Source organism: Ascaphus truei, chromosome 21 (genome assembly GCF_040206685.1).
Source record: "Ascaphus truei isolate aAscTru1 chromosome 21, aAscTru1.hap1, whole genome shotgun sequence".
In the NCBI taxonomy this organism is placed as follows: Eukaryota; Metazoa; Chordata; class Amphibia; order Anura; family Ascaphidae; genus Ascaphus; species Ascaphus truei.
Genome location: NC_134503.1, coordinates 2,894,227 through 3,011,950, shown reverse-complemented (window position 1 = coordinate 3,011,950; position 117,724 = coordinate 2,894,227). Strand labels below are relative to the sequence as shown.

At 49.5% G+C, this 117,724-nt stretch overlaps 3 protein-coding genes across 18 annotated transcripts; all 3 read right to left on the bottom strand.

Annotated features, from left to right (window-relative positions):
- Window positions 1-6,191: 6,191 nt before the first annotated feature.
- PHF8 (PHD finger protein 8) lies at window positions 6,192-26,731 on the bottom strand. 6 transcript variants are annotated; one of them, XM_075578440.1, is made up of 22 exons: window positions 26,532-26,731; window positions 24,865-25,173; window positions 24,491-24,576; window positions 24,102-24,234; window positions 23,197-23,357; window positions 22,619-22,760; window positions 22,054-22,240; window positions 21,187-21,349; window positions 21,016-21,103; window positions 20,753-20,859; window positions 17,831-17,922; window positions 17,535-17,624; window positions 16,431-16,688; window positions 15,537-15,646; window positions 14,942-15,129; window positions 13,840-13,925; window positions 13,609-13,736; window positions 12,310-12,662; window positions 11,635-11,730; window positions 11,001-11,110; window positions 10,580-10,853; window positions 6,192-9,877 (listed from the first exon to the last, which is right to left on the bottom strand). In XM_075578440.1, the coding sequence occupies exons 2-22, from the start codon at window positions 24,960-24,962 to the stop codon at window positions 9,786-9,788; spliced, it is 3,042 nt and encodes a 1,013-aa protein (XP_075434555.1). In that variant the 5' UTR covers window positions 24,963-25,173; window positions 26,532-26,731; the 3' UTR covers window positions 6,192-9,785. The 6 variants fall into 6 exon arrangements, with proteins under 6 accessions (XP_075434555.1, XP_075434558.1, XP_075434560.1 ...); XM_075578443.1 differs by having other exon boundaries at window positions 10,580-10,847; XM_075578445.1 differs by having other exon boundaries at window positions 12,310-12,641.
- A 1,425-nt stretch (window positions 26,732-28,156) lies between these two features.
- On the bottom strand, window positions 28,157-54,403 carry FAM120C (family with sequence similarity 120 member C). 4 transcript variants are annotated; one of them, XR_012789558.1, is made up of 17 exons: window positions 53,758-54,402; window positions 49,839-50,085; window positions 48,854-48,936; window positions 48,229-48,357; window positions 47,748-47,853; window positions 47,532-47,614; window positions 46,486-46,766; window positions 45,125-45,407; window positions 44,788-44,959; window positions 42,735-42,984; window positions 42,536-42,650; window positions 37,721-37,930; window positions 37,014-37,215; window positions 36,783-36,921; window positions 36,559-36,616; window positions 33,142-35,795; window positions 28,157-33,073 (listed from the first exon to the last, which is right to left on the bottom strand). XR_012789558.1 is itself a non-coding variant. In XM_075578437.1 (16 exons), exons 1-16 carry the CDS (start codon window positions 54,283-54,285, stop codon window positions 35,553-35,555), a joined length of 3,129 nt encoding a protein of 1,042 aa, XP_075434552.1. In that variant the 5' UTR covers window positions 54,286-54,402; the 3' UTR covers window positions 28,157-35,552. The 4 variants fall into 4 exon arrangements, 3 of the variants coding, with proteins under 3 accessions (XP_075434552.1, XP_075434553.1, XP_075434554.1); XM_075578437.1 differs by having other exon boundaries at window positions 28,157-35,795; XM_075578438.1 differs by having other exon boundaries at window positions 28,157-35,795; window positions 47,532-47,608.
- Window positions 54,404-58,207: 3,804 nt separating this feature from the next.
- On the bottom strand, window positions 58,208-100,970 carry WNK3 (WNK lysine deficient protein kinase 3). 8 transcript variants are annotated; one of them, XM_075578431.1, is made up of 24 exons: window positions 100,918-100,970; window positions 95,100-95,692; window positions 87,027-87,199; window positions 85,359-85,579; window positions 83,861-84,018; window positions 83,151-83,239; window positions 82,201-82,420; window positions 81,105-81,393; window positions 80,426-80,622; window positions 79,701-79,796; window positions 75,914-79,612; window positions 75,333-75,394; window positions 75,018-75,159; window positions 74,812-74,928; window positions 73,818-73,970; window positions 73,679-73,733; window positions 73,305-73,433; window positions 72,017-72,840; window positions 70,987-71,221; window positions 70,411-70,541; window positions 69,589-70,091; window positions 68,536-68,747; window positions 67,818-68,017; window positions 58,208-64,437 (listed from the first exon to the last, which is right to left on the bottom strand). In XM_075578431.1, the coding sequence occupies exons 2-24, from the start codon at window positions 95,625-95,627 to the stop codon at window positions 64,123-64,125; spliced, it is 8,748 nt and encodes a 2,915-aa protein (XP_075434546.1). In that variant the 5' UTR covers window positions 95,628-95,692; window positions 100,918-100,970; the 3' UTR covers window positions 58,208-64,122. The 8 variants fall into 8 exon arrangements, with proteins under 8 accessions (XP_075434546.1, XP_075434545.1, XP_075434544.1 ...); XM_075578430.1 differs by lacking the exon at window positions 100,918-100,970 and adding an exon at window positions 100,613-100,901; XM_075578429.1 differs by lacking the exon at window positions 100,918-100,970 and adding an exon at window positions 100,229-100,387.
- Between the last annotated feature and the right edge of the window lie 16,754 nt (window positions 100,971-117,724).

Here is a 117,724-nt window from a genome sequence, read left to right as displayed (position 1 = left end):
GCGGGGCTTTTTCCCCCTATTTATCTTCTGCGTGGGGCCTCTTCCCCCCCCTTTCTCTTCTGCGCGGGGCCTCTTCTCCCCCCCCCCTTTCTCTTCTGCGCGGGGCCTCTTCTCCCCCCCCCCCCTTTCTCTTCTGCGCGGGGCCTCTTCTCCCCCCCCCCCCTTTCTCTTCTGCACGGGGCCTCTTCTCCCCTCCCCCTTCTCTTCTGCGCGGGCCTTTTCTCCCCTCCCCCTTCTCTTCTGCGCGGGGCCTCTTCTCCCCTCCCCCTTCTCTTCTGCGCGGGGCCTCTTCTCCCACCCTTCTCTTCTGCGCGGGGCCTCTTCTCCCCCCCCCCTTCTCTTCTGCGCGGGGCCTCTTTCGCCCCCCCCCCCTTTCTCTTCTGCGCGGGGCCTCTTCCCCCCCCCCTTTCTCTTCTGCGCGGGGCCTCTTCCCCCCTTTCTCTCCTGCGCGGGGCCTCTTCCCCCCCCCCTTTCTCTTCTGCACGGGGCCTCTTCTCCCCCCCCCCTTCTTTTCTGCATGGGGCCTCTTCTCCCCCCCCCCCTTCTTTTCTGCAAGGGGCCTCTTCCCCCTCCCCCATTTCTCTTCTGCGTGTTCTGTGCGGGGCCTCTTCCCCCCCCTTTCTCTTCTGTGCGGGGCCTCTTTTCCCCCCCCCCTTTCTCTTCTGTGCGGGGCCTCTTTCCCCCCCCCCCCTTTCTCTTCTGTGCGGGGCCTCACCCCCCCCCTTTCTCTTCTGTGCAGGCCTCATCTCCCCCCCCCTCTCCTCTGTGCGGGGGCCTTACCTCCCCCGTGCAGGCCTCACCTCCCCCCCCCTCTCCTCTTCTGTGTGGGGGCCACACCTCCCCCCTTCCCTCCTCTTCTGTGCGGGGGCCTCACCTCTTCTCCCCACCCCCCTGAAGGGCTTACCCCCCCCCCCCTCATGTGTGAGCGTGGCCTCACCTTCCCCCCCCTCCCGTGTAAGGCCGCGATTATTGTGTGCACAAACGACCTCTTCTCTCTGAGGCCGCCCATAGAGCGCGCGACTGATGCAGAGCGACCACTCAGCAGATTTTTTAAAGACACATGATTTTGGCATTTTGCACGACAGCTGCGCCACGTGAGCGGTTCAGCCAATGAGGACGAACTAGCCGTGTGGCACCTCCCCAATCGTTGGAGGCCAAGTTTAGACACAAAAAGGGGTAGAGAGAAGACATCTTTGAGCAGAACGCAAGAGTTGGGATGGTGCATAGCGAGAAATTAGGGAGGAGCAGAAGAGTGTAAAGCTTTAAAAGTGAGGAGGCGAATTGAGTGCGAGATTAGATAGGAAGCCAGGAGAGGGATTTCAGCAGGGGAGACACTGAGACAGATTTAGGAAAGAGTAAAGTAATTCTAGCAGCTGCGTTAAGGATAGATTGTAGGGGAAACAGGCAAGTGGCAGGAAGGCCGGACAGCAGGAGGTTACAGTAGTCAAGACGGGAGAGAATGAGGGCCTGTGTCAGAGTTTTAGCTGTAAAGACAGAGGAAAGGGCGGATCTTTGTAATACTGCAGCGGGAAAAACTACAGGTTTTTGCTACATTTTGAATGTGAGAGAGGAGTCGAGTGTGACCCCCTAGGCAGCGTGCTTGTGATACTGGGTTTATGATAGTGCTTCCAATAGTAATGTAGAAAGAGGTAGTAGGAGCAGGTTTGGGAGGAATTATGAGGAGCTCCATTTTTGACACGTTAAGTTTGAGTCGGCGGAGGGCCATCCAGGATGATATAGCGGAGAGTCTTTCAGAGACTTTGGTCTGTACAGCAGGTGTAAGGTCGGGATGAAAAGTACATTTGTGTTTCATCAGCATAGAGGTGATATTTCAACCAAAGAGATGTCATAAGGTCACCTAGAGAGAGTGTGTAAAGAGAAAATAAATTGACAGGAAGGTGGTGTTGGCAAAAGAGACACAACGTATGATGTAAGAGGTAAGAGGAATCCAGGATAGAGCTTTGTTATGGATACCAGGAGTATGGAGAATGTGAAGAGGGTGGTCCACAGTATCAGTCTGCAGAGGTTGAGTATTATGAGCAGTGTATTGACCTCTGACTTTGGCAGCATGGAGGACATTAGTTATTTTGGCGAGGGATCTAGGACAGAATAGAAGGTAAGAAATGGAGCAGGTGAGAGACTGCAAGTTGTTCAAGGAGTTTAGAGGGAAAAGGCAGGAGGGAGGGAGACGGGTAGGATTAAGCTTGCTGTTTTGGATTAATGGTATAACTGTTGCATGCTTGAAGGTGGAAAGGTTGCAGAGTAAAGGGGGGAGTTGAAAATATGTGCGAGTGTAGGGATTATAGTAGGAGCAAAAGGTTTGAGGAGACACATCCTCTGTGACAGAGGAAAAAGAGTCGGAGGAGGAGAATTAGGAAGAGGTGTAGGATGTGAGGAGGATACAGAGGGGATGGCTTGATGAATGAAATTCACCTTTTGTCTTGAAATAGTCAGCAAAATTCTGAGGTGAAATGGAGGAAGAAAAACAGGTAACAGACAGTGTAGTCTGAGTAGAGAGTTAAAGACAAAGATGTTGGGCTGCGTCCACGCTGGCGCTGAGCGTGCAGCGCTTGCCATGTTTAATTTTAAATTGCCCTGTCCCCGCTCACGCGGTGCACTCATGCACGCGGGCACGCACGCTCACCCAAGCTTGGCACTTGGGGAGACAAAAAAAAGAGAGTTTGAAGCGCACTCAACAAGCCCCCAATGACCCCACGGGCGCGCTTGCAAAATAGCCAGGACACCCGGCGCTCATGCTTGGAGAGCTGGTGATGTCACCGCGCTCATGCTTGAGCGCCAGCGGGGCCGCAGCCTTAGACTTGTGAGTGTTTAGTGATGAAAAGTAGGTTTGTTTAGCCTGGGAGAGGGCAGAGTTGGAACAGGACAGGATACATTTATAGTGAAGGAATTCTGCGAGCGTGTAAGATTTCCTCCAGAGGCGTTCAGAAGAGCGAGTGCAGGAGCGCAGCATGTGTGTCTGGTAGTTTTGGCAAGGCGAGGCTGGCAGAGAGAAAGAAGGGCATGTAGATAAAGAGAGGAGGTTAGGGCAGAGTTGTACTTCATGACCAGGTTGTCAGAGATGGTACTGGAGCAAAGAGAGGGAGGAGCACAAAGTGGAGTCATGAGCCGGTAGATTAAGGGAACAGAGGTCTCTGCCCTTAAGCCCTTGTGTGCAACTCGCTGTATACCGCCTTTTATTGGCTCCCCAAATGTCTCCTTGCCCTCCGGCTTTCCCTTATATTGTAATAAGGAAACTGGGACTTCCCAGGATCTGCAAATATTTGGGTTACACTTTTATTGTAATTTCGTTACACGAAGACCCCTTTTCCTTCCTCGCGCCCTTCTCCCCAGGTTTTAGTATCTTGTTGTAGGTATTCGCTACGGTCACTTTTTAAATGTACATTTTTATTTTTAAAAAAAATGAAATAAGTAATACAAAACAAAATGCTTAACAACAAATACATATTGACATATCTACTATATACTGTATGTTAGAAAGCGGTGTGCTCGCTGTGCATTTGGACACCTTTTAAGATATCATAACCACATTTAGCATGATGGTTCCTGAGATCAAGGAGCAGGGTTTTGTCTGTTTGGGTACAATTGGATACATTCTATTTTTAATTCTATGAGTTATTACAATTTCTCTAAACCAGCCACAAGTGTTGTACCTGGTAGGCTATGTATCTGACCACGTGACATAATGCGCATAGCCTGGTGGCAGATAAGGAGATACAGAGCACAACAATCATACAAAGAAAGTGTCAGTTGGCACGTGAGGAGAAAATAAGAATGCTGGAGAGGCGGAAAGAATTGAGGATGTCATAAGGTATTAAAGGAAAGGGATATGAGGGGGAGAAAAGGGGGTAGGGCGGGGGAGGGATGAGGTTGGTTTCTTAGATTTCCTGAGCAACGCTGGGTACTTTCAGCTGGTATATAAATATATGCACATGTATTTAGAATATGTGGATAGATGTACAGCGGTCTAGCTTCCAGTGTGCATAGCCTGACTCCAGATGTAAGCTTCCTGTGTTCTTGTGTAAGTCACATGATCTCCTTGGAGCTTGAGATTGCAAAGTTAGACGGTACTCTCTAGGGGTCGTTCCCAAAAAATGCATTACCAAATAAAATCACACCATTTCAAACACACAATCACATCAAAACAATCTAGCAATTTTTGTGCCCAAGTCAAACCCATTCACAATTTTGGGCGATCGAATGACTTTTCTTGTTTACAGCATGACAAAGGGTTGAATACACTGAGTTTGATGGACCCTTCCTGGTGGGTGCATATTGGTCATTACTGACCACTAGATGTTCCATAGGACGTTCTGCCATAGCTATTGTTTTAGCTTGCCGTCCATTTCTAACTTCACGTTCTGAAAATATGAGTTTGTAATTAAGAGCAGCTCCATACTTATCTAGCGCTATATCAAAAATACAACTATACTGCTGACGTAAGATCAGTTATGAGCTGAAAACGGGCGTATTCCATGTTGGGAAACCAATAATGGGGCTAGAAATGTACCAGTGATATAAGAAGATATGCCTCTTCATAGCTGGTTTGATTGTGGGACACGTTAAAAGGTATTCTGTCGCTGGATGGTGAATCGTCTCCAAACGAGCCGCTGAGAATAAAAGGTACTCGCTCTGCATACAGCCGTGTGTAACAGAGAAATGGATGTTCTGACAACAGCAGGTTTGAGTAACTTGTACATACTCCAGAGCTACCATACTCGGACAGAAATCCCATGTAATCCCTTTGCCAGACCATTCCCATTTCCTGCAATACCTTGTCCCCCTATTAAACACATTCCTTATCCTCGTGCCTATCCACAAGTGTTTAGGAATACTTTGTCTACAAGCAACATCTTAAATTACTCTTTACATTTTTATTTAATGAACTAGCTGATATACCCGGCGTTGCCCGGGCGTGGAAGGGCAGGGGGCATGGAGTGGAAGGGGGGCAAAGGGCAGGAAGGGGGGGCAAAGGGCAGGGAGGGGGAGGCAAAGGGCAGGGAGGGGGGGGACTCAATCCCCCCCACACACACACACTTTCCCCCCCCCCCCACACACACACAATCACTCCCCCCCCCCCACCACCACCAACACACACACACACAATCAGTCCACAATTTCACCTGGGGGGGGCGACATGCTCCGATCCCCCAACCCCCCATGCTGCTGAAAACGGGAAGCAGACAGGAAGAGAAGGAGGGCTTGTCTGTGTGCAGAGAGAAGCCCCGCCCCCTCTGCACCACACAGACATAGAAGCAGCAGCACGGAGCTTCTGGCCCCGCCCCCTCTGCAAGACAGACATAGAAGCAGCAGCACGGAGCGCCCCCAGATTTCTCTGCAAGCTTTTCGCGCCCCCCCCTACATAATCGTGCGCCCCCCAAGCTAATGTATGTAACACCCCCCCCTACCGTGTGTGGTGACTCCGCCTCAGGCCAATGAGAGGTGTGCGGGGGCGGGCGGCCCATGGGACCAATGAGATTTCCCCTAGGGACACCGGACATTCAGACAGGCATACAGTGCTTTCACTAATATAGTATAAGATTATCATTGCCATATCTATGCCTAACTCGGTACTGTGTACATGGCAGCACTCTGCAAAAGTCAATTATTATTTTTACATTGCAACATCCCTCCCAAAAAATGCTCAGGTGACCTCACAACACACAGAATTGCTCTGTAATACATGGTAAGGTAGATCTGTTTGGAAGTAGGTGGTTATTATCTCAGGCAGCGTTTCTCAAGCGGTGGGACACAAAGGTTAAGGTGGGCCACTGATGCTTATAACTCCCAGCGGCTTCCCACGTAGCAATTCTCCCTCCCTGTCAAGTCCGACTGGAGGACAGTGCGGCGGAGTCTTTGGACCGGATCAGCACTGAAGAGACCTCATCGCACCAAGGTAAGATTGTTGGGTGGGGGGGGGAGAGGGGGTCTTGGAGTGAGAGGAGATAGTGAGGCAAGAGTGTAAGATGGTTTGATGGCAGTAATAACCTTTTGGAAAAAGCAGGATTTGTTTTTTTCCATCACGGTGGGACCAGGTTTTTGTTTGTTTTTTACAAAATAGTATTTGAGACGTACGGTGTTGGTCTAAGACACATGTTTAAACCTCTTTTGAATTGATTTGTGAATATGAAAGGCAAGCATTGCGCATACAGACACAAGTAGAGCACAAAGAGTTCATGATGCGAGCACAAGGCAGGTGTATCCTTTTATCACTACCAGAAGGGAAAACAAAGACATTCTAAAAAATATATAAATTACATTAGTAAACGGACGAAAAAGCAGCAGCTAAAACAGCCGCCATGTAACACCCAGCAAATGCGCAAACATCGCGGAAAATAAACCCACACTTCTGCTTCTTTAGAGGGGCTTTTTTTTTTTGTCTTCATTTTTCTGTCTGTAAAAAAAAAAAATATATCTTACAAATCAATAAAAATCTCCTTCCCTGGGCTGGCGAAAAAAGTCCTTTTTTTTTTTTTTTTAAATCCTATGGTTGAAGTCTTCCTTAATCCTGAGCCGTTCGTGGGGTACAAAACAGTGCAATGGATGGGGTAGCGTTGCGCGTTACAAGGAAAATGCTAAACAAAATACCATCTTTTACCGTATGTACGAGGCCGGCGGCTGACATGTTAAAGCTGCAGTACTTGCTGCAGTGCATCGCAAAGGGGTTAAACCATCTCTGCTGCTGCTGCAGTTTTTTATTTCGCTCCTCTAAGCTGGGGGTGGTTAACCTGTGGCCGGGCGGGCTGATGGCATTTGGAACAGCCAGCCATCTTGATTCGGAAGTTGGGCCTCCCTGGAAGTTTGACCCACGTCCTCAGGGGGCATCAGCTCGCTTTTTCCGTGGGATCAGAGGTCTCTCCCTAGCCCCCCCCCCCCTCCAAGTTAAAATGCTTAGAGGTAGGGGGGGGGGAATTAAGGGAGGGGGCTGTATATTCAAAAATGTATGGGCATGCCTGAAAGGTTGGCTGAAGCAACGTGGATGGGGCTACAATATGCTGCAAATAAAACTACGACAAAAGAAAAAAATATATATTAATCAGACAGCCCTTAAATAATTTGCCAAGAAACAGGGCATTTATTAAAGACAAAAAATAGTTCTCACTCCTCCGTGTACAAAAAGGCTGTACTATGCATAACAGTGGGAGCCGGATGGACGTGGTACGATTAATCCCGACACGGTGTAGATGGCTGCATGGCCCCTGCCCTGAAAGGAGATTTGCGCAGAGTAACCAGCCGACATGTTATGTATAGTGCAGCCTTTTGCTATAGTGGACTGGGACCTTTTTTGTCTTTATTGGCCAGTTGCTTTGCAAATGTTCTGAGTGCTGCCAGGTATTACTATGTTTCACACAAGGGCACCTCAGTTGTGTTTCATACTGTATGCACTCCCTTTATGTATAAGCAAATAAAACCAGAAACAATTCCTTTTAAAAATATAGTATGTGTCCGACGGGAATAATAAAACAATGAGTGTTATTATGCTGCTGTGTTCGGAATTCCCTTTTATCCGGTAGCGTTCAGGGTTACAGAGCTCCCTCTCAGAAACTTGCAAGCTGTTTCTTCCACCGCTGGCAGCCGGGCAGGTTAGATTATCTTTGCTGCATTATCCATCGTTGTACATTATTACAAAAAAAGTGTTGCACACTGCACAGGAAGGTAAGGAAGGGCGGGGGAGGTAAACGAAGGAAGAAAGGGGCGAGCGAGACAAGGAAGGAAGGAAGGAGCGAGACAAGGAAGGAAGGAAGAAAGGGGCGAGCGAGACAAGGAAGGAAGGAAGAAAGGGGCGAGCGAGACAAGGAAGGAAGGAAGAGAGGGGCGAGCGAGACAAGGAAGGAAGGAAGAGAGGGGCGAGCGAGACAAGGAAGGAAGGAAGAAAGGGGCGAGCGAGACAAGGAAGGAAGGAAGAAAGGGGCGAGCGAGACAAGGAAGGAAGGAAGAAAGGGGCGAGCGAGACAAGGAAGGAAGGAAGAAAGGGGCGAGCGAGACAAGGAAGGAAGAAAGAAAGGGGCGAGCGAGACAAGGAAGGAAGAAAGAAAGGGGCGAGCGAGACAAGGAAGGAAGGAAGAAAGGGGCGAGCGAGACAAGGAAGGAAGGGGCGAGCGAGACAAGGAAGGAAGGAAGGGGCGAGCGAGACAAGGAAGGAAGGAAGAAAGGGGCGAGCGAGACAAGGAAGGAAGAAAGAAAGGGGCGAGCGAGACAAGGAAGGAAGTAAGGGGCGAGCGAGACAAGGAAGGAAGGAAGAAAGGGGCGAGCGAGACAAGGAAGGAAGGAAGAAAGGGCGAGCGAGACAAGGAAGGAAGGAAGAAAGGGCGAGCGAGACAAGGAAGGAAGGAAGAAAGGGCGAGCGAGACAAGGAAGGAAGGAAGAAAGGGCGAGCGAGACAAGGAAGGAAGGAAGGGCGAGCGAGACGAGGAAGGAAGGAAGAAAGGGCGAGCGAGACAAGGAAGGAAGGGCGAGCGAGACAAGGAAGGAAGAAGGGGCGAGCGAGACAAGGAAGGGGCGAGCGAGACAAGGAAGGAAGGAAGGGGCGAGCGAGACAAGGAAGGAAGGAAGGGGCGAGCGAGACAAGGAAGGAAGGGGAACATCTCTCGAAAAGCTGCGCAAATCCAGACTAGACCACCTCCGGCAGTATAGGGAGCTCCGGTCCGAGCACTTCCCCAGCCCGCCACACGGGACAGCTGTGCCGATATTGCCCTAGTTGTCTGAAGTGAGGCAGAGGCGTGAAAATGGCTCTTTGTGAACTCGTGGAATATCTCTTATTCCTACACTGCCCGTGTAACCTTTCCCGTGGCACTGCCGTTATTCACGCCCACGCACACCGTTACACATGTATTTGTTCATCGCTAGTGTCCTCGACGCGTTCAAACCAAGTGCTGACAGTGGAAACGGCTGATTTAGTCCTCATGATTCAGGAATGCCGTGGCGGTGATGTGGTAAGACAGCAGACTCTCCCACCCTGACACACAGGGGCAGCCACTACTCTTCACGCCTGTGACTGCCGCCATGTGACAGGGGCGCTGCAACAACAGGGAAGGAATCTAACAAGAAATCATACAAAACAGCCTTGGAAGTGAGGACTTCACTACGTGACACTCGGGATAAGAGAGCGCTAGCTGCAGTGCTGGTACCGGGCTCCTGCTCCCCACGCAGGAGCAACCAGACCGCGCTGTGAAGGGAGAGATTAAAAACAAGCTTTAGTTATTGAAACTTCACCACTCTACTGCCTGAGATCCAAGCAATGAAAGGGTTAACGTGGCAGATGGCTTCAGTCAGTTTGGGATTTTACAATCTCCCAAACCTCAATGTACAAACCTGGGCTACACAGACCTGTGCTAGCGAGATTGCACCTTTTGCTCCATCACGTATGCAAACCTTATTCTGCCCTTGTACGGGGCAGTTTCAGGGGACCGGCGGGTAAAAAGACGGCGAGGCAATGGTCACCAAGCCACGAGGTCTATCACAGCGGCAACTCAGACGCACTCTACTCTCGGCCTTTGGCTGTGACTTCCCTCCGTGGCTATGACCTTCCTCCGTGGCTCTGACCTTCCTCCGTGGCTGAGCTGCCGCTGGGAGACGCTGCCTTTTTGGTTTGGAGTTTCTTCATGAAAAAGGACGCAATGTCTGTATCTGTAGGTATAAAAATAGGTGTTCATAGCGGGTGGGGATCCAGCTCTGCGCCCCCCCCAGACCTTCAGCCCACTAAGGGGGCTCTGTCCAACTGTTTTAGGGTCTGTGGTGGGGGCGAGAGGGTGTGTGAGGAGAGTAGATCACAGCAAAAGCAGTTTCCCGTTGCGGTGGATTTTCAGGATCTTCCCCAGACGCTGCTTGGCGGTGGCCAAACCTTTTTTGGGCCGTTTACCTAGAAGACGTGGAAAAGAAGGAGATGCAGTGAGAGAAATGCTGAGGGGTGAAGGAATTCAACACAGGCAGCTGCAGAACGACCTACAATCCAGCGAGGGGCGTGCCGGCTTTAAACTACAACTCGGACATGATTTACACATTTACTTGACTCGGGAGTAGGGACGGGAGAGGGGGTATAATACCTTTTTATTGGACCAACAAGTAGTTGATGTGTTACAAACTCTCCCAACCTCTCTGGGTAGGAGTAGGACCCGATGAAGGACACCGAGAGGTTGGAAAGCTTTTAACATAACTACTGGTTGGTCCAATAAAAATGTATCATACCCCCTCCTCTGTTATTACATGGAAGAAAAGGGACCAACCCAGCTCCCACCCTTCCCTGCGAGACTCGGGAGGAACCATACTTGTGACACTGGAGGTATCGGAGAGGCTGAAGTGCGGAGAGGTTCTTTGCTAACACCTCCAGACTTCTGCTTCTCTTGGAAAAGCCCAAACCTCTCTTCCAACTCACTGCGGTGCGAAGAACAAGAGAGGACTTGTACAGGACTGAGCACCAATACGTGCTGCGGCTTTACATTCATATTAAACAGTATATATTGCTGCCGTCTGTCATTTCCTGTTGTGCCGTGCTACAGAACATGTTGGTGCCATAAATGATCATAAACATGGCATACTCTACCAGTGTGCCACCCTTCCTTACCCTGCGCTGCCTGGTTCCCCAGGGAGGTGGCTGACAGCCGCCGGTGGGACAGGAAGACTCCCGGTGCCATCGGGGTGGTGCCACGGTTAACCTGAGCCAATCCGAATATATTGGGGCCGGCTGTATACTCGTGGTCAGCCAGGCTGCCCGAAAACACCTCAACCTGCGGCTCAGGAGGGGGCGGGTCGGGCTCCGCCGGCAGAGGCGGCAGCTCCGGCTCGATTGCCGGCTTCTTCTTGCTGCTCACTTTCTTCCGCCGAGATTTCTGCTGCTCCTGACAAAAGGGCAAAGGTCAGAAAACAACTCATTGGGAGTACGGGGCAGTTTCAGGAGTGCTGGGGACGGGGGCGCTGTGCCTGTGTCACAGAGGATCCTCTATCACACATCAGGCCAAGTGACCCTTCCTCCTGGACACACACACCTGCTGGGACAGTTTTGCCGCGGCTACAGCCAGTCCGGTTTCCACGGAAGCCACGCGTGTCCCCTCCCGCACTGGGCGGGCTTGTTTGGGGAGTGTTGGTGTGACGCGTGCTGTGACGGGGGAAAGAGAGAACTCAAATCAGTGGCATCTTTATTAGTATAACGTGGGGGTGGGGGGGGATCAGCTCCAGTCCTCAAGGGCCACCAACAGGTCAGGTTTTCAGGTTATCCCAGCTTCAGCACAGGTGGCTCAATCAGTGGCTTAGTCTTCGACTGAGCCACCTGTGCTGAAGCAGGGATATCCTGAAAACCTGACCTGTTGGTGGCCCTTGAGGACTGGAGTTAGTACCTTTAGGGTCCCCCCCCCGTTAGTACCTTTAGGGTTCCCCCCCCCCGTTGGTTCCCTTAAGGTTCCCCCCCCCGTTAGTACCTTTAGGGTTCCCCCCCCCCCGTTAGTACCTTTAGGGTTCCCCCCCCCCGTTAGTACCTTTAGGGTTTCCCCCCCCCGTTAGTACCTTTAGGGTTTCCCCCCCCGTTAGTACCTTTAGGGTTTCTCCCCCCCCCCCCCGTTAGTACCTTTAGGGTTCCCCCCCCCCCCCCGGTAGTACCTTTAGGGTTCCCCCCCCCGTTAGTACCTTTAGGGTTCCATGGAGCATCGTCCGTCTGTTTCTTCTTCTTGGGACGGGATCTCAGAGCGGGGTCATCGTCATCGGACTCCAGGGACGGGTAAACTGTGGACGCAGCATTGGGAGCATGTGCTCAACGTCAGAGTGCAAGTGACCGCGAGGACACAGGGAGGGTGGGGAGGGTGGGGAGGGACATGGAGGTGAAATATTGTGAGGGCCGGGATGAGTTACAGACACCAAGGTGAGTGAGGGTCCCTAACACAGGATGTGTACGGACAGCAGTATAAGTGGGTCCCTAGTGCCACCTGGTTTAGGCCGCGTCCATGTTTAGTGCTTGCGGGCGGAGGCGCGCTTCCGCTCGGCACTGAGCCCCTACAGCCGCAATGAGAGCGGCTTTAGTAGGGGCTCGCCTACGCTTCCGCAAGCGCGCGGAAGAGTAGGTCTTAGGAAAATTTTTAATCTTCGCGCTCGCCGGAGCGCAGGACCGGTCACGTGAGCGGTTCGCCCAATGAGGGCGAACCAGCTCTATGACGTCACTGGCCCGCCCGTCGACAAGCCCACGGACGGCGCGCTGTCTAAGGCCAGGGAAAGCACCCGCTTTCCCTCAGCCTCAGCACGCCTCCGCACGGCAGCAAGAACCATGGACGAAGCCTTAGATAGTGGTTAGTATGAGTGGGTACTCACTGTACTCAGAGTCCCTGAAGCAGGCCCCTAGTGTCTCGTGCTCATCCCCACTGTCTTCATCCTCGCTGTCCATGCTGCGATGTGCCGGACGTTTCACTGGCCTCTTTCCGGGCCTCTGGATGACTTTGCTGCCTCCAGTGCTGCCGCTGGTTCCGTTGCTGCCGGGTTTGTTGTTGGCCCCAGTAGCCTTACTGCCCCCCTGTGGGGCTGCAGCCCCCGCGCTGGTTTCCTGACCAGCTGCCCACCAGGCCTGGAGACTGGATGCGGGAGTGCAGGAGGACGACGACTGCAGATTCGCCATGCATAGCATGCCCTGGATAGCTTCCTGTGTGCTGGGAGAGGCAGGGGCTTCACTGCAGGGAGACACAGACATGGAGAGGAACAAGGAGAGGAAAAGGAAAAAAAGGATGGAAGAGGGTGAGAGAGAGTGCGCGCAGGGAGGGGGAAGAGAGAGTGCGCGCGCAGGGAGGGGGAAGAGAGAGTTCGCGCGCAGGGAGGGGGAAGAGAGAGTGCGCGCGCAGGGAGGGGGAAGAGAGAGAGCGCACGCAGGGAGGGGGAAGAGAGGGTGCGCGCACAGGGAGGGGGAAGAGAGAGAGCGCACGCAGGGAGGGGGAAGAGAGAGAGCGCACGCAGAGAGGGGGAAGAGAGAGAGCGCACGCAGGGAGGGGGAAGAGAGAGAGCGCGCGCAGGGAGGGGGAAGAGAGAGAGTGCGCGCAGGGAGGGGGAAGAGAGAGAGTGCGCGCAGGGAGGGGGAAGAGAGAGTGTGCGCGCAGGGAGGGGGAAGAGAGAGAGTGCGCGCAGGGAGGGGGAAGAGAGAGAGTGCGCGCAGGGAGGGGGAAGAGAGAGTGCGCGCAGGGAGGGGGAAGAGAGAGTGCGCGCAGGGAGGGGGAAGAGAGAGTGCACGCAGGAAGGGGGAGAGAGAGCGCAGGGAGGAGGAAAGAGAGAGCGCAGGGAGGAGGAAAGAGAGAGCGCAGGGAGGAGGAAAGAGAGAGAGCAGGGAGGAGGAAAGAGAGAGAGCAGGGAGGAGGAAAGAGAGAGAGCAGGGAGGAGGAAAGAGAGAGAGCAGGGAGGAGGAAAGAGAGAGAGCAGGGAGGAGGAAAGAGAGAGAGCAGGGAGGAGGAAAGAGAGAGAGCAGGGAGGAGGAAAGAGAGAGAGCAGGGAGGAGGAAAGAGAGAGCAGGGAGGAGAGAGAGCAGGGAGGAGAGAGAGAAGGGAGGAGAGAGAGAGAGAGAAGGGAGGAGGAGAGGAGGGAGGAGAGAGAAATTGGGATTGCTACATTGAGCTCGTTGCCTCTCCTTACTCGAGCTCCGAGTAGTCCGGCCCCCCGACCTGTCGGCTCGCTTTTAGGAGGTCCAATATCCCCCCGCTGCTGGCCCCTAGCTGGTCCCCGTCGGCCTCCCCCATTTCCTCATCTGTGGTGTAATCTTCCTGTAGGGACAGAGACCATTCACAGTGAGGGGGAGAGACTTGCACATGTCCCGCACACACTACGGGGCGCAGCCACATCACCGCTCGCCTCGGCAGACTTTACCTCCACATCAAACTCCAGCTCTCCCGGCTCGCGCACGCGGTCGGGGTCGGAGCACGGCTTCGCACGTGGGAGTTTCCGTGGGAACTCTGCAGGAGAGAGAAGTGCAACTGAGGGCCCGGAACGTGCGGAGGATTTACAGCCATGTTTCCGGCGCACCCGCTGATCCGCCTTCTTTTCCGCCAGACCTTGCGGGTGCCGCGGGCCAATAGATTGCCGCAATGTCCCCGTGGGGGTGGGGGGCGACGTTGTGGCTTCCTATTGGACGACCGTTTAAATGTCCGGAGCTAAAAGTAGTGCGATTTTAGCTCCAGGGGACGGTCATCCTCATTGTTACATGTGTCCCTTGCAACCTTAGAATACTCTTCGTTATTATGGAGCAAAATACTTGTAAGAGGAAGTTGGAGAGAGCGTCTCTCCCCCACGCATAGTTTGTAGGCAGAGTGAGATACTAGTGATTCTTTCAGAGCGTGGAGTATTGATGGAGAGATTGGGAAAGACAACTTAGCCGGAAATGCATTAAAGCCGCAATCCATTTCGTGTTTATTTCATTTCCTTACATAGGATTGAAGCAGGGGGTCTCCCCAGGGCTGAACCCCGTTACTTCCAGCGCTGGGGACCCCTGCTTCCGGAGGTGCTTACCTCCGTGCCGGCTACCAGTGCTCATTCAATGAAGCTGCAAAGCTCCCGCGCTCTGCGGGCCAATAGGAAGCCGCGACATCATCAGGGTCGGCTTCCTATTGGCCCGCGTAAGCTTTAAACCCCAGCAAGCTCAGCCAGAGCGTCTACAGGCAGCTACTACGCAGGCGCTACGCAGGCGCCAGGCAGCTACTACGCAGGCACTAGGCAGCTACTACGCAGGCACTACGCAGGCGCTAGGCAGGCGCCAGGCAGGCGCCAGGCAGCTACTACGCAGGCACTAGGCAGGCATCTCTGGAAGCAGGGCGTCCCTGGAGCTGAAATTAAGGGGTTCGGCTCCGGAAACCCCCCGCTTCAAGCCTGTGTTAAAAGCAAATGATTTGGATCGCCCCTTTAACCAGACGGTTTCACGTTAATGCATCCCCAGTATAAGTTAAGGTCGGGCTTTAAATCGGGGCGTACATACTGTGGAGCTTCCGCTTCTGCGGGGCAGATTTCCGCTCCTTGCGCGGGGTCTCATCAATCTGCAGGTCGTCCTCCGAATCCAGGAGGAAAGGGTCCCTGGACGGGTGGTCCGAGTCCAACGGCTCCCCCTTGAGGTGTTTACTGGACAGTGCAGTCCGTTTGCCGGCCCCCACGCGCACCTTCTTACCGCTGCGAGACATGGGAACAGGTTCCCCCAGTCAGAGGCGACCACTGCCCACTGCGAATGGAAGCTGCAATCCCACCTCTCTGCCAACACGCTCCCTCCTATATACCCGGGCATTTCTGTAGCAACACTGCGGGAGCTGCCCGCTGTTACTCATAGTCATTTGGGAAGGCGAGAACTTGATGCTCTGTGGAGGTGGTGGGCAGGAGGGAGCGGGCGTCGATGGGCAGGCAGGAGAGGTCAGGTAGGAGGGAGCGGGCGTCGATGGGCATGCAGGAGAGGTGGGGGCGGGCAGGCAGGAGAGGTGGGGGCGGGCAGGCACGAGGGGACAGGTAGGTAGGAGGGAGCGGGCGTCTATGGGCAGGAAGGAGAGGCGGGGACGGGCAGGAAGGAGGGGAAGAGAGACACTCACCTCACGGTGGTGCCGTTGGAAAGCACCAGCTTTAGTTTATTCTCGGTTATACCAGAATCCAGGAGGGAGCTCTGCTGCTTCTCAAGGAGACTCAGCGATCCAGCTTCCCCCTGAGCAAGAGGAGTGGGGAGGGGGGAGGAAAGGAAGCGAGAGACAAAGAGAGGGAGAGAGGCAGAGAGGGGTTAGATGAGCGGAGCGATTGAGAGAAAAAAAAGTACATTATGAGAGAAAAAGTGGAGAGAAAGAGACAGAGGACAGACAGCGAGGAGAGACAGTCAGGGAAACAAAGACAGTGTGCGCGCGTCAGGTCCATGTGTGCGCGCCAGGTGCGTGTGCGCGCGCCAGGTGCGTGTGCGCGCGCCAGGTGCGTGTGCGCGCGCCAGGTGCGTGCGCGCGCGCGCGCGCCAGGTGCGTGCGCGCGCGCCAGGTGCGTGTGCGCCAGGTGCGTGTGCGCGCGCGCCAGGTGAGTGCGCGCGCGCCAGGTGAGTGTGCGCGCGCGCCAGGTGAGTGCGTGTGTGTTTGCCAGGTGCGTGTGTTTGCCAGGTGCGTGTGTTTGCCAGGTGCGTGTTTGCCAGGTGCGTGTGTGTTTGCCAGGTGCGTGTGTGTTTGCCAGGTGCGTGTGTGTTTGCCAGGTGCGTGTGTGTTTGCCAGGTGCGTGTGTGTTTGCCAGGTGCGTGTGTGTTTGCCAGGTGCGTGTGTGTTTGCCAGGTGCGTGTGTGTTTGCCAGGTGCGTGTGTGTTTGCCAGGTGCGTGTGTGTTTGCCAGTTGCATGTGTGCACGCGTGCTCGTGTCAGGAGCGCGTGCTCGTGCGCCTCGTCTCGGGTGTGCGGGCGTCAGTGTATGGCAGTGACTGGTGCGGTGTGCGATTTTTGTGCAATGTTACCAATTCACTACCTTTTCTTTTTTGGGGGTCCCCGTTTTCTTCTGTTTCTGGCGTGTGGGTGACCCCGGGGACTCGGGGCTTCTGCTGCCCTCCTGCCCTTCTCTGCTCTTCCTCCCACCTTTCTTGACTAGCTCCTTGGCTTTCAGACCCCTCTTCTTGAAGCTCTTTGCGGGGAGGGCTGCTTTAGAGGGAGAGGGGGTGCTAGCTGGGGGGCTTCTTGTCAGGCCCAAAGCGTTTCCAGTCTTCTCAAAGTTCTGATGCAGGATGTCCTGTGGGGTGAGGATATGGGGTGTCACAGAGGCAGCGGAAGCAGTACACAGAGGGGAAGGGCTGATTGACGAATATCCCCGTGTTACATTCGTCTGTCTCCAACGGGGCTAAGAAAGCCCTGTGCCATCCAACACAAGCTGAGCAGACATTACTTGGTCAACATCTAGTAAACTCCACCCCAAGAGCAAGAGACTGAGGGATTCATTGTCCTCTGTGTGGGGCATTTATGGGAAACCCACTATTGATTATGAGCTAGACAAGGAGTTGCCAACTCCAGTCCTAAAGGGCCACCAACAGGTCAGGTATTGGGAATGTCCCTGCTTCAGCACAGTTGGCTCAATCAGTGGCTAGACCATGTGTGGTAAGGCCTCTCTATTATATCACACACACACACACACACACACACACACACACACACACACACACAAACACACACACTTTTATTGAATTTATTTGTGTTTTTAAAGAACATACAATGATATTGTGTTTGCATTGGTTTGCACAGTCCTGGCGTAGGAACGTTGCGCTTATAATTTATTCAGATTCAGGCAGTGTGTTGTCAAGAGGCCCCTGGGATAGTTTGGGGGCAGCTCTGGTACCCGCTATGTGCGCAGGTAAATACTACACAGCAAGGTCCGGATAAAGACACGACAGATACAATACGGCTAAACAGCATACATAAGGAGACATGCATAACTGCACACATTCACACACCGTGACACACACACACACACACACACACACACACACACACGCACACGCACGCACGCACACACGCACACACGCACACACGCACGCACGCACGCACGCACACACGCACACACGCACACACGCACGCCTCTCACCTCCATCAGCCGGATCTCCCGGTCCAGGTCTTTCATGAGCTGAACTGTGAGGATGGTCTCAGGGATCTCCTCTTCGTGATCCGCCAACGCCTGTGAACAGAACCATGGATTAAGCCTAGCTACACAACCCAGCAGAAGAGGAGATCAGAGAGGAAAGGATGGTACAGTGTCAGACACACACATACTAAATGATATTATTAAATAGACTATTATAGAACGACGGTGGGGGAGTGTGTGAACACGCTTTGGTATGTAGGGTTGGTTACGGCTCAGAACATATATGATAGTAAGCGCACCTCCTTCTTTGTCCAGGCTCTGAACGCGGTGTTAAGGGCCTTGGCTCCATGCACCAGGTAAGAAGCTGGGTGTCTTCTGTTCTCTCGCAGCCCTAAGGATACACAGAGTGAAGGGACAGACAGGAGGCACAGGTCAGACAGACACACAAGGCTATCGGAGCAGCTGCTTAGTGCAGAGTTCAGGAGCGCCGCCCTGCTGGAGAAGCCGGTGACCGGCTGCTCTATGAGGCTCTCCTAGTGGAGGGTCTGGCAGCCAAACTGACAAGGAGCTGCTGCTGTATACACATTAATAACTAGAAAGGAAGAGACACTGTGGTGCACCAAGTATTCAAATTCAACAAGTTCTTAAATTAAAACAAATAACATTTATTAAAATATACTAAAGTTAACAGACACATTGAAATGAAACCTCCATGTATGGAAGTATAGCCAATAATAATAATTTTCCTGTTTAGCACTTTTTGTGGAGGTGCGAGATCCTCGACCTCACTGTAGGCAGCAGATTAATTCACCTTTTAGCGCCTTGATTTTCTTTTGTACACATTAATAACTGCCAGAGGGGCCAGCGACATGGCATAGCAATGCCAGAGGGGCCAGAAACATGGCATAGCAATGCTAGAGGGGCCAGCAACATGGCATAGCAATGCCAGAGGGGCCAGCAACATGGCATAACAATGCCAGAGGGGCCAGCGACATGGCATAACAATGCCAGAGGGGCCAGAAACATGGCATAGCAATGCTAGAGGGGCCAGCAACATGGCATAGCAATGCCAGAGGGGCCAGCGACATGGCATAGCAATGCTAGAGAGGGGCCAGCGACATGGCATAGCAATGCTAGAGAGGGGCCAGCGACATGGCATAGCAATGCTAGAGAGGCCAGCGACATGGCATAGCAATGCTAGAGAGGGGCCAGCGACATGGCATAGCAATGCCAGAGGGGCCAGCGACATGGCATAGCAATGCTAGAGAGGGGCCAGCGACATGGCATAGCAATGCCAGAGGGGCCAGCGACATGGCATAGCAATGCTAGAGGGGCCAGCGACATGGCATAGCAATGCTAGAGGGGCCAGCGACATGGCATAGCAATGCCAGAGGGGCCAGCGACATGGCATAGCAATGCTAGAGGGGCCAGCGACATGGCATAGCAATGCTAGAGAGGGGCCAGCGACATGGCATAGCAATGCTAGAGAGGGGCCAGCGACATGGCATAGCAATGCTAGAGAGGGGCCAGCGACATGGCATAGCAATGCTAGAGAGGGGCCAGCGACATGGCATAGCAATGCTAGAGAGGGGCCAGTGACATGGCATAGCAATGCTAGAGAGGGGCCAGCGACATGGCATAGCAATGCTAGAGAGGGGCCAGCGACATGGCATAGCAATGCTAGAGAGGGGCCAGCGACATGGCATAGCAATGCTAGAGAGGCCAGCGACATGGCATAGCAATGCTAGAGAGGGGCCAGCGACATGGCATAGCAATGCTAGAGAGGGGCCAGCGACATGGCATAGCAATGCTAGAGAGGGGCCAGCGACATGGCATAGCAATGTGAGAGGGGCCAGCGACATGGCATAGCAATGCTAGAGGGGCCAGCGACATGGCATAGCAATGCTAGAGAGGCCAGCGACATGGCATAGCAATGCTAGAGAGGCCAGCGACATGGCATAGCAATGCTAGAGGGGCCAGCGACATGGCATAGCAATGCTAGAGAGGGGCCTGCGACATGGCATAGCAATGCTAGAGAGGGGCCTGCGACATGGCATAGCAATGCTAGAGAGGGGCCTGCGACATGGCATAGCAATGCTAGAGAGGGGCCAGCGACATGGCATAGCAATGCTAGAGAGGGGCCAGCGACATGGCAGTGCCAGGGAGGGGCCAGCGACATGGCAGTGCCGGGGAGGGGCCAGCGACATCGCATGGCAGTGCCAGGGAGGGGCCAGCGACATGGCATAGCAATGCTAGAGAGGGGCCAGCGACATCACATGGCAGTGCCAGGGAGGGGCCAGCGACATGGCATAGCAATGCTAGAGAGGGGCCAGCGACATGGCATAGCAATGCTAGAGAGGGGCCAGCGACATGGCATAGCAATGCTAGAGAGGGGCCAGCGACATGGCATGGCAGTGCCAGGGAGGGGCCAGCGACATGGCATAGCAATGCTAGAGGGGCCAGCGACATGGCATAGTAATGCTAGAGGGGCCAGCGACATGGCATAGTAATGCTAGAGGGGCCAGCGACATGGCATAGCAATGCTAGAGAGGGGCCAGCGACATGGCATAGCAATGCTAGAGGGGCCAGCGACATGGCATAGCAATGCTAGAGAGGGGCCAGCGACATGGCATAGCAATGCTAGAGGGGCCAGCGACATGGCATAGCAATGCTAGAGGGGCCAGCGACATGGCATAGCAATGCTAGAGGGGCCAGCGACATGGCATAGCAATGCTAGAGGGGCCAGCGACATCGCATAGCAATGCTAGAGGGGCCAGCGACATCGCATGGCAGTGCCAGGGAGGGGCCAGCGACATGGCATAGCAATGCTAGAGAGGGGCCAGCGACATGGCATAGCAATGCTAGAGGGGCCAGCGACATGGCATAGCAATGCTAGAGAGGGGCCAGCGACATGGCATGGCAGTGCCAGGGAGGGGCCAGCGACATGGCATGGCAGTGCCAGGGAGGGGCTGGCGGCATGGCAGTGCCAGGGAGGGGCTGGCGGCATGGCATGGCAGTGCCAGGGAGGGGCTGGCGGCATGGCATGGCAGTGCCAGGGAGGGGCTGGCGGCATGGCATGGCAGTGCCAGGGAGGGGCTGGCGGCATGGCATGGCAGTGCCAGGGAGGGGCTGGCGGCATGGCATGGCAGTGCCAGGGAGGGGCCAGCGACATGGCATGGCAGTGCCAGGGAGGGGCTGGCGGCGGGGTGTGGGAGACTCACCACGGAACGTATCCAGTAAATGCTTCCCCACGTACCAACAGATGGACTCAAAGTTTGGGAACTTGAAGAGGTCGGCGGTGCTTAACCTCTTTTCAATCTCGTACGCCCTGCGGGAGGGAAGGGAGAACCCCATAAGTTACAGGGTTAATGGGTCCCCCCCCCCTCAATGTGCTTAGTGCGGAGAAAGCTGCGTTATCTATATGAATCCCTAAACTCCATGCTGTTGCAGGGGCTCCTTCCCCCCCCTCCCTTCGCTCACTCACCGGAGCTGCATGTCAATGTTCAGACTGTGCAGGAAGTTCCCTCCGAAAGCCAAGCAGTCCACGGGGGTGAGTACGGAGTGAATCCAGCCTGCGGGGGGGGGGCAAGCCAAGCGTGAGCGCACTGTTTCATGTACGAAGTACACAGCCCCTCCCCTTCACCTGTCCTCTCACCTGTGGGGATGAAGAGCGTCTGGCCCTGCTTGACCGAACACCTGTAGCACTTATCTACCTGGTCCCCGAAAAACATCTCGTTCTGATTGGAGGAGCTGCTCCAGCACTCAAACAGGGACAGGTTGGTGCTGCTGGGACTTATCAGGTAAAAGATCTTCTCTCCCTAAGCACAAAATACAGGGGTTCCTGGTCAGTATGGGGCATATGGTATCAGCGCTCCCAAAACATACATCTGTAACAGCAAGCTTTCTACTACCGTGGGGTCACCTATAGCCATGCCCATATTAATACACCCCCGTCTGTCCCTCTCGTGTAGTGCTACAAAGGCCTGCGATCCATTATTACTCTCTTTCTAATATTTCTATTTAAAGAAACAGAATATAGAGGTGCACTGCCCGTGTAAAGAAGTGCAGCGTGACAATGTGAACAAATGCGTCATTCTGCCATGGTTAAAAAGAGAGAACCGAGACCGCCAACTACTTTCGCGCTATTCTATGTAAGATTCGGCTACGATTACACCGGCTGCAGCTGGGCGTGCGCGCCATCCGGGGACGTCGTGAATGCGATCTGGCAAAGCGGCGTGTGAACTGCAGGCAGGAGGCAGCCGGAGACAGGGAGGCGTGGCCGTGAGTGGTTTGCCCTCATTGGCCGAACTGCTTACGTGCCGCGGCCGCCGCCTGCTGAGAACAAAACTCCAGGTCTGTTCTCCGGTCTGCCGCCGTTCCAGTCTGCACGCGCGTCGCGCTAGGTATGTACACATTCATTGTACCAATTTGTTATTGAGCCATGAAGCGTCACGCGGCCCGTATCATCACGGCCTAAAGCTTCCGGGCGTCAGAGAGAAGGTTGTGCCATCGGATCCCTCACCTTAAGAACGTGGTACCAGACAGAGGTGCCCCCGAAGTCGATGTGGAAATCGGTGTAACTGTCCTTCACTCCCATCAAACAATACTTCTGGACATTGGGCCGCTCAAAAACACTCTGCTCCGGCCACAGGTTCTCCACCCAGGACAACTTGCGCACCAGCTTGGGGGTTTCCACCAGGTTAGTCAGTCTGTGTGAGCAGGGAAGGGAAGGCCGGAACGGAAAGGATTATCAAACAGGAAGAGGTAAGGGAGGGATATTGTAAATATTGTTTAATAATGAAGTCTCTGGCACATTAATTGTTACCATTATTTGGATGCCATGTAGAATTAACAAGCGATACAGAGGGAGGGAGGGTTAATGGTGGAGATTAAAAGGAGGAGAAAGAGTAAGGCAGAAAAAAAAACCCAGACAGAAAATGAAAAGTTAACTAGAGAGAGAAAGAGAGGAGTGGCAGAAAGTTACAGAGACGGAAGAGGTTTAAATAACCTTTACTGTGCTAACCAAGAAATCTGCCCCGTCCCTAATTGCCCCAGCGGGCACAAACTGCCCTCTCAGACACACAGACCTGGTCTCAGAAAACTCCAGGCTAATTACGTTCAGCACTTTCTCTCTCTTGGGGCTGTTGTAATATTTCACAAAGTCCTTCAGCTTCATCTTCAGGTCCGCCTGCCGTGTTACATCGATCACGTCTATCTCCTTATCTGGGCCTGCAGGGAAGCGGCCGTGAGAAAGAGGAAGGTGGAGAACGGAGGGAGACGCAGGGAATGGGAGCAGAGTGGCGAGTGCAAAGGAGGGGGGGGGGGAAAGAGAAGAGGGAAGAGAGCATGATAAAAGAGGGCGTGGGAGAGACCACTGAAAAAAAGGAAAGAGGTAGAGAGAGCAGGGGGGAGAAAGGGGAGGAGCACAGAAAATACATTGCTGGAGAGAAGTTGAGGGGAGAGAGAAACTGCAAGTGACAGGAGGAGAGAGGAGGCACATCGCAATTAATAGGGAAGACGTTATTTGCTTTACAGAAGCAAGAAATGGGATGGGGCCATCAGCAGAGGGGGGGGGGGAGAGAATAAGGGGGAGATGTGTGGATTATTTGTGGCAGAAAGTCCTACGTGGTGACGGGTGTCATGCCATATTACAGACCGGACATACCCACGTAATACTCCACATCGGACACAGTGAAGGAGGAAGCAGGGAGCGTCATTCCCAGCCCGTCCTTCTTCAGAACCAGGATGGGGACGCTGAAACTATTCTCCTCCAGGTACTCCACCGTCAGCTGGGCCCCCTGCGGCTTCAGGAGCACCTCATCTGCACTGGACATGGAAACATGTGTCAGAGCCCGACACAGAGCCCGACGTGGAACGAGCACGAGGCACGGGGCACAGAGCACAAAAGCCGGACGTGGAACAAGATGGGCACACATTCTTATCAGCAGCGGCTAGAAGATGCGCAGGCGGGGAGAGCGCGGGCGCACAGGAAGGCGGGGAGAGCAGGCAGGCGGACAGAGCGCGGGCGCGCAGGCAGGCGGACAGAGCGCGGGCGCGCAGGCAGGCGGACAGAGCGCGGGCGCGCAGGCAGGCGGACAGAGCGCGGGCGCGCAGGCAGGCGGACAGAGCGCGGGCGCGCAGGCAGGCGGACAGAGCGCGGGCGCGCAGGCAGGCGGACAGAGCGCGGGCGCGCAGGAAGGCGGGGAGAGCGCGGGCGCGCAGGCAGGCGGACAGAGCGCGGGCGCGCAGGCAGGCGGACAGAGCGCGGGCGCGCAGGCAGGCGGACAGAGCGCGGGCGCGCAGGCAGGCGGACAGAGCGCGGGCGCGCAGGAAGGCGGGGAGAGCGCGGGCGCGCAGGAAGGCGGGGAGAGCGCGGGCGCGCAGGAAGGCGGGGAGAGCGCGGGCGCGCAGGAAGGCGGGGAGAGCGCGGGCGCGCAGAAAGGCGGGGAGAGCGCGGGCGCGCAGGAAGGCGGGGAGAGCAGGAAGGCGGGGAGAGCGCGGGCGCGCAGAAAGGCAAGGAGAGCGCGGGCGCGCAGGAAGGCGGGGAGAGCGCGGGCGGGCTCAGGTTACCTGGGGAAGTTCCGGCCCCTCAGCTCCTTGATGAAGCTGGCGCTTCCGGTCTGTACTGGCTTCCCCACGTCCTTGCTGACCAAGGCATCCTGCTTCTGGGCACCACGGCGACGTTTCACTGAGCCAACAAGACCGAAGAATAGAGAGGAGACTTACTCATCTGTACCGTTCCCTGCCAGAGCGTCGCAGCGTAACCCCTTCCCTGCCAGAGCGTCGCAGCGTATCCCCTTCCCTGCCAGAGCGTCGCTGTGTAACCCCTTCCCTGCCAGAGCAGCGCTGTGTAACCCCTTTCCCTGGTGTGGATATCATCGCAATGTACCCGCTCCCAGACCAGCTTTGCTTTGTACCCTCTTCTCAGCAAGAGCTTCATAGAGCAGGTAGCTACTTACTAACAGAGGGGCCGTGAGATAACTGGCAGTTGGGACAGTGATACAGGTCAATGTCAGATGATTTTTCTTCCTCCACCCCAACACAGCTGTCAGCAGAGAAAGGAAGAGGAAAGCAGATTCACTTACACAGGAAGCAGGTCGAATGTGCACAAATCAACAACAACATGCAGTATACACAACATAATATATAATTACACATTCCCATACAACAGGAGTGGCCAACTCCAGTCCTCAAGGGCCACTAACAGGCCAGGTATTAGGGGCATCCCTGCTTCAGCACAGGTAGCTCAATCAGTGGCCCAGTCGGGTGTCCCCAATTCCAGGCCTGTTGAGGACTGGAGTTGAGCCCCCCTGATACGAAGTACTGAACTTACCTGCCATGAAACCAGTCCTGGCAGACGTCACACTCAATCATAAAGCGCGTCACGTCATAAGGCAGGCGGCACAAGCAGTATACGGGCACAGACGCCATCCTCCGCAGCCACAGCGGTCACCTCACACAGCGGGGAGTCTGTCCCTGGGAGTGAACGGCTCTCAGTGAAAAATAAAAAACCGCAGTATCTTACTCCTCTGGGGGAGGGGAGGGGTGCCTTGGTGCTACGAGTGTCCTTTTTAAATCACAAATTGTCCCATAGGTGCAGGCGATAAACCCTGGAGGCAAGTGATCTTACTGCAGGTCACACCTGTTGAGACATGGGATAAACATGGCCTCAGTAAGAGGTATACAGTTAACCATTAAATACTACATCCCAAACTACCTATCCTACTCGAGATACAGCCCAGACAGGATTAAATTGAACGGCACGGATATATTTAATAGGCTAAAGATCTGTGTGTCAAATCACCAACAAGAATAACTGGGGACTGAGTAGGGGAATGAGAAGGCAGATCAAGACTTCAGATCTCAAGGTTTACAGACATTGTCAAACTAACATGCAAAATTAATTTGAATTATACATGTCTTAGGTATAGTTTTCGGTACATGACGTGTCACTCAGGGTGACTTGCGGGCATCGTTATTGTTATTTATAAGGTGACAGCAGCGCAGTACAATGCAGGTAAGAGACCACAACATATGACCAAGATTATCCACCCTACCACAGGCACAGAGTTGTTCAGAGCCCGGACACGGGGTCCCCGTCACCCGCAGGACACATTATGATGGGATTTCAGGGTATTGCCGTTACAAAATGTTGCATCTCATTTAGGGATTTAAAATCAGCTTATCAACCCAGGAATTATCCCTCTGCAACAGCGGGATCAAAAAGGTGAACTGTCACAAATAATGTCACTTTCTAATTACCCATATAGGTCACAAATAATGTCACTTTCTAATTACCCATATAGGTCACAAATAATGTCACTTTCTAATTACCCATATAGGTCACAAATAATGTCACTTTCTAATTACCCATATAGGTCACAAATAATGTCACTTTCTATTTACCTACATAGGTCACAAATAATGTCACTTTCTATTTACCTACATAGGTCACAAAGTAATTAAGGTTCGGAAAAAAAAAAAGACATATGCCCATCGAATTCAACCCATTACATTTAGCGGAGAGATCCTCCTATATTTGTATTTGCATTGACCCAGAGGTGATTAGATGGTAAGCTCTGCGGGCACACACACAGCAGAATATAAGAGCATATTATGATGGAGAAGAATGAGTGCTGGGGCGGCCCGGACAGTATCTGCACGCTATACAGAGGGTGCTGGTGTGAGAGGCCCCCCGCCTGGCTGCTGCTGGTGTGAGAGGCCCCCCGCCTTGCTGCTGCTGGTGTGAGAGGCCCCCCGCCTGGCTGCTGCTGGTGTGAGAGGCCCCCCGCCTGGCTGCTGCTGGTGTGAGAGGCCCCCCGCCTGGCTGCTGCTGGTGTGAGAGGCCCCCCGCCTGGCTGCTGCTGGTGTGAGAGGCCCCCCGCCTGGCTGCTGCTGGTGTGAGAGGCCCCCCGCCTGGCTGCTGCTGGTGTGAGAAGCCCCAGCCTGGCTGTGGCGGGATCGGGGGCCTGGAGAGGCCGTGTCAGGCCCGGGTTTTACCTGAGGCCGAGGCGGAGGCCCGGACACGGGAGACTTTACTCGCTCTGGGCGGGCGGCAGGGTGAGGGAAGCGCCTGCGGGCAGAGGAAGGGGCAGGGAGGGGGCAGACCCGGGCTGGGCCCACGGAGACCGCGGCTGTGGAGGCCGCCGAGACGCCATTACACTGATAGCTCCGCCCCGCAGCGGCGTCAGTCTGGCGACATCACTTGTCAATAAAGTTAGTTGATACAGATGGACCACAGCCGGCGCCATCTTGGTGGTGGCAGCTTATTACCAACACTACCCAGCTGGCGCCATCTTGGTGGTGGCAGCTGATTACCAACACTACCCAGCTGTCAGAGGCCAGATACTGAACTGTCAGGGGGCATTGGAACAATACATGTTTCCTTTCCCAAGTTTTGTGTTTAGGGGAAATGGCATGAAAGAGCCTGTGTGAATCCATTACTGCAAATCATATACAGGACAAGAAAACAAAGCAAGAGTGGGTGATGTGTCCCAGCAGAGGCCCCCATCCTCTGCTCTCACACGATGGCAGATATTAGCCTCAGATAGGTGGCAGATTCTGCATTGGGCAGTTTGGAACAGGTTGCAAATCCGACAGATTACAACGGGTAGAAAACAGCAAAAAACATTCAGAGAGCAGAGCACAAGGCCGCAAAAAAAGGTCCAAATATCCGAGGGGGCTCACAAAATGTATTCAAACCTCACAACTGCTAAAGGATGGAAAGGTTACAGGGCTGGTCTCATGCAATGCTGATCGATGGGGATTACATGGTTAACAATAAGAACCCACTCAGGGGAGACCAACTCGGCATTCCATCCAAAAAAGCAGCAAGTACTCGGAAAACATGCCAAAATCCATTAACCCAATGGATGGCAGAGGGACTAAGGTGATGTCCTGCTTGGACATGTATGTGACAGGTATTTGTCAGTTCTTTTAACAGACTGCACCAGTCAGTTTACCAGTCACAAGCCGGGTCCTAGATGTGGATTTGGGAACAGAGATATCAAACATACATAGTTAAATGTAAAAAAAAACATTAATAGAAGTATAACAACTGATCAACTTTTAAACAGATTACCCATCCTTTTTCAGCACCTAGAGGTTGTAATGCAAGTAACTTTGAGAATTTTTTTTTTTCCAATGTAGTAGCAGTAGAGGAGCGAGCGTGTGGCATGGGCCACGTAGAGAATGAAAAGTTTCCTTAGACGCAAAGAAAAAAAGTTCCTACCAACATGGACCCCGTGGTGCAGCTATAAGGGGAACTCTGCATTTGATATAGGTCACTATTTTCGATATAACCAACCTTGTGGTTGAGAGCAATTTAGTTCTACATTGTCTCTTGGGATCTATAATATTCTAATACGATTAATAACTATTAGTTGAATGTCTAATCTCAAATTGTATCGTACCTACTTTTAAGCATAATCTACAAATCCAAAACAGAATCTGTAACCTGGAATGTGTGCAGTTTCCCCTCCTCTCTCCCCTTCCCCCTAACTTTTGCTTTTCTGTACCCTTTACCCATCCTGACTTTGGTGAAACACAATTTAGGGTGACATCTGAAGATGGCTACAAATTGAGCAACAGAGCATTTCAGAAAAAAATGAACAAAACAAAAACAGTTATTTTTACTAAAAGAATAGACTTTATTAAGCACTGTAAGTCTCTCTAACAGCAAACCAAGCTCCTCCATGAAACATCCCTAAACATTCTGCATGGTAAAGTGACCTTCTCAGCAACAAACAGACATTCCTAGAGTTGAGCCACTCTAACTTACATTGATAAACTATGGCAAGGGAGGCCAAATCCAGTTCTCAAGGGCCACCAAGAGGTCAAGTATTGGGGCCATCCTTGCTTCAGCACAGGTGGCTCAGTCTTTGAGTGGGCCACTGATTAAGCCACCTGAGCTGAAGCAAGGATAACCCCAATACTTGACCTCTTAGTGGCCCTTGAGGACTGGATATGGCCACCCCTGAACTATGAAGATGCTGGGGGAGGGGGGAGGGTTTACAGGACGGGAAGATCTGGGATCTGGGAGGTGGGTGATAGTTACACATTACCCATCCACTAAACAAGTGACTAGCATAAGGGGCATTTATTAACAGGGGGAGAAAATATATTCCAGAAGCAATGTATATATTTTTTTTTTTCCTTGTATAACACAAACAGCATCCGTTTAACATGAAGTACTAACAAAGATCATTGCAGTGAAAAGTTCACCTAGCTAAAAAATAAAGGTTTTAAATAAAGAAAAAAGTTATTGAAAGAGAAAGCGGAAGTTTATATTAAATCAGGTTCAACAGGGAGTGGGGGGCTTACAATATATATATTTCTACTTTGAAAGTCAGCGATATTGGCTTTCAAAGTTTTGTGTTTTTTTTTTTTATCTTCTTGAAAATTCATTAGCAATTAGTTACCACTAAACCAGGAAAGAGAGACGCATAATATCACAGGTACTTGTGCAGAAAATACAGATGGGTCAGATTTACACCCTAAGGACTTGAGTGCAAGGGATTTTTTTTGGGTGCTTTTCTTATCTTTTTTTGTTGTTACGTTCAAGTTTGAACAAGAAACAAAATTTAAATGTGTTAGTTTCTTTTTTTCTTAGAACATCAAAAATCTCATTAAAAAGACAAACATAATTCAGCAGTAAAACAAAAAATAAAATAAAAAAGTGTTAGGTTTTTCTCCAGGGCTGGTATGCATCCTGGAATACTACCAAATATATATATAAATATATATATATGAAAAACAAAAAAACTAAAGTGAAAGTAAAGCCAACGTGAGCAGAAAATGCCAAAAAGCCTGCCCTGTACTGAGACACAGAAGTCGGGAACAATCCTCGGGTGTCAGATTGTGCCAAGGGGGGGGGGGGGGGGGGGTGTATACACACACCGAAAATGGGCAAAGCCCTGCATTAAGATCTACCCCACCCAACATGGGAACCCATAGGTGACCAGCGCAGATTCTTCATTAAACTTAACCCCTTTAGAAGGGTCTGCGATGAAATGGTTCTGTGCCGTATTGAAGGAGGTGGGGACAGGCCCAGGGAAGAGTCATCCCGGAGGCCGATGCTCTCTTATCAGCACTGCGGGAATAAAACGTAGCGCCGCGCTGTAATGAATGCGCCTCGTCCTGCAGTGCAGCACAAAGCCTTGTGCAAGAGCCCGCACACTCCTAATGCTTCTAACCCGCTCCCCCCACACTGGGCTCACCGAGCCACCACAGCCTGGCTTCATTACCAGGGGGCGCTGGGAACATACTGTAGGTAAATATTGCTGAAAGTCAGTATAATAAAGAACAAAGTGTTACATCAAAGACAGAACTGCCCACCCATAACCGCAAAGTAAAACCTAGCAGGGTCATTGATCGATGCGAACAGAAACGTCACTACTTCCTACGCGGTTTTCATGGATTTAAAGCTGCAATTCACACTCCGGGTCCCGTCCTGAAAATAAACAAGCAGCGAAGCACGAGCACATGCCCCAATGTATACAGCTGTGACACGGGGAGCCCAGGCCATATTCATCACAGCGGTTACGCCAACTAAGCCAGGGGCCGCCAACTACAGTACTCAAGGGCCACCAACAGGTCAGGTTTTATGGATATCACCGACTTCTGCACAGGAGTCTCAATCAGTCCTTGCTTCAGCACAGGTGGTTAAATCACAGGCTCAGCCTTTGACTGAGCATCTGATTAAACCACCTATTCTGAAGCGGGGATATCCTGAATACCGGGCCTGTTGGTGGGCCCTGGAGGACTGGAGTTGGCCACCGCTGAACTAAGCACTAAAAACCCGGACCCCAAGTGCCGAGAGGGGCAGCCGGTTTTATGCTGTTAATTTGATGTTAAAAAATACAAAATATCATGGCAGGAGTGTCCCCTGGGGAATCTTTTAAGGTTCCTTTTTTTGACATTTGTATTTACTTGTTACTAAGGAGATGATACTGCGGCATTATAACAGTTATAGGAGACCACGTGTTTACTTTTGGAGAGGAAAGGGTCAAACGCATTCCCAAATCCGAAGTGCAGCTTTAAAAAAAAAATAAACAATGACATTGTGGTAGAAATAAGATCAGCGATCAACTCGATTCGACATCAGATTAGTACGGTTAACAGGTCGGGGCGAGAAGGAACGATTTCAGGGTTCGCCTCTCACCAGTTAAATAATGCGTACAGGTCACAAATAAAGAGAGACTGAATAATTACGTCGTCGTTTCAGTACTGATCAGAATATGTCTTAATTGTGAAACACAAATAAAATTAAAAACAATTTAAAAAAAGTTTTTTTTTTAAATGACACAATAAGTTGTAACGGCTTTAAAAAAAAAAAAAGATATTAAAATATCACAAGTTGACACCTTGTCTTGAGTGGGAACTGGTTGTTCTTTTCCCCTGTGAAATAGCAGGACATGTTCGCCCTCATTAACAAGATTGCAGTGCCCCTAACCAGCCGGGCTGGCGAAGAAGGGGCACGGTTACCGACCACGGCAAAAAGAAATTCTCCAACTGGGTAGAACTCTAGTCTATTCCGTGGCAGTGACGAGTTACAGAGTATGCAGAGGGACATTCGTCACCGTTCCTGGGTCATGGATTCCCAGGAGATGTCTCATAACGTTGCCTAAGTGAAGAGGTCCCGGCAGCAGGGCATCGCCCAATGCCAACGCCCGGCGAGATGAACGTAGCATACGACAGCAGGCTTCCAGGCCGTCCGTGCATTGCAAGCTGGCAGAACTGCAATGCTGATTACATAGCTAGATCATCTCTCTCTGCACCGACAAGACGGGAGACCTCTTCCTCCTTTTATATATACCGTTGGAAATAAAGATTACAATGCAATGTGCAGGGCGGTTTTCAGAGCCGCGACACTGCGGTAGAGCCAGCAACATGCTGGAGAAATCTGCAGAGCTCTGCTGAGGACACGCGGTGATTACTTCTAGAAGTCAGCAGGGGAGGGGGGAAGAAATTATCAGTATCCAAAAAACATGTTGGGTAGAAGTGATACTTTTATCAGATAACCAGCGGAATCATTTGTACCCTAACCATTAGTTTTTCTGCCTTGACAAACCATTCCTTCTGTTGGCTAAAGCGGTAGCAGCCCCGTGGGGCAGGGTGATGGGTGGGGGGGGGGGGGGGGGGGGGGGTTGGTGTTTAAACAACATGCATTTGTGCTGTGGATTCTACCTCCGAAATCCTGCCCACGATCTCTTGTGCCCAGGCGATCGCAGAGAAAGCTTTCTTTCTACGACCAGCAGGGCTCAGGTGAAAGCAGAGCCGCAGGGAGCATGACTAATTGACCTCCTGTATCCACCTGTGGCTCATACAGGGGTTAAAGGGGCACATTAATGGCACAGCACATAGGAGTGGCCAACTCCAGTCCTAAGGGGCCACTAACAGGTCAGGTTTTCAGGATATCCCCGCTTTGGCACAGGTGTCTCAGTCAACAACTGAACCGCTGATTGAGCAGCCGGAAGCAGGGCTATCCTCAAAACCTGACCTGTTGGTGGCCCTTGAGGACTGGAGTTGGTCACCACTGATATAGAACATCCCACACAGATGGCTCACCCAACATTTTACAAGTTACCTTCATAGAAGCAAGAGGTGCAGTAAGGGGACGTGTTGGGTTCACACAATGTAATAACATTTCCTTGAACTAAAAGACTTGGGGAAAGCACCTCATTTTCCCCGAGTGCTTTATATCACGAGACCACACGTGGGCACAGGTCGTATAATGGCCAAAGATTTGTCACAGATGCTTGGCTTGTGAAGACCTAAGAAGGCGGGACCAGATAAAGCACCTAAAACACAGGGGGGGGGGGAACAGTCAGCAGCTACTACAACCGCCTGTGTTTCAAAAGGCCCATTCCAGATGGACACAAGACTTCCCTGCCAGCAGACTGAATGTAAAACCATGGAAACAGAAGGGTCTATAGCAACGCTCATCATGGGGCGAGAACCATCTCAGCTGCAGGATGCCCCCGATCTCTATCCCGCCAGAGAGTTCTGCAAAGCACACGGTGTTATGTGCAGAGGCCTGAGGCAGTGAAGGGGTCTACTGACCACCCCAGATCCTTGTAATACCTTGCAGTCCTCCCCAGCCCAGAGATTCGGTAGTATGGGCAACACAGCTTGCAAGCAGAGAAGGAAGGAACAGGGGCATACAACTGAATGCCCCAAACAACCCTCCTGTGAGGAAACTAAAGAGCGCATAACAGCTGTATAGTTCTAGAGTGGTAGTGAGAGGCGTTAGGATACAGCCTCGTATAAATGGGTAGGGGTCTAGCTGTTTGGGAACGACACAGGGATTTGGAAGCCCTTTCATGCCTGTTAGTGATGGACTCACGCGGTATAAAGTATTAATTAGGCGCAGAGGACCGTGGGCTGTGTAAACCACGATCTGTCCTCCGGTCTCCCCAGCGCAGAAGGGATGCCGTGGCCGAACAACTAACCAACATGCCTTGCAACTATTCCAGTCACTCTACAACAGGCGTGGCCAACTGCAGTCCTCAAAGGGCCACCAACAGGTTTAAAGGATATCCCTGCTTCAGCACAGGTGGCTCAATCCAAGACTGCACCACCTGTGCTGAAGCAGGGATATCCTGAAAACCTGACATGTTGGTGACCCTTGACTGGAGTTGGCCGCTCACTGCTAATTGTTAACCCTTCAATGCCAGTGGGGTTAAAAAAAATAAAAACGATTATATAAACAAGAAGGAGGACGGGGAGGAGGCATTTTCCTTTCCATTGTGTTTGGCAACCTTGGGTCAAGTTTCCGTACTTGTGAGGTCACCAGAGGTCAGAGGGAACGTATGAAAATAGGTCGTTTCCTACAGATAAACACGCAGCGGAAAATGCGGTAAAACCCTAATGCAGAGAAGCCAACCGATGCGTTTCTTGTTTTATATAAAGCCAATGACAAAAACCAAAGAAGTTCTCTTTTTCGGAGAGGTAGGCGCCACGCGAGACTCACGCGTGGAGCGCTGACCTTACCTCTCCCGTTAAGAGTAGCACGTCCGAAATACACGTTTCAGAATCGCCACAAGCCTTCTTCCCCGGCCGCGGCAGCGTTCCCCTGAGGAATACTGATCCCGCCCCGGGATGCAAATGCGGCGTTACCTAAATATATATTTATAGGTTATATAAATAGATCTTTCTCTGCCTCTCTCTGTACATAAAGTCTGTGCACAAACGTATGCGTTGTCACAGTATACACAGCGTGCCTGTAATCAGAGCAGCTCTGGATACTCGGTGTGTAGAAATCTGAATGGGGTATATGCTCACTGGGCATATACCAGCAGATCACACATTATGCTCACATACATTCACTCAATTTCCATCTTCATTACAAAAAAAATGGGGGTTCACCCCTTTGCTGCAAAGCCATGTGTTGTGGGCCCCTCTGGCAAAGAAGGGGTTAAAGGTGCGTTTGGAGGTTAAAGAACTCAACTCTCCTTGCTCAGCTACGTAAAATGGTATCGAGTATATACAGACTCATTGCCAAATGGTTAAAGCTTTGCTTGGGCTGCCAGTGGACAATGTCGTTTACCAGCCTACAGGCATGGAAACCTACTGAGGCTGCCCTGCTGGGTATCACAGCGGGTTAGTATAGGGGTGCTCAACGCCAGTCCTCAAGCACCCCCCAAACCGGTCAGGTTTTCGGGATCTCAGCTTCAGCACAGGTAGGTCAATCAGCCCCTGCTTCAGCACAGGTGGCTCAATCTTTGACTGAGCCTCTGATTGAGCCACCTGCGCTGAAGCAGGGTTATCCTGAAAACTAGACCTGTTGGGGTTGGGGGGGGGGGGGGTACTTGACAGGAGTTGAGCACCCCCAATGGTTAGTAGGGCATAAAATCAGCATTTCAGGCGGCACCGCTGCTGTGTTTTGGCTACTCCAAGCTTAATTTTCTCGAAGGAGGAGGAGGAATTGCCACGGGATACTAAGTATCATTATATAATGGCGCCATGTTCATTTTAAAGGAGGAGACTGGTGTTAAAATATTTCCTCCGCAAATAAAGGCGCCTTTAACCACAACTTTGCCACACGTGTCATAATGGCCTCTGCGCCATTACACAGCGAGACCGCGACACAGTGACACAGTGACGCCGCGAGACCCAGCACAACACAGGCTTCACCACATCGGAAGGCAGGAAAAATCTGCCGGTGACAGTCTTTCCTGAAATTCCCCTTTGTACAAAGGCCATATTTATATATATTTATATTTATATATATATATATATACATATAAAAAATAATATTAATAAAATTCAGAAAAAAAGTTCCATGTTATCTACATGATCAGGAGGTTTCGGCAGGAGCGTTCCTCACGGGAGGCGAGAGAAAGGCCAGTGTAAGGGAGGGGCCGCGGCTTCAAAACACCGCTGCCGTATCCCACCCACAACTTTGGTCGACAAACACCTGGATGGTTAATACCGAGCAGAGGGGATAAGCCTTCCCGTGTAGAGAGGGTGAGCGCAGCCCCTTCCTCACAGCACAGCAGAGCAAAGCTTCACCCTCCCCAGCATAGTGAGGGGTACACTGTAACCCGACAGGCTACAGCCACAGGACATCCGGTGCAGGTCTCTGGAGAAGGGTGTGAGTCCTGGCTTGTTCTTCCCAAAGTCAGGGAGATTAGAAGCCTTGTAATAAGTCCAAGCTATGCTGCACGCCTTTACCCTTCACCATGCGGAGCCGGGCTGGCGGCGATACCAGAAGCAGCTCGTGTCAAATATGGGACGTCGACTGCGAATAAATAACCCAAATTAACCTGTTCGGTGCCGGGCACCGAGATGTCAGGTGCTGTCGGCACAGAACAGGCTCGCTCTGGTGAGTGCCACATGTGGGACTCCATAATCCGCAGAACCTCTCCGGTCATTGTGTTCGAGGGGACTGTTCTGTATTTAAATCGCTGGCCAAATACACAGCTGCTCAACTTGCCATCACACCCAGCGTGCCTCACTCTTTGTACCTCCCTCCACCACTCTCCTCTGCAAATGCTTGCCACCATGTCCCTGCGCTGCTCACTCCTCCTTCTGGAGGGCCGTGGGGCCCAGCTTTTCGTCAGTGCAGGACTCGCCGCCCTCCATGCTCAGCCCGGGGAAGTGAGAAGAGGTGCTGCTGTTGTTGCACACGTCGCTGCAGTCTCTGGATAAGGCACATGCTAGGGTTGGAGGGCTGGGTTCCTCCTCTGTGGCGGTGCTCCCGCTGGTCCCGTTCACGTGGGAGGGGCTCCGGCCGTTACCGGCTGCACCGTCTGTGGACCCCTGGAGATTATAGGGGACAGGACAGGTTCCGTTCGTAAAGCAGAATATGTGTGATACGCACAAAAACTTGTGGTCAAATGGTACGCTATTTTAGTTAAAACCACAACAACACACAAACCACCTGCTCTGCATAATATCTCAGGGCTGCGAGTCTGACCAATCACAGAGCCCCATTCCGCACTGACCCGGTCAGTCCCAATCACAGGACATGAGTCCCACACCTTCCCTGTTCCCCATAATTTCCTTCTCACTATTAGAGACGCCCGCCACATTTCCTGTGTTATGTGGCGGTCTCGTGAGAGAGACCATTGCTCGGGGTCATGGAAAGAACTGTGGAACAAATACATTGTGTAGATCGTGAAACATGCCAAAGATTATCGGGGTTATCTCTGGATTTTCCCACATCGCATGATTCACGATGCGCCAAGGCCGCGTCTACAGTGGCAGCGACGGCAAGCGCGGTGCAAACAAACCTCCTGTCTATGAGGTCGCCCAAAGCGCGCGCACAATTCTGGAGAAGACAAAAATGGTTGTCTTTGCCGTGCGACGGCCGGGTCATGTGAGCGGTTCAGCCAATCACGGCTACGCCGCCCCGTGGCGCAAACCCGAAGAGCAGAAATCTCTTCAGCGACATGCGCTCGCTCGTGCGCCCACTATAAATGCGGCCTCACTTCTAAACCCGACAAGGCGGCACCATTTACCCGACAACATGGTTCTGGTTCCTCAGATACATGGAGGATACAATGGTCATCTCGGCACGTACCTGCTTGTTCACCTTTTTATTAGGTTTTGTCACTTTGGTAGCGGGGTCCCTTCCACGCCTGTAAGAGGACAAAACAGGAGGTTTAGAGCGACCGTAGCTGTGCCGGGAGACGCTCATTAATCACCGTAGTGTTCCAGCCTCGGACGGTAAATACCAAGAAGCTGGTCACTGCTCTAATCCATTCCAGTTACCCAGCACCTACCCCGAGCCCCACACACACTCACCCCTTCCCCGGGCCCCCGACTGAGACCACCTGCATGCCGAAGGCTCCCCGGCCCCGGGAAGGTTTACTGCCGGCCCACTGACCCACAACCATGCCGGCAATTTCCAGCTTGCCCCCCTGCGGAGGGATGGGGTGAACGCCTGTAACCAGAGGAGACGCGAGAGCAGAGTGAGAGGTAACACAGAGATATACTCCTGCCTCCCTTACCCTTATCACAAGGCGGAGCACTCACCTGAAAACCCTCTGTTCCTTCCCATTTGGGGTGGAGGCATGGAACCCATGGCTCGTGGATACAGTGGGACAGGGTAAAATGGTGACATCATAGGGGGCATGAAGGGAGGAGGTGGCAGCAGTGAGGGAGGGGGCTGGCGGTTTAGATTGATCCCCTCCAGGATACTCTGTCTCATCTTCTCCACTTTGGCTGCCTGTTCTCCCTGCATTACAAGAAGGGGACAGGGAAATTAAACGAGCTGGCGTTGCATAGTGGCAGAGAGTATGACTTACCGGTCAGTGGTCAAAATGACCATTTTTGATCAAACAACAAGAAACTGTTTAGCGCTTTAAAAAAAAGAATAAATTGAACCAAAGTGATTTTACCGAGTGCCCTAGTTATATCAAGCTACAACGAGAGAGCTTTGTTACACAGAGCTACAGATTTAAATCTGTCTTGGGTATAAAGAAAGTGCTGAAACCGCAAGCAGCGGCGGGTGAGCAGAGGGGGCCACCATACCCCACCCCACCAGACTTCCCCTCACCCAACCCCCCACCACCAGTAGACCTACCCATCCCACAACCAGACCTCCCTCCCGCTGTGGACCACCAGACCTTCCCCCCTACCAACCGGGGGCCACCATAGACGCCCCCTTCCCCCCCCCCCATTGTGTGCTCACCCATATAGCAATAGATTCTGACATTTCCACAGCAAGCCACGCTCCTTACCTGCCCATCGCAGAGTTCAATCAGAGAGGCTTTCTCCCGGCCCCCTCGGATCAGCTTGCTCTGGAACAGCTTCCCGTCAAAGTAAATCCAAGGACAGCAGTGCTCCCAGGGGACCGGCTGCCCACACGCATCATTGGCAAACAGAGCGGTGTCCACCCCACTCATGAACAGAGATGCAAGCTGGACACCCCGGCCATCCAACTTCTCAATCTGTCCAAAGGGACACACAAGAAGGATTTCAGACACGGCACCCTCCTGTGAAGCCTCACTCCTGCCCTGCCTGGAACGTCTCACACACAGGACCTCTGCTTCGCCAGGTAAAACCTCTCTTTGCCATATTCCTGTAAGGAGGACTCACATTTCCATTCAGTATTTTATACAATTAACTCCTTTGTGCCTCTTAACCCGTGTGCTCCAGTAAAGACGTATGAAGTTAGTAATAGTGACCCTGGCAAAGAAGCTTACATTAAGGAATTGGTTAAAACCATACGCTCCTAACATGAGCGAGCTCAAATCGGAATTAATGTCAGTAACGTTACAGGACAGAAGAGACGCAATACAAGATCTACACAAAGGAGTTAACGTTCTATAATAAATGGGGGAATGGCATGGACCTTCTTTCCACAGCGCTAAAAGAACAATTAATAATAATAATAATAATAATGTTTGATGGATCAAGGTGGTTTCTATTAAAATAGATGATAACGTAGAGGAGTGTATATACAAGCGACAGGATAAATAATGGTGTTCAGTCGGTCATGAAAGGGTTAAGATAGGGATTTATAGGAAAATGATTTGCAATATGTTATATAAAGGATATTGTTACATTTACTGACAGCAAAATAAACACTTTCTGCACGTGTACGATTTAATTCTGTATAATTTAGTATATAATGTAACGTTTGGTGAATCAGTTGTTGGATTTCTTAAGTTAGCAGGCCCGCGCACCCGCGAAGCCCGCGCGCCTGGGAATGCCGCGCACCCGTGAAGCCCGCGCGCCTGGGAATGCCGCGCACCCGTGAAGCCCGCGCGCCTGGGAATGCCGCGCACCCGTGAAGCCCGCGCGCCCGGGAATGCCGCGCACCCGGGAAGCCCGCGCGCCCGGGAATGCCGCGCGCCCGGGAATGCCGCGCGCCCGGGAATGCCGCGCACCCGTGAAGCCCGCGCGCCCGGGAATGCCGCGCACCTGTGAAGCCCGCGCGCCCGGGAATGCCGCGCGCCCGTGAAGCCCGCGCACCCGTGAAGCCCGCGCTCCGTGAAGCCCGCGTGCCCGTGAATGCCGCGCACCCGTGAAGCCCGCGCACCCGGGAATGCCGCGCACCCGGGAATGCCGCGCACCCGGGAATGCCGCGCGCCCGGGAATGTCGCGCGCCCGTGAAGCCCGCGCGCCCGTGAAGCCCGCGCGCCCGGGAATGCCGCGCGCCCGTGAAGCCCACGCGCCTGGGAATGCCGCGCACCCGTGAAGCCCGCGCGCCTGGGAATGCCGCGCACCCGTGAAGCCCGCGCGCCCGGGAATGCCGCGCACCCGTGAAGCCCGCGCACCCGGGAATGCCGCGCGCCCGTGAAGCCCGCGCGCCCGGGAATGCCGCGCGCCCGTGAAGCCCGCGTGCCCGTGAAGCCCGCGCGCCCGGGAATGCCGCGCGCCCGTGAAGCCCGCGCACCGGGAATGCCGCGCATCCGTGAAGCCCGCGCGCCCGGGAATGCCGCGCACCCGTGAAGCCCGCGCGCCCGGGAATGCCGCGCACCCGTGAATGCCGCGCACCCATGAAGCCCGCGCGCCCGGGAATGCCGCGCACCCGTGAAGCCCGCGCGCCCGGGAATGCCGCGCACCCGTGAAGCCCGCGCGCCCGGGAATGCCGCGCACCCGTGAAGCCCACGCGCCCGGGAATGCCGCGCACCCGTGAATGCCGTGAGGGCCGCGTGCCCAGGAATGCCGTGAGGGCCGCGCGCCAGGAATGCCGTGAGGGCCGCGCGCCCGGGAAAGTCGTGAGGGCCGCGCGCCCGGGAATGCCGCGCACCCGTGAAGCCCACGCGCCCGGGAATGCCGTGAGGGCCGCGCGCCCGGGAATGCCGTGAGGGTCGCGCGCCCGGGAATGCTGTGAGGGTCGCGCGCCTGTGAATGCTGTGAGGGCCGCGCACCTGTGAATGCTGTTAAAGCCGGGCGCCTGTGAGGGCCGTGTGCCTGTGAGGGCCGCGCGCCCGGGAATGCTGTGAGGGCCGCGCACCTGTGAATGCTGTTAAAGCCGGGCGCCTGTGAGGGCAGGGCGCCTGTGAGGGCAGGGCGCCTGTGAGGGCCGCGTGCCTGTGAGGGCCGCGCGCCCGGGAATGCTGTGAGGGTCGCGCGCCTGTGAATGCTGTGAGGGCCGCGCACCTGTGAATGCTGTTAAAGCCGGGCGCCTGTGAGGGCAGGGCGCCTGTGAGGGCCGCGTGCCTGTGAGGGCCGCGCGCCCGGGAATGCTGTGAAGGCCGCGCGCCTGTGAATGCTGTAAAGGCCAAACGCCTGTGAATACTATGAAGGCCGCGCGCCTGTGAGGGTCGCGCGCCTGTGAATGCTGTTAAAGCCGGGCGCCTGTGAGGGTCGCGCGCCCAGGAATGCTGTGAAGGCCGCGCGCCTGTGAATGCTGTGAAGGCCGCGCGCCTGTGAGGGCCGCGCGCCCGGGAATGCTGTGAAGGCCGTGTGCCTGTGAGGGCCGCGCCCGGGAATGCTGTGAAGGCCGCGCGCCTGTGAGGGTCGCGCGCATGTGAATGCTGTGAAGGCTGCGCGCCTGTGAGGGCCGCTCGCCCGGGAATGCTGTGAGGGTCGCGCGCCTGTGAACGCTGTGAAGGCCGCGCGCCCGTGAACGCTGTGAGGGCCGCGCGCCCGTGAACGCTGTGAGGGCCGCGCGCCCGTGAACGCTGTGAGGGCCGCGCGCCCGGGAACGCTGTGAGGGCCGCGCGCCCGGGAACGCTGTGAGGGTCGCGCGCCCGGGAACGCTGTGAGGGTCGCGCGCCCGGGAACGCTGTGAGGGTCGCGCGCCCGGGAACGCTGTGAGGGTCGCGCGCCCGGGAACGCTGTGAGGGTCGCGCGCCCGGGAACGCTGTGAGGGCCGCGCGCCCGGGAACGCTGTGAGGGCCGCGCGCCCGGGAACGCTGTGAGGGCCGCGCGCCCGGGAACGCTGTGAGGGTCGCGCGCCCGGGAACGCTGTGAGGGTCGCGCGCCCGGGAACGCTGTGAGGGTCGCGCGCCCGGGAACGCTGTGAGGGTCGCGCGCCCGGGAACGCTGTGAGGGCCGCGCGCCCGTGAATGCTGTGAGGGCCGCGCGCCCGGGAACGCTGTGAGGGCCGCGCGCCCGGGAATGCTGTGAGGGCCGCGCGCCCGGGAATGCTGTGAGGGCCGCGCGCCCGGGAATGCTGTGAGGGCCGCGCGCCTGTGAATGCTGTGAGGGCCTCGCGCCTGTGAATGCTGTGAGGGCCGCGCGCCCGGGAATGCTGTGAGGGTCGCGCGCCCGGGAATGCTGTGAGGGCCGCGCGCCCGGGAATGCTGTGAGGGTCGCGCGCCCGGGAATGCTGTGAGGGCCGCGCACCTGTGAATGCTGTTAAAGCCGGGCGCCTGTGAGGGCAGGGCGCCTGTGAGGGCCGCGTGCCTGTGAGGGCCGCGCGCCCGGGAATGCTGTGAAGGCCGCGCGCCTGTGAGTGCTGTAAAGGCCAAACGCCTGTGAATACTATGAAGGCCGCGTGCCTGTGAGGGTCGCGCGCCTGTGAATGCTGTTAAAGCCGGGCGCCTGTGAGGGTCGCGCGCCCGGGAATGCTGTGAAGGCCGCGCGCCTGTGAATGCTGTGAAGGCCGCGCGCCTGTGAGGGCCGCGCGCCCGGGAATGCTGTGAAGGCCGTGTGCCTGTGAGGGCCGCGCCCGGGAATGCTGTGAAGGCCGCGCACCCGGGAATGCTGTGAGGGCCGCGCGCCCGGGAACGCTGTGAGGGTCGCGCGCATGTGAATGCTGTGAAGGCTGCGCGCCTGTGAGGGCCGCTCGCCCGGGAATGCTGTGAGGGTCGCGCGCCCGTGAACGCTGTGAGGGCCGCGCGCCCGTGAACGCTGTGAGGGCCGCGCGCCCGGGAACGCTGTGAGGGCCGCGCGCCCGGGAACGCTGTGAGGGTCGCGCGCCCGGGAACGCTGTGAGGGTCGCGCGCCCGGGAACGCTGTGAGGGTCGCGCGCCCGGGAACGCTGTGAGGGCCGCGCGCCCGGGAACGCTGTGAGGGCCGCGCGCCCGGGAACGCTGTGAGGGTCGCGCGCCCGGGAACGCTGTGAGGGTCGCGCGCCCGGGAACGCTGTGAGGGCCGCGCGCCCGGGAACGCTGTGAGGGCCGCGCGCCCGGGAACGCTGTGAGGGCCGCGCGCCCGTGAACGCTGTGAGGGCCGCGCGCCCGGGAACGCTGTGAGGGCCGCGCGCCCGGGAACGCTGTGAGGGCCGCGCGCCCGGGAATGCTGTGAGGGCCGCGCGCCTGTGAATGCTGTGAGGGCCTCGCGCCTGTGAATGCTGTGAGGGTCGCGCGCCCGGGAATGCTGTGAGGGTCGCACGCCCGGGAATGCTGTGAGGGCCGCGCGCCCGGGAATGCTGTGAGGGTCGCACGCCCGGGAATGCTGTGAGGGTCGCGCGCCCGGGAATGCTGTGAGGGCCGCGCGCCCGGGAATGCTGTGAGGGTCGCACGCCCGGGAATGCTGTGAGGGCCGCGCGCCTGTGAATGCTGTGAGGGCCTCGCGCCTGTGAATGCTGTGAGGGTCGCGCGCCCGGGAATGCTGTGAGGGTCGCACGCCTGTGAATGCTGTGAAGGACTTTTTACCTTCAGCTCCTGCAGCTGATCCGGCTCGTACAGCTGAGCAGAAACTGCTTGTGCCAAGAACGCATCCAGCTCGTGCCTGAGAAGTATCCTCCCCCCCGGCCACTGCATCATGTACCTGGAAATATTAAGAGCTTGTAACTCCGGCCCACCCAGAGGAACCTCGCCCCCCACTCGCCCCCCGAGCCACGCTGCCCCTCACCGCAGCACACAGCACATGAGCAGCAGGTGTGTGGGAACGTTGGCTGGGTTGATCATGCTGGGCGTGTCGGACTTCATGCAGGCCAGGAAGGCCCTCATCCTGCGGTTCTTGTCCTCCACGGCCTTGCCCAGCCACAGCTTCTTCAGGTTGGGACAGGTCCACTCTCGAAAGGTCAGAGCGGACACCAGCTCCGGAGTCTGAGGAGACTTCCCCTTATAAGCGGACCACTCCTTGATGATCACTGGTGGGACTGGGGGAGGGGGGTGAGGGGAAGAAGACACGTGGGAAGTTACAGGCTGTGTGGTTCATATATCGGGACTGGAAATCACCAGGAGACAGGCGGATAGATTTGCATTGTTTCAGGTTTATTGCATTTACCTGGGGCTATGCAATGATAATTATAAATCATTTATACATTTCTCCTAAAATCCTGAGCTGAAAAGCAGCACGTTCATTCCCACTATACCCCAGTGAGGACAAACTCTGCTGTCTGCCCCGGGACAGCAGGGGCCGCCAGGGAGGCAATCCAAGCGGCAATTTAAAAGATTAAAAACAAACTTGTGTGTGTAAATATACGCAGCCTTTGATTACTTTTATTGAAAACCAATTACCTAAGCTGCCGATCTACTGGTTCTCCTGTGATCGATCAGCAAATATCCTGCTTGCCAGGGTCCACTAAATGGCCGCCTTTCAGTTTAAATCAGTCAGTGTAACTCCGCAATTACAATGTATTCTTAAATGACATAGGTAACATTATCTATTGTTACAGTTTGCAGCTCAAACTGCTGGGAATATTGGTAACACATTATCACAAACAGGAAGGTGTTACCAAGATCTGGCACTGCAGGGGAGGTGGGCGAAATCTTGCTATAGGAATCAAAAGATGCTCCGTGTATTAAAACACCTTCAAAATGGCATAAAGAGTTGAATAAAACAAAATAAATAAAATAGTATTATCTAATACAGAACTTATACATTTAAAAAAATAAAGCAGATGTCGGATATTGCACGGATTGCTTCTGCCCCTCCCCGCCAGGCTGGCTGCCCCTCCCCGCCAGGCTGGCTGCCCCTCTCCGCCAGGCCGGCTGCCCCCCCCCGCCAGGCCGGCTGCCCCCCCCCGCCAGGCCGGCTGCCCCTCCCCGCCAGGCCGGCTGCCCCCCCCCGCCAGGCCGGCTGCCCCTCCCCGCCAGGCTGGCTGCCCCCCCCCGCCAGGCTGGCTTCCCCCCCCCCCGCCAGGCTGGCTGCCCCTCCCCGCCAGGCTGGCTGCCCCTCCCCGCCAGGCTGGCTGCCCCCCCCCGCCAGGCTGGCTGCCACCCCCCGCCAGGCTGGCTGCCCCTCCCCGCCAGGCTGGCTGCCCCTCCCCGCCAGGCTGGCTGCCCCTCCCCGCCAGGCTGGCTGCCCCTCCCCTCCCCGCCAGGCTGGCGACCCGTGCTATAGGTTGATATGTCCATCTTATGTCGCCACAATGTCTGCCAAGGGCAGGTTTTGCTTTTCCCCGGTGAGACGGTGCATTTCCCGTCGCTTCGTGGTAACTCACTCCCAATGAAAGCTGGGCTGTTATCTACTCTGCGCTGGGAGAAAGACTTGGGAACAAGCCGGGGACGGCTCAGGCCGAGGGAACTATTCCAAAGGCGGAGCCGGTGTTCATAGGCAGGTTCACAACACCGCACATAGGTTTGTGGATCAGTTGGGGCTGGTGGTTCCATGTTTTTGTGCATGCATGCTTTCTGTAGGGCAGGGTGCTCACCTCCAGTCCTCAAGGGCCACAAACAGGTCTGGTTTCATGGATATCCCTGCTTCAGCGCAGGTGGCTCAATCACAGGCTCAGTCTTTGACCGAGTCTGTGATTGAGCCACCTGTGCTGAATCAGGGATATCCTGAAAACCTGACCTGTTGGTGGCCTTTGAGGACCGGAGTTGCGCTCGTCCCATTAAGGAACTGCGATGGGTTTCATAATCTTCTCGTCAGGTAATAGTGACAAACCCAAAGCAATCTAAAAAGTGACAATAAAACTATTCCAGCAAAAACAGAACATGGACAGGGTGCTTCTTACCATCCAAAGGGAGGCGCCTGCGCATGGCCAGCCGCTCCAGCCTCCTCTGGGTCTCTGCCAGGCTGAAGAGGACCCCATACACATACTGGCGGGCTGGCCGGAACAGGATGACAGCAGGAGGGAGGTCGGGGTTGCATTCATCCTCAATGCAGACAGGCAGCTTAATCTCCCCCTGTGGGGCCAAAAAATATACAAGGATGTCACCAAGCTCTCAGAAACAAGGCAGTGCCGGTCACTTCTTTGTTTTTATAGCCATTGTAATGCAGAAGTTGTGTTACCCTCAGCCGGTCTGACACCCCCCACCCATCATACTCCGTGAGTGGCGGGCAGCACACACCTTAGTGAGGACGTGGTAGATGTACGGGTACATGAGACCACGCCGGTGTCTGTGCTCGGCCACGCGCAGGGCCTCGGGAGCCACGGGAGGCAGAGGTGGGGTGGTAATGTCCATGTGGTTCCGAGTGGCCATGGAAAGCAGAGAGGGGATCTGTGCTTCTGTGTGCCCCAGGTTGGGCGGGGCGCAGTCTCCAGCCCCGGCCTGCTGACCCCATCTCTGGGGACGCTTCTCGCCCACGGGTTCCTCCCAGCCGGACTTCTGCTGTCGAGCCTCTGTAACATGGCTGAAGAGAGAAGAAATCACCCTCCAGGTACAGCCACCTTTACTGGTGCAAAGCAATGTCCAACACACCGTGCAGGTAACGTGCAGGTAACGCGCAGGTAACGCGCAGGTAACGTGCAGCAAGCCAAGCAGACCGGGGTTTATTTTTTAACATAACATTGAAGCCAGGTGTCTTCGGAGCTGAACCCCATTAATTTCAGCTCCAGGGACCCCTTGCTCCCAGATATACTTGCCTCCGTAGGGGGTGACGGTATTTCGGCGTTGTTTAAGTCCTGGTCACGCGGGCCTATGGGTAGCCGCACCAGATGATGTCACTGTTTCCCATTGGCCGGCGAGAGCTTTGAATGCCGCCATTAAGAGAACCCCAGCCGGAGCGGATACTAGCACCTCCTACGGCGACAAGTATCACGGGAAGCAGGGGGTCCCCGGAGTGAAAATGAATGAGGTTCAGCTCCGAGACCGCCTGCTTCAATGTTATAGGGAGGGGAGAAACACAGTCTGCTTGGATTGCTGATTTAAACGCTTCAGCAAATGCAACGCAGAGCGCTCGAGCTGGTAAAGGGATTACGGTTTAAAACTAGCAAACATCTTCCAGCACCTTTCCCTCCGTTTCACATTTTAAGAACGGCCACTTGCATGTTGCGGACTGATGCTCAGGCCGCTTCCTGCACCATTTGGTTAATGATGACCATATAAAGTAACCAAGAAGAGTAGGGAACGTAAACACAAACATTTTGCAGAGAAAACCTGTCAATTAATTGCTTGGCTGCATTGCTACAGCTCACGAGGCAGCACATACAGATTAGAGCAGTGAATAATCCCACAGATACATTATGGCACAGGGGCGGCCAACTCCAGTCTTCAAGGGCCACCAACAGGTCAGGTTTTCAGGCTATCCCTGCTTCAGCACAGCTGGATCAATCAGTCTCTGCTTCAGCACAGGTGGCTCAATCAGTGGCTGAGTCTTTGACTGGCCACTGGTTGAGCCACCCGTGCTGAAGCAGGGATATCCTGAAAACCTGACCTGTTGGTGGCCCTTGAAGACTGGAGTTGGCCACCGCTGCATTATAGCATCTTACTTAGATGTTGCCCCATTTTGATCTTCATCGGAGGAAGAGGATGGGGAAGTCTCCTGTCCAGACGACGGGCAGGGCTTCAAAGTCAGGTGATTGGGGAACTTGGAGGCAGGCGGCTCATAGGGAAGGGACCAGCCAGGGAAGGGGCTGCCCTTCAGCATGGCCTCGTCATGATGAAAGTGCTGCAGGTCTCCCATGTGGTGGGGGGGAAATAAGAAGCCGGAGTTGGGGCCGGGGGGAAATTGGTGCTGGTATTGCAGCTTGGTTGGTATCTGGTGTCCATACTGGGGGGAGAGAGAAAGCTGGATGAGGACAGAGCGGGGAGGAAATAGCCATATAAGAAATAACACCAATAACCCCAGGGTGAGAAAGTGAGGTGCGTTCAGTCTCGGGGATACAAACACTGCCCGTCTGTGGGAGGTTTGGTAACAATGCGGATTATTTCCATCCTTTTATTGCGGTGCGCGTCCCACGGATTTAGGCCGTGTCCGTGGTTAGCGCGTGCGCGAGCCTTCGTGTGGAGTCAGCACGCCTGGATCAGGAGAGATTTTTGTCCTGTAGGTAGACGCGACAGGGAGGCGTGTCGTCTAATTGGGCGAACCGCTCACGTGACCCTGCGCTACAAAGAAACTTTTGTCTCCTCTAACTTCGCTCTCGCCGACGCTCACACGCTATGCACGATCCCATTCACCTGCGTTTCAGCGCACATAATCATGGACGCAGCCGGAACCTGACGGAAGCTTCCAGTCACTGTTATTCTGGCTCCTTCGCTCTACACCAGGGGCGGACAACTCCAGTCCTCAAGGGTCACCAACAGGTCAGGTCAAGAATATCCCAGCTTCAGCACAGTTGGAAGACTGAGCCACCGGTGCTGGAGGAGGGATATCCTTAAAACCTGACCTGTTGGTGGCCCTTGAGTTGGCCGTCCGTGCTGTACTGCCAAGTTGAGATGCCTGCCCAGGTCAAAAACAGCTGGCCTCAGCCATTCCAACTACTGCTTACTGTGCACAGGGCGAGGCCCGGGGCGAGGCCCGGGGCGGGGCACTCACCATTGGCTTCCCGACAGGCATTCCTCCCATTTGGTTGTGTGGAAGAGGAGGAACTCCGAACTGATTGGGCCCATACCCTGTAACTGGGAGAGAGATGACATCAGAAAGAAGAAAACACGCAACGGGCGCGAGATTTTAACCTCTTCACACCTCACCACTAATTCTGCAGCAGGATTAGTCTTTTCCAGGAGGGACCTGCAAGTGTCAGATACTCACCAACGAAAGGGGACTGGTGGAGCGGGGGGGGCGGGCGCTGCTTGGTTGCTACGGAGTAATATTCCACCGCTTTCTTGAACCGCCCTATCTTATCTTCTGTCCTGGACTGGAGGGCAAAGAAGAGCATTCAGAAACCCGGGACAGGAAGGAAAGCACGATCAAGTTCTGAGGACCCATCATTTCTGCACCTCTACAGCCGCGGTGGGCAACTCCAATCTTCAAGGTCCACCAACAGGCCAGGTAGATATCCCTGCTTCAGCACAGGTGGCTAAGACGAAACGGAAGCTGTGACTGATTGAGCCACCTGTGCTGAAGCCGAGATATCCCTAATACCTTGCCTGTTGGTGGCCCTTGACGACTGGAGTTGCCCACCTGTGTGCCACAGAAGTGGGCCTGTGTGCTGCTCACGACTGCATTTTGTTTGCTGCATTTCTGACCCCCTATGCCCGGCGTTGTGCCGAGCTCCTCGGATCCGGCTTACTTGCGAGTGCCTGAAGATTTCCTTGCCCACTACGTCCAGGTTGGAGGAGTCCTTGATGGATGCCACATATTCAGAGACTGCCTTTATCACCACGTCGCACGGGGGTAGCACCAGCTGGTGAGCACGGACCTGAGACGGGGACGAGAGCGTGAGAACGCACAGTCTGACAAGAGAAGGGTGCAGTGCGTACGCAAAATGTTTAACTCTTTCGCTACCAGAGGAGGCAGCCATGCTTAAGCCACGCAACCTATCCTGTCTGACTTCAGTTATCAAGACACAACATACACGTATTTAGAGCAACATATGGATTAAAGTTACCTTTAAGATAATTAGAGACAGTTTCATAGGGCAGTTATGTATTAAAGACATGTTGTGGCCTCTTAGAGGACTCATCTTGGGCCACTCTGCTCTGTGGAATTCTAAATAAAACAGCCATTAATCCCTCAAACGGCTGCACTACGAAATACCCCGTCTATAATTTGTGTACGCAACGATCTATTAAACTGAAATATATTCACTCGCCATTTTCAAATGAGGATACATAGTAATGTGATCTCATATAGAAATGTGAATAAAGGTGACGGGGAAGGGAGAGCCGCCTTTGACCAAAAAATGGTGCCCCCACCTTCAAAGATGCCAGGGGGTGGTCGGGTCCCAGCAAGCTCCAGTGAAAAGCAGCCAGATCTTCATCGGGAAGGATATGGTTACCTTAAAGGAAGGGAGAGATGTCTACATTACATGACCGTTACAAGAACTGCAATGGATTCTGGGTGGGAGGCCAATATAAGCAGATAGGAGGAGTTCATAGCAGCAAAGTCACGGAAACCTTTGCAGATCAAGAGGGGACCTTGTTATAGAATATCCATGGGGTGCGCAAACTTTTTACGTCGCGCCCCCTCCTACGTGCTCTCTGGCGTCTCATCTCTGCGACGCTGCGTCGCTATCAGAAGATGCAGGAGGAGAAGCCAGAGAGAAGGTAAGAGGCAGTTACAGCAGCCTGCGCTATCCACTGGCAATCAGTTTCAATGTGGTGGAGAAGAGGGCGGGGCCTCTGTAAGCGCGGAGCTCAGTTTGGCGCCCCCCATAGAAAATGTCAAACACCCCTGGATCCCACCGGGAAATGTTACGCTTATTGCAACATTCTATTTATTGGATGTGACACCAGCTCAAAACCCCGTTCATCTGTGAGATTTTCTCCGAATCTCAGGATTTACAAATGTGATTCATTTCTTCTGCCCTACACTTCCGTTTCATTTTTTTTTTTTTAAAAACCCTACAATTTACATCAATAAAACACAGCCTACAACAGAAGAGCTGCCAACTCCATGCCCCGGTTTTCCTAATGAACCCTTCGTACAGTAAATTCCGCAAAGACCTCCTTGCCTGCTGAAGCCGGACAGCGTATGTAATTACGTGTGTGTGTGTTAGTTCTTTCTTGTCTATGTTGTACTGTACTACAGAACATTTTTGGAACCCAGTAAATATATACACAATATAATGGGAGAGACAGCGGAGTCATATAGGTCCTTTCTATCTTTAGGATGGACAGACAGGCTGACCCTTCTGCCTTCTTGACCCAGAGCTGCTAATCCCCAGGAATTGCCTCTCACCCAGCAGCGCAGCGAAGATGGGGAAATTGCTCATCTTGAGGCCCAGCTGTTTGGCCACCTCCTGCATTAGAAACTGGTTGGTGGTGAGGTTCTTTCCGTTCCAGCTGAGTTTGAGCGCGTGCGAGCTGTAGTAGGATGGGATGTTGCACAAAGCGTACTCCGAATCGTGTGCAATAAGGCCGTGGAAGTCGTTCTCCCGGAAGAAGGACACCACCTCCAGGTGATGGTCCTCCAAACTCTGAAACACCTGGAAAACAAAAGAGGGTGTTCCATCGGTGAAATCGTTATGGGGTGTCCCATCGGTGAAATCGTTATGGGGTGTCCCATCGGTGAAATCGTTATGGGGTGTCCCATCGGTGAAATCGTTATGGGGTGTTCCATCGGTGAAATCGTTATGGGGTGTCCCATCGGTGAAATCGTTATGGGGTGTTCCATCGGTGAAATCGTTATGGGGTGTCCCATCGGTGAAATCGTTATGGGGTGTCCCATCGGTGAAATCGTTATAGGGGAAGGATTCCCTTGCTGTGAAGTCTATTTTACTTTTATACTGCACTAAATTACATCGAGCAGAGGCGGCCAACTCCAATCCTAAAGGGACATCATCAGGCCCGGTATTACGGAGATATTCCTGCGTCACACAGGTGGCTCAATCAGTGGGTCAGTCGTTGAGCCACCTGTGCTGAGGCAGGGATATCCTTAAAACCTGACCCGTTGGTAGCCCTCGAGGACTGGAGTTGCCCTCCCCTGATTAGAGGAATACAATACAAAGCTTACACTGTAAATGTGGATAGAGACGTACAGCCGGGGTCACCTTGAAGCACTGCCGTTCACAGCTCCATATGACCTTCGCTTTATCTCTTCACACTTACGCATCCAACATTTAGATTGCAAGCACTTTGCAACACAGATTTGTGGTGTCTGCACAGTTATGCCATAGGCAGCATTACTATACTATAAAGAATAAGGTGACAAAGGTGCAGTCTCTCCTAGAACCAAACTGTGCTAATGGAAGCGACATGTTTAAGTGCACATCTGTGTGACGGATACCTCCTTTATCCAAATCAGACACCTAGAAGAATGTTTAAACAATGTTTTACGCTCGTTTGAGAGCCTGGTGAGTTAATATATAGGACTATTCCCTTTCTGTGTAATGTTAGTCAGCACAGGCATGTCCCTGCCCCATGCTTTATCATTATTGGCTCCGGATAAGGACCAGGTGGACGAAAGCTAGAGGAAACACTTGACTGACAAATACTTCCCCTGTTAAAAGCCCCTGAAGAAAAATAATACTTGCTTAATTTGCAGAGGAACAAAAGCAGCTAAATGTTTGCTTTAAGCATAGTAACAATTAAGGGAGTCAATTCAATTGTTACATTCGCTAAAGAAAGAAAGAAGTCACATATGAGGGATTGCCCCTTTAAGTAGCTTGTTTTAAACCTGAATGTAAGATTATAATCCCTTGACGAGATCACAGTATCAGTCGGTGTACCTGCTTATATAGTTTAAAGGTTTTATACACATATGGCCACTATACAGGTTGTCATATACGTGGTGCTTGCTGAGAATAGGACATACCCAGGACATTGGCTCTAAGTGTTCCTAATTTGACATGTCCTAGATTAGGACAAGGCCTTTACATTGGCTCCTTTCTAGGACTAGTTTGAATTGGAATACTTATATGAATTGGGGATGGTGAGGAAACTGGTGTCCAGTTAAGGACATGTAACTGACATTTTGTCTTATAAATTTCCTTCCGATTGTTTTATTCACAGCTGGGAAGTCTCCCTTTGTCATCATGGTGATGTGAGAATCCTCGTTTGATCTACGGTGTATACACTCAGACCATGGATCTCCCATACAAATGCATAATGTCTCCTCTGACTCTGGATGACCTCTCTGGGGGTAATCAGAGTTCAGGGCTCTGTACTTTGCTTCTGTCACTAAACTTAATGAGGAAGCAGTCATGGGACAAACTGCAGAATTACCAGCGGTATGTCAGCGGCCAATAGTTTACTGCGTTCCCACTTCTAAGGCTGCCAGATACAGCATAGATCAGCAATCGCATTAGTGGAATAGATCACCATACAATGTACATATGCAGTGTATATATATATACACACACACGAACTGTGACAGAATGCGCCGCTTTCTTCACTGCACTTAATACAGTTTATTTTATCTTGTTTTCCATTGCGGGTCCAAGATTATTTGTATCCGTCCATAACTGTATCCTGTGTATTGTACCTACTTGTTTACAGTGTCTGCTTGGTTTGCATTTGTACATTTCCCAGTTTCCTCTAAACACTTCACAGCAAGTTAACAGACAACTGTACCAATATTGTCACGCAAGAGAAACAATTGTGTAAAAATTCACAAAATATTGTTCCCTTTTGCATTAATCAGTATCTGATTGTATTTACTACTAGTAGACAATAAAACATAGTACGCATCTGTGCCTTGCGCTCTGCTGCATGTCGCCCTAAACAGTTAACGCCAGGACTTTATATGGCAACTTATCTTATCCTGACCACACAGCCTGTAGTGAGTGTAATGTCACTTGACCCAGTCAGTGTGGCTTTCAATGTGCTTTATTTGTACAAGTGATGGGACACGCTGCTCCTGAATTGCATGTACACATATCTATATCAACCGTCACATTCCAGGCCATGCTGCTTCTCCCTTTGTACAAATGGGTACATTATAGGAGGTATGTACAGCTATATTACTATACAATACTGCTGTGTGTGAACTGCAGACACATTCTCGCCTGCTTGGGGGCATGAAGAGGGTCACATGGCACTAACACCACCACTGCTGGAGGTACTTAGAGCACCATATGCACCCCTCCATCCCCCAATCAGGGGTATCACAACACACAACTCCTACATAGAGTAATTCCCAAGTGGGGTTTGCCCCCAAAAATATGTAATGGTGAATCCCAAGCAGTATAGCAGGTTGTTGATCCTGTGTGGGGTCAGCGCAGTTAGTAAGGTCCAAGACCACACCTTAGCATGGGGGGGGGGGGGGGAATGAGGGAGGTTATACCTGTCAATTAGAGCAGGGGCTTCAAAGTTGCTCCCCATCTCTACCGCAGCAAGGCATTGTGGGACGTGACTTTGGAAGCTCCCTTTGTGAGTGACAGCTATACCCCCCATGCTGCCTGCACACACAGAGGGGCAGTTTGGGGCCTTATTAAGCGTGTTTCCCCACAAACTCAAAACACTACACTGCCTGGGATTGGTTGTTAGTGATAGTCGGATGGGTCGGTGATAAGATTTATTTGTTAGGGGTCCAGGAGAGCACAGGGAAAAACCGCTTGGGAAGCGCAGTCACACAACACACAAGTGGTCCACGTAGGGTGGGGTCACATAGGGTGCCATACAATAGGGAGATGGACAGGGAGCACATGGGATGTAACAGGCCGGGGATACTCAGGTGTCAACAGGGTATCACACCCACAGGGTATCACACACGGGGTATAACACCACACACAGGCTAACACACACACACACACGGTATCACAGCTCACATACACACGGTATCACAGCTCATACACTCACCCACAGGGTATCACAGCTCACATACACACGGTATCACACACGGGGAATAACACCACACACACACAGGGTATCACAGCTCACATACACACGGGGTATAGCACCACACACACGCTATCACACACACACACACAGTATCACAGCTCACATACACACACACACACACACAGGGTATCACAGCTCACATACACACGGGGTATAGCACCACACACACGCTATCACACACACACACACACAGTATCACAGCTCACATACACACACACACACACACAGGGTATCACGCCACTTTGCACGTGGGCGGGGAGCACATGGGGTGCCAGACGCTCCCCTCACCCGGGTGACACCCCCTCTCCCCCGGTTACCTTCACACGGAACCGGATCATCGCCAGGCGGATACAGTGAGCCAGGCAGGCCGGCGGCAGGAACCAGGCCCGGGGGGGCGGGGTACCCTTATTCCCGATGTGACTGACTATCAGCTGCGCCGTCTGCCTCTCCCCCTGCGCCCGCCGGGCCCACTCGGGTAACCTCTCCTTGGCCAGCGTGCCGTTAAACATGGCCACCAGCTCCAGGCCTCCCTGGTACAGGCAGGCCTGGGACAGCGCCGCCAGGTAACCCAGCATGGCGTTCCACTGCCCCCCGCACACCCAGTCCGTCTGGTACCCGCCGTACAGCCGCTGCAAGGCCGAGTCCGCGTCCGCCAGCACCCGGCAGGGCGGCGGGGGGGGAGCGGCGACGGGAGGCGGCGGGTAACCGCCGGGTGACATCCCCGCCCGGTGCTGCTGGTGCTGCTGTTGCCGTGCTACGGTGCGGGCTAATTTCAACAGGTCGACGGGCACCACGGCCCCGGGGCAGCGCTTCTCCAGGAACTCCTGGAAGCCTTGCACTCCCATGGCGGCGGTGAGGAGAGGCGGGAAGGGCGCTGGGTGGGGAATAAGCTGTGTGTATGTGGGGGGGGAGAGGGGGTCACAGGAGGAGGGGGGAGAGACCCTGCGCGGCACTGGCCGCCATCTTCATCGCCTTCTTCTTCAGCAACTCGTACGCGCTCACGCCCAGCAGATGGGCGCGCGGTGCAGCATGGGAAGTGAAGTCCCCCCGCTGCTGGCTGGCGACGCCGTTGGGTGGAGGCGGGCGGTGACGGGACTACAATTCCCGACAACCCCTTTCCCACGCACAGGCTTTCCTCCATCTCTGGAGGTTTTCATGTATACCTATTCCGTTTATGCTGCTCTTAGGTTGCCCCCGCTGTATCACTCCCCACCCCCAGGCACCACACCGTGTTCAAGTGCGAACTCCTCCGAGCCACAGGAGAAAAGGAACCGGGCTGGGACGGTTCCCTGGGGAGGGAGAAGCTAAAGTGCCCAGTGGATGCCGGGAATCGTAGTTTTTATCCGCTGCCTTCTCGAGTGATTACGATTGGTCGGGAACTACATTTCCCAGTCACCCCATACGCCTCATTTCAGCCATTCTGCACTTTAGCAGCAGTTCTTATTTTAAAAGGAAAAGGCAAAGTTTTGGGCTGTAGAATTGTTAGAAGTGAAGTCAGTAATATTGTGCAGCTTGCAATCTGCTGCCCCGCTCCCCCTAGGCTAATGCATAGTAAATATGACCAGGCTGGTGCTTGACTAGCATCTCTTGGACAAAATGGTGGGGACCAGGCATTTCATTCAAAGTTGTCATGCAATGACTGGGCCCCAAAGCCTATAGCTCTCTGCTCATAACCTGAGCTATGTATCCACAGTAACATGGCGTTTTCATAGGGCAGGTGTTTCATTCACAATATTATGTTGCCAAATTTAATATACTGCAAACCATTGGTAATTTACTGGCTGGCCAAGGCCTCCCTACCATTCAGCACCCCTTACCCTGGATGACTTAACCCTAATATCTCTGCATTTGTATACAGCAGGTGTTTAAAAGAGGTTGGTACAGCGGTGCCCTGTCAAATCAACAAATATACAGTTGACATGCCATATCTAATAAACAATTTGGTTAAAAAAAGAGTAAAGGTCTTTACCTCAGGCAGGTGTTTTTTTGTTTTTTTTAAATATATTATACAAATAAAGCTAAAATAGCATGTTATACTTATCCAGGAATTACATCCTAGTAATGCTGCAAGGGATTTAACTAAATATATTCTGCATGGAAACCTGGAACAACATTAGAGACCCTTTCCAAGATCATCAGGTGACTAAACTATCAATCCTATTGTCCATGCACACATTTCTTTCAACAGTTTTTCTGCTGCCCTTGCTTTATTTCATCTAACATATGCCCAATGCTGGAGGGTGTTTCTACAGGGCACTGAATGTACTTCTTTTTTTTTTGTGTGTGTAGAGAGCAGGATGTCTATACATGGCTCTCAAGGTTAACTTAGGTTGCCTTCATTAACTTCCTACAAGACATCACACAGATTAAAGGCAAGGGTTGTAGTATGTACATGTACCTTTACCTAGAACATATTCTACAAGCTGACATGGTAATATTGTTTTTATGTTAATGGAAAAATTAGGGTGTTTTGATCATTACAAATAATTGTTAAAAGCCGGCGTTTTTTTTTTTTTTTTTTTTTCACCTAGGTTTTTTTTTTTTCTTGGAGAAAGAAGGTGCCATTACATTTCTTTCAGGGACACAATCGGCTTGTACCACCACTTTTTATATTCTTGTTATGCCTCAGATTGTGCATTGAGCACTATAACACAGAAGATCGGAAAGACATTGCTGAGCTATCCCACACACAAGGCACTTTGGCAAAGTTAAAGCCGCTGCCACCACACCAGAAAGTATCAATACAAACAAATTCAAGGGAAAGCGCTTAAAAAAAAAAAAAAAGCCCACTTCTAACCAATTGTGGTGTGCCCAGATACAGATTCTAAGTGATCCTGTAGTTTTACCCAAAAAATAGTGACTGCTGCTGGAAATACACCGTTCCACAGTCCAGAAAAGTACATCCAACAAGAAAACCAGCGCAACTTCACAAAGACAAACAGTTGTGAAGAAGTGTAAATACTCACTATGTAAAACCTTATACGCCTTCAGGTATATTTGCAGCATAGATTCTTTTTAACAGCTTTTTAAATGAACACATTCAAGCTACGTTCCCAACATCTCCCTCGTAAATACAAGCAGTAGCTCACCTCCCAGATAGAGGAACCGTGGTGCTGCAGAATATATTTGTTCAAATCTACTTTACCAACTGATTGTACCCAAGAGGGGCGAGTTTAAGGATATGCTGTTTTAGCTTAAATATATATATATTTAAAAACAAATCTATAGCATTTGTTACATATGAACACAATGCTCTGGGGTATACCCTTAAACTGTACCTATTTATGTCCTGTACAGGCAGGCTTCGTTTTATAACGAATGGCTTATTCAACGCTATGCAATGCATACCTATGTTCATTTTTACAACGCCAAAACGGCTTATCCAACGCTCTTACGACGCTTTGCAAAGTTGTTTATGTGTATATAATATATTATACTATATAATATATTATATTTTTATAATACAGTATGCACTATATAATTTGTGTGTGCAGCATATCTTGTCTGCATAAAATATTGTGTATTTTAGCATTAAAAATGCCTTCAGGAACGGAAACTTTCATTTAAACAGTGTTCCTATGGGAAAACGTGTTTCGCTATCCAACACCATTTTGAGTAACGCATTGTGTCGGATAACCGAGGACTGCCTGTACCTATTAAAACCAGATGAACCGAATGTACTTATTTCTGCCCATGTGAAAGCCAAGGAGTGCTGCACTGCCCCTCTCTTGATTTGGAGCCTTCTGCTAATTGCAGCAGCTTGAAGATCAATAACTGATTTGATAAATGATCAGCATGTTATACAAAATGTATCACCTCTAATCTGTGTATATTCAAATAAAATCCATGTTTTCATGGTAACATCTTTGCAAATAAAGTTGCATGTTATGGAACCTTTACTTCAAGCTTCTTTTGACCCACAGGGAATGAGAAAAATGAAAGTGTAGCTATTTTAATGTGGCCAATGTTGGAGGCTGTTGGGGTGTATGAGTGCAAGACCTGTGGATCTTCAGCTACCCACCAATGTACTGTACAAAGTTCTGTACAAAATTCTACCAACCAAACAGCAGTAGCATAGACGTATTGTCCCGTTGCTTCTATTAGTCTGACTGCCTAAATATCGTCTTCATGACTGAAGCACACTTCGTCAATGTAGTATGCCTACTTATATAATATATCCTGTACAGTCAGTCCTCAGTTATCCGACACAATGCGTTACTCAAAATGGCGTGTGATAGCGAAACGTCTTAAAGCGAAACACGTTTTCCCATAGGAACACTGTTTAAATGAAAGGTTCCTGAAGGCATTTTTAACACTAAAATACACCAAATATTTTATGCAGGCAATAAAATATGCAGCACACACAAATTATATAGTGTATTTACTGTATTATATATATATATATATATATAACAAAATATAATATATAATATTATACTATATAATATATTATATTAATATGTATATTATATACACAAACAACTTTACAAAGCGTTGCAAGAGCGTTGGATAAGCCGTTTTGGCGTTGTAAAAATGAACATAGGTATGCATTGCATAGCGTTAGATAAGCCATTCATGGTAAAGCGAAGCATTGTAAAACGAGGACTGCCTGTACTGTAAACGGCTGAGTGTTTATAAGCAGTTATACTTTGATTGTGAAGAAGGAAGAGGCTGTCTTTTGCCGATTGTCCCTAATATCTACGGCCAACACATACCACAAGGTATGAAAGGGAAGCACATGGGTGCATGTGAGAGAAACAAACATCAGAAGATTTAATGACAGTTTAATGATTATCTTCCTGTTTTTTTTTTGTTTTTTTAATGCAAACTTTACAAGACCCTTCTGTAGTTAAACAATAATTACAATTCCAGTGATGGAATGTTAGTTTTCTAAATACCCCCAAAAAGTGCATGCTGCGTCTCTAAACTTAAGTATATTGCAGTAAAAGACCAACTTTCAAAAATAAACACAGTACTTGTAATAAGAATATATATATATATTATGTATAAAACACAAACCACTGGTAGATTTAAAGCAGGGATCTGTTCAGACTGGTACAAAATACAAACAAAACAAAAAAAGGCAAGGGGTGAACTGGAACTTCCATTTCTACAGAATTGAAATGCAAATTCTCTCTCCAGTTCCTCAAAAAGTAGCAATGTGCACTGCCGTTTTGGTATCCTGCAGCACAGGAATGAAAACAAAAAGTAAAACAAGGAGTTACATTCTGAACAAATCCCTGGGGAGCAAAGATATTCACAGTTTGGAGATGACAAAACAAAATTGTGTACAGTAACATCATTCAGTGATCAGTAGGTAGATCAAAAAGTAAAATTCAAGAAATCCATTGTACAACCAGCGTTTCTCAAATATGAAACACCACAACATTAACGGTTTCAACATTGTTTGGTAAAATAAAAAAACGTTAAACTAATATATATATATATGAAAATCCATTCTCCTGTACTGACATTTGCAGAGAAAATGGATCAAATTGTACACTTTGCAAGGGCTGTAGTTTAAACACTACGTAGAAAAAATAAAGCTTATTTCTTGATGCTGGTACAGGCAAATGCTTTGCTGGTTAACAGCAAAGAGCTGTTATGGTCAGAAACCAAAATGCAGCTCAAAATGGCAAGAACTGGGCAACAATTTTGGATTGTACAATACAGGATCAACACTACCCCCCATCACCCTTTCTTGTCAATTATATATTTTTTTTCTTCCAGGGTTTATTGTAGCACAGATCTGTGAACCCTGCACTGAGATGTTATTCCTTCACTTACGCATGAAGTATAACCTCAGTCTTCCTTCAAAAGAAAGAACAACATGCATGAACGCTGACAAGAACACACAAAGATAAGATGAAATGAAAATACAAAGTCACAGTTTAAACACGGCTCACCTCGAAATCTAACAATAACTTAGCTGATAAAGCACTTGTTACTTTTCTTACAGATGGAACCGTTGAAGATAATTTTGACAGTGTTCTGCATTTACCATAAAAAGGCTTTCAGTAGCACCCCCTCCAAAATTTCAGTATGTGGTCGCACCTCTAAATTCTTCACAGGCTTCAGGGTCCTGGAGCTTTCTAGCGTTCACAGAGACCAATTTTTTTTTGTTTGTCTCGCACTATCCAAAAATAAAGCTGGATAGGAACTCGGGACATTTCAATTACATTCCACGATGCTACATTCACTTTAAAAAGACAGGTCTACAAACAAACTGCCCAAGACAGAAATGTGGTAACAGAATGCCAATGGTATTACCACGGACGTTAGTAGCTGTGTAACAGCAAACTCGCCATGCACCCTTATTAGCTACATGCTAAATAGTCAAAGTAAAAAAACACAAAAATGAGTCAAACCTTTAAGGGCGTTATTCTATATTGCGCAAAGTGGCCGTTGGGGACATTTTCGGCTAAAAATCCCAATACACATTGGGGTGTTTTAGGTGAAATTGACAAAAAAAAAATAGCCGCGTTGGACAATATGAAGTAAGGCCCTAAGTGGCGTAACATTTATAATTGCACTTCCCCCATCCCCCACCTCTCCCTATTAGCCGAATCCGCAGATAATTACTCGCGTGATCCGTCCCTGCCAGAGGCCTGCACGCTGCTTCAGCAGCAGAGGGCAAGATATCAACTACAGGATGATTGACATCCATCACCTAATAAGCATGTAGACCTCCTTGCAGGAATTGTCCATCTGCTAGGTGTTCAATGAATTCCTCCTCTGAAGCCCCATACATTGGGCTTTTCAGCTGGGTATCACCGACTGTGCCAAGCTGCACTAACATTTCTTTCATTGCGTCTCCAACCAACCGAATGGAGCAATATGGCACTTTTACTCCAAGACCGATTTCTAATTTTAACTCCTGAGCTGCCATAAAGGGCCTTCAGGAGTCCATTTTTTTTAATGCAATCATCTTGAACAGTGAAAAACATTGACGCGTTTCAGAGAAGATAGAAAATACAAGACGACCAGGGAGGTGGTTGTGCAATTATTGGTCTCCCCTAAGAGAAGTACCTTCGCAATGCGGTTTAAATTTTACCCTTCCACTTTTTACAGCACTCCACTACCAGCACAATAATAATTATAGCCATCCAACCTGCTTACTTACACAACCAAGGCTTACTTTGAAGATGCTCCAGGCTCCTTAGCAATATTACAGAAAAGCCAGCATTAACATGAACAAATGTCCAAATACAACATGACAAAGTGCACACATGCCTTACTGAAAAACAGAGGCCTTGAACCATGATCTTAAGCGGTTCCTGTAGTAATATTGGTGAAACTACAGAAGGAACGAGATCAGGACAGATCTCATAAATCGGCAAGCTACTCTGCTGCAGAAGATGGCTCACCACAAAGTACGTCACTAAGCATGGTGTTCAGCAGTGGCCACACTGGATCACCTATACAACGTTTTCACCGACACAGTTTGTCCTTTGTAAGGTACTACACAAAAATCCCTCTATCATTAACAGAAATAAGCAGCCATCACATCAGAGTGGGTATCTCTGTTGGAGAACTACAGTACCATTAGCTTTTAACCAGAGCATGTTGGTTATAATCAACAGCCAGTGGATGCAAGACACAGCCCATCTTTACACGGTCCCACAGGACTGACTAAAGCTACCCAGCAAAACTTAATATGGTCTCAGCAAGCATAGGTCCACAACATTGGCAATGCAACAGCCTTTTTGGGGGGCATCGAGGGACCGATGGCGGTTAAGCATTCTTAATTGTTGATGCTGCAGTTTCTTCACATTTTTATAAAAACAAATCTAGTTACAAAAATCTATCTTCATGTTGTAATGTGGATGTCTTCTCTGCTGGGTGAGATAATTAAGTCATTACTCCATTTTCACAAAGGCCACTACAGAAATTGAGGAAATGGTTGTGGCAAAACAGGCAATACATGTTCTGATTTACCAGCCAGAGGAAGAACAGAGAGGAAGGCAAAGATATGGGAAGAGCCTCTCTGATAGGCAACTACATCAGCATGCAGTCCCTCTGCCCAGGTGGGCACTACAAAACGAGGTAGATAAAAAAAATATATATATATAAATCAAGTTCACATACAATAAAAAAATAACAAAAATAGCCACTGAAGCAGAAAGGTTAAAATGATACATTCTACCAAACAGTGTTCATATACACAGAGCAACTTCAGATCTCAGGGATAATAGAATATTGTACAAAATAAAATAACACATTAAACAGAGTACATTTTGCCGTGCGTGTGCGAGATCACTGCCCGGTCCTTCAAGAAAAAGAAAACGAAGTATCTAGTGGTCCCTTCCTTCACCAACCAACAAAAGGCCTGTACAGCACAGAGAGCTACACGTGGTCTGTACATTATACTGTATTAAATACTGGAGACCCGGCAGATTGTAATCTGGTGATTAAATCTTGTATTGGACTTTCCATAGACCTTAATACTGAAGCTTTTAAGTCCTCAGAGGTCTTATAAATCACCAAATTCTTCATAAAATGTTGCTACGCAGTTTAAGCCACAAAATCTCTTCTCAGTCTTCAAAGCAGCAAAAACAACAAAACAAAACTCACGCCTGAAGAAAGGTCTGTTGGGTTCATGCAAGTTCATGTTACTGAAATGTACATGTTGCCGCTGGGAAGCAGGGTGCCGTAACTACATTACAAGCACATTGCAGAACAGCCTACAGCAGGGGCGGCCAACTCCAGTCCTAAAGGGCCACCAACAGGTCAGGTTTTAAAGATATCCCTGCTTCAGCACAGGTGGTGGTCGTTGACGGAGCCACTGATTGAGCCACCTGTGCTGAAGCAGGGATATTGTGAAAACCTGACCAGTTGGTGGCCCTTAAGGACTGGAGTTGGTCACTCCTGACCTACATGTGCAGATACCAAGTTGGGCTATGTATGATTTATGATATATATTTATGCCGCATGTCTGGTTCTACACTGTATGTGAGCAAAGTCTTACTCCTTTCCATCCCACTGCACAAACTGTTGGCTTTAGTCAAATAAAAAATAAAAATGTACCTCCATAGGAAATCAAATCTTTAAGGACCAACAAAGCTGTATTGCCCGGTAAGAACTACGGAGCAAGGCTCCTTTATACGGATTCACATCCCAAGCACACGGTTTTGTTTTAATGTTTGTATGCAAGTTGATTTAGGAGCTGGGAACCCTAAAGTTTAAGGAGAGGTCTTATTCTGGCTTGGGAAGAGGTCTGCTTTGTGTAATCTGACATAGCCCTCACTGGAAACAGACAAATTAAAGTATTAAAACAGATCTACAGAAAGCTAAATAAAGCACAATTCCTCAGTTTTAACACCTGTGGTGTAGGCACACCTAGATAACGAAACGCGCTGATGATCAAACAGGTTAACGGCAAAATGTAAAATACCCCCCAAGGCACAGCAAGAGTCTGCAGGCAAAGCAGAAGCAGCAGATGTGCGAGACAGACGATAGAAGGCCTGTATATGTCCCCGGTGTTAGAAGATATTGGGGATCACACATGCAGGTGCAATTAAGAAAGGAAACGGAAATCACACACGGGTTAGATATTGTTAGGCCTGCTGCATGGAGCAGTGTTTAGGCCCTAAAGGGGTTAGGTTACCTTTCTATTGAGGGGTAAAAGTTTGTTAAATTAGGCAGTCTACAGCAGGAAACGTATGAGTCTGTCAGTGTTAAGAGCAGGGGCGGTCAACTCCAGTCCTCAAGGGCCACCAACAGGTCAGGTTTTAAGAATATCCCTGCTTCAGCACAGGTTGTGCAGTTTTGACTGAGGCACCGATTGGGCCACCTGTACTGAAGCAGGGATATCCTGAAAACCTGACCTGTTGGTGGCCCTTGAGAACTCTAGTTGGCCACCTCTGGCTTAGAGGCGGTCAGTGCTAATTATCACTTGATAATTTGTTACTACTTTACAACTGCTCACATTATTTCAATAGCCGGGTGGGATGCTCTGCAAAAGGTTGTTTTTTGTGTGTGTAAATCAGTGTTAACCGTTCCCCCGCTACAGAAACGCAGAACATCTAACTACAGGACTGTGGTCCCAGCAGAAGAGATGAAATGACATTTCAAACAAATATACATATATAAAAAAAAAATACACGTTGAAGGTGAGGCGGCCGCTTCAGTCAGGAATTGCAAACACTGCACTGGAGATCTGAAACCACAAATAAATCCTCCTGTAACATGGGGAAGTGACGGAGATCATATTGTACGGGAGATATGATTGTACAGTGGCTACAGAGACACCGCACAGAGGCCGAGGAGGTGTATGGATAATGCTACTAGGGGTATAAAATACCCTCCCTTCCCAGCCCTACCGGGCTAGAACATCTGTATTATCGTTAAGAGTGACGGGGAGGGGCACATTCACAAGCCTGCATGGCACACAGAATTTGCCCTTTTTTTAGGGATGTTTTTACCCTTATTAAAAATAAAAAGGTACCCAAAATGCTAGCGTCAGTAGCTGTAGTATCCAGTGGAAAATGGAAACCAACCTATACAACTTCAACACAGAACGCAGGGGAGAAACTTTCCATCCCCTGGAAAGAAAAGAACAGGACACCCTTTGCATCACAACACCCCTCAAACTGAGAGGCGACAACAAGCGAACAAGTGGGTGCCTGGAGGAGTCAGCAGGGGAAGGCAGAAAGACCCCAGAGCACAGTCTAACTTGGGCATCATTTAGGCGACAATGGGATTGCTGCTGCCTTCTGAGCTGCAGCGGTGGGAAATGCCTGAACTCCGATGCCAGGCGGATACGCTGCAAGATGCTGCGTGGGGAGGACAGGCGACTGGGCAGCCCACTGTACAGGGTACCCAGTGCCACCCATAGCGTTGAATTGGCAGGCGTGTGGCACCGGGTAAGCTGGCATTCCTGCAGCTGTAAAGTTAGGGTGGGCGAGAGATGGAGAGATAGCAGCTGGCGCAGTCCCATGAATCTGAGATAGCGAAGGGACCCAACCCGATGGGTAGCCGGATGTGGTGGCTGTATTCTAAATGGAAGAGAAAATGATTATATTAAGGAAACCAGCAAAAAGCATTCGATACAATTAATTATTTAATACAATTAAATACCAGTCTCTACCAATAAATTAGTGGCTCAAAGAAATGAAAAACCCATGCACAGAAAAATGTGTGCGTGTGTAGTTAGCACCCCAGTTCTAGTTACCAATGTAAAACGTACTCATGCCAAGCGGCATTTTGTTATTCTCCGGGGTACTTTCCGTTAGTGGAGCTGCGGTGGTTAGTGTTACCGCAGGTTTCTTCTATACGGTCAGCCTTCTGAAAAAGGTGCAATACCACGGAGCCGGACAGTTGAATTTCTTCGGGGTCTTTGAATGGGGGGAGTGTTTTTCAGTCACATGTTTTCTTCCTCTTATCTCCCACCTGTCATTATCAGAGAACCAATAAATATAGGAGGGGGGGGGGGGTGAGGGAGGGACTGGCTGGTCAAGCACTTACTGATCACACCGTGACATCACACCGAAGGGAGCAGCCAGAGGACATCAAACCCACTCTTAAGTCTAAGGGCTGGGACCCGCTGCGCCCGGCGGCGCGGGCGGCCGCGTGAGCGTTCCCCACAGCAGGGGAATCCTATTGAGCAGGTCCCAGTCCCCCCTCGCTGCACGGCTCACTACGCACAGTGACGCGTCAGCCGCCATGGGATGCAAGAAAATTGTGATCCCGAGCGGTGACGCGTCACGTGGTGCGCTGATGAGCCAATCAGCGGCGGGGGCGGGAGCGAGAGCTGTCAGACAGCTTCCTACACAAGGTAGAGGGTGTGTGTGTGTGTGTGTCTCAGTGTCAGCGTGTGAGGAGGGCATTTGTGGGGGAAGGGGGAGGGAGCTGCTTACCTTCCAGCAGCCCGCAGCAGCTACCTCCTGTCCTGCAGACCGAGCCTGTGGAGGGAGGGGGGGGGGGGGAGCAGCGGGTCCCTCCGCTCAAACCACGCCCCCACTCCCGCCCCCTTCCTGTTCCGGCTCCCTACAGACCGCATATCGCGGTCTGTGTCTGTCAGCGCCCTGCCTGTCTGCAGTGCGGGCGTGCTGACTGAGGGAGCGGGGCCTTAGCCTAAAACATAACAGGGAATGGACTTCACTTTGGTCCAAGAAGGGATGGCCCCAGTGATTTGGTTAAGGGGTCTCATCGGGGTAATTGATGCGACTTTTACTCAAATCTGACAACAACAAGTATTTTAAATTCATTCGTAGTTGGACTTGGGAGAAGTTCAATTTCTTCTGAATGCTCCCTTGTGTGTGATCAACACGTGCTTGTACAGCCAGAGCCCACCCTCCTCACCCACCTTCATTTCATTGGTTCTCTGAGGTGGGCAGGATGAGGGGTAAGAGGGAAACAAAGATTGACAAACACTTTCCCGTTCAGAGGCCCCCACCAAATTCAACTGGGCGACTCTGTGGAAATGCCCCTTTTATTTTGACAAATCTTGGTGCAACAAGTCTGCTTCAGGAGGTGGGAAACTGGAGTACAGCATTCATTAAAGAACAAAAAACGGGAGTCACTACATCATACACAGTGGTTCCTCTAGAACCCCTTTATGGAGCACTCTCCTAGGCCAATAGAGATCAAACTGACATAATGACAATGTGACCAGTTTCCAGGACTAAAAGGTTCCTGCGTTAGAACCTATAAAGAACCCCTTGTGAATGATATCTACTTAATTTTTTTTAATAGTTTATTATTTATAATCCTTATAAAGAGATGGAGTATAACACATACATGACACTATACACACACAAAACAAATACAGGTCTTAATATTTCCCTGATAATGTATACGAGTCTCCAAAAAAACTTTCATTTATAAAGTTAGCTCTTATGGTGTGGTGATCTCCCTATGTTTATTTCAAGGTACTGTACTAATAAAGGTATTATCTTTCGTTCCTTACATAAATAGCTGATGCAAATGTCTTTTTTGCAGAACACACATACTTATAAAGAGAGACTCACCTTAAGACACACTTGATTAAAGAAGCATATGAATAGCACTGTGAACATTCTGAACACATGATACATAAAGCTTGGCCTCCTGCAGACGCACTTACCAGAACTCCCTCCTACTGTCTCTGTACGTTCTCCCTACCTACCAATTAGACTGTAAGCTCCTCGGGGCAGGGACTCCTCTTCCTTAATGTTACGTTTATGTCTAAAGCACTTATTCCCATGATCTGTTATTTATATTATCTGTTATTTATTTGATTACCACATGTATTGTGAAGCGCTATGTACATTAATGGCGCTATATAAATAAAGACATACAATACAATAACGTTTAAAGGTCACGTATCCAAATCTTACAATAGTGGACTCATTGTAGTGATAAACGTAATTACACTGAATTGAAGATATTAATATTCCCCTGTTTTATGGCAGTGAATCAAACCTCCAGAATTTCCGTAGCCTGCGTAAATTGTAATGCAAATCATGTGCTCCGATGGCGTTCGGGGTGTATTGGTAGTACTCCCCTCAATGCGCAATTATACTTGCTATTTATCATACTGATGCAAGGGCTACTAAACTCTTATAGTCTAAGGAGTAAGGGAACCAATTTAAAATGTCTTCCACTATGATAGGTGGATAATACTGATACGTATAACTAGTTGCTTGTACACACATCTGCTTACTTATTGAGGCATAAGATATTTCTAGATGGTGTACTGATTTTTATAGTGTGTTCTACAGAGGTTCCGAGGTGTGGTTGGATCCCTGCTGAGGTAAGTATATAACTACCTGCATTTAAATATTTGCTGAAGTACCCAACCGGAGCTATTGGAGGTGCATAAAATCTAAGCGTTGCCAAAATATACATATTCACAAGGGGTTCTTTATAGGTTCTAACAGAAGAACCTTTTAGTCCTGTAAACTAGTCACACTGTCATTACGTCAGTTTGATCTCAATTGGCCTAGGAGACTGCTCCATAAAGGGGTTCTAGGGGATCCACTGTCTGATGCAGTGACCCCCATTTTTTGTTCTTTAATCGTTACCCAAACCCCAGTGCACCCCTTACGTCAGACACTTTTCGGCTGAGCAGGGGGTTTCTCTTTTTCTTGATACTGAGGACAGCATTCCTTATTCTATCTCAGTAACCGCAAAATGGAGTCCCATAACAGCACACAAATAGCAAAACCAGAACAAGTCAGTCATATCCGTCACTGGGCAAAACATGGAGGAAACCTGCAGTGTCATCCTAATCAGATGCATGAAATACATTGCTCTGGGAAGCCTGCAGTGTCATCCTAATCAGATGCATGAAATACATTGCTCTGGGCAGATTCTGTAGATTGATTTTATACAGATGCCTTAAATACTGTGACAAGAATGTTAAAGTCTCGGACTTCCTCCTTAAGTCTATCACCTCATAGGATCGATTCCAGCTGTCCGGCTCCAAACGGTTCTGATTCTGTTTGATCTGATTGAGACTGGGTTTCAACAGTGGGTTCCCTGCATTATCCTTTGCCCAGTCATCCACCAGCTTGTGCAAGTCGTCTGTGAACATGCTCTTCTTTCCGGACAGGGACTGCTGGCAGGCGTCAGAGTTGCTCTCACTGCAGTTGTCTGCACGAGGGAGGAACACAAATAAAAAGCCAGAGGTGAACAGTCTGGCAAATAGAAGTGTCCCTAAGCCTAGTCCTCCTTATTTACCACTTCAGCTTTAACCCTTTAATTGGCGGAGAGAACAGCAACTCATCCCCTCTGAGTGTGAAGGGGGTCAATCCATGTTAAATTCCTTGGCATGAAAGCCATTGACTTACTGGTACTAGAACATGCTGAATAAAAGCAATAAGGCACTGCAGGAGTAAGGATTGAGAAATGGTACTGAAACAGCACAACAAGGATATGTACATACCGCGAGAGATCTCAATCTTGTACTATGAGGGGAATATACACAGCACTAAATGATCAGTTAAACGTGGTATAAAGACTAAAGGAAGTGTACATCATTGTGGCATTGCAGTGTTGGAGAATAACAGCACTCTCCAGTGAAAAATATTATAGGGAGACTGAGCTTAAAAAGCATCAAGATGTCCCTTACCGTGTCCCTGCTTCCTTTACAAAGAGGGACGAGGGCTCACCTGAGTGCCCTACACCATTGTCCATGTGAGTGAGGGACGGGGGTCTGCTCCGCTGTTTGCTTTTTAGGGACCTGGGGCGACGTGGGGACATAGGCTGGGAAGAGGTATCCGAGGACTGTGCTTTGTTCTCCTTCAAAGAGTGCAGCCGCTCGTACAGCTCCTGGAGCTCCCGGTTCTGCTGGGCTTGTAGTGTCATCACCTCCTGAATGTGTCTGGAGACAGGAGGGAAGTGCAGGATCCATCAGCTACAGCAGGGGCGGCCAACTCTAGTCCTCTAGGGCCACCAACAGGTCCGGTTTTAAGGATATCCCTACTTCTGCACAGGTGGCTCAATCAGTGGCTCAGTCGAAGACAGCCACTGTGAGCCACCTGTGCTCAAGCAGAGACTGATTGAGCCATCTGTGCTGAAGCAGGGATATCCTGAAAACTTGACCTGTCGGTGGCCCGAGGACTGGAGTTGCCCGCCCTTGTGCTAGAGGGATTGGGAAAGTAGAGACTGAAAGGAAAGGACTGATGGAAAGAAGCGATGGAAAGAAGCGATGGAAAGAAGCGATGGAAAGAAGCGATGGAAAGAAAGGATGGAAAGAAGCGATGGAAAGAAGCGATGGTTCAATGGCTAAAACTTCTGGGGGGTTTTGTTTTGGTTTTTGTTTTCAAAATTAATTTCCTAGTGACCATTGACAAATCAGTACAATTTAATGCAGGTTTCATGGGACTGGAATTCATATTGCTTTAAATATTACTACGTTAACAATCAGCTCGATATTATATTAGTAACATGTATTCCTTGCATACAGAGTGCAGTTAACACAAGCAGCATTTGACTTAATAATGAAAGTCTGTTTTGTGGCGAGATCAGAATTCACAAAAATAAAGATGGATGCTAAATGAATGTGAGTGATGGCATACTTCGTGCAATAAATGACCATGCGTTTGGTGTACATTGACTTGCCGCTATAATTTTAACTGAAAAAGTAGGCCTACAGAGGAAAGATCTTAGCCAGTCCATATCGAACCGGATCTCCTACTGTGAATGCAAAACAGTGCACCTACTTTTGCCGCAGCCTCTGTAGCTCCACCTTCAAGTCCTCATCTTCTAACTCGGACTCGTCATCGCTACTCATGGGGGAGGATGGAGAGTAGAGGAGGGAGTTCTGCTTGGGTGTATAGCTCCTCTCTCCCTGGGGGTGCTGCCCAGCCTCTCTCTCCCGCCCCTTGTATTCCTGTGGTCTGCCCGGTGTTGCAGACAGCTCAGATTCGCTGCTGGGCTGCTTTTTAAAGCTGCTTTGCCGCTTGATGCCTTTCATCCACAGCACTGAGCCAGACGTGGCACTGCTGCCCCCGATGGCAGAGGCTTCCCCCAGCTCTTGGTCAGGGGTGGGGGAAGAAGTATCTGTATCGCAGGCAGTGCTGGCAGACTGTGGAGACTCCTCGGCTCTCGTACCAGAAAGTTCAGTCTCCCCTGTAGAAAGTTGCATCTCTGGCTCCAGGCAGAGGGATGGGGCCCCGTCGGGTACATTAGAAGCTGGTTGCTCTTGTTGGGGTACTGTAATAACCTGTGAAGGAGATGCGACATTAAGCTTGCGCATTGCCTAAAGTGAACATACAGCAATGGGTGCAATAACCCTGGTCTTTAAATATATGGAGCGTGCATCTTGTTCAATGCAGAAACATTGCTGCTCCCAACACACACCAAGTACATGGGAGTAAGGACAGGTAGAGGGTGAGGAACAAACAGGACTAGTTGTCCTGGGCCTCTACAATAAGCCATGTACCCTGTTTTAACTCCTGTTTCTTGTCACTTTGGATAAGGTTCCACACGGAGAAGCATTTCTAGCATTATTTTGCACTTCTGCGCTTGGGCGAAGCACTGACCTGAAAACGGCCCCGTTTGAAGGCACCAGTCCCAGATTGGGAGCCTTCTGACAAGGCACATTCAGCCAGAGCTTCCACCACCATTTGTGTGGAGTGGGAAGGTGCATCTCGTCTCGCCCCATCCTCTGCCACTGAGAGGGAGATAACACTGGTCAGTACCTGCTGCGCAAGGGGTACAGGGATTAAAGCAATATATAAAGGCCTCAAATCCTGCTACAAACGGGTAGGAGAAGGGTTCAGAGAGACAGAAGAGTGCGTGCGGGCTTTCAGCTACAACACACATTGCCATGCTCGGGCTAAAACTACAGCGGACACGGTGCACATGAAACACGAGAAGCAATGAAAGCCAGAGGGGCTCTGACAATGTGCCATATTAGGGACACAATCAGACAAACACGAAAGAGAGACAATATTCAGGGAGCAGGAGACGTGAGGGAACATATCTGAGGATGAAGTAAAAAAATTAAATAAAAAATAATTAAAAAAAAAAAAACTCACTAAAAATAAATATATACGTACGGAAAGAACCAAAAGGGGTGTTACCTATGGCACGGGCCTAACTGTAAGCAACACTACCTTGGCGGACTCTTGGCCTCTTGAATAAGCTGTTGGAATGCCGCAACCTGCATGCCCAGCTTTTTAATTTGCGAGCCCACGGTTTCTTGCTAATGGGATTTTTGAGACTAGGACAAGTAAAGCTTAGGCCAAAATATCCACCTCCTGTGTGCAGATGCGCGGCTCCGGCGCCTGTAGGGCGGGTTTGGCAGGCATGGGAAGAGCCTTCGGGATGCCAGGCGTCTTCGGGGCTCTCCTGGAGGTGGTGGGACAGAGAGGAGGGAAAGTAGGATCTGATCAAGGAGACGTGGCACACAATTACTACTGTGAGGCATCTACAGCCCGTGGGTGTCAGTTATTCGTGGGGCTAGTAAATTTAATTTATTTTTATTTATAAAATGTTTTACCAGGAAGTAATACAGTGAGAGTTACCTCTCGTAAAAGATGGAGTTTTACATTTCTTCTGATATTCGTAGCAGGGATTAACTCAAAAACCCACGACTGGTCAAATATCCTGATTGCCTTCGATACCAAAAGGTCAAGCTTAATAGTTTATTCTGCATAATCTAACAGGGCCGGGCTGTCCGTTAAAGATCACAGCACAGTTATGGTGATAAATGGCAGTTTAAAAAAAAAGGGGGGGTTTTGCCATCAATTTTCAGCCGAGGACAGATTAAAGTTGCCTAATCTTATTTTGCATTCTGCGTCTTGCAGTTTCACAGTGTAGGGAATAAACAGGAGCCTGAGACGTTTGTCCTTCCACCTTATATAAAGGTGGAAGTGAACAACACACACACAAAGGGTCTACAGGAGGGGCGGGCAACTCCAGTCCTCGAGAGTCACAAACAGGTCAGGTTTTCAGGATATCATTGCTGCAGCACAGCTGGCTCAGTTGAAGAGCCTGCTTCAGCACAGGTGGCTCAATTAGTGGCTCAGTTGAAGACTGTGCTGAACCAGGGATATCCTGAAAACCTGACCTGTTGTTGGCCCTTGAGGACTGGAGTTGCCTACCCCTGGTCTACAATCAACCACAAAGATGCTCAGTACTTACAGATGGAGTTAAGTCACCAGGGACAGTTGGGACAGCTTCAGGATCACGGAGAGTAGGGGCATCAATAGGCTCTGCCTCCTCTGGAGTGGCACTAACACTGGTGGTATTCACGTACAGGGCTTCTGGGACAGGACAGGACAAGGTGTCCTCAGCGGAGGATGAAAGAGGCGATTCCGTGCTCTGTGTCTCCTTCTGGCTGTCCCCGTAGGTGCTAGCAGAGCTGTCTTGATACAATAAGGTTCTTAACTTCTCGTCCAGGGTTTTAATGCGGTTGTCCACATAGTCTATTTTTGGAGGCCCTTCGGTGTCAGATTCCTGCACCGATGCAGAATGCACTATCGCAGCTTCTGAGATGGGGGTCTGTGGGAAGATGGTTGTGTCTACAGGAGTCACACTATCCATCAAAGTTAGGCCAAGTGACAGCCCTGTAGCGCATGGAGGCGTCAGCTGCCCAGAGGTGGGCTGAATGACGGGCTCAGATGTGTAAGGCAGGCCATTTGTTCCTTGTGTATCCTGAGCATGAGGGGAGGGGAAGCCTGGCTGCTGACCTTCCGGCGCTACAGATATACCGTCGCCACAACGCTCGGGCTCTGACCGGGTCTGTGTTACTGGTGAAGAAGTACTCTTTGTAGGAGATGACAGCATTTCATTGCCATTTGCCACATGATCCGGAAGGTCCAGGGGCTCAGTTTCAGATCTGGAAACCTGTGCATCTGCTGTCGGAGTGAGCAGTGTGGGCACAGCATGCTCCGACAGAAGGGAACAGCTTTGCACAGGAGAGGCATCCTCAGGGAGACTTCGACTCGCCTGCTCTAGATGTGGACCTACAGAATGAAAAAAAATGTAACAAAATACTTTTCAATGCTATACCATGGCGGTAACCTCCAGAGCCATGCTTGTATTGTTGTACCAGTGCTGCCCCTCCAGTACTTAGATCTGCAGAGCATCGCTTTGTAAAACTTTCCATTGCTGCATAAATCCATTCCACACCAGAACAAAAATACAAATAATTTAACCCCTTCCATGAAGGATATTGCTGTGCAGCCCTTTATCAAGCATGTCTAGAACATCACTATATAACTCCTTGTGTCAGTAACCTTAATATGTATCTGTGAGCGCCGACGTGTGCCACAATATACAGCGACCTGGTACACTCAAAACTAAAAATCAGAAAGCAGGTTTATCACACCACCATCAATTCAACAACCCAACCCCAGTTCTGTTCACCCAGAGTTCTTTGGCTCCTCCCTAAAACGTGAGCCATAAATGACAGGAGGTTCGTGCTCACCTGTAACTTGCTGAGGAACCTTTACCGCCTCCGACTCAGTGACAGAGGACTGAGCTTCGCGGTTTTTTATGGTCTGGTTGATGAAAAATCTCCAGCGGCCAACTGGGGAGGACTGCGGCACAGACTCTCCTGCGGGAACGAAATAACACACTGCTCAATGTTGTAATACACGAGCTTCTGAAACTCAAGCTAACAAACTGATAAAACTCTCCAAAGCTCATCTGCTTGCCTTGAATTATTCCCACCCCATTTCTGCCAGACGTTCTGTATTTGAGCTCAGGTAATAAAAGGGTTAGAAAATGTTCCCCTTTCCATTCTCCATGGGCTGTATTCAGCACACCTTTCTCGGGCGCAATAAAAACGGTTAAACTCACCGCCAGTCTGAGCGGATGTTGGGACTGCTATCTGCACATGTTCCGATGATCCTGCCTGATTTAGAAATGGAAATTTTACTATGAAGAGTCACCCGACAGGCACCTGACATGTTCCATTTGCAATGGTTACATTGCTCACCTGGCTGCTGGACTCTGATTGGACAGACTCGCTTGTGGAGGTCCTCTCTTCGACTGGTAGGCTGTGCAGTATCTCCTGGGCCTCTGCCACTATCAGCTTCAGGTCCTCTACAAACTTCTCCTTCTCTGCTTCTAGCACAAAGTCATCTTCCACCTGGGCATAAAAAGCACTTTTAGCTAGACAGCATGGTGGCTAACAGTATGTCTATAGTAAAATTAGTTTCCCCACTGTTAGTAGATTATAGGAGTCTTAACCTTCGTGTTCTGGAGGGAACGTGGCACAAGCGTGCCCCTCCAGCACTTCGCAATCACGTGGCTGCTCCTCGTACAACGCCATCTTCCCTAGAAAAACTCGCTTAAAAGCCATGACATGGGCACTACGTACTGATGTCCCCGGGGTGCCAGGCCCAATGACATGGCGGTTACGCCATGGGGCACGCAAAGGGTTAATACATTTTCATTTATATAAAATAGGTTTAACATGCCATCAGCTCTCTTCCAATCTGAATGCAATTAATAATGTCAGGACAACTTTGGCGTCTCATTTTTCTTTTTTTCAATCAAAATCAGGATATTCTACAGACCTTAGAAATGTCTCGTAAGCATCGAAAGAGACAACTTAGTGTGAGCACCTTTTAACCGGAGCTACAGCCTTCAATATGCTTCGATTGTTTCTACTTGTTCAGGATTATCAGCTTGTGTGGAGAACAGAACCACACTTCATATCACAATATCACCAACGGTCCCTTTAATTGGTGCCAGCGGGGGAAAGAAAGTTCTATACTGCAAGGGTGCACATAACATCCTTTACTTCATGGTTTAAACACTGCCCGGAGACGAGAGCCAGTTTCTGACAGGAATTTGGGGGCCAGGAATTTGTTTCTTAATTATACAAGTACAATCTTTGGTGCAAGAGTTCTAAGGCGTAGCCTAAACATGTGCGTCAGTGTCATTGCAGGGCCTGAAGTGGCATAAACTAGAAGAGCAACACTTGCCATGTAATGAGCAATATCTTCAGGAGCATCTCCGTCTGCATCAAACTTAAAGGTCACCATTTTGTTGTTGTGAGTCTCCAGCTGACACTCCACCATGTTATCCCCGGAGGAGGAAACCTGCAAACCACATAAAAAACATGAGGCACCATTCATATGGTCTGCAAGATGGGAAAGATCTTTACGCTCAGGAGCCGGAGGACACTGACTTGCAGAACGGTGAGGATAAAGCGAGCCATTTTATCTGGCCGGGGACAGGACGCTCTGCGTTGCTTCAGTCTCTCCTGCTTGCCATTTCCAGAAGTGTTCTCTAGTGCGCTGGCGCTATCCTTAGCCCAGTCAGTGTGAGCACTGGGGAAAGACCAAACACATCAAGCAGGACAATTACATCACTAATCAACGGGACATCCCCAGGCCCAGAAAACCCTGCCCTTTTCCACAACACGTTGCAATGTCAGGTGCACAATTATACTCATTGAGATGTAACCACCACAGGCATCTGTTGCTTTCAACAATGACCTTACCTTTGAAGGGAGTCCCGTTTCTGAATGGAGATTTGTTCTGATGCAAATGCCTCTGACACCGGCTGCAGGAAGACAAACCATGGAGAGACATGGTTAAGGGGCAACGACCAGGAGCCATGGGCTCAATAGCAGAGAAGATAAAATAGTTAATGGGATGTGAACTTCTAAGCTACCTTTCTTATCTGTGCATGCCTGTACCTAAAAGGGCATTTGTCAATGAATGACACACCTTTTCCTCTAAATTATATCCTATGTTGGTGGTACCGAAAAATGTACACAGAGAAGGTATGGTCTATACCAAGGGTGGCCCACTCCAGTCCTCAAGGGCCACCAGCAGGTTTAGGTTTTCAAGAAATCCCTGCTTCAGCACAGTTGGCTCAGTTTTTGAGCGCCACCTGTGCTGAAGCAGGGATAGCCTGAACACCTGGACCTGTTGGTGGCCATGGAGGACTGGAGTTGGCCACTCCTAGTCTACGATGACGTACCATAAAAAGTGATGCAGGTCAGCCTTTAACCAGGCGATTAATCGCTAGAACAAACTGACATTAAAGAGTACTCGGGCATTAATTAGAGGTGCTTACCTGCTCTGACTCTGGATCTGGCTGCTGTATTTGGTTCTGAGTATACGGTGCCTTTGCAGCACTTTGGTAAGCATCCTGATGCTGCATCGGCGGTTCTGTGGCCAATCCAATTGATGAAGGGGGCCAGGTCTGTTGTGAAACTGAGTGGGCATGGAACACAGATGGCTGTGGCTGCTGAGTCAATGGAGCAGGGTGTGAATCATGGTTGGCACTCTCAGCTGACTGCACAGAATGGTGTTGCAGCAAAGACTCGGATTGACTCGCTGTCTGAAGATCATAAACCTGTACAGGAGCATGTTGGCCATAGGTGGGTTGAAGCAGAGGCTCTTCAGAAGCAAGCTGAAGTGGAGCATTTAGATGCGTCTTACTCTGGTGGTTGCTGAGCTGTTGGGGTGTGTGAAGGTGAGAAACTTGGCCCTGTTCAGAGTGAGGGGCACCAGGCAGGGGTTGTTGAGAAGAGAGCTGGTGTGGGGCAAGAAAATGCTGGCTCAACACTGCTTGCTCCACCAAGGCCTGCCCTGCTTGATGAGAGCCTATGGGGGACATGTAGCTTTGATGTTCTGAAGGCTGTAGAAGAGTAAAGGTTGACTGCGGGTGACATGCCTTCTGCTCTCCGTAGGTATATTTCAGGTCTTGGGTCTGCAAAAAGGTGGCTTGCTGATCTGGTGACTGTATGGTTTGTTGTGCGTAAACATGATGCTCTGTCGGTTGCTCTGACCAGTGTTCTTGTACGATATTGGTCTGCAAAGCAGGGTTTGCCAGCTGTTCAGAGGGAGTACAGCCTGACTGCTCTATGGCTGGCAATGTATGCATGGCATATGCAAGTTGCTCTGAAGGAGGCAGTGTATTTTGCACATATGCAAGTCCATCTGAAGGGGGCACGGCTGCCTGATGTGTAGCAGGTTCCACATGCGAGCTGTACAGCATTGGCTTTTCTGGAGCAGGCATGGCACGCTGCAGTGGTGCATACATAGGCTGGTGTGACGGAGGCATAGTTTGCGAAATATACACCGATTGGTCAGACTGGGGGACAGCCTGATGGGTATACAGCTGTTGGTCAGCAGGAGGAATTGCCTGTTGGATGTACACCTGGTCTATAAGAGAGTCTGGCTGAGGGGTATACCGAGGCTGAGAAACTGGGGGCACAGACCAATGGGTATACCCTTGCTGATCAGCATGTTGCTTATAAGCAAGCTGGTCAGTAGGGGGTACAATCTGTTGAATATTTACCTGCCGAGAAGCTGACTGTTGGGTATATACTGGCAGGTCGACAAAGGGCCCTGCCTGCTGGCTATACACTTGCTGAGAAGCAGGGCCAGCAGCCTGTTGGAGATACACTGGTTTGTCAGCTGGAGGTACTGTTGGTAGGTTATACACCAGTTGCTCATTCGGTAGAACAGCCTCTCGAGTATACATTGGCTGATCAGAGGGTGGGACAGAGTGCTGGGCATTCATGTGCTGGCCAGTGAATGAAGCAGCTTCATGAGTATATGCAGGCTGGTCAGAGGGTGGTACACCTTGCAAGGTATATACAGACTGGTCAGAGGGTGGTACACCTTGCAAGGTATATACAGACTGATCTGTTGATTGCAAAACTTGTTGCATGTACACTTGCTGCTCAGATGGTGGTACAGCTTGCTGGGTATACACTGGCTGCTCAGATGCTGGTACAGCTTGCTGTGTATACACTGGCTGCTCAGATGCTGGTACAGCTTGCTGGGTATACACTGGCTGCTCAGATGCTGGTACAGCTTGCTGGGTATACACTTGCTGCTCAGATGCTGGTACAGCTTGCTGGGTATACACTTGCTGCTCAGATGCTGGTACAGCTTGCTGTGTATACACTGGCTGCTCAGATGCTGGTACAGCTTGCTGGGTATACACTGGCTGCTCAGATGGTGGTATAGCTTGCTGTGTATACACTGGCTGCTCAGATGGTGGTATAGCTTGCTGGGTATACACTGGCTGCTCAGTTGGTGGTGCAGCTTGTTGGGTGTACATAAGCTGGTCAGCAGGTGGTGCAGCTTGTTGGGTATACATAAGATGGTCAGCGGGTGGTGCAGCTTGTTGGGTATACATAAGCTGGTCAGCGGGTGGTGCAGCTTGTTGGGTATACATAAGATGGTCAGCGGGTGGTGCAGCTTGTTGGGTGTACATAAGCTGGTCAGCGGGTGGTGCAGCTTGTTGGGTGTACATAAGCTGGTCAGCAGGTGGTGCAGCTTGTTGGGTGTACATAAGCTGGTCAGCAGGTGGTGCAGCTTGTTGGGTATATATAAGCTGGTCAGCGGGTGGTGCAGCTTGTTGGGTGTACATAAGTTGGTCAGCGGGTGGTGCAGCTTGTTGGGTGTACATAAGCTGGTCAGCAGGTGGTGCAGCTTGTTGGGTATATATAAGCTGGTCAGCGGGTGGTGCAGCTTGTTGGGTGTACATAAGTTGGTCAGCGGGTGGTGCAGCTTGTTGGGTGTACATAAGCTGGTCAGCAGGTGGTGCAGCTTGTTGGGTGTACATAAGCTGGTCAGCAGGTGGTGCAGCTTGTTGGGTGTACATAAGCTGGTCACAAGGTTGCACAACTTGTTGCACATACACTGGCTGGTTGTACATTAGCTGGTCAGGGAGGGGAGCAGCTTGTTGTATATACACTAGCTGGTCACCAGGTGGAATATCTTTCTTCGTACACACAGTCTGGTCAGTGGCTGCAACAGATTGCTGTCTGTATGCATCCACGGAAGGGATCGGAGCGTAAAGGGGCCGCTCTGGGGGATTCTGCAAGACTGTCTGCTGAGGAAATAATGACTGCTCAGAGACCGGGGCTGGTGCCACATGGTGAGTGTAAACTGGCTGCTCCGCTACAGGCGGCTGCCCCCCCTGCAGGGTGTATGCTGCCTGTTCCTGCTCATAGGAAAGCTGTTGGACAGGGAGTTGCAGCATTGGACGCTGGGTGTATGAAGGCTGCTCGTGCACAGAGGTCACGGCCTGCTGTGTATGCACCGACAGTTCAGGGAGGCCAGATGATGCGCCCTGTTCAAATGACGACATTTCAGTAGGAAGGGCTTGGAAAGAAGAAATCTGTGTATTGAACATCAGCTGATCAGGCTCATACTGCTGCTCCAGGAGCACTTGCTGTGAAACAGCTTCTTGCATGGCAGCATCGGAGTGCATGACCTTCGGGGTTTGTTCCACCACGGTGGTCTGCATTATAAGCTGCTGTTGTGGGAGTGGAGTTTGGTAGCACGGCTGTTGCGTTGAGCACTGCAGCTGCTCCACGTGTGACTGCACCTGGAAGTTGTGTCCTTGCTGAAGTGTTGCTGAATAGATATGGGGATCCTGCAGGGGCATCATTGGTTGCTGTCCTGAGGGCATCGGATGTTGTAGCTGCTGAGTCCCAGTCTGTATTCCCAAGATATTCTGTGTGGGGTGTATCTCACATTGCATGCAGCTGCCATACTGACCCATTAATGTTGGATGACACACAGGCTGAAGCCCTGACGTTGGGGTATCAGCAGCCGTGGAGGCAAGCACTGGAATCCCAGAAGTGTCCCGCTGAATGCCAGCTACAGGAGGTTGAGATGTCGCTTGTCCAGGTATCATCTGAGGGGACAATGTGGAAAATGATGGCTGAAATATAGACATCATTGAAGGATCTAAGGTGTTCGGCTGAGCTTGACCATCTACTGTAAAGGCCAACTGGGCATTCAGAGGCTAGAAAAGGAGACAAAAAACCATGAGAAATCCCCCCCAAATATCACACCACTCAATACATCTCTAGGAATTGTGCGTCCGGATTTACCATGATCTGTGCGTTAAGTTGTCCATCCTGCTGTGGAAAGGGTGAGCCAGGCTGAGTGAGGCATTGTGTCGGAAACATCTGGGGGAGGAGAGGCACCTGTTAAACCAGATTGCAGGTAAACAGCACAAAGTGTCAGACTGGATAATGTCATACACCGGTCAGTATATAATAGTACCTATTATCTACTGAATAATGATACCTATTATGGAAAAAACAATGTAACAATGGATGTGTGTAGAGTCCACAGCAGTGAGCCAACCAATTGTGCGTGGTATGCATATGATATATTGTATGTTCATTAACTGGCCAAACTGTATGGAACAGAGCCTACACTGTTCAATTGTAAACAATTATATACAAAGTGGAGTATCAATCAGGATCACCTTCTCCATGATCAAAGAATGGGTGGAGGTTAAATTCGTCCAAAGAAATACAAACTACTCCACATAAATATGAACACATTGCCATTCTGTCAAACAAAACCTTGCTAAAAATAGGTTCTTTGTTTATCTCTGCTGTATCCTGGTGTTAATTAATCCAGACACACTTACTGCAAATGCTCTGATGACTGTTACAGTTCATTCTTTAGAGGTTTCATTAGTGTTTCACAAGTGCCAATAGCACAGTGTTAAGCTTTGATTTAATTTTCTGGAACTTCGCTAAACGTTCCCATCTCCCAACCCCTGTGTGAGAGAAAGAAAAATAAAGTCTAGAAGAGGCCTCACCCCCTGTGCTTGTTGGTAGTGCCCCACAGCCTGCTGGGAGTGGTACATTTGCCCCACATGGCTGGTTTCAGCCTCAGGTATGCCAGGGACTTGCTGGGCAGTCATCTGCTCATGGCCCCCAGTGTAGCTGGCACTGTGCTGACTGGAGGTGTCTGCCAGTATGGCCGATCCCAGTCCTGCATCTGCCAGACCGTCAGCTGGAATATTGCAAGAAAATACCACAATGTGACACCCAGGAGGTGGCCGTCTCCACATTGCTTTAGTAACACCAACAGTCCAGCTTCTCTGAGTTTAAGATATTTATGACCGATTATATTTACCAATTCTTCAAATGCATTAATAAACAAAACATGTGTACATCTTCTAAACATATCTTGCCACATTTCTTAACAGGGTTTCAAGGGAAAACACCCCAAATCCTTATTGATCATTTGCTTCATGATCACACAATGAGTCCTGGATTCCGTCACCAACACAATGTCTATAAAGACAACACCCCAACCCCTCCTAGATTTGCAGAGAGGTATCAGTTGCTATGGGAGAATTCCCTCCAACTATGCGCCAGTGTGTTGGCCTGGATGAGACGACTCTCCTGCCTGCTGCTCTCCTCCTACACACCACAAATGTTTAAATCGTGTCAAGGTAATTATATGCCAGGCACTAGTTAGAGCCTACATACCCGTGACTGATGAGCACTGAAACTGCTGCTGCAGGAGTTGCTGGCGTACATGTTGATCCACCTCCGTTTCCTCACTCTCGTTACCCCCTGGTTGGGTGTACCCAGCAGTAACGGGTATGCCAGCATGTGCGAGCGGTACCCCTCCTGACTTGCTCTGTGAATCCCGACGATCCTCGTTGTGTCCTGCCTGCATCCTCCGTTCCCTGGTCTTCTTGAGAAGACTCACTCTATCGCGGATGGATTTGGACACTGCCTTATTGTCACTTTCATGAAAGAAGCCAGATTTCACCTGCACAGAAGGGGCAGATGCTGGTCACACAGACAAAACATACTGCAGTTCTTCACAAAAGCACAGGGGTTAAACTTTCCTACTATATGGGCCTGACAAACAGATTTATCCATGAGCTTTTAGTCTCACTACATGTTCGGAGCCATTGCTTTAACAACCGTCCTTCAAATTTTGTTTTGTTAAACAGCAGGAAACTAATTACTAGAAAAAAAACCATGACAATACTTCACACTATCACAACCGAATTTACTCTGGGACATCCCAGCCTCGCCATGGTGAACAAAGACCACATTATAACACCTGACAACGCAAACTGCTTTTGTGCCGTTCTTTAAAGGGTTTAACTTCTTTTTTTAGCATTCCTTGGATCCACGTACTAATAATGGAACTGCCTGGCAAACAGATTCTGCAGGGTCTAAACCAGGGGTCAACACCTTACGTCCTCAAGCCCCACCAATAGGTCAGGTATTCAGGCTATACCCGCTTCAGCACAGGTGGCTCAATCAGGGGCTCAGTCTTCGACAGCCTCTGATTGAGCCACATGTACTGAAGCAGGGATATCCTGAAAACCGGAGGACTGGAGTTGAGAACCCCTGGTCTAAACTACGATCTGAAAGTGTAGTGAACGTAATAGACTGGATACGTTATGAGAAAGCAGCCGCAGGAAACGTCCGTAAGTGCAGAGGAGGAGCGGGATTTCCTTGGCATTTGCCAATTTCCTTTATAAAAACTGTTTTAGGCAACCAACTCTCCCCACAAGAGAAGTATATTGATCCATCTTGCCATCTTCTGGCTGCAGATTCTCACCATCTCATACGCCACTTCATCTGGGTTGTCCGTCTCCAGGTTGAAGCTGAACTCTATAGCTTCATTGTCTTTGTGTTTGCCTTTCAGCTTTTTAGGGTCTTCCACCCAGAGTCTCAGGGCCAGTGAGGCGTTGGTGCCGTCGTCTTCTTCAGCCAGTTCTACCCGCAGCCCTGTGTCTTCTGCAAAGAAGGCGTGATTCAGAAGGTCCTTAATTGACAACCTGTGAGCAAGAGAGTCACAATGGGAAATGTACTAGCGACAAAACAACCACATGGGCAGGTATACATTTTTCCTCCTCCACTAGACAGACTTGACCAGGGGAGGCCAACTCGCAGTCCTCAATGGCCACCAACAGGTCAGGTTTTCAGGATATTCCTGCTTCAGCACTGGTGGCTCCGTTATTAGGACTGAGCCAACTGTGCTCAATCAGGGATATCCTGAAAACTTGACCTGTTGGTGGCCATTGAGGACAGGAGTTGGTCACCCCTGGGCTAGGACCATGTATGTATTTAAGCATTTGACGATTTACTTTTTAAATCAAAAGGGTGTGACCGTAACTGCTTGAGAACCACTAGAAACATACAAGGTTGTGTTTTCACATGGCTACTAGACTTCAGTTCTATGCATGTCACATTGAAGCCATTTCTTTGGCTACAAACTCTGATGTCCTACGGTCTCCAAGTTCTCCCTACTTAGCACTTAGACTAAACTATTAGGGGCAGGGACTCGTTTTCCTAATGCTTACCTTTATGTAGCATTTATTCCCATTATTTTGTTCTGTGTATTACGTCAGTGAAGCGCCATGTACATGAATGGTGTTATACACACAAAGAAATACATACGTGTATGGTTACATGGCATGTGTTAGTACTCCATGTCCAGGGGGAGGTGCTCGGAGCACATAGGTAGAATGAGTGAACTTTGGGCGTGTTCATTGCTTTCACTTTTACCTTTCAACTTTATTCTGACGGATGCAGCTCCCGATTATTTCCTTGATCTCTGGGTCGGGCACCTTGTTGAAGCTGGCGGGTTTAATGCCCTGTAGGGTGAGAAACTACAATCAGCAATGCCAAGTACCTCCATATAACACAGCTGCTCGTCAATGGCAGAGATCTGGTGTGGGGACTAGACGTTTGCAACTACGGGTACAGGGGAGTTCTTGTAGCCATATTGATCCCAATGAAGGGAAGATTTGTTTTAAGGAATGATACATCTGAACCTGGCAGAATGTACTTCATAGGTAAAGCCAGGGGTGGCCAACTCAAGTTCTCAAGGGCCACCAACAGGTCAGGTTTCCAGGATATCCCTGCTTCAGCATAGGTGGCTCAATCAGTGGCTCCTGTGCTGAAGCAGGGATATCCTGAAAAGCTGACCTGTTGGTGGCCCTTGAGGACTGGAGTTAGCCACCCCTTGGAAAAGTTGTGCAGCTGCTTTTGGGTGGTCAGAAATACTTTAAGACGTACTGAAGAGAGCACGAAGTCTGACTAATAGCAATGTAAACAAACATCATCCCAGCATTGGACGTCAATACAATTTGAACACGAAGTCCGGCGCTGTATTATATTTCAGGGTAAGGAAAGTAAGGCAGAACACTTTATCTGCTCTATTATTAGCACTGGTTCAAGGTAGAAAGCAAATCTAGGCCAAAATGCAGACGTACGCTGGTTACTTTGCGGTAGATCTGAGCTGCGTTCTGGCACTCTGAGTATGGGTATTCCGAAGTAGCCATTTCCAACATGCACATGCCAAATGCATAGACATCCACAGACTCGTCATAATGTTCCTCATACATCTCTGGAGCCATGAATTCAGGGGTACCTGGAGAAAGAGCATTGTAGCTTCTATTACGCTCCAAGCCATTCTGTAAAACTGAGAGACGAGGTGTGCATGCTACCCGTATAGGTTCAAATATCCAAATAAATTGTTTGAAAGAAATACAAAATCAGTTTATTATTTCACATGAAGACCTAGAGACTAAATGGGAAAAAAATAAAAAAATCTTTGTTGTATTTTGTTTTCTAACCATATATGCTCTGGATTTGACATGTGAGCGGTGTAAGCCTGTATACATCTCCAAGGAGCACCCCAAGTAACCAACTTTCCATGCTTATAAGTTTTGTTTTGTGAATGTTTGCTGCAAATTGCTTTTTTATATGTGACCCGTATACGTTGAAAAATCAAATAACCATGAATAAGAAATTAGAGGCTTTAAATCTATCCACAGAACACTTTCCTCATTCATGTTTTTATGCTCCTCACAAATACCAACTTACTACATTATCTTAGCGCTTTATTGGCAAACCGCATCAATTATCAGACATACGGTCCATAAGCATCATACTCTGTCTACACCACCCAGGCAGTGGATCTCTCTCCAATGCCTGTAACACTGCACAAAGAAGTACTACTTAAAAGCCATCTGCAAGAGCTTATTTGGTTATGGACACTGGAGTTATAGTAAGTAAAATACAAGGTGCTGCCAATATACCAGCATTCACATTTATTAGAAAAGGAAAAAAAATAAAACTATATTGCGCTTCAGTTGTGCCGATTCTACATTATGTGCACATCAAATTCTAGACGCAAATGGAAACGAGTAAAAGCAGCAAGTGCATTTGCATGTCAACATGATTAACCGATGCAAGTGTCTCACATTGCAAAATAGTTCTGGCATCAGTGCCTGTGTTTCAGATTTCTAATCCAACATAACACAGAGAATATTCCACTCAACACAAACTAAAGCAAAGTCACTGAAAACAAAAAGCGTTCAATACCAATTACCAGTATATCCTTGTTTTCTAGTAAATATAATGCAAACCATAGAATGGAAAACAGCCCCAAAGCTTGCAAAACGTCAATGCATCTGCTTAAATCAGGGGTTCTCAACTCCAGACCTCAAGACCCCCAAAAAAGCTCAGGTTTCAAGGAAATCCCAGCTGTAGCACAGGTGGTTCAATCGGGTGACTCAGTCAAAGATTGAGCCACCTGCCCTGAAGCAGGGACATCCTGAAAACCTGACCTGTTGGGGGGGGAGGCTGTCTTGAGGACTGGAGTTAAACAGCCCTGGGTTAAAGGTTTCCGTACATGATTGTTACTTTAACCATGTGCACTGCAAACCCAGATACCACCTTAAAGAGGGGGGCTGAGCTTGGCCTCACCAATCACACTCTTCGCAAAGGACGTTCGCATCAGGGTGGCCAGACCCAGATCTCCGATCTTCACTGAGCCCGTGGGCCCGGTGATAAAGATGTTGTCGCATTTCAGATCGCGGTGGATGATGGGAAGTGTCCGAGTATGCAGAAACTGCAGCCCTTTCAGGATCTGCCGGCACCAGCTTCTTAATACCTTGGGTTTCATCACTTTGAAACGTTTTAAGTAACTGTAACAAAACACAGGGATATTAAAGCAGCAATACTACATTCCCCCTTGTTTTATTATTTGTAGAAGTAAAGCATGTGGCAATGTATAATTCTACATTCTGACCTAAGCTGGCAATAGTTTGGTGCTCTTGTTATAAAACGGTCAAAATCCCGATTGTGTGCCTCACTAAGTGTCTGCTTCAGTTAAAGTAACTCAGCAGCTACAATGTATCCTTATATTACTAAGGTAACATTATCTATTGTTGCATTTTGCAGCTCAAACTGCTGGGAACATTGGCAACAAATAATCACAAACAGATGCAAAGTGTTGCAAAGATCTTGCACTGCTGGGGAGGTGAGCTAAAGTCTGCTATAGAAATCTAAGCATGCTTTAAAACTCATTAAAAGTTGAATAAAAAAATGCAGTTTTATCTAATACTACAGAACTGATTTATTATTAAAAAAACACATAAGATTTCACGTTTTGCCGCTTTAAAACGGTCATTGGACATTGTGCTACAATTGTCATACAATCTGTGAACAACCTAGGACTTAGAACTCCACTCCTCAAGCCCACCACCCCCCTTCCCCCCCAGGTCAGGTTTTCTGTCTATCCCTGCTTCAGCACAGGTGGCCCAATCAGGGTCTCAGTCTTCGACTGTGCTAAGGCTGGGATATCTTGAAAACTGACCTGTGGGGGGGGGGGGGGGGAGGGGGGAGCTTGAGCACCCTCGACTTAGAAAGATTCCCATGGTAAAGTACGAGCATTTGTGCACAAGGTCCCAAGACGTTACGCCTTTTCCTAACTCCCCCCCCCCACACAGCACCCGCACCGTTCCTTTGGTATGTATTATTGATTATCTCACTAGATCAGCCGTATTCTTTTATAGTGGCAATGTTTCCTACCCCAAGGTCCTGCCCAATTGCTACCTCTTTATGGTGAGAGGGGGCAGTTAAAGCTGCAGTTCAGTCTTTTTTTTTTAAATTTATTTTTTTACTTCAATAGTTTTATGTGTGCAATCTCTAATTACCTAAAGGTCTGTATAGCTGCAGGTCAATTCGTTCTCCATGTATTGATAGGCGAAATTTGGTGACATAATTAGAGCTGGCATATGTTTTTATTTGCTTCTGTCTCTCAGTGGAAGCTCATGAATATTCATGAGCACTCCTGCACTGACATGTGCAAGAGGGAGGGCAGGGCTGACAAAGGGGTGTGCCAGGGCTTGTGACAGGACATGAAGGGGCAGTGCCTTAGCAAATGGCTGTTAAAATAGAATACAAGAAAATTGGTCTTTCAAAGTTGTTTTTATAAAAACAGAAAATGCTAAAAGTATTTTTTCTTACTACAGAACTGATTTATTAAAAAAAGCACACATGCAGGATATTGACTGAACCCAGCTTTAAGATTTACCCTCCCTCATTTCACTCGCCCCACAGCTATTTTTAAAGGTTAGCAGAGAATCTTACGTTTTTAACGTGCCGGATGTCATCAATTCTGTCACCAAGACGATGCATTTCTTTCCCTTCAGCGTAGACTCCCAAGAGTCGTAGAAGCGCACGATGTTGGGGTGCTGGAGCCCCTTTAACATCTCAGCCTCCTCTTTGAATCTTTGCTGCTCGGCTTTGGTTAGCTTCCTGTCCTGGAAAACGGGAGCGAGAATAATCAGGCCGGTGGTCACTTACCGGTCATACATATATTGTAATGAGCGGTTCCTTCAGCCCAACAGTGTGAGCAAGTGCTGCATCTTCTCTTCCTTTAGGCAACAAGAACGCAACGTTTACAGAACATTGTAGCTTCAACATCTCAAAAACCTGATGGAGAGCAACCATGTCTGCTATACAGAACATGATACTATTGCGTGGCGCACTCACAAGAACATGATACTTGCCACCGCTGCTCGCCAAAGGTGGTCCCGCATCATAGTGAATCCCACCAACAATCCAGTAGAGTAAAGAAGTCGGCACTTAAGTGGTCTTCATAAAACAATCCAAAGGATTTATTGAAGATCGACGTTTCGGTCGGCTCTCTATAGAAAGGCCCGATCTTCAATAAATCCTTTGGATTGTTTTATTAAGACCACTTAAGTGCCGACATCTTTACTGTACTCTACTATACAGAACAAACATACAACCCAGGCACAATGCAGCTACAATACAGTACTGTATGTCACATCTTCCATGAAAAAAATATATATATTTTTTTTTTTAAATTAGACAGATGGGAAACCTTGCTTTTTGCTCTGACAGTGCCCCTCGCATGTTCAGCCATAAATAAGTAAATGAGCTCTGTGACCCTCTCCGCGTCTCACCTGCATATCGTATTAAATCACAGCATAAAAATTTGGTACCACCATAAAAAGTGCCGCCGATGACACTTTATTTTAATAAGGACATGACCTTTTGTGCTTTCAGCAGTGGTCGATTCATTTCTATTGTCAACTTCTTATCACTTTAGATTATATGTTGGCATTGTGGCAAAGTATAAAATAGCTGACTGATTACCTCCCTTAGCTGAGAGATATAGCTATATATACCACACTTAGTTAACTTATGGTGGGTAAAAAAAGCGACAAAAACCCTCCACAGTAAATGGAAATAATACTGTATGCTCATTTGCATGTCTTAGACAGGTCTGCAACCCCGCCTTTCACCATTATCCCCCAGCACACAGCGCTTCCACTGCAGCAATATATGGATATATATATACATTGATCAAATCTTTGCATTTCTCCTTTAGAATCATAAAGTAAAGTAACATACTGCTGAAAATCCTTAAGGGGAAAACAACGACCTGTATTACACGCGCACTTTGTTGTCGGCAAAGGCCTTGGAATCGCACACGTAAGCGCGGCGACACTTCCTCTTTTGGAAGCTGTGTACTATTTCACTATAGAAAAGTCCAGGAATGTCACGTAGCAAACAGAGCTGAACTAAAGGTTTAAACATATCAGTGTCATGTGCTATTGTCAAGGATCAGCTTCATGACTGGGCTGCTGTAATACGCAGAGTGCGTTAGAACAAGCACAGATATTTTGAGAAACTAATTGACAGTTACTGTCAGACATACTGGGCCCCTACATAGTGTGTGGTGAATGCTGCATGGAGACCAGGGGGACATTTATCTAACTACCACTTTAAAGCTGCAGCAACAGTAATCAAAAAATTTGCTTTGTGCCCTTCCTCTAACCTTGAAGTTTTAGTCCCAATGACAATACAACAGGGACAACTGGAATTTAATTTCAGATTCAAACACAATTAATGTATCCTATTATATAAATATCACTCGCCAAAGTCCATTAAAACAGAAAAAGAAAAAAAGAAAATATATTAAAAAATAATAATAATTAGGTCCACTACACTTTAAAGAAAATATATATTTTGGGTCGTTTGGGCTCTGAAGTATTAAAGCACTGTAACGGTGTATTTACTTATTAAATGTATATATCAGGAGTGGTCAACTCCAGTCCTCAAGGGCCACCAACAGGTCGGGTTTTACGGATATCCCGGCTTCAGCACAGGTAGTGCAGTCTTCGATTGAGCCACCTGTGCTGAAGCAGTGATATCCTTAAAACCTGACCAGTTGGTGGCCCTTGAGGACTGGAGTTGGCCACTGCTGGTATATACAGTACTACACACCACTATTTTGTGATGGGCTTCTCAGGATTAGTCCTGTGACGATGGTAACGTGCGTCTAGAATGATTGACCAGCACCCCATTCATAAGAAGCTCTGCTTCTCCATCACCCTTTTATATTTTCACACCCACCAAATAGAGAAAGGTGCACCGCACGGACAGCCACGAAAGATGCCAGTTGATGTCCAATGGTACAAAGAACATCTTCCAAGGAGCGTTGATGTAATAAAGAATTTGTGCTGGAACACTAAACAATTCCCATAGATTTTAACCCCTTTGTTGCCAGGGAAGCAAGCAACAGATTGCTTTACAATGTGTCGCATGGGCCTGAAGCAAAGAGGAGGCTTACAGCAAAAATCTTGGCTAATACTGATCAAATGATAGATTCAATTAGTAAGCTATACGTGTGTTAGAGTATAACAAACTAGCTTTTTATTGGGGTGTTAATGAGTGATAGGGGCACACACAATCCTCCGGGCTAGCAATAACAATAACTCATCAACAGCACCCAGCACTATTCACCGCAAACAGGAAACTTTATCAATCCATCTTTCTGAACGGTTGCCTGCGGAAGCTATTAATGACTATAAAACAGAGAGCCAGCTAATGAATAACCTTTAATGCCACATATGACTCAGACCGTTTATAACCCCACACACAAGAACTGGGTTTAGGAGCTTGTGATAACTTTTAGCGGCCAACATTAGGATTCTACATAGAAAAAAAGGACCAAAACCGCTAATACTGATTTTTTTATATCAGATCCTCATTAATACTATATAAAGTTGCAAACATTTGGATAAAACATTAAAATAAAATGAAAGCTAAAAAGTGGTGTCCATGAATGCGATTGATGCAAGAAGAGAAAAGATATGACACAAAGAAGTTACGAAACACAGAAGCGGATACAAACCATTTTATCCCGTTTAGGAGGTGCTGGTGCAGGTCGTACGTGTCACACACAGCCCTCAAGTGAATTCCAGCGGAGAGGAAAAGCACTTTAAAATGATCTGATCTAATCTGCAGAGACCTATAATTGTAACTGTGCCCACTGTCCATGAGAATAGCAGCAAAACGAGACAGGTGTTACCCCCAGAAAACTATCACAATTAACATTCAAGGTTACTTAACACATGAGCATGTACTGGTAAGCACAGTTATTGCAATTTTAATGCAAGACTGCATGCCCGGTGAGACTGAATAAATAAGTATTTCTTTATTCATAGAAATGAGAAGGAACTGTTTTAGCTAGGAGCGCATGTCCTTAGGTGACTAATACCCTCAATTTCTGAGGTATGTTTGTAATAATGATGGAGTAGCAGCTAAGTGCTACTATTGTGATGGACTCACTTGAGTGCTGACAGATGCTGCTAAGAGAACTAAAAACTGAAGCACTGAATGGTGCCCTAGGCTAGGGTGAGGGGTGAATATCTCCCAAGAAAAATGCAGAAAGCATAGCAATAATAATGCAGATATGATTTTTCATAGACAAAAAAAAAAGTGGTCCCAGGGAATACATTTACATAACAAAATATTTACTTATAATTTATGACAGAATAATACAACTCCTGCAATATACTAGTTTAAGATAAAATGTAGAACCATATGTATGATGGGACCAGTTCCTGTGCTGAGACAGAGCAGCAGAGATGGCTAACCCACAGCACAGGAGAACCTGCAAATTCTGACTGCCACATGACATAGTCCCAATAGTACCGAATGAACAATAACCAATCTACTTCCTGCACAAGCCATGCATAGAGGGAGCACACAAACACACACACAATCAATCAAGATCGGACCTGGGGGACTTGTTAGAAAACAGGTCGATTAGCCATGTTCCATAAAATGATCTCTAAGGGCTGCAGAATGGACAAACTATGTTAACCACCCATTCCCTACATGAAGGGCTTGAACATTGTCAAACACTTATTCCATGTGGACGTTAAAGGCAATGGAAGTGAAGGAGTTAAAGAGAAGTAACTGAGTCAGGGAAAATGAATACCTTTGCTACCAGAGGGACCAGCAATGCAAGGTTTTGCCAGACGCTTTGGGAGCAAAGAGTTAATTCACTGCCACTTTCATACCTATAAACACAAGAGATTGATGATTCATCCAAGAGGAGTTGCATTACATCAATGATCTATGAAGAAATGCCATTGAAATCCCGAGTCTGCAGCCTTTTCAGAAACATTCATTGCTGTGTACTTTTAAATGTCTAATGCTTATGTTTATAGCAACATCTCTTCACTTGAAAAGGAGATATACAATTCAATGGGATATACTTGTGGGCAGTGCCACCACTCAAAAATGTAACTGTCTTCCTTAGAAAAAAAGGATTCAAAATAAAATGTGCACTTCCTGTGTAAAAATCAATACGTTTGTTTACTTCAGGCCCGTGTACAGTAAATATAGCCATGTATGGTATTTTTGGTGCTTATTCTTTAAACTAATTATGCTGCCATTATACAGAGGGAAAAAAAGTCGAAATCAACAAAATTACCTGTCTTAAGAGTTTACCAAGTGAATTATCACAAAAAAACATGAAACCCCCAATATTTGATTACTAAAAACAATACAAGTATTACAATCCTTTTTTTTTTTTTTTTTAAATACTTACGCTTGTTTTGGTTTTTTTGAGCCAGGTCAGTCACATTTAACTCATTAAACAGGTCTCTGGCAATAGCCCACTTTCATAAAGTGACAGTCCCTCCCAGGGATCAAGGTCTCCCAGCCACAAAACTGGAGCAAGAAAATAGCACCTCATTTATCAAAGAAAAGTCCCACAGAATGCAGAATGCTTGCTTTTCTCTGTAGCAACAAATGAGGGGAGAGGGAGTAGGGGTAGGGGTATGAGGCCTTTAATTGGATATGTTACAGGCTTTCCAACCTCTCTGGGTAGGGGTAGGAGTAGGAGCTGATGAAACACCCTGAGAGGTTGGAAAGCTTGTAACATAACTACTTGTTGGTCCAATAAAAGGCATCATACCCCTATCCCCTCATTTGTAACTACATGGAAGGACCAGCACGGCTCCCATCCTTCTTTGCTTCTCTCTGGTACAGGGTTGCCAGTTTTTATATTGTGCTAGTTTTGCAGTTGGAGGAGTTTAGAACAAAATAAAATAAAGACGTGAATCTAAATGCATCTTTCTGGTACAGGTAGGACCAGGTGACTAAAATGGACAGTTTTACAACTGCCTGCCACTCAAAAGGTTAAAATCCTACTCTTCTGACTGACTGGTTTTCTATGTTTATACTCTGAGGCATTTGTTTAATCATCTCAGGATTCATTGAAAACTTTTCATGCCTCGCATGGTTTGTTTTTGTTATAAAACCTCAGTACATTGCCATGTATTGTACTGTGGACCTCCGCTGTCAACTAGAAGCTTTGCTAATGTTGAGCTGGCATATATCTGTGCCAACATCCTGTACAAACAACTTGTAAAATAAATAGAAGTTACTTTGGCTTCAGCTGCCTACAGTAAACGGATGATGTCACGAGAAAGGCAGCAAAGTGGGCCCTTTTAAAGAGAATGCACTTTATTACAACAGGGGATGTGACGAGACATTAGTGCAGGAGTAGGCAACTTCAGTCCTCAAGGGCCACCACCAGGTCTTCAGGAGTTCCCTGCTTCCGCACAGGTGGCTCAATCAGTGGCTCAGTCCAAGACTGTACCACCAGTGCTGAAGCAGGGATAGCCAGAGAACCTGACCTGTCAATGGCCCTTGAGGACTGGAGTTGAGAACCCCTGCTTTAGTGACATTCCCACAATTAGATAACAGTGACTGTCAGGCACAAGAGCCAGACCCCCTTCTATTCCAGCGGCCCAGCTGGTTTCAGAGGCTCACCATAAAATGACTTTATTTTTTTAGCTCTGGCAAATTCCTGTAAGATATGTTACTTCTCCCACCGTATTGTTCACAGCTATTTAAGGTTCCTCCAGTCTCTCCTAGATTGTAAGCTCCTTGGAGAAGGGATCTCATTCTTGTGTCTCAATTTGTCCTAACATATATACGCTTTTGTTATATGTTATTATCCTCCCACATTGTACTTCGATGCGGAGTATGTTGGCGCAATAAAAATAAAACCATTTAAAAAGCTGCCCTCACTCTCTTTGGAAGACAGCTGTGAGGATTCTTTGGCTGCCAAACAATGCACTGCAGGCCTGTCTGCCAATTAAAGGGTTAAATGTCACTGAACATCGTCCCTTAGCAACGGTATACTGGAATAAAATATAGAGACAAAATCACACCATATGACAGCATTTCCATCAGGGACGTTAAACCTGGTACAGTCTATAAGAAGGTGGGGGACTGTCAGACTAGTTGGACCAACACATACTTTTCTGCAGTTTATTTCCATGTTCCTCCTCACTCAGCAGCACAACAATCCTGTCCTTACCAACACTTGTTATGTTTGACAGACTCGTTCCACTCTGTTCTTTGGAGACCCTGAGGTATGACAGTCTGCTTGGTTCACCCTTCTAATACAGTGTGGCCTGCCCAAAAACCTAACAAACAAGCCTACAATGAAGGAAGCTGGTTTGCAATTGTCCTTCCTCATGAACCACTTCAGTTTATCATATTCAAGAGCCCCTGCCTACTACTGATGCTGCAGTGAGCAACACAATCATGTTGGTGGACATCTGATCTAGCACAAAAATCGATGTCACAACTATTCAAGCTTGAGGAAACTTTGGAAAGAACTCACTCGAGTCCCTTCAAGTGTCTCACAAATTACACATGTAGAGCTAAAAAAAGGCAAAGCCACAACAAGGTCAACCCATGATAGAAATTCCTGTTTCACAACCCACACAACACCATTACATGTTGCAGTTGCCGACCCGGCTTTGTAATTTTGCAGCAGGTTGTTAAAGCATTTCCTTTACAAACAGGACACGAGCATTGTGCTTTAATGATTCACAATAAAGGGTTGCATCCTTTTCCAGTTCTGTGACTCTAAAGAACACCTGAAAACATCTTGCTTCCTGTACCTTCCGTTACATGCACCAGCTCAGCTCTGGGAATTCTGGGCAATCACTCAAGCAGCGCGCAATTAGGCCACTGATGAAATACCAACATAGAAAATGATAGCAGCTATGGCCCACCTAGCCTGCCAACTTTCCCTACTTACTGGAACACATATTTACATGTGACTTGGTATTTGTATTAATCGTTTTACAGGGTTCTGGGTAGGGTACACAAAAAAATTAAAAATTGGGTACATTGATACATATAATTGGCTGAAATCACAGGGTGGGAAGGAGAATTTCCCCGGGTTCCAAATTTTTGGTCTCTCCGTCGCGCTTACTAGAAGCGCTCGCGACGGAGTCCATTGTTTTGTTTTGGAGCGACATCGCAGTCAAAGGCACTATAAGCGCAGCTTTAAAGCCATTTCATACTCTTTCCTTAAGGGTGGTAGGAACAGGGAATCTACTCAATACAACTCAACCCCGTTATAACGCAATCTGTTACAATGCGAATCCGCTTTTAACGCGATGCAAGTGTGGCGCCCAATTTTCATATTTATGAAGACTTTACGACACGATTATCGGTATCTTAAATACTTTATTGTACAACGCATACAATTGTACATTATTTCTAAAGCGATCCGATTATAACGAGATGTGATTCTTTGGACCCCAAGCACAGCGTTATAATAGGGTTGAGCTATATTTGCTTTGTGGACCAAAACGTAACTCAATGAACTTCAAATCATGGCCACTGGTTAGAAAATCATTTGGTCTCTGGAAAAAAACCCTTGTAGTACAAAGACTGCGCCATATAACCCATGTTCCAGGAAGTTCAAATGCAAAACACAGATTTTAGGGCTTTAGCACCAAATTGTAATTGTGGCCTTAACGGCAGATCTTTATACAATGAGAGTTACAGTACAACTGAACTGACCTGCAGCTCACACCAGGCAACTTCTACCCAAGTCTCAGTGTCCAATCCTTTGAAGACCGTCTTAAAGGCCCCGCGGCCTAACTCAATGTCGAACTTCAGGAACCTGCCACTGGGGGAGGTAGCAACTGCTTTCATGTCTGCCTCCTCTTCCATCTCCTTTTCACTCTTTTCCCTGGGGGTTTCTTTACCGATCTCAGAAATAGCCTTGGGTTCATTCTTACCCTCCTGCGCTGCCCCTACTGCATTTGCTGTGTGATCCTCCAGCGGCTGCTGGCTGTCACATTCACTGTTTTTCTCATTTTTCAGGGGTTGCTCCAGTATCCTGTCATCCTCTGGGATGTCTACACTCTTTCTGAAGAAGCGTTTCCTCTCGCTGGTCCCTGTGGCGGAGCGGGGTTTGTCGCTCTCATCTAGGCTTGCCTCTTGGGCCAGGGAAGGGTCCTGGCAGACTGGATTCTTTTCCGTTGAGAAACCAGCTGGTTTGTCAGACTCATCGGTGCTTGCCGGCTCTCCGGAATCTGTCGCCATTTCTTCTGAGGTTCCTGTTTAACTCCACGAAGACTGTATACAAGATGATGCCGTCACGTTATAGTCTGCAGTGAATTAAAAAAAATAAAGAAATAACCATCAGAACAAAAAACATATCTGTGCATTCGACCGCCATATATACGTGGCACCAAGTAAAGGATAGGATATATGTAAATAAGAAAGAAATAAGACTTAAAGAGAAAAAGCAAACAAACGGAAAGGCATCTTCAAGAGAATGACCGTGGAAACATGCATGCGCGTTTCACAACTGCTCCAGTGTTACCAACACACACACAACCGCAAGGCCAAACCCCTGATAAGCAAACCAATTCATTGATCGGTTGGAATGACGAGCACAATGTAAATACACAACAGACTCATCCAGTGTAAAGCCCAGGGATCTGTAGCTCCATGCCAACTAAACTATTTAGCAAATGCTTTGGGTGCTCTGCAGTAACAATGTCCTGTGTTGTCCCTAAACCACTGCTAAGCAAACACCGCCTGATACAGATTAAAAAGAAAAAGCAGAAAAGTGCAACGTAGTCAAATAATTGCAGTGTTTGAAAATTGCTCCCGGCACATAACAGCAGCTGCTCTATATCGATACATCGAGCAATACTTATCAGACAAGTAGCTGGGGAGCGCTGAAGCTAAAAAATAAAATTAAAAAAAAGGGGGGCTTAAACCCAATGTTTAGTTAGAAAAGTAGTGTGTGATATAACTGGTGAACACAGTCCCTTCTGTCTTAACATTTCAGTAACGAGTCACATCAACTACCTTACAGGGCAAAAAGGTTAAACCAAACCAGTTCCTCACAGACTGAACTTTGTTGCTGAAATGTATGCAACCTCTCATTCCTTTCACTCTCCTCCCCCCAGCCTCCCCTCTGTAATAGATTCACCCATCCTGAATCATCTTTGCAGCAAATGCACTGAATCTTCTGATGTCTGAAGAATGCCTGCCTCTGCTGGCTATGTGCCAGAGACTAAACTTCAGCCCTGAACCACTCATCATTCACTCCTCAAAGTTTAAGCCTTTGTGAACTGCGCCTATTATTCTTATAATCCATATACAGCACACAATGCAAAAACAAGAAGTATATTGTTTTTTACAGAACGGGATCTGCACAATTCATTCCTTGTGCTAGAGATCAGCAGAGGTTCAACACACACACACACACACACACACACACACACACACACACTGGGGGGGGGAGAGAAGGGGGGAAGGAATTAAAACACTGTTCTTGTTTTAACAGATATCAATAATATGCATACACCATAAGAACACTATATTTCAACATTCCCGGTGTGCAATATCTAACCCTCGGTCTCTACTGAATCAATGTTGTACAGGAAGATACAAGATATTTGTGTCAATCTGTCTAGAAACGTATTTTGTTTTCCTACACCTACAACTTTATCGAATCCCTGGAAAAACAACAACAGAACAAAAAGAAGGCATTGGATAGATATATATCCATCTATCTATATCTATCTATATACATACACACACAAAATAAGAATAAAGAAGGCGAGTATAGTAGGTGGGTCACGTATGGCGTCAACTGCTTTGAAGTTATATCACTGTTAATGTAAGGGGTTAACAAACAACCACTTCTCCTACTTTCTGTAACTTACATCATCAGGCTCAATTATATGCTACACAAGAAAAAAAAAACAAAGTAATGGAAGTCAAGAATATCACAGCTCAGACAATACATGCGAGATAACATACAACCCAAAGGAATGTTTTGGTTCACAATAAGTTGCTCTCAGCTCTTTGGGAGATTTATTGCAAGTTATTAACAAGTAAATGCGTATCTTACACAAAGAGCAAACTAAATACGACTACTTATTTCTATAGGTTTTTTTTTTTTTTTTACAGAAGATAACTTTACCGCTGGATCATTCTACTTTCCTAGCTGCTTAAAGCACCGTTTAAATAAAAGCACCAAAATGGACTAACACCTAACACTTTCATTTAACAACCTCAACATGCAACTGGTGCAAAGAGATTTTTCAGCAGTTTGCAAATACTGTACATTTTTAAAAAGCACGGTGAAACGAGGTTAGGTCAGGAGGGAGCCTTAAGTGTCATATCTTCAATATTACTTTGACGGCATACAATCATTCGTGTCCTGCTGAGAACAGGCAGTGTCCCAGGACTCCAGGATTCTGTTCCAAGACCAACACTGATAAGAACATTATCACACAATAAAGATACCAAACTAACTGCCAGAATCGGTTTTATAAACTTATCTTTACCCCAGTCCTACAAGGGCATTCATAAAAGCAACAACCTATGTTTCTAAACCAGGTCTCAAATATCATAATTAACAAAAGCAGAGTATCGAAAAATAACGAACAAGCTACCAACTATAGAGATAGATAAATACACATACACACACATACCAAATTAACCTTTGACCCATGCAGCTCCAATGATGACAGTGGAACTAAAATTCACTCAGGGAAACAAGTGTCAGCTCAATAGGACTTACTTATTAGAGTTTGGAAACAATACCACTTGTTTGGCCATAAGTGTAAGCCCAATGCTCCACAGGAATACAACAGAGCTAAGACTGGAAAAACACAGGTTAGAAGTTGAGCACTGGTGAAAACCGTCCTCCTCCCTCAAGATCATTCTCCCTGGCAAAGTGTGAATGTTGCATGGGAAATAATTGTTGCAAACAAAAGCAGCAGAGAGGGTTTAGAAGTGCTGAAGGCAGAGCCTTCCCCCTTGGAGGAATCCAGGCAGCTGGCCCAAGGAAGCTATCACATACAAGTTAAACCTGTCCTCTTTCATTCTGGATGATGTCAGCTGATGCCCTTAGGCCTCAAAGACATAAATGTGGTTCGGCTGCAGGTAATGGCCACTATAAAAATAAATAAAATTCATGGAGCATGCCACATTGTAACAGGAAATTATTGCGCGTTACCACATATCATTATGCCAACAATCACAAAAATAATCAATAAACAGCTGAACACTTGTTCATGTGGACTGCCACGTGTACTTAACTACACCAGAGCCCAGAAAAAGCAGCCTCACTGACGGGACAAAATATACACCTTCACAACGAGATTGTGAGCTCTTCGGAGCAGGGGCACCTTTGTCTAATGTTTGCTTTTATGTCGGAAGCACTTACTCCCATTATGTCACCTACTATTTTGTCACGAGTATTACTGCTGTAAAGCTCTATGTACATAGCACTTTACAGCAGCAATACACGTGACAAAATAATAGGTGACATAATAGGAACAGGCGCATCCAACATAAAAAGCAAACATTAGACAAAGGTGCCCTGCCCCGAAGACCTTACAATCTAAGTGGAACGAACATAGGAGGATATATAAAATATACACATGCAGGCGGATGGAAGCTGGCACAGCGAACCGTTCTGCATCTATTAACTAAAATATCAGACATCAGCAAGTAACAAGTTAGTAAAAAGTGCAATTTAAGAACAAACCCGAGATATTTTGAGACAGAGGAAGTTGCACATTGAGTGCATGGCAAAGCCTCTTGCATGGCACTGTCTGTAGCCTTAAAGCATTCAATGAGCGTGGATCCTGGCACAAACGCAAACAGCCTTACAAAAAAGGCACAGAGCGGAAACCGGTGATGGTTTTAACTTCACTGACATTTAATCACCACAATATGCCAAGTAACCTCAATCAATGCAAATATAACTTATTCATTACAAGTCGAAAGCACAAAAAGAAGGAATTAAGCGGGTAAGATGAAGAAAACCCTGCAAGAAACAAATTCAATGCCGATTTTAGCAACGGCACTTTAGGAAGACAAACCGGCAGAACGCTGCAGATATACACTTCATTCATCGCAGAAAAGACTGATCAAAGACAAACACAAAGCACTGTAACAATAGTGAAAAACACAAATTGATTATTATTTAGCACAGTTAGGGCAGCATCTGAAAAATGAAGGTTTAGGAGCAGATATGCACAAGATAATACTCTCACGCAGATTGGATACAGAGGGACATACATGGAAAAAACCCGGGCAGCGGACCCTTCCTTCCAACCTAAATAATGCAGCTCAGCCAGACACATCAGAGACTGATGCGGGGGGCTCCGAATGCACTAGAAAATCAATATACATACACGGCAGAATCAAGAAATAAACCAAATCGATGAAACAGATATGCATCACCTACATGGCAAATTAGTCACAAGGACCCCATGCGCAGGGAACCCACCACCATTCACAGGCAGCGGTGAATGAAAACGGACTAGTACTATCATAATGGTGATATATATATATATATATATATATATATATATATATAGATATTACACACCCACATTTATATAAATGAATGATAATGATATATATATATATATATAGATGTATATATATATATACACACACTACCACTATGGTTATAAATATACACACACAAGCATATTATATATATATATATATATATATATATATATATATATATATATATATATATATATATATATATATACACACGTTTATTTATATAAATGAATGCCATGTATACACACACAGGTATGTATATCTATATACACACATAGCCGCGATATCACACACACACACACACGTCTCACCGGCAGATAACGGTCCCCGGCCGCCCCCCCTCTCTGCCACCGTTTGCCTCTGTCTCTCGGGGGGGTGGGGTGAGGAGGCCTCGCGGTACCCGGGGGGGTGGGTTGGGGGGGCGCCGGTCACACAGAGAGCCCAGCGCTGGCTCTCTCACTCACACCGGGGGGGGGGGCAGTAGGAGAGAGGGGGAGCAGGAGGCGGGGACGGGCGCGCACACACACAATCACACGCCGCGCGCGCCCGCGTTGCCGGGAGCGCGCTCCCGACATTTACCACACGGGGAATGGGCTGAAAATAGAAACGCACACCCCGAAACAAACACACAATAACACACCTATGGTAAAAATACATTAATTAAATCAAGAAACAAATTAAAAGGCACGACTAACTTTTGGATAGAATGACGGAAATATAATATATATATATAATATATATATATATCTCTGCCGGCCCGCTGCAGACCTCGGGGGGAGGGTGTGGGGGATGGGGGGCTACATTACAAGCCCAGCACAAGGCGGGAACCCTCCCCGGGGCAGCTCTTTCTCTCTGACGTGGGGTCTTTTTGTTATGGGTTTGGGTTTTTTGTTATTATAGATAGCTGCTCTTCTTCCTTATCGCGTTGCCCCCCCTTCCATCCAATAATAATAATAATAATAATAAATATAATACAAAAGAGACCCCCGCCGCCTCTCACTCTGCCTCACGCGCGCGCTCGCGAGAACGCGCCTCCTCCTCACCTCAGGGAGGCGCGCGCCAACCGCAGGGGGAGGGGGGAGGAGCACGTGCCAGACCGCTCACAGGCTGCGTCGCGCGACGGCCCTGGGGGATGCTGGGAGTTGTAGTTCCACAATGTTCTCCTTCTCCTCCCCCCGCCCCCCTCCTTGTTAGCTGCTCATGGGGGCAGGAGGGGTCGCTCTTCACAACTGTGTGGCGAACCCCATCTAGGAAACCCCCTTTAAAGCGCCCCCCCACCCCCCCAGAATTCTATTAGAGCCTAATTAAGTGTTTTTCAACCAGGGTTCCCCAGAAATTCCCAGCAATTGTTAGGTCATTTGAAAATTGTATCAAATACAGACGAATTTACAATGCATCTTATCTCAGACGCGCTATTAGAGAGGGTTGTGGTTCCTTACAATGCATCTGATCTCAGACGCGCTATTAGAGAGGGTTGGGGTTCCTTACAATGCATCTGATCCCAGACGCGCTATTAGAGAGGGTTGGGGTTCCTTACAATGCATCTGATCCCAGACGCGCTATTAGAGAGGTTTGGGGTTCCTTACAATGCATCTGATTTCAGAAGCGCTATTAGAGAGGGTTGGGGTTCCTTACAATGCATCTGATCCCAGACGCGCTATTAGAGAGGGTTGGGGTTCCTTACAATGCATCTGATCCCAGACGCGCTATTAGAGAGGGTTGGGGTTCCTTACAATGCATCTGATCCCAGACGCGCTATTAGAGAGGGTTGGGGTTCCTTACAATGCATCTGATCCCAGACGCGCTATTAGAGAGGGTTGGGGTTCCTTACAATGCATCTGATCTCAGACGCGCTATTAGAGGGGGTTGGGGTTCCTTACAATACATCTGATTTCAGACGCGCTATTAGAGAGGGTTGGGGTTCCTTACAATGCATCTGATCCCAGACGCGCTATTAGAGAGGGTTGGGGTTCCTTACAATGCATCTGACTCAGACGCGCTATTAGAGAGGGTTGGGGTTCCTTACAATGCATCTGATCTCAGACACAGTATTAGAGAGGGTCGGGGTTCCTTACAATGCATCTGATCTCTGACACTATTAGAGAGGGTCGGGGTTCCTTACAATGCATCTGATCTCAGACGCGCTATTAGAGAGGGTTGGGGTTCCTTACAATGCATCTGATCTCAGACGCGCTATTAGAGAGGGTTGGGGTTCCTTACAATGCATCTGATCCCAGACGCGCTATTAGAGAGGGTTGGGGTTCCTTACAATGCATCTGATCCCAGACGCGCTATTAGAGAGGGTTGGGGTTCCTTACAATGCATCTGATCCCAGACGCGCTATTAGAGAGGGTTGGGGTTCCTTACAATGCATCTGATCTCAGACGCGCTATTAGAGGGGGTTGGGGTTCCTTACAATACATCTGATTTCAGACGTGCTATTAGAGGGGGTTGGGGTTCCTTACAGTGCATCTGATCCCAGACGCGCTATTAGAGAGGGTTGGGGTTCCTTACAATGCATCTGATCTCAGACGCGCTATTAGAGAGGGTTGGGGTTCCTTACAATGCATCTGATCCCAGACGCGCTATTAGAGAGGGTTGGGGTTCCTTACAATGCATCTGACTCAGACGCGCTATTAGAGAGGGTTGGGGTTCCTTACAATGCATCTGATCTCAGACACAGTATTAGAGAGGGTCGGGGTTCCTTACAATGCATCTGATCTCTGACACTATTAGAGAGGGTCGGGGTTCCTTACAATGCATCTGATCTCAGACGCGCTATTAGAGAGGGTTGGGGTTCCTTACAATGCATCTGATCTCAGACGCGCTATTAGAGAGGGACGGGGTTCTGCATAATTTCAGTTAGGGTTCCTAAGGCTCTTTATTTTTGCTTTAATTTAGAGTTTATTGCGATTATCCACTCTGACCACTTTCCTATGGAGCGCCCCAGTTTTTTCCAATGTTCCTTACAATGCATCTGATCTCAGACGCACTATTAGAGAGGGTTGGGGTTCCTTACAATGCATCTGATCTCAGACGCGCTATTAGAGAGGGTTGGGGTTCCTTACAAGGCATCTGATCTCAGACACGGTATTAGAGAGGGTTGGGGCTCCTTACAATGCATCTGATCTCGGACACTATTAGAGAGGGTTGGGGTTCCTTACAATGCATCTGATCTCAGACGCGCTATTAGAGAGGGTTGGGGTTCTGCAGAATTTCAGTTAGGGTTCCTAAGGCTCTTTATTTTTGCTTTAATTTAGAGTTTATTGCGATTATCCACTCTGACCACTTTTCTAGGGAGCGCCCTAGTTTTTTTTCCAATGTTCCTTACAATGCATCTGATCTCAGACGCGCTATTAGAGAGGGTTGGGGTTCCTTACAATGCATCTGATCTCAGACGCGCTATTAGAGAGGGTTGGGGTTCCGTACAATGCATCTGATCTCAGACGCGCTATTAGAGAGGGTTGGGGTTCCTTACAATGCATCTGATCTCAGACGCGCTATTAGAGAGGGTTGGGGTTCCGTACAATGCATCTGATCTCAGACGCGCTATTAGAGAGGGTTGGGGTTCCTTACAATGTATCTGATCTCAGACACAGTATTAGAGAGGGTCGGGGTTCCTTACAATGCATCTGATCTCAGACGCGCTATTAGAGAGGGTTGGGGTTCCTTACAATGCATCTGATCTCAGACGCGCTATTAGAGAGGGTTGGGGTTCCTTACAAGGCATCTGATCTCAGACACGGTATTAGAGAGGGTTGGGGTTCCTTACAATGCATCTGATCTCGGACACTATTAGAGAGGGTTGGGGTTCCTTACAATGCATCTGATCTCAGACGCGCTATTAGAGAGGGTTGGGGTTCCTTAAAATGCATCTGATCTCGTATCTGGGCCTCCTAACCTGGCGCGCTGTGTGTGTGGGCGGCTGTGTGTGTGGGCGGCTGGCTGTGTGTGTGGGCGGCTGTGTGTGTGTGGACGGCTGTGTGTGTGTATCTGGGCCTCCTAACTTGGCGCGCTGTGTGTGTGGGCGGCTGTGTGTGTGTGTGGGCGGCTGTGTGTGTGTGTGGGCGGCTGTGTGTGTGTGTGTGTGTGTGTGGGCGGCTGTGTGTGTGTGGACGGCTGTGTGTGTGTATCTGGGCCTCCTAACTTGGCGCGCTGTGTGTGTGGGCGGCTGTGTGTGTGTGTGGGCGGCTGTGTGTGTGTGTGGGCGGCTGTGTGTGTGTGTGGGCGTCTGTGTGTGTGGGCGTATCTGGGCCTCCTAACCTGGCACACTGTGTGTGTGTGGGCGGCTGTGTGTGTGTGTGGGCGGCTGTGTGTGTGTGGGTGGCTGTGTGTGTGGGCGTATCTGGGCCTCCTAACCTGGCGCGCTGTGTGTGTGGGCGGCTGTGTGTGTGTGTGTGTGTGTGTATCTGGGCCTCTTAATCTGGCGCGCTGTGTGTGTGTGTGTGTGTGTGTGGGCGGCTGTGTGTGTGTATCTGGGCCTCCTAACTTGGCGCGCTGTGTGTGTGGGCGGCTGTGTGTGTGTGTGGGCGGCTGTGTGTGTGTGTGGGCGGCTGTGTGTGTGTGTGGGCGTCTGTGTGTGTGGGCGGCTGTGTGTGTGGGCGTATCTGGGCCTCCTAACCTGGCACACTGTGTGTGTGTGGGCGGCTGTGTGTGTGTGTGGGCGGCTGTGTGTGTGTGGGCGGCTGTGTGTGTGGGCGGCTGTGTGTGTGTGGGCGGCTGTGTGTGTGGGCGGCTGTGTGTGTGGGCGTATCTGGGCCTCCTAACCTGGCGCGCTGTGTGTGTGGGCAGCTGTGTGTGTGTGTGTGTGTGTATCTGGGCCTCCTAACCTGGCACACTGTGTGTGTGTGGGCGGCTGTGTGTGTGTGTGGGCGGCTGTGTGTGTGTGTGGGCGGCTGTGTGTGTGTGGGCGGCTGTGTGTGTGGGCGTATCTGGGCCTCCTAACCTGGCGCGCTGTGTGTGTGGGCAGCTGTGTGTGTGTGTGTGTGTGTATCTGGGCCTCCTAACCTGGCGCGCTGTGTGTGTGTGTGTGCGGCTGTGTGTGTGTATCTGGGCCTCCTAACCTGGCGCGCTGTGTGTGTGTGTGTGGGCGGCTGTGTGTGTGTATCTGGGCCTCCTAACCTGGCGCGCTGTGTGTGTGTGTGTGGGCGGCTGTGTGTGTATCTGGGCCTCCTAACCTGGCGTGCTGTGTGTGTGTGTGTGGGCGGCTGTGTGTGTATCTGTGCCTCCTAACTAGGCGCTGTGTGTGTGTGTGTGTGTGTGCGGCTGTGTGTGTATCTGGGCCTCCTAACCTGGCGTGCTGTGTGTGTGTGTGTGCGGCTGCGTGTGTGTGTATCTGGACCTCCTAACCTGGCGTGCTGTGTGTGTGTGTGTGGGCGGCTGTGTGTGTGTATCTGGGCCTCCTAACCTGGCGCGCTGTGTGTGTGTGGGCGGCTGTGTGTGTATCTGGGCCTCCTAACCTGGCGCGCTGTGTGTGTGTGTGTGGGCGGCTGTGTGTGTATCTGTGCCTCCTAACCTGGTGTGCTGTGTGTGTGTGTGTGTGTGGGCGGCTGTGTGTGTATCTGTGCCTCCTAACCTGGCGTGCTGTGTGTGTGTGTGTGTGCGGCTGTGTGTGTATCTGGGCCTCCTAACCTGGCGCGCTGTGTGTGTGTGTGTGGGCGGCTGTGTGTGTATCTGGGCCTCCTAACCTGGCGTGCTGTGTGTGTGTGTGTGGGCGGCTGTGTGTGTGTATCTGGGCCTCCTAACCTGGCGCTGTGTGTGTGTGTGTGGCTGTGTGTGTGTATCTGGGCCTCCTAACCTGGCGCGCTGTGTGTGTGTGTGGGCGGCTCTGTGTGTGTGTATCTGGGCCTCCTAACCTGGCGCGCTATGTGTGTGTGTGTGGCTGTAAGTGTGTGTATCTGGGCCTCCTAACCTGGCGCGCTGTGTGTGTGTGTGTGTGTGTGTGTGTGTGTGTGTGTGTGTGTGTGTGTGTGTGTGTGTGTGTGTGTGTGGTGCATAGGGTGCATGGTTGTGTGTGTGTGTGTGTATATAGGGTGCATGGTTGTGTGTGTGTGTGTGTGTGTGTATATATAGGGTGCGTGTGGTGGTTGGGGTTGTGGGTGTGGGTGTTTATATAGGGTGCATGGTTTGTGTGTGTGTATATAGGGTGCATGGTGGTTTGTGTGTATATAGGGTGCATGGTTTGTGTGTGTGTGTATATAGGGTGCATGGTGGTTTGTGTGTGTATATATAGGGTGCATGGTTTGTGTGTGGGTGTGTGTGTATATATAGGGTGCATGTGGTGGTAGGGGTTGTGTGTGTTTGTGTGTGTGTATTTATAGGGTGTGGGTGTGTGTCCCCAAAATTGGTGTCCACATCACTCTGAAAATATTTTATTTAAACCCTCAAAATATAACTTAAAACTGCGCCGTGACAAAGCGCGGGGGGTGGGGAGATGTGCCTGTGTATTAGGGGGTGGGCGATGTCCCTCGTATCCTGCGGCTGTGTATTAGGGGGTGGGAGATGTGCCTCGTATCCTGCGCCTGTGTATTAGGGGGTGGGAGATGTGCCTGTGTATTAGGGGGTGGGAGATGTGCCTGTGTATTAGGGGGTGGGAGATATCCCTCGTGTATATTGTGCCTCTGTATTAGGGTGTGTGTCTGTAAGGTGTGGGAGGGGGCTGGTACTTGTGCCCCTGCTGCAGGGATATTTAAATGCCGCCATTTTGTTAGGCACAACTTCCCTGGACACATACACCAGCGCCCCCTACAGAATGCAGTATCTCCGGGGGTCCCTGGAACTGAAAATAATGGGGTTCCGCTCTGGTGACTCCCCCCCCCCTACTTCAAAACCTATATCACAACCAATATGTAGGGTGAGGGGTTCTGCAGCTTTAACTCTTTATTCTGCTATACAGGGTCTGACCGGCACTATTCTGCTCTGGGGGCAGCGGGATACCGGCAGCATTACCTGTAACTGCCTGTGCCTCTTAAGGGATTTATATAGCTGTCCAATAGGAAGCAACCAGACCTTACACCTTCCTATTGGCTTCAGATTTGGCAGCCATTTTGTTTCCCCAGAGGGAAATTTTAACCTGGTAAGTATCTCAGAACCCAGGGGAGTCTCCAGAGCTGAAAATTGTGGTGTGGCTCATGTGGTGTGGGGGCTCTGTGTCCCCTCCCCCTACTAAAATAAAATCATAGGCGCTGAAAAGGGGATAATTTCTCCATTAATGTGCCCCTCTTATGCTGCCGCTCAGGTGGGGGGTATACAGAGCTTCCTGGACCCTATATAAGGTCACGTGTTCACCTCTTCCCCTCTGTCCCACAGCTGCAGGGGTGAGGGGTAACTATATGCCCACCATGTAAGGGGGTGCCACGGCTGTGACCACGTGACTTGTGTATGTGCAGGGTTAATACTCCTAGCCCCCGTGCTGTCTCCTCTTACCCCCCTGCGGGGCCCTGAAAATGAGCCCAATCTCCCCCCAAAAACTCTGCACTCTTACACTTGTGATCCCCTGGGCTTAAAGGGGCAATTCATGGGGGGTTATTTAATGGGGGGCTTTGGGACTCGCTCATCACATCACCCCCTGTTAGTGGAGGGGCTACCAGCACCCCTATAAGTATCTTTGCAAGCAGGGGGTCCCCCGTGGAGATGAAATGAATGGGGGTTCACCTCTGGATACCGCCCCCCCTGCTTCAGTCCTGTTACCCGCTAACCACTAAACATACGGCTGGCTCGGCTCCAGTAACCCCAGAACCGGCCACGCTCGCTGTTAACCCTTTGTGCGCTGTGTATGTAGCACAACTACACGAGATACCTGAACGTCAGCGTACCTCTAAGATAACGGGGTACCCTGTTTTATATAATAGGGGATTGTTACCCAGTGACAAAAAAAGCCTATTTTGGGATGGGAAACGGCGGCGGGATTTCGGGTTTAAAGCTGGTGCATGGACGCGAAGTGTAAGGGGGGGGAGATCCCCTTTGTATGCCATAAACCGGCAGCGAATGGCGTCTCTGTGCCGGGTAATGTTTAATGGAGATCGGGGATCTCGGCGTGTGCCTCCTTACTGCTGCAATGTCTCCTAATTAAGGGCTCGTTAGCCTGAGATCTTGCATGTTAATGCGGATTTGTATTCTGACGTTGCATTCTGCTTCTGTATTTGGGGGATAATATACAATGGGTAACATGGTGGCTTTTTAATCCTAAATTGGTGTTTCTAATGCCTCTTGTTTGGGGAGAAATAATGCACATGGTTAGCATGACATAGGCTTCATCAACGTGTCCCCCCATGGGTGGTGTAATGTGGGAACATGTCACGCTGAGGTGTCTGTCCTAATGTCCCCTGACCCAGTTCTGGGGTTACTTCACTCCTTGGTTCCCAGTTGCTTGTCTCTGTTACTTCTGACCGTCTCTCTCTCCTTCTCTTGCAGGTGGGAAGATTCCCCCGGCCTGGACGTGGATTTCTCATGTTTTGTCTGTTGGGGCAGATCTTTGCCCCTGTCTCACTACCTCAGTCCTGAACTTGCCTCCCGGAGGGGCCTTTTCCTTTGTGAGTCCCCCGGTGATGGGGGGTAAGCGCAGGACTGGGGCAGCGACGCTTGTTACGGCTGCTCTGTGAAGAACCTTTAGGTCACTGTCTCCATACGTTGGACCTGCTGATGGAGAGGAGGTCCCTGCAGACATGGTGAGTTCCTGTCTGCTGAAGGAGGAAGAAGCAGGCGAAGCTCCCAGAAGATCGGCCTGGTCCATAGTTACCTAAATAAATGGTGCTTCTCCATGCCTGGTGCCTGTCTGCTTATTAAGGGGATGGGGGGTGGGAGCTGGGGGTCTCTGCTTCTTCCTTCTCAGCGGTTACATGAGGGGGGTGAGGGGTTTTGGCACATACAGTGTAACTGAGCTTACGGCTCCACAGTAGAGCCACTGAGTCTAACCCAATACATTGGGGGTAACAGTTTTATATGGGGGGCTAAGTAACCAATATAGAGATCATGTACACCAAATCTCACCAAATCTCACGTAAATAAATTGAAAGTCATTGGGTCTAAATTGGTAGTGTCCACACTGCTCAGGGGTTGAGCATCTGATTTCCATTAGAGAATCACTGACTGGTGGATGGGTAAGAGTTTAAGATGGACAGTAACACAAGCTTGGGGTAACCACCATGTCCAGCCTGGAGGTATCCTCCTTATACTGGCTCATGTATAGGGTTAGTGCTGATTATAGGAAGCTGTATATAAAGGGAGTCACATATGGGGTTCTGGCACACATATGGGGTACGGGCACATGCACGCTCCTGCTGGAAAAACATTGTAGCAATGTGTTTGATCGTGTTGAGTGCGAGCGCTCAGCGTCAACCTGGCTGCAGCCTTAAAAAAAAAAAAGCTTAGAAACCACCGGCCTAACTCATATAATGTTAGTATATTTCCCCCTAAACTTGTCCTGCTATTAAAAATGTTTTATAGTGTTTAAAAAAAAGTGACATGATTTTCCTAATCTTCTTTCCTGATGTTTCTGAGGTTATCATGGTGACCTTTACACTGCAAAGAGCTCTCAGGGGGAGTTCCATTGTAACCTCCTGGACACTTAACATATGCATATAGAGAGAGAAGGAGCGGCTCAGTGAGCAATAGATACTGACTCTGGCCCTGAGATTGCTGCAGAGGAGCCTGGTTCAATTCCTTGTGCTCAGCTCCTTGTGACCTTGGGCAAGTCACTTTATCTCCCTGTGCCTCAGGCACCAAAAACATAGATTGTAAGCTCCACGGGGCAGGGACCTGTGCCTGCAACATGTCTCTGTAAAGCAGGGGTGGGGAACGTCCGGCCCGCGCCCCGTGAGTCAGGCGGCCGTTTGCGCGCTCGAAAGAAAGGAGGGGGAAAAAAAAAAAACTTCCCCTTTCCTGATTGGCTGCCTCGTGTTGGCATATTGCCAAGAGTTTTTTTTTTGCCAAGACCCCCCCTCCCCCCTACGGAGCACGTCCACAGAAGAGCGAGTCTGCGGAGGAAGAAACTTGAATCTCCACACCGGGCAGCAGTTGCGGAGGTGGGCACCTGCACCGATCCCCTCCTGCTCCGATTCCCCCCCCCCTGCGCAAGTCCACGAACCTCCTCCGATCCCCCCTGCTCAGAATCCCCCCCCCGCGCACTTACACGGTCCTCCTCCGATCCCCCCCTGCTCAGAATCCCCCCCCCCCCCGCGCACTTACACGGTCCTCCTCCGATCCCCCCCTGCTCAGAATCCCCCCCCGCGCACTTACACGGTCCTCCTCCGATCCCCCCCTGCTCAGAATCCCCCCCCCCCCCGCGCACTTACACGGTCCTCCTCCGATCCCCCCCTGCTCAGAATCCCCCCCAGCTCAGAATCCCCCCCCTGCTCAGAATACCCCCCCTGCTCAGAATACCCCCCCATCTCAGAATACCACCCCCCCGCTCAGAATACCACCCCCCCTGCTCAGAATCCCCCCTGCTCAGAATCCCCCCCTGCTCAGAATCCCCCCCCTGCTCAGAATCCCCCCCCTGCTCAGAATCCCCCCCTGCTCAGAACCCCCCCTCCCCCTGCGCACTTACACGGTCCTCCTCCGATCCCCCCCGCTCTGATTCCCCCCCATGCGCACGTCCACGGACCCCGCCCCGCGCACTTACACGGTCCTCCTCCACACACAGGCTGCGTCCTCGCTAGCGCTGCGCGTGCGGCGCTTGGCGAGGTGACTTGCATATATATATATGCGAGCCCCCGCTCACGCGATGCGTAGGCGCGGGCACACACGCTCATCGGCGCTTAAACAAATTTTAGGCGGGAACGCTGCAGGGGAACCTATAAAGTTTTTTAAAAAATTGTTTACTCAAGCGCCGGTGAGCGTGTGTGCCCGCCGCATACGCGTGCATCGCGTGAGCGGGGACTTGCATATACATATATATATATATATATGCAAGTCACCTCGCCAAGCGCCGCCCGCTCAGCGCTAGCGTGGACGCAGCCTAATCCCAGCATCATTGGTCTCCTTGACTTCAATACAAGTTGTATGATTAACTTTTGCAGAGCCCCCATAAAATGACTGTGATCTCATGCATCTCAAGTTGTCACTTCTTGCAGCTGATTGTGTGTGATTGTGTGTGTGTGATTGTGTGTGTGTGATTGTGGGTGGGTGATATTGGGTGGGTGAGTGTGTGATTTTGTGGGTGAGTGTGTGTGGGTGAGTGTGTGTGAGTGTGGGTGGGTGAGTGTGTGTGTGTGTGGGTGATTGTGTGTGTGTGTGGGTGATTGTGGGTGAGCGTGTGATTGTGTGTGTGGGTGGTTGATTGTGTGTGTGGGTGGGTGATTGTGGGTGGGTGAGTGTGTGATTTTGTGGGTGTGTGTGGGTGAGTTTGTGTGTGGGTGATTGTGTGTGGGTGTGTGGGTGATTGTGTGTGTGGGTGGGTGGGTGAGTGTGTGTGGGTGATTTTGTGGGTGGGTGAGTGTGTGTGTGTGGGTGATTGTGGGTGAGTGTGTGTGTGGGTGATTTTGTGGGTGAGTGTGTGTGGGTGGGTGATTTTGTGGGTGAGTGTGTGTGGGTGATTGTGTGTGTGGGTGGGTGAGTGTGTGTGGGTGATTTTGTGGGTGAGTGTGTGTGTGTGTGGGTGAGTGTGTGTGGGTGATTGTGTGTGTGGGTGAGTGTGTGTGTGGGTGATTTAGTGTGTGTGGGTGAGGGTGTGTGGGTGATTGTGTGTGTGTGTTTGTGATTTTGTGGGTGAGTGTGTGGGTGATTGTGTGTGTGATTGTGTGTGTTATTTCCCCGAACCTCCCCCCACTCAGGTGTGTGTCTGAGAGAGAGAGTGTGGGTCTGAGAGTCTGAGAGAGAGTCTGAGAGAGAGAGAGTGGGTCTGAGAGTCTGAGAGAGAGTGAGTCTGAGAGAGAGAGAGAGAGAGAGAGAGAGTGAGTCTGAGAGAGAGAGTGAGTCTGAGAGAGAGAGAGTGAGTCTGAGAGAGAGTGAGTCTGAGAGAGAGAGAGTGAGTCTGAGAGAGAGAGAGAGTGGGTCTGAGAGTCTGAGAGAGAGAGTCTGAGAGTCTGATTTCCCTCCCCCCTGCCCGATTTCTGTGTACGTGTGTGTGCGCGCGTGTGCGCGCGTGTGTGTGTGCGCGTGTGCGCATGTGCGTGCGCACAGACACCAACCCGCAGTCAGTCATAGTCACCCACCACCCAAGAGTCAGTCAGTCACTCAAAGAGAAGCAGTTCCAGCCATTAGTGGTGAGTTCATTAAATGTTTGACCAAATATAGCAGGCTAATTTTTAAGTTGATAATTTTGGATGGCCCTCGAATGATTTTATAAATATCAAAATGGCCCTTGGCAGAAACAAGGTTCCCCACCCCTGCTGTAAAGCGCTACGTAAAACTAGCAGCGCTATACAAGAACATGCTATTGTTATTAATTATGTACTAAAAGAAAAATATGTATACATATGTACTTGTACATATCCAGTACCTCTGCTTAGGGGCGTAGGATTTGTTTTTGGGGGGGCTGCGGGCGGTTGCAGAGGGCCCGCACTCTGCCCCGAGGGATTTAAATTAAATGCCACTGTGATCGCGTGTGGCCTCTGCAAATCACTTACCGGGACTCTGCAGAGCTGGTAAGACACGTTGCTATGGCAACACGGTGCCATGCGGAGTGATGTCACAAGTCCGTCGCCATGGCAACGGGGTCACGCCAAGTGACGTCCCTCGGCGTCATTTGACGCTGCCAAACAAGTTGAGGGGGTCGTGAATGTGAGGGGGAGCAAGCAGGGGGCCGAAGCTAAAAAAGTTTGCGCTCCCCTGACTTAACCCACTGTGGCTGAATACAAAAATTGCTGTATCCATTCACTAAGATACTTTATTGAAACTCTGGGGACACTCTCAATACCCCACACACACACACACACACCTCTTATCCCTGCTTGAAATACAGTAGCCTTATTCCACTAGTGGGTATACCCGTGGAATATCAAGTGATCTAGTTCCCAACAGACTGTTCAACCCTAGTCCTGTATTGGTGCCAATTCAAGGTATATCAGCGCTGCTGCCTATGGTAAGGCAACGTCTCAGTAAACAGAGCGATAAATCAGTGATACTGCCGGTATCCACACTGACCCATGGTATATGTCAGTACTGATACCAACGATAGTGCAGTGGGAGAAATCGCATGTAGTATAGTTCCAATCCACAGAATCAGTTCAATATTGCTGCCAAACAGACACTAAGGTCTGATATCATGCAGTGTTCACTGTCCGTATAGATAACTACGGAGGTGCATCCACATATACCATGGATCAGTGTGGATACCGGCAGTATCACTGATTTATCGCTCTGTTTACTGAGACGTTGCCTTACCATAGGCGTCAGCGCTGATATATCTTGAATTGGCACCAATACAGGACTAGGGTTGAACAGTCTGTTGAGAACTAGATCACTTGATGTTCCACGGGTATACCCACTAGTGGAATAAGGCTACTGTATTTCGAGCAGGGATAAGAGGTGTGTGTATTTAATCCCACCACTGAGGCCCGATCTGAGGGTAATTCTATTTATTCATAGAATTCCATGAAGACTTAACAGTCGTCTAATATACATTAGTGTACGCTCGTGAGCACTCATATACCGATCTAAGTCACTACCCATGTGTTTTTTGTTTGATTTTAACACCCTATATTTTATATTCATTATTTGACATTCAAATGTATTTTTAATTTATTCATTTAGCATTTAGAATGATTGAGTGCTCAAAACTAGGTTTTCTGTTCTAGTGTAATTAGCATACCTACCAATTAGTTCATATTGCTTCCCATGAGTTTGTATACCTTCCAATGAATTAGTAAACATTCTAGTAAGTTATATAGCTTCCAATGAGTTAGTGTATCTTCCAATGAGCTGTTGTATGTCCCAGTGAGCTAGTATACCTCCCAGTGAGCTAGTATACCATCCAGTGAGCTAGTATACCTCCCAGTGAGTTAGTATACCATCCAGTGAGCTAGTATACCTCCCAGTGAGTTAGTATACCATCCAGTGAGCTAGTATACCTCCCAGTGAGCTAGTATACCACCCAGTGAGCTAGTATATCACCCAGTGAACTAGTATACCTCCCAGTGAGCCAGTATACCTCCCAGTGAGTTCGTATACCTCCCAGTGAGTTTGTATACCTACCAGTGAGCTAGTATACCCCCAGTGAGCCAGTATACCTCCCAGTGAGTTAGTATACCTCCTTGTGAGCTGGTATACCCCCAGTGAGCTAGTATACCTCCCAGTGAGTTCGTATACCTCCCAGTGAGTTAGTATACCTCCTTGTGAGCTAGTATACCCCCAGTGAGCTAGTATACCTCCCAGTGAGTTCGCATACCTCCCAGTGAGTTAGTATACCTCCTTGTGAGCTAGTATACCCCCAGTGAGCTAGTATACCCCCAGTGAGTTCGTATACCTCCCAGTGAGTTAGTATACCTCCTTGTGAGCTAGTATACCCCCAGTGAGCTAGTATACCTCCCAGTGAGTTAGTATACCTCCCAGTGAGTCTCCCAGTGAGTTCGTATACCTCCCAGTGAGTTTGTATACCTCCCAGTGAGTTTGTATACCTACCAATGGACTAATGTGCCTTACACTGATTTATAATACAATGCAGTGACGTTGATTTCTTTCCAAGTGACGAGGAGACCGTCCATGGAGTAAAAGAGCAAAACTTTCATGCCGTGAGTGACACTGTCTCACTGTGACACTGTCTCACTGTGACACTGTCTCACTGTGACACTTTCCTCCAGTGATTGAGGCTGTCTGCCAAACAAATATGTGGTTGTGTAGCAAAGATTGTAACAATCATTAATTTAGAAGGTGCCAATACTGTATAGTACACAATGGAGTATGATGAATTATTCATTAGTGGTCGAGCTATAAAAATACAGTGTCACAGCATATTTATTTCCAAACCGAGACATCATCCATGTTTCAATGTATTTGAAAACCAGTCTCTCTCTACCTCCTTATGTGACATTAATCCCCTGAGTGCCAGACAGGCCAGCAACGCATTGCAGAGGTCCCCTTTGGCAAGCAATGAGTTAATAAAGCCCAAAGCAGGGAGATAAAAGAGCATGGTCATCCTTTTTTTTATTTTTTTGACTGCCCTGCTCTTAATACTAAACAGCACCGCTGCTTTTCAATGTAACTGCACCCACTTAAATGACTGCACGCAAAAGAGATTATGTACCAAGGCAAAAGAGTAGATGTCAAAAGACAGAAAATGTAAAAGAAATATATATATTCACCGCGCTTCTCCGTGTAAGGAGCATGCTGCTGGTGAAAAGATTGTTTTTTCACATATGTGTGGCCAAAGTGAAAAGAGCGAACAGCCCAATGCTACATCCAATGTGACAAAAATACAGTGAAGTGCTTCAATATTCTCTTGAGTAAAGGGTCATTTAGTTAAACCCTTTGGCCAAAGCGTTATAAGCCTGGAAGCCACGTCACGGCACGACCAGTATATGCAGCCACGTCACGGCATGACCAGTATGCAGCCACGTCACGGCACGACCAGTATATGCAGCCACGTCACGGCACGACCAGTATATGCAGCCACGTCACGGCATGACCAGTATGCAGCCACGTCACGGCATGACCAGTATGCAGCCACGTCACGGCATGACCAGTATGCAGCCACGTCACGGCACGACCAGTATATGCAGCCACGTCACGGCACGACCAGTATATGCAGCCACGTCACGGCACGACCAGTATATGCAGCCACGTCACGGCATGACCAGTATGCAGCCACGTCACGGCATGACCAGTATGCAGCCACGTCACGGCACGACCAGTATATGCAGCCACGTCACGGCACGACCAGTATATGCAGCCACGTCACGGCATGACCAGTATGCAGCCACGTCACGGCACGACCAGTATATGCAGCCACGTCACGGCATGACCAGTATGCAGCCACGTCACGGCATGACCAGTATGCAGCCACGTCACGGCACGACCAGTATATGCAGCCACGTCACGGCACGACCAGTATATGCAGCCACGTCACGGCATGACCAGTATGCAGCCACGTCACGGCACGACCAGTATAATGCAGCCACGTCACGGCATGACCAGTATGCAGCCACGTCACGGCACGACCAGTATATGCAGCCACGTCACGGCATGACCAGTATGCAGCCACGTCACGGCACGACCAGTATATGCAGCCACGTCACGGCACGACCAGTATATGCAGCCACGTCAAGGCATGACCAGTATGCAGCCACGTCACGGCATGACCAGTATGCAGCCACGTCACGGCATGACCAGTATATGCAGCCACGTCACGGCACGACCAGTATATGCAGCCACGTCACGGCACGACCAGTATATGCAGCCACGTCACGGCATGACCAGTATGCAGCCACGTCACGGCATGACCAGTATGCAGCCACGTCACGGCACGACCAGTATATGCAGCCACGTCACGACCAGTATATGCAGCCACGTCACGGCATGACCAGTATGCAGCCACGTCACGGCACGACCAGTATATGCAGCCACGTCACGGCATGACCAGTATGCAGCCACGTCACGGCATGACCAGTATGCAGCCACGTCACGGCACGACCAGTATATGCAGCCACGTCACGGCACGACCAGTATATGCAGCCACGTCACGGCATGACCAGTATGCAGCCACGTCACGGCACGACCAGTATATGCAGCCACGTCACGGCACGACCAGTATATGCAGCCACGTCACGGCATGACCAGTATATGCAGCCACGTCACGTCACGACCAGTATATGCAGCCACGTCACGGCATGACCAGTATATGCAGGTCCTAACACTACCGGTGAAAATTCTCATTACCTCTGCTGGAGGGAGAATGACCGCAGTGGGCCCGTCCTGCACAGGAACATTAAAAAACACCGAATTAAAAAATGGGGTAGGGTATACTGTATGTGCCAAGGCTAAAGAGTATGTGTGCCAAGGCTACAGAGTATGTGTGCCAAGGCTAAAGAGTATGTGTATCAAGGCTAAAGAGTATGTGTGCCAAGGCTAAAGAGTATGTGTACCAAGGCTAAAGAGTATGTGTACCAAGGCTAAAGAGTATGTGTACCAAGGCTAAAGAGTATGTGTGCCAAGGCTAAAGAGTATGTGTACCAAGGCTAAAGAGTATGTGTGCCAAGGCTAAAGAGTATGTGTGCCAAGGCTAAAGAGTATGTGTACCAAGGCTAAAGAGTATGTGTACCAAGGCTAAAGAGTATGTGTACCAAGGTTAAAGAGTATGTGTACCAAGGCTAAAGAGTATGTGTACCAAGGCTAAAGAGTATGTGTACCAAGGCTAAAGAGTATGTGTACCAAGGTTAAAGAGTATGTGTACCAAGGCTAAAGAGTATGTGTGCCAAGGCTAAAGAGTATATGTACCAAGGCTAAAGGGTATGTGTGCCAAGGCTAAAGAGTATGTGTACCAAGGCTAAAGAGTATGTGTACCAAGGCTAAAGAGTATGTGTGCCAAGGCTAAAGGGTATGTGTACCAAGGCTAAAGAGTATGTGTACCAAGGCTAAAGAGTATGTGTACCAAGGTTAAAGAGTATGTGTACCAAGGCTAAAGGGTATGTGTACCAAGGCTAAAGAGTATGTGTGCCAAGGCTAAAGGGTATGTGTACCAAGGCTAAAGAGTATGTGTACCAAGGCTAAAGAGTATGTGTGCCAAGGCTAAAGAGTATGTGTGCCAAGGCTAAAGAGTATGTGTGCCAAGGCTAAAGAGTATGTGTGCTAAGGCTAAAGAGTATGTGTACCAAGGCTAAAAAGTATGTGTACCAAGGCTAAAGAGTATATGTACCAAGGCTAAAGAGTATATG

Coding starts and splice junctions, on each gene's coding strand:
- PHF8 (XM_075578440.1), bottom strand. CDS start 24,962: ATGGCGTCTGTGCCCGTATACTGCTTGTGCCGCCTGCCTTATGACGTG. Junction 21,104..21,186: donor GACGCTCTTCATCCCCACAG/GTGAGAGGACAG, acceptor CCCCCCCCGCAG/GCTGGATTCACTCCGTACTC. Junction 13,737..13,839: donor AGCTGGAGTTTGATGTGGAG/GTAAAGTCTGCC, acceptor CTGTCCCTACAG/GAAGATTACACCACAGATGA.
- FAM120C (XM_075578437.1), bottom strand. CDS start 54,285: ATGGGAGTGCAAGGCTTCCAGGAGTTCCTGGAGAAGCGCTGCCCCGGG. Junction 48,358..48,853: donor ACCCCCTGGCATCTTTGAAG/GTGGGGGCACCA, acceptor TCCCCGTCTCAG/GTCCGTGCTCACCAGCTGGT. Junction 37,216..37,720: donor TTGAACTCTGCGATGGGCAG/GTAAGGAGCGTG, acceptor CTTGTAATGCAG/GGAGAACAGGCAGCCAAAGT.
- WNK3 (XM_075578431.1), bottom strand. CDS start 95,627: ATGGCGACAGATTCCGGAGAGCCGGCAAGCACCGATGAGTCTGACAAA. Junction 85,580..87,026: donor ACATCCGGCACGTTAAAAAC/GTAAGATTCTCT, acceptor GTTTTGTTACAG/TTACTTAAAACGTTTCAAAG. Junction 75,395..75,913: donor CAGATCCAGAGTCAGAGCAG/GTAAGCACCTCT, acceptor GTCTTCCTGCAG/CCGGTGTCAGAGGCATTTGC.